The 144,179-nt window shown below is 35.3% G+C and overlaps 9 protein-coding genes, 2 long non-coding RNA genes and 1 other non-coding gene across 14 annotated transcripts; 1 reads left to right on the top strand and 11 right to left on the bottom strand.

The window, feature by feature from the left end:
* The first annotated feature begins 1,291 nt into the window (after positions 1-1,291).
* LOC123315784 lies at positions 1,292-2,345 on the top strand. Its single transcript, XR_006537997.1, has 2 exons — positions 1,292-1,707; positions 2,236-2,345. It is a non-coding gene; the product is annotated as an uncharacterized LOC123315784 (long non-coding RNA).
* Positions 2,346-40,756: 38,411 nt separating this feature from the next.
* On the bottom strand, positions 40,757-42,698 carry LOC123315360. The gene is made up of 2 exons (XM_044901023.1): positions 42,489-42,698; positions 40,757-41,054 (listed from the first exon to the last, which is right to left on the bottom strand). Exons 1-2 carry the CDS (start codon positions 42,681-42,683, stop codon positions 40,815-40,817), a joined length of 435 nt encoding a protein of 144 aa, XP_044756958.1. The 5' UTR covers positions 42,684-42,698; the 3' UTR covers positions 40,757-40,814.
* A 4,768-nt stretch (positions 42,699-47,466) lies between these two features.
* On the bottom strand, positions 47,467-48,582 carry LOC123315512. Its single transcript, XM_044901230.1, has 2 exons — positions 48,506-48,582; positions 47,467-47,794 (listed from the first exon to the last, which is right to left on the bottom strand). The coding sequence occupies exons 1-2, from the start codon at positions 48,569-48,571 to the stop codon at positions 47,540-47,542; spliced, it is 321 nt and encodes a 106-aa protein (XP_044757165.1). The 5' UTR covers positions 48,572-48,582; the 3' UTR covers positions 47,467-47,539.
* Positions 48,583-50,921: 2,339 nt separating this feature from the next.
* On the bottom strand, positions 50,922-53,751 carry LOC123315323. Of its 3 annotated transcripts, none has more exons than XM_044900975.1 (2): positions 52,385-53,751; positions 50,922-52,177 (listed from the first exon to the last, which is right to left on the bottom strand). In XM_044900975.1, exons 1-2 carry the CDS (start codon positions 53,748-53,750, stop codon positions 51,030-51,032), a joined length of 2,514 nt encoding a protein of 837 aa, XP_044756910.1. In that variant the 5' UTR covers position 53,751; the 3' UTR covers positions 50,922-51,029. The 3 variants fall into 3 exon arrangements, with proteins under 3 accessions (XP_044756910.1, XP_044756911.1, XP_044756912.1); XM_044900976.1 differs by having other exon boundaries at positions 52,119-52,260; positions 52,332-53,751; XM_044900977.1 differs by having other exon boundaries at positions 52,122-52,260.
* A 1,305-nt stretch (positions 53,752-55,056) lies between these two features.
* Positions 55,057-57,313, bottom strand: LOC123315979. The gene is made up of 2 exons (XM_044901889.1): positions 57,176-57,313; positions 55,057-55,323 (listed from the first exon to the last, which is right to left on the bottom strand). Exons 1-2 carry the CDS (start codon positions 57,257-57,259, stop codon positions 55,057-55,059), a joined length of 351 nt encoding a protein of 116 aa, XP_044757824.1. The 5' UTR covers positions 57,260-57,313.
* A 2,670-nt stretch (positions 57,314-59,983) lies between these two features.
* Positions 59,984-64,498, bottom strand: LOC123315211. Its single transcript, XM_044900817.1, has 6 exons — positions 64,367-64,498; positions 62,895-62,915; positions 61,754-61,792; positions 61,337-61,591; positions 60,578-60,607; positions 59,984-60,319 (listed from the first exon to the last, which is right to left on the bottom strand). The coding sequence occupies exons 1-6, from the start codon at positions 64,436-64,438 to the stop codon at positions 60,059-60,061; spliced, it is 678 nt and encodes a 225-aa protein (XP_044756752.1). The 5' UTR covers positions 64,439-64,498; the 3' UTR covers positions 59,984-60,058.
* An 8,355-nt stretch (positions 64,499-72,853) lies between these two features.
* On the bottom strand, positions 72,854-76,155 carry LOC123315194. Its single transcript, XR_006537927.1, has 3 exons — positions 75,976-76,155; positions 74,088-74,213; positions 72,854-72,938 (listed from the first exon to the last, which is right to left on the bottom strand). It is a non-coding gene; the product is annotated as an uncharacterized LOC123315194 (long non-coding RNA).
* Positions 76,156-76,265: 110 nt separating this feature from the next.
* Positions 76,266-82,801, bottom strand: LOC123315192. The gene is made up of 3 exons (XM_044900787.1): positions 82,645-82,801; positions 82,333-82,532; positions 76,266-76,452 (listed from the first exon to the last, which is right to left on the bottom strand). Exons 1-3 carry the CDS (start codon positions 82,717-82,719, stop codon positions 76,392-76,394), a joined length of 336 nt encoding a protein of 111 aa, XP_044756722.1. The 5' UTR covers positions 82,720-82,801; the 3' UTR covers positions 76,266-76,391.
* Positions 78,150-78,258, bottom strand: LOC123316173. The gene has a single exon (XR_006538031.1). It is a non-coding gene; the product is annotated as a U6 spliceosomal RNA (small nuclear RNA).
* Positions 82,802-84,648: 1,847 nt separating the features above from the next.
* Positions 84,649-89,082, bottom strand: LOC123315686. The gene is made up of 3 exons (XM_044901510.1): positions 88,878-89,082; positions 87,603-87,823; positions 84,649-84,846 (listed from the first exon to the last, which is right to left on the bottom strand). The coding sequence occupies exons 1-3, from the start codon at positions 88,956-88,958 to the stop codon at positions 84,741-84,743; spliced, it is 408 nt and encodes a 135-aa protein (XP_044757445.1). The 5' UTR covers positions 88,959-89,082; the 3' UTR covers positions 84,649-84,740.
* Positions 89,083-92,806: 3,724 nt separating this feature from the next.
* LOC123315431 lies at positions 92,807-104,579 on the bottom strand. Its single transcript, XM_044901119.1, has 3 exons — positions 104,402-104,579; positions 94,313-94,515; positions 92,807-93,060 (listed from the first exon to the last, which is right to left on the bottom strand). Exons 1-3 carry the CDS (start codon positions 104,501-104,503, stop codon positions 92,925-92,927), a joined length of 441 nt encoding a protein of 146 aa, XP_044757054.1. The 5' UTR covers positions 104,504-104,579; the 3' UTR covers positions 92,807-92,924.
* Positions 104,580-109,158: 4,579 nt separating this feature from the next.
* LOC123315641 lies at positions 109,159-113,515 on the bottom strand. The gene is made up of 3 exons (XM_044901416.1): positions 113,378-113,515; positions 111,621-111,832; positions 109,159-109,407 (listed from the first exon to the last, which is right to left on the bottom strand). Exons 1-3 carry the CDS (start codon positions 113,477-113,479, stop codon positions 109,290-109,292), a joined length of 432 nt encoding a protein of 143 aa, XP_044757351.1. The 5' UTR covers positions 113,480-113,515; the 3' UTR covers positions 109,159-109,289.
* Positions 113,516-144,179: the final 30,664 nt, after the last annotated feature.

Consider the following 144,179-nt stretch of genomic DNA (forward strand, 5'->3'; position numbering starts at 1 on the left):
AGATTCGAATTTCGGAAATTCAGGATGGTATTTAGAATTTTCTTTAAACGACAGCAATATTTTAATTAAAAAACTGAATGAAATATGAGGATTCATGGATTCATCATCAAGTAATTTTCTGTTTATGACATACTCTACCTATTCAATTGGTGTTAAGTTTCATTTTGATTTTTCAAAATGACTTTGATAGTCATAATAAAACTATAGTCATAATAAAACTGGCAACATCAATTTCGAACTGGCATCAACCAGTAGCACATTGGCAATAATCAATCTCAATCCAATAACTCTGTTTTAAAGATATGTCTTGCTTTGAGTAAAAACGTTACAAAATAATAACTTTGCAACAGAAGGTAATTGGACCATACTTTATGGGAAGTTATTTGATGCAAATTGCCTGTAGAATCACTCTGTGATATTTGGCTGGAAATAGCTTGCATTTCGTGTACAGGAATTAATTATTGGAAAATAAAAATTTGTACTTGATTATGTCAGTGGATGACAATAAAAATATGAAATGAATAGTCACAAAGCCACTCCTTCACACTAAATTGAAAAAGAAAATGTATAAGAGTGTAAAAGCTTTATTTTGATGAAAAAATTAATCTCTAGAATTTTTTCTCATATTTGATACAAAAATGTAGATACATCTTCTCCTAAAAGTAAATCACTGATATAAAGACTACTGACGCCAAATTTTTTCGATTGCTTCCTGGTGTTACTTACAGCGTGTTCAACAAAACTTTAATTGCCTGATCAAGGATTTGAAAGTCACTCAATTTTCACTGAAACCTTTTCATTTCTGAATACATTGAAGTTGAAGCAATTGAGAATCATTGATTGAACGTATGTAGACCATAGTTTGATGCGAAAATAATATTCTGAACGCTTATTCCCTAATCAAGCTTTTTGAAACACGGGTGTCAATATTTGAGGTGATTATTATTACTTTTTATTTCATTCAGTCCTGAGCACGAAGTAAATAATACCAATAAGATAATTCAATTCTCGATTTGATTATTCATTTGATTGATTCTGAACAATAGTGATTTCAATAAAAAAGAAAAGATTCATCTGCGAATAACCAACTCTATGTTGGATTGCAAGCTGTTTCAGACAGAATTGCGGAGCTTAAAGCAGAATAATTTCATTCCGCATCTTACGCTTCTGAAATTTATGTCAGATGCCAAAATTACAATGTGCAACTCTGTAATGTTATTGTTAACGCTCTGACGAGCTTTCTCAAATTCATCTTTGCTCAGATCTTATTCTGTTGATGCATATCATCGGATCAATAGCAACTATTGCGTAGGAATCAATGTTGATTATTTAATTTTTACGTGATTGTAGAATGAGTAGTAAAAAAACAGCATAGAGATTAACAATTGTGATTCGATTGAAAAATATCCTTCCTTCTGAATCGGGTGGTTGAATTTGTAAACAAGATAAAATTTGTCATTCATAACAAGGAAGTTGTTTTCCTTTGAATTTTTCAATACAATCCTATTCTTTCGCAGATTAGATTCGTGTTTTCTTTGACTGGAAGATAAATACGGCAATATTTTCGACTTGAAAGTGGAACTGTTAAAAAATCACAGTTTGAAAGACCAAAACCTAACCAAAATGAATATCAAGTTTTGGACCTATATGCTTATACTCCTGATTGCTATGCATGCTTTTGCAGCAAATGCAAGATCAACTCCTAGGGTGAGTGGCAAAACTGATATATCATATCAAATTCTTTCAATCCTGTCTAACCTTAACACCTATTTAGTTCTAATTTTAAATTCCAGTAGCTAAAAATTGATTGAACAATATTGAAATGAATTTTCAGCTAGATATTTATCCTAAAAAAGATTTTCATTATCATTCCATATCGAAATTTTTATTTGAGCAATAATTAAATACCGTGCCTATCTGATTTGAACAAAAAGATTGATAACACATGTGACATGAACATAATTTAGTTGAAAAAAAAAATTGTTGGAAATGTCTTTCCCGAAATCATCATCTGGAATTTTCATGTTCACTTGTATGTGTTTTACACTCTATAGCGGTCCGATTCTCAAATATCTATTGGCCATTCTCGCATGCGGCATCATAAAATTGTTGAACGAAAGTGAAAATGGGTAATTCCACAAAGTCGCATGCGACACTAATCCAATAGGCTTTTGAGAATCCTGGCCCAGTACTCATATACTCAGATCCAATTCATTTACTGATTTTTTCTTCCAGAGACGTAAGCCTGGAAGGCAGGTGTATCCCCTAGGATCCTAGACTTTGATATATCAGCGCTAAAAATATGCCCTGAATATGTAAGCACTAACGAATAAAATTCAAAATTTTGACCATACATTTTTCATTTCCTGTCTGAAGATATCTTACATGGGTATTTTATTCTAATCACTTAAGGGGAAGTAATACCTCATGAATTTCCATTCAAAAATGGCATTCACTAGTTCCTAATTTACGCTATCAATTTCTTACGTGAAACCTTGATTTTTTTTAATTGAAGTTAAAGGACGTCTTAATGTCACCCCGTCTCTTTTTTTTCCAATTAAGTAGTTTTTTCATGAGAAAGAAGAATTGAACTTTAGTGTCAATAAAACTTCTTTTTTCGACGGTTTTTCGACATATTTCGATTAAAATAACGACGGGGTGCCATCGGCGATTCAATTCTTTGTATATTGCAAAGATTTTCATAGCGATATATGCCAAAATTATGCTGAAATTCGAAATAACTGAAAATTATTCAATATTCCTAATATTACCTCTCACGTGGTAATTTCTACTTTTCAACTGACTCAGTACGTAATTCAGGCTATTGACACATTTTCGTTTTTGGGGTAGCATCCGTAAAGCAACCAATGTCTTGATCTCCAATCGTATGTACTACTTCCCCTTAATATAGTGAAGTCGAATATAGTTGAGATTTATATTGAGTAGGTATTATGAATCATCAAATCCCGGGACTAACTAATGGAAAATCTATGAAAAAATTCTACGTTATTCATCAAAATAGTCACCTTTCATAGCACTACAATTTTTTTACGTTTTTCTAAACACTCGATGCTTTTCTTAAAGAACAATTTGTTTCTTGCCCCACAATAAGATGGGGATAGATCTGTTGAATAAGGAGCGGTAGAAGCCATTTAATCTTTTACGTTCATCATTGTTTTCATCGACTTGTGAATCGGCACTTTGGCTCAGTTGAACAACGTAACGGTTCTTTCTTTGTTGTTTGCTCGAGTTCAACCAAAACGATCAAAATTGCAAAATTTTTTCTAAGGTCCTTGGCATCTCAAAGGATCCTGTTTTGGGATGAACTATCAGAAACGTCGAAGGTTCATAAAGAGCAGAGTGGGACCTATACGGTCTGGGAGATAGAGAGATCTCCAAAAACGTTTTTGTAACAGAATACTTCCTTTTCATATACCCTGCAAGTATCAGGTGTTTTTTTTAATCCGATAGAAGTTGAAATTGTAAAAAATCACACGAAAAATTAAATTTCAATGAAAAATTTTCATTTGAAACATCATACATGACATTATTAATATTATTATTTGAGAATCATTTCTGTCATATCGCCATCCGTGGCTATTGTTGACGAAGCCCATTCTGGACGTCCAATGTTGGGCCATTGTTTTAGCACTGCTGGCCCTATTTCACGAATAACGCTAACAATGTGCATTTTTCTGGATGTAATTTAGTCTTTATAGTCTCTTGTGGATTATATCTTTCCACGTGATGGAAATTTCTGCCACCGATGACGAATCGATCAATTTGGATTTTCTTTCATAGTTCCATTCTATAGAAATAATGAGTGGATCACGCCTTCAATAGAAAGGCAGATGAATAATAAACGAAATTAATTCAGAAGCCTAACATCCGCCGATAATTAAATCAACAAAATCCATAACCTCCGCCGATAATTATATCAACAAAGCATATTATATGCATACTGCTATCTTCACTCTGAGAGTGCCTTCCCGTTTCTCTGTCAGATGTCGCTACGGTGTATTTATACATCATATCTGCTACTGATATTGAATAAAAGGAGCCGACAATTCACTAGTAGTAGGAGAAGAAGGAGTTGTGTTGCTCTGACGAGGTCAAATGAGACCGAAACCGGGTCAGTATCTACCCTTTGTTGACGAAATGTAATTTCTGGTGATACTTTGAGTAATGGTAGTTTGTTAGTTCGATTAAGGTCGTAATATTTGTTGATTTAATTATTATCGGCGGATGTTATGTGTCTGAATTAATTTCGTTCCATACTATCTTTTATACACAACGATATTCTTCCTTTCAGTACGTGCATTCCTTTGACGTATAGGTCTTGTTGCATTATTTAGGGCTATTTTCAATTAAGCTAACTATCCATCGTTTCTGTTACTGACCTGATTTGTTTTCTATGATCTATCTGTAGACTACATTCACTGTTATAAAAGCACTCGGGTGGCCATGGAAATTTGACACATTCCACGTTATGACGATTGTCAAAACATTTTAGGATTTTAAATCTATGTTGTCAGTTCTACGTAAAAGTCTCGGTAATTACGTGTTTCACGCAATGTGAATTTACGTTAGAAAGTAAATGAATGAATGAATGAAAATCTGTGATGAACATAATTATCGTTGAAAGAATAACAGTATTTGATATTCAGGGTTCAATATTATTCCAAATATAATGGTAATTGGCGACGTTTCGGGCAGTACCCTTTTTCTAGCCTGTAAAAAACAATATACACAATGTAAAAACAACAAGAACAAACACACAAATTATAAGTATTATAAAATTCTAAAAACTTTGCTGGATAGAGATCTAATTCTTTTATCACCTTCGAAATAATTTATTTTGAGTCATTTCCCAACTTATTTGTTGATGATTCTGGAGTTGTCACTTCAATAATGATTTCTTCTTCTTGTTTGTTTTCGTTGGTCGGCTTATTTGAGACTGTTCAAAATAGTGGAGTAGATGTTGTGAAGGTATCTAATGTCTGATCTGTCATTAATGGATTTTTCATTTTGTTTTATGTGAATCATTTCGAGAATGCACACACACAATTCACAATTATTGCAATTGATCTTATATACCACATGAGATGTTTCTGTTAATGGTTTGGTGATTTTAATTTGCTATATAGTTGTTTAATTTGAATGTGTGGTTTGTGCGCAATTTTTACGTTGCTGTAGGGTTTCAAGATGTTTTCTATTTTTTCAGATAGAGAGGGTACGTATGGTATTGGTATGAATGTGATTGGTTCTTCTTTTTTATCTGTTGAATTTTAGGTGTTGTATAATTTGTGTGTGCGATGTTTTATTTGTGGTAGAGGATAGTTGTTTTTTATTAAAAGTGAAGTAATGTCCTGTATGATGGTGGGTCTGTATATAGGTGAAGTTAGTTTTAGCGCTCTGTCAATGTACACGATCATAATCGCTTTCTTCTGTTTATAAACAGAACGTAAAAATTGCGCACAAACCACACATTCAAATTAAACAACTATATAGCAAATTAAAATCACCAACACCATTAACAGAAACATCTCATGTGGTATATAAGATCAATTGCAATAATTGTGAGGGTGTATACATAGGACAGACGGAACAAAAACTGAAAGACAGACTGAAAGGACACAAGTACTCCAAAACACAAACAGCACTTTACAAGCACAAAACCGAGAATGGACATACATTCAATTATGACGAGACTATAGTGTTGGACCGAGAAACAAATAAAAAATCTAGAGAAATTCTCGAAATGATTCACATAAAACGAAATGAAAAATCCATTAATGACAGATCAGACATTAGATACCTTCACAACATCTACTCCACTATTTTGAACAGTCTCAAATAAGCCGACCAACGAAAACAAACAAGAAGAAGAAATCATTATTGACGTGACAACTCCAGAATCATTTAAAATCATAACCCCAATAGAGAAATTTTTCTTTCAGTAAAACTAATCGTAGATGATATTTTGCCCCCCCTGAGAAAAATTTCTGCGGGCGCAGATCTGATTGAAAAGATTCGTAATCTAGTTATTTGCATGAAAAGGTCAAAATATCAGTTTTTAAATATAATCATTTTTGCTCTGGAAGTAAATTAAATTATTGTCACATAATATGCAGTTGCTTGAAAAGAATTAATGATGGTTATAAGTTCCAAAGATGAAATGTACCTGGTGTAGTGGTAGGAAATGGTTTCATCTGCATATTATTCCAAATTCATAATTGATTAATGTGTGAATATTGAAGTGTTCATAATTTAAATTTGCCGTTGCAGATCTTTTCTAAAAATAAGATACTCAAGTGTCACCACCTTTTTGAGTAGCCGTCTCAATTAAAGGAAATTCTTTGTCGTCCTTTTCATCCACGATCTATCTCATTGTGGAAGCATTCAGCTAACATTCAGCTCTTAGAAAAAAGAAGATGAAACATAATATGAATTTACTTACCTATATTGAATATATGTTCGATACCGTCTGATATATTTTAGTTTTAAGAATATAAGTGTTACTCTTCGAATGAGCAGCCCTCAATTCTGAATAGCACTGATGCCAATGATAGATAGTATCTGTCTTCCCTCGTCTTCAATAACTTTCGGCATTTTTGTTATATCAATTTATTAGTTGTGGCAACGTCCTGTTGACATTAGTGACATTTCACGAGTTCTCCGTTCTAGTTACAAAAACTTAAGAAAATTATTTCGTGGCCAACCGAGTGCTTCCATAAAAGTGAATGGAGTATAGGTGAAAGAATGGCATTACCTATCGTCAGTACCTGAAATGATGGTTAGTATAGCTACACTCCATTCACTTTTATAAAAGCAGTCGTTCAGCCATGAAATTATGTTTTGAAACTAGAACGGTGTTACGTTGGTAGCCTTGAAATGCCGATAATGTCAAAACGACCGTGGCACAACAATTTATCCACTCCTATTTTTTATGCTGTGAAAGTGTTTGCCAAAAAGCAAAGGAAGTGCTATTTTGAATTGAAATCCGCTCATTTCAATATTTCTAATCTCCAAAAAAATGGTATATGAGAGCATTTTTTCATTTTCTCGATATGATTTGTGAAATCAGCTCGATATTATGGAGGCGTAAAATGAGGAATGAGGACCTCTACCTACCACTATCCGAATCCGAAGTTTGCACTAGCAGAAGTTTTAACAGGTGCTGATACCATGCAAGGGAAACGAGGAAGGCCAAGTTTACAATCCCAACAAGAATTGAAAAAAAAAAGAATCAGTTTTCCCAAATTTTAGCCCAAGAAATAAGAACCGACAATCAAGGTCATTTGCTCAATTTTGCTCATTTGTCAATAACGAACGACAAAGGTGTAAATACCCTGATTGTAAGGGAAAATATCAGATATCCTGTTGTAAATGCATGGTTTCTCTGTCCTTCAATAAGGATTGCAATTGTTTCTCAAACTTCCACAAGGAATAAGATGTTTTTTGTACCCTTGAATGAATCTCCATAAATTTCTGCTATTCTGTTAATGTAATTTATGCCAAAGTTGGCACATGTCAGAAATGTCACTCTATTCCATAAATAGATGTCCCAATTTTTTTTTAAGTATTTTTTAATGTTATTTGGAACTACTGAATATAATTTTTTTCACTGATTTAAAAAAAACATGCAGTAAAGGTTTGAATCCTTCCTTTTATATTTCGTTCGATACCAAATATTTCAGTTTACCTTCACGGACCTGAATATGCTATTGTGATAGCGATTATAGCGAAACACGTGGCGTGGTTTGAAATCTCATTTTTGTGAAAATCATAAACTGTTTTAAGTTCAAATATGGATTTCCATCAAGTATCGGACATATCAATCCAAAAAATGCTAATAGTTATTCATGAATAAAATCATATATTATTGACATTAATCGGCTATCCCAAATGTTCCTTCCTCGTTTTATACACTACTTATTTCTCGTCTCAACCGAAAAGGTCACCACCAACATCATCGTCCCAAAATCTTGAATACCATGCAAATCGTATTATAGCAAGCGAAGCAAAAAGTTTACAAATTACCGTCTCTTGTTTTGCAACCCTTCCTCCCGAGAGCAGACGGGCTATGACATCTTTGAATACCGCCTGATATTTCCCCGCAATTTATTCGGAAATTTCACAGCATTTGAATATACATTGAATTGTAATTAAAATATTTTAATGAGAAAATATCAGAAGTGCTGCTGTTCAAATCTTGTGACGAACGACTAAACAACTTTTATAACTAGGTGCGTGTTATTGTATAATTATTCAAATTTCACTTTAACCCGTTTGCAGATGTTGCATAGTGGTTCATGATGTAGGGGGATATTTGAGTTGAATATGCATTTGAAATCTCCGAAAATACTCGATGACGAATGTAATTTCATCTGAAGAATTAACTGTTGCACACAGTACACCATTTACGTTTTTTTATGTGAAAAATATTTACCTCACTTGTGGATGTATGGTGCACATGTAGGAGTAGGCTCCTTTTGTGTTTTATGAAGGTGTATGATCTCTTTACACTTGGGGTAAGTGGTGGTGTTTTACCTTTCCTTTAGAATCCCTGCAATCGAAAAAGTTATAGCCTGACGACATGTTGTAGTGAGGTTTACCTTGGGAGTTAATTCGTTTATGTGACTTATCGATAAATTTTACGATCCGAATCAAACTATTCAAAAGGTTTTATTCAGGATGTAACAGGAATACCATTTCATTGAAAAAGAGTAGATGATGATAACGTTTTCGGTCTTATTTGACTTAATCAGGGTAACACAATTCCCACTCTGATGGTAAACGACACAGAATTGAAGGACCCTAATTGAATGCTAGTAGGTGGTTGGAAGGCTATGTAGGTAATTATCTAGTGCCATAAATAAGGAACGAGATCCAAATAAATTTTTCCTCCGAACCTCCAGAAGTCCATCATGAAGGCAGAGGCATATGACCAATTTTTAATATTTTTTACAGTTTTTTTCAGAACTACACCTTTGAAGTCCCAGGTCCCCCAGGAATTATCAGGTGAGATCTTAGAAGAGAAAAGAGGAAACACTTTTATCACTAAACACATATTAATGACTATGAATGGGCCCCATTACATAGCTCATTTCAATGTGTAACGCTCAATAAAACAGTACGAAATACCTATCAGATAAAATTGAAATTTTTTTAATATTGTAACCAGTCCGGCCCTTGCGGTCGGACCTTTCGAGAACCAGAGCGGTCGCGAAAGATTCCAGAATAACCGCGAATCTACCTGAATGTTTCCGGCGCCTATATAAGCCCAGCGGAGGAGCAGGTAGGCAAGTACAAGTACAAGTACAGTTACAGTTCAAGCGACTAGTGGAAATAAATGAGAGTGGAAATAAATAGTAGTGTAATAGTTAGTTTGTGAGTTATATGTGTATTAAGTGTAAATAAATAATTTCAATAAGTTGGACGTTTTAATTAAGCGAAGAAAACGTTACATTGGTGTCAAGTGTGCGGTTCAACATCGCTCGAATTAAATAAATATTTTCGGTTATTTGTTTATGCCAGTGACCACAAGATTACAGAACGCAATGGAGACTCAAGCTGTAATGGACCTTTTGAGTAAGATGAACGAAAGAATGGAAGAAAATTCTCGAAAATTAAATGAGAAAATGGACGAGAATTCTTGTAAGTTGAAAGAACAAATGGTCCAAAATGAAGAAAATTCTCGAAAATTAAATGAGAAAATGGACCAGATTAAGGAAAATTGTAATGATGTGGTGAGTCAACTTACAGATAAATTGGATAAGAAACTGGAATCCATAAATGAAAAATTTTATAAAGTGGACGAGAAGTTCGATATAGTGAACGGAAAATTTGACGAAGTTTATGAAAGAGTTGATGAAAAGTTTGACAAGGTTAACGACAAGTTTGAAGAAATGGCAGGAATAATTGAACATCATTCCAAGTTGATAGATTCCTTGAAAAGAATGTCAAACAGAACAGATATTCTGGCTTCAACACCCTACAGCACAGCGAAAGCGGAAAATGACGGCGAAGGTAGTAGAATGAAGATCAAGCCTCCAACGTTTGATGGAAAAATACCCTGGTCGACATATCAAAAACAGTTTGAAGCTGCTGCCCTGGTAAACAATTGGAACGACAACGAAAAAGCCACGGCATTAATTATAGCTCTACGAGGAGAGGCACTCAACATCCTCCAGACGATCCCGGAGAGTCAACAAGCCTGTTACGAAGTTCTTACATCGAAACTTCAGATGAGATATGGTGATGCTCATCTACAACAAGTATACCATGCACAAATAAAGAACCTAGTGCAGAAAACAGGGGAAAATCTCCAAGAGTTTGAAGCTGATGTGGCGAGATTAGTCAGGTTAGCTTATCCATCTGCCCCAGATAGCTTCCTGGAACAGCTATCAATCCAGACATTCGTGGATGGGATAAAGGATAGTGAAATACAACAAGCCCTGAGACTAGCACGCCCTAGAACCATTGATGATGCCTTAGCCCAGGCTTTAGAAATTGAGGCAGCAAAGCAAGCGTCACATAGAGGACACCTTCGTGTAAGACAAGTCCAAGAAACAGACCGATCTGTTGAGGAGATTGTCAGAGAAAAAGTCCGCAGAATATTGCTTGCTAGGAAAAAGGATGCTGTGTGCTGGAACTGCAACAAAAGGAGGCATTTCAAGCAAAATCTTCCAGAATTTGAAAGGTCTACAGCTGGGAAAATAAAAGGAGTCGCTGTGGTGGACAATGGTTCGACCAAAACCATTGAGTGTCCCCAGAATTCCAGCCATTGTTCGCGCCTGGAAGAAAAGATCGATTTAAGGCGAACCACCGTAATCGAAGACGACTGGCTACCTGAAGAAATTCGAAGAGCACAAGAGGAAGATAACGACTTGAAAGTAATCCTGAGTTGGAAAAAGAGCGGTAGACGACCTACTTGGGAAGAAGTATCCAGACTGAGCCAGAATGTAAAGTCGTATTGGGCACAATGGGAAACATTGAAGATTGATGGAGGTCTTCTGAAACGTTGTTGGGAAAATGAAGATGGAACTGAGCAGAGACTTCAGTTGATTGTGCCAAAGAGCCGTGTGACAGACATTCTGACCAGACTACATAATGGAACTTCAGGTGGACATTTCGGGATAACCAAGACGTTGGAAAAAGTCAGGCAGCGATTTTATTGGCTAAATTGTAAGAGGGACGTTAAAGATTGGTGTAGAAGATGCAAGGTTTGCGCTGCTGCTAACGGACCTTATGGTAGAGGAAAAGCACCAATGAAGCAATATAACGTCGGATCTCCCATGGAACGAGTAGCTATCGACATCGCTGGCCCCTTTCCCGAAACAGACCATGGAAGCAAGTACATTTTGGTAGCGATGGACTATTTCACGAAATGGGTGGAAGCCTACGGTATTCCTAATCAAGAGGCAAGTACGGTAGCTGATAAATTGGTCAGAGAATTCTTCTGCAGATTTGGAATACCTCTGGAGCTGCATTGTGATCAAGGCCGAAATTTTGAGTCGAAGTTATTCCAAGAAGTATGCAGCAAATTGGGGATTCATAAAACAAGGACTACACCTCTTCATCCACAATCAGACGGCATGGTCGAACGAATGAATCGGACCATGGGAAAACATCTGGCCAAAGTAGTTTCTGATCACCAGCGGGATTGGGATGAATATTTACATCTATTCACCATGGCATATAGATCTTCGGTTCAAGAATCTACCAAGGAAACTCCAGCCAGTATAATGTTCGGCCGAGAAATAAGGCTGCCTTGCGACTTAGAGTTTGGATGTAAGCCTGGAGAAGACGTAGCTGGGGAGGACTACGTTAGTAAATTAAGGAACAAGCTGGATTACATTCATGACAAGGTACGCAATCAAATGCAGCAAGCAAGTGACCGAATGAAAATGCGCTACGACATCAAGGCTATTGAAGGTGGATTCACCACTGGAGATCTGGTATGGCTACATAATCCACAAAGGAGGAAAGGTTTTTCACCAAAGCTGCAGAGACAGTGGGAGGGACCGTATGAAATAATCAAGAGGATAAATGATGTAGTTTACCGGATAAGGAAGCTCCCCAGAGGAAAACCAAAGGTTGTCCATTTCAACCGATTAGCCCCGTACGCGCAGGACAAAGAAGAGGTACGTCTTGTGGAAGCCCCGATGCAAGGTAGCAGCGATTACCAGAAGTTTATGGATCGTTATGGTGAGACACGCGTTGCACGGTTCGGCGCTACACAGGAAGTACATCAAGATCTCTTTACCGTGTCTGAGGAATACTCTCTCGCTCATTGCGTAGCGGAGGACCTTCGTATGAGCAAAGGAATAGCCAGAGTATTCAGAAATAAATTTGGACGTCAGGAACAACTATTGCGACAGCAGCCAAGAATCGGAAAAGTTTTGAAATTGAAGGCTGAAGGTCGGTTCATTTATTACCTAGTCACCAAGCGACATTCCTATCAGAAGCCAACCTATCAGAATCTATGGACGGCACTGCATAGCTTGAAAGAAGACCTTCAACGCTTTGGAGTTAGGAAATTAGCTGTTCCCAAGCTCGGTTGTGGATTGGACCAGCTGAATTGGCGAGTTGTGCGAAGCATGCTGGAGGTGGTATTTCAGGGGACTGGTATACGGATCCTGGTGTGCAGTTTCAACCCAAAGCAGGCCAGGGAGTCTGGAAAAACTGTGGAGTGCTACTTCCATCAGAATGGCTACTGTAGGAATGGTGATGGGTGCAAGTTTCGCCACGGTCCTCGGAGAAATTCACTAAATCTGTTCTAGGACAGAACAGTCTTAAGGAGGGGACAGTGTAACCAGTCCGGCCCTTGCGGTCGGACCTTTCGAGAACCAGAGCGGTCGCGAAAGATTCCAGAATAACCGCGAATCTACCTGAATGTTTCCGGCGCCTATATAAGCCCAGCGGAGGAGCAGGTAGGCAAGTACAAGTACAAGTACAGTTACAGTTCAAGCGACTAGTGGAAATAAATGAGAGTGGAAATAAATAGTAGTGTAATAGTTAGTTTGTGAGTTATATGTGTATTAAGTGTAAATAAATAATTTCAATAAGTTGGACGTTTTAATTAAGCGAAGAAAACGTTACAATATATACCTACCTCATATGAAGGGTACCGGGAAAAAACCATCAATGCCAATATTTGTCCGAAAATGAGTTAGACACACAATTCAATTCAGAATGAAGAGTAGTATCTTATGGTGTATTGAAACAGGCATGAAACTAGTTCAGTCATACGTTAAATCACTTCCGAATAGATTCACCCTACTTGGAAAGAACTAACGGTGTCGATCAATATACGAAAGAAAAATCTCTAAGTCATTTCATGTGATGCACTCATTTTATGTATTATAATATCAATGATGATCATTCCGAGAACAAAAATATTTTTTCTACAAGCGTGCGCGTTCAACCTTTTTCCCGCACGCATTCCAAGTTGCAAAGAGTCACTTTCCTAAAGAGTGCGGGAAAAACGCCTGCTATTTCTTTCCCGCACGCATTTGCGTGCGGGAATGGATTAGCAGGGGTTTTTCCCGCACGCAAATATTATAGAGTAAATTAAATTCTATCATCTTTCTATGGACAGAACGTCAACGATGAGAAACCCTTAGTAACGACATGCAGAATAACGTCTGTCATTATATATGAATTAATCAAATGAGATATGATCTGTTTCGTGAAATTGATATATTTATATATTCTAAGCGCTTGTAGAAAAAATATTGTTCCTAACTCTTGCGGAAAGTGTCTTGCCCGCACTCAACTGCTTACCCGAACTCTGCTTCGCATCGTTCGGGCAACGGCAGTTTCGTGCGGGCAAGTATCACTTTCCGCACTTGATAGGAAAATAACTATAATTTGTCATTTTTCAAATAATATAAACGGATTTGGAAGTTGGAAACGCGTTTTTCTCACCTGGAAGGAAAATTGACATCGACGGTTGTTTCCCTGTACCCTCATAGATTAACTCTCTCTGTTCATTTGATCTATGATATGCGCAGCACTGCATATGATTATTTTCATTACAAAATATCTCTTGACGCTACTCAATCTCTGCTAATGTTTTTCAGACAAAGACAAATTTCACGAAGAAAATTGATTTTTATAAAATTGTGTTATTTCCATAGAAACACGCAAGTCTCACAATGTTTCTACATTCTCAGCAAAAAAAATTGAAATTTTTGCTTCCCCTTTTTCACACAGTGTACAACAAGGAAAGTTTGAAAAAAAAACCTGCGCCAGTTGCGTAAATACTGAGAGTTGTGCCAGTGGGGAAAAATCCAACATGGGTGAAGAAATGTCGAAGTTATAGCTAGAACGTTAAAGAAGGGGTGAATTCATAAAATGGCGATATTTACATAGTAAATCATTGTATCTCAAAAGTATGCCAAAGACTTCCCGAGGTGTTGAGGTAGCAATCCACTCAGCATAAAAAGTTCTGTAAAGCCCTCTATTATTCCCAAATTCTTCGTCAAAAAACGAACATTTCATTCATATCCAGCGCAACAAGAAATTTGAAAAAAGAACATACGTAATGTGCCAGTGGCATACATGAGACGAATAATGCTTTTCATCTCGGGGTGAAAATGCAATATCATCAAAGTAATATATATTCATTTGAAATAGAGTGTTACCAAATTTTACAATCCAAAAACAATGAAGCGGGAGAATAATCTAAAAATAAAAAGAAAGAAAAAAAAAGGGAGGGGTATTGAATTCAGTTTAGTTTAGAATTGAAGTTATACTAACTAGATAAACTTGAGCAATTTTTCAATCTGATGAGATATTTATTTGGTTGCGCTAGCATCTATAGTTAATTTGAAAACCGAAAATCACTTATATCTCCTAAACGGCTCATTTGAGAACTCATCTTTATATGAAACTTTTTATTTATTTTGAGGCCTATTTATAACCAGCTCCTAAAATATTGGAACTTTGTTTTTTTAACACCCGGTATAAGTAGGATATTTTCCTGTCATCGCCAATCTGTGGATAGGACAATGCAGGTTCTCTGATATATGTGAATTTTCACATTTATACCGAACGTAGGAAGGAAGTTACACACAATTTCCAGCTCTTTCCTAGTATGTAGGGGAGAGTGGGGTAATTGGGAACGGCGGGTAATTGGGAACAGCTAGATAAAAAATACTTCCTCATGTGCGACCCTGTCTTCAACATTTTCAACGGATGCATCTAGCGATTCTCAGGGCGTATGTCAAAAGTTGCGACGATAAGTTGCATATTTCTTGTAACGGCGAGTCGAAGAATTGTTTTCGCATTTCAACTTTAATTTTTCCGTGTGTTATAACAGATGTAACTATCTTATTTTGAAGTTTAGATGTGCCATATTTCGTTGATTCCATACTGGTACTATGTGTTTTCTAAACCTACGTGATTTGAAGTTGAAAGAAAATGGATAAGTGAATGCCAGCCATTTTTAAATTTTTTGATAACTTGGGGTAATTAGAAACGATATCAGGTGGGTAATTGGGAACGCCCCTTATATACCTTGCGTTTCCAATCACTTTTGTGCTGCTCTGGTTGATAGTTCAAAAAATATTTTAACGTTGAAATGTGTTGTTTCTAGATACCAAGAAATTATAAAAAGAAGACCGAAACGAAATATTAAAGTGAATATCCCCGCTGTGTGTTCGAAGATTTAAGAAACGAAAAGCTTACATTAAGCTGAGCTGCAACTGAGAGAAACAACAGTAGATACTTGATACTTTTGTGTTATGTGCCATTTCTAATTATCCCATTTCATTTTTATTTGCCATGGGACTGTTCACAATTACCCCATAGGGTGTCGGGTAAATAGAAACGATAGTATTTTTTGTTTTCGTTGATATTTTTCAGGAAACGTTGATTTTTTATAGTTTTTTGTTTCCGATTAGTACATAAATGAGCAGAGTTCATTTTTTAATGGAAGTTTTATATTTTTATTGATTTTTTGTATAATTTTTCAGCGCTTGAAATTAAGTGTTCCCAATTCCCCCACTTTCCCCTACCTTGGAAATACCCAGCTCTTTTCCTTTGGAAGTTAGAGACCTAAACGTCTGAAGGCCGGACAGACAGACAATGATTTTGCATTTTGCACACAGAATAGTCATCAATGAGTACAAACCAATCCAATTGTTAGAGAATAACGTTATCCTTCCTGGTAGCAAGGGTGAATACCTATACAATATAATCCCCACTTTATTCACCCTGTATAGGATAGCACATTCGGTTTGAACAATTGAGTATCAAATGAGGAACTGAATATTTGAATGGTGATATAATTTCGAAAATCAAAAAACGCTGTGAAGAGAATTGGGAATGGTTGAAAATGACTATCCAATATGACGGTATACTTTTATTGAAATGACGGAAAAAGTGTGACAGGCTTTTATGTAAAATATTAATTCAAGGTTTGATTTCGTTTTCGCTGGCCACCCTGTATATTCAATCAACAAAACAAAGATATTGAAAACATTTTTTGACTCACAGTACGAAGCCAACACGAAAATATGTTTGGACTATGTGACAAAACATCCCTTCCTCTAAATTGCGAATAAAAAAGGAAGCTTTTTCGATAAGGTTTTCAGTAGCTGTGGCACATCTGTGCGTGTGCACAAGGACATAAAATAAATCCAAGAGTGCTTCGCTTAAAACAGTTCAATTCGTGTGTTATGCAAATGCGGCATGGAGAACCCCAAGCTAGGGGAATTGAACTTCCAAATGAACGTTATTTAGTCCTTGGAACGTGTCACACGTCACCCGATTCATTGCATGTCAGATTCACGTGAAATTGTTAGTTTCCTATTGGGAAATCGCGAAATTATATGTTCACCATCCATACTTCGAACTAATTTCCTCCAAACCTACTAACAAGAACATGTCAATCAATGGAAATTTGTTCGCGAACAGATGGTGCTACTTGATCTTACGTGTTGTTGTATCCCACAGATTCGATGAATACATAATGTGCCCGGATGAATGTTATGTCAAGAAAATTACGATTGTTGCTTGTAGTCATATAACAGAACTTAAGGCATATGCTACAATTGGATAAAAAGTGAATATACGTCTGATGTCCTCGTAAATTTAGTATTGCACGAATCTGCAAATATTCTGTTTCCAAACAAACTACTTTTATATCTATAGGTATCATAAGTAGTATGCTGTTGAGGATATATAGACCTTCATAATAGTGCTTCCTAAGTTCGCTTTAAAAGTTCTAATTCAGTGAAATTAAAAATAAGTGTACAGTTTTAAAGTCATTCTCTTTGAACAGATTTTTTGAAATCAAGTTAATCTTTCATTCAAGCTGTTTCGGTACAGTGCTTTGTGTTTGTTTTTAGAATAGGAACTCATTCAACACTTTACAATAGCCACCAATAAGAAACATGTTTTTATCGTGCTTTCACAATTCTACAATTCATATAGATAAGAAGTCAATAAAAAACGATTCCTTATCATACTGGCACAAAATCATAAGCAAAAAGCTTATTCCCACTGAGCAATAATAGATACCATTAGTTCATCGTTGGGTGTGAAACTTTTCAAAAACGCGCTCGCTCATCTAACCACCAATAAGAATCGTATCCTTATCTTACTTTTACAACATATAATCAATAAGGAGTAGGAAAATTACACCGTAAACCAGCAAATGTGTAACTATCCAACAACACCTGACTTAAGCCGCAAATTTGTCCTAATCGTGTTTCCACAATATTCAATCAATAGAATGTAAGAAACGTTACACCTACGTTGAATTTCATGTTTATGTTACGGCTAAAGATAGGTGTGAACATAAACTTAAGATTAGCCGGCTAAACTTAGGTTTAGCTTCGGGTATTTGTTAATGTTAGTTTCTTCTATCTTTAGCCGGCTAAACTTGGGTGTAACCACATCCCATCGGCTAAAAATGTAGAAGGCTTGAGGGGCGCAAATTTTCGGCAATTAAAAGAATATAAAGAAATAGTGATGCGAGTACAATCAAACTATTAATGCAATGCATTTTTTGTATGAATTTCACATATTTTAATAGCAGAAAAGCATTCTGTTGAGCAGTGGGATAAATGAGAATGAACATTATATTTGTTTCAACTTTGTCTCAACGAATTCTTTTTGACGAATCTAAAAATCTAAACGCTTGATGACAAAATTCATGACATGCTATTTTGAGTGTGAGGGAAAACTGTAGTGTTTTCTTCTTGTTATTATTCATAATTTGAAGGGAAATTGAATGAGCAGACTTCTTCACCAAAATACCAAAGGTTGAATTCTAGAAAAATATAAGTAGAAGTGCCCAATCTTGTTTGTAGTTAACCGGACTATTTGGCACAAAGATTATAGAGTTAACTCTATATCCTCCAGGATGATTCATCAAGGGTGGCAACAGGCCATATTTTGGAACCCGTATGTTCAATGACTCGGGAAGAAATTTTTAACAAAATCAGCTAGAGAAAGTGTTTTCAACTATGTTCATGTTCATAGATTTTTTTTGTTCTTTTTTGCGCAAGAATTGGTTGGAAAGAAATTGCAACATTAGTTCCTATTTCGTAATTTTTCCATAAACCCAATTATTGAATGGTAGGGAAAATATACTTTTGTTTACGGAAAAAGTTTTCTATGTCTAATATCTCATTTTATTGTGGGGTCATATTATGGTTTTTCACAAATGAGGCTCGGTTTGAAGAGCATTAATCTCCTAAACAGATGAAAATAAATCGTTAAACGTAGAATTGAGAACCCATGGGCGTTATGTAATACAACCCCAATACATTCGATGCTCTTTTGCATATTTCAATTCTAAAAATTTAAACAAAAAAGTGGCCGTGTGCTTTCGTCCTCTCCCATCCGACCATTCATGATACATCATCTGTCCGCGTGTCCATCGAATACATTTTTAGCCTTTCCGTTTTGGGTAATGTGCACATTAGCCGGCTAAAGATGAAATGCCCTGACGCGGATGAATATTTTATCGAACTTTAGCCGATCCTCGAATATAAACCTAAGTTTAGCCGGCTAATCTTAAGTTTATGCTCACACCTATCTTTAGCCGTAACATTTACACACAATTAAGGCTATTATTGCATTCCTAGTAGATGAAATAAGATCATACGAAATACCCAAATTGTTTTTCTGAAGTATACTTGAAAATAAATATAGAAAAAATATAGAATATAGAAAATATAGAAATAGAAACACTTCTTCATTCCAGTTCAAGAAACTTCTTTCAGCCAGCTCATTGTACCTAGCACTGCCGCAGTACTGGATTTGAGTCTTTGCTTGGTATGCTTGTTTCTATTGTCTGAATAGGATTGGAAACTATAATTTCTTGTTATTAATGCCCATAGATGGCATAACCAGAAAATATCATTAAATTTAAATTGAAAAGCGTCAGTGGCTTGGTGGTTTAAGCTTCGGCTCAGTATATCGCAACCTCAAGGTACTGAATTCGATCCCGGGCTATAGAGAAGAAATTTTCTAGTCGATACGGATACGGGCCACCATTCACAGTTGGGTTTAAATTAAGAGTGCTGTGCCTAAGGTGCCGTAAGGACACAGTAACAAAGCCTACACAGGACACAACTGGTCCTCCGAACACTTACAATCTCACAGAACTTTTGAGGGGTAGGTACTTCGCTACCTACGGAGAATCAAGATAATATGATGATGATGATGCATCACGGGCATCACTGGCATTCTGGAAGCTAGAGGACAGAGTGTTTCAAAGTCACGACCTCAATCTGAAGACCAAGACAGCTGTTTACAAAGCAGTGGTCCTCCCAACGCTTCTTTTCGGAAGCGAAAGCTGGACGCCCTACAGGGGACATATTAAACAGCTTGAACAAACGCAACAACGTCATCTAAAATAAATAATTTACATAAGATGGTTCCACAAAGTTTCGAATGCAGAAGTCTTGCAACGCGCGAGTTGTACAACAATTGAGACTCAAGTAACGATAGCCCGACTCAAATGGAGCGGCCACATCCTGATGATGCAAGACACAAGACTCCCCAAAATAGCTCTGTATGGCGAATTCACAGAGGGAACCCGGAAACCAGGAGGCCTGAATATGCGCTTTAAGGATATATTTACTACATCAATCCCTGAAATCAGTTAATGCCATTCATAACTAGGAACAACTAGCTTTAGACAGATTACAGTCTTTGTTCTTTGGTCTACACAATGGAGACTCGAGAAGAATACAGCGCGGCCAGATCTGGTTGGTGACTATATCCATGCCCGCAGTGTGGAAGGATCTGAAGGTCACGGTTGGGTCTCTTCAGTCACAGATGGGCACACAGACGCAAGAAGCCCTAAGAAATTATAAGTTTGATCGTACTGATAGTTTTGTTTTTGAGTCTTTTTGTAGATCAATGGTTGTATTCTGCTTTTCATCTGTAAGTTACAAATCTGTAGCGTACGGTCGATCTGTCAGCGTAATGCAATTCTGAAATGTTTTTGTGATTATCTTCTTTACAGTGTTACTTATCGTAAACAGTTACGGATTCCTGTAACCTACAGATCACTAAAAACGTTAAGAATTGCAATTTTTCTGTAGGCTTATGTAAAGTTACAGATTGTCTTACAGATGAAAGCAGAATACCACCATTATTCCCGGTAACGGGATATAGCAATGAATGATGAATGAATGGTTAATAACCTTAGCTGACAAGACTAAAAAACAACAAGCTAGCTAGTCTAGAATTCGTATCTCAACAGTGTATCTTCGGAATGAATTTGCATCGTTATTTCTCCGTGGAATTTTGGTTGTAGATATTGATGATAGTTGCTACGTGTAATAAACCTAGAATCAACGTGAAGCGGTTACGATGCGTTGCCATGAAACTAGGATGAAACGTATTTCCTAACGATATTTTGCCGTTTATTCAACCATAAATAATAGTTATAGTGTTATTCGAAAAATGCAACGTTTGCTCCACGTTATAATTTCAAAATTATTCCATTTCTGATATTGTTTTTCAGAGAAATTTTTTATAAAATAGCGTTTTTCCATGCGAACACAACATTCAATGGGAAAATGACGAAAATATCTCAAGGTAATGACCTAACAACGTTTGTTCCACGTTATAATTTCAAAATTATTCGATGAGAAATATAAAATTCAATACCTCTCTCGTTTTTTTTCCTTTCTTACTTTGTCAACCATCACGTTAGGAATGTAGAGTATGCACTTCAATATTATAATTTCAGCTGTGATAACTGTGTACATCATTGATAAATTACCTATACAGGGTGATACATCGGTGGCGACCTAAATTAATAAAATATTATTAATATCTTCGAAACTACAAAAGATATGAGTTCGCGGTTTTAACAGGTTAATAAGTATTTGTCATTCTGTCTGTGTAGGCTAGAGGGATAGCACTGCATTTGAAATTTTCCACCAAAAGTTTCCAATTAAAATAGTCGATATGTTGTTTTTATCTGCTTCTGAAACCTACGTTGGATGCGCTTTGAATATGTCCTAAATACACTATTCTGGGATTGCCTTTGCGGAAGTTACAGTATTTTATTTCATAAATAAAAGTTTATTGATTCCACCAAATACATATGAAAAATATGGAAAAATGACCTGAAAAATGGTAAAACCAATCTTAATTCGTATACAAGACAATTATATTTTGCCTTATTCAGTGGACAATGATCGCGAAAATATTTCCAATTAATTTTTTTTATTCCGATTTTTCTGGGACATAACGGTTTCCGAGATACGGCCTGGCGCTACCTTTACTGCGGAGAACTACTCAAGATATTTTCATGAAATTCATTTTAAATCCATGTTTGAATAACTATATCCATTAAAACCAAGGATAACTAACACATATCATACAATTACTCAAATGAAATTTCAGTTCTTGTGAAATGAGAAAGGATAAATGGAAAACGCATGTTATATACATCTCATAACCAGTCATAACATCGTATACTCTGCCAGGGATGAAAGCTCCAAAATGCACAGAAGACAGTTTGAACATTAGTAATAATTCCATTAGCTTCATTCATCTGCCAGGTTTATTTCAATCTGAATTAGTTTTACGAATTTCAGAAGCGTTGATAATGTTCCTTGAGCAAGAGGGAAAACAATGAGATTCAACAATCGAGCTTGATGTGAATGAGCTTTCATTTTATGATTAAGTCGGAAAGGAATTGAAAGGAGGGGCGGATTCATCAGATTTGAATCCTTGGGAAGAGCAAAAAGACATACTCTATAGAATTGTTCGATAATGTAGACAAACATTTTTCTTCCATCTCTATCAATTCATCAGTACCATATATGCAGGGCTGGGTATAAGTCTGGTATAAAATTGATATTTCTTCAACCAATAACTCAAAATGAAAACGATGAAACCTGTCAATTGATTTTTGTAAATGATTTTCTTTAACCCCTTAGCCGCATCCTCATTCAACCGTTTTTCAAATGGATACATATACCATGTGTGGACTCGTTGGAAAGCTCACGCAAATGGAATCCCACCATAGTCTTTTTTTTTTAAATTTGGGATTATCAGGAGAAAAACAGAAGATCCTCGGAAAGTGAAAAGTGCAAAGTAGAAGTTGTAAAGACAGAAAATAAAATACATAAATCAAAATGAATGAAACTATTCAGTGGTATGAAAAAATCATAGAAACATTCATATGGGAGCTCTGTTTATTTCGGCGGCGACAAATTTGTTGATTCATTTCATTGAACAGAACTAGAACTGACAATTTACTAGGGATAAAATATATTCTCAAAATAACTTTTAACTCATTTTAGCACCGAAAGGTATCGTTTATTACTAACATTACATATGGTCATGAATGGTCAGAAAATTTTTCTACATTCAGAAAAGGCATTTAAAAATGCCTGTAGGATTGGTGATATTCACATTCTTTAGTCAATGTGAGTTAAAATTCACAGCTTCTACATCTTTTAGTCGATGTATGTCGAATCAAATTTCAGAGCACTCAGTGTGTAATAGAAGGCTAACCATTTCCATACAAGTCTTCAGCGATCCCAGACTTCAAATTTTCAATTGTGGTTTTACCATAGAACAAGGCGCCCATATGAAACACAAATACTAAAATACAGGACAAGCTGAGCCACTCTTATATAAAACTGTTATAATTCACATTTTATATGAATTGGCCATGCCTGAGCAATCATTTTCCGTAAATCTGTATCAACTCTCTGTATTATTATTATTCCCCCAGAAGTTGAATATCAATTCTTCAGAGAATTCGAATTTGAATATGTATAGAAAATAATGTAGGAAGTGTAAAACAAGTTATCCTCTAAAATTCTTTAGGGTTTTCACTCCCAGTCTCTGATACAAAATCAATTTAAAAATTTAAATAATCGATTTGCTACTGCGTAAATTATTGCACTAATTTGTCAGACGCCAATCAGATTAAATTTCAATCGATATTTAAAACAAGTAAGTTTTATGAACCATCAAAAATGGAACACCGCAAAAAACGACGTTCTATACTTAAATGCGAGAAGAAAAACCGATGAAACACTTATCACTACAACGGATACACATCAAAATCAGTCATAGTTCAATATTGAAATCTTGCATTTTTCTAATTTTTTTTCGAATATATTCATTCAATCCCCTTTATTTGTGAAACGCCTATCCGAAAGAAGGGGAAGGTGCAGAAGCCAGTGAATCATCCGAATGAAGGTCACACCCTAATATAATAAGAATCAGTGGGGTTCGCAACATAGGAATGCGAACGAATATTAAAAATTACCAGATATTTTGATAGATTCGTGAAAACAGATAGAAAAGTAGTGGAGCAAAGGCAGATAGATTTATTGGTTGAATGAACACCAAGATTTTCGCTGCCCCAAGCTTCGTACGCTTATGACAAAATCAGCTATTGCTAATGTTTTGTCAAAAAATTTCCTCTCCCACTTGTTGCGATCTCGATGTCTCATACTTTTTCTTTTATTTGTTGAATCAGTAACAATGGCTGACCAAACAATTTCAAACTCTTCCAGACTTCCTTCAGCTTCTGGAATTGTCATAAAAAATTGTAAAAACTCATTCATCAATCAAACATTTAGAAATTTGTAAAGTACTCGATTGTACAAATAATCTTGTGTGTAATTCGAGATCAAATTCATTGTTTCTTTCAATCGATAATATATCATTTTGCGCTCTTAATACACAAATAACTATTTTCCTGATTGCTGACATTCTTTCTTGGGAATTCTCATTTTAAGTTTGGAAACAACCAACAAACATAATGTTTTTTCTAAATTCCTTCTCTGTGTTTTTGCGGAGGTTTCCAGGTAACATAGTATAGTTTTCAGGGTCCTCAACTGGTTAATGTAAGTTAAATTTTTACTTTCTTTTTTTTTTTCGATATTCGGTATAATCATTCTTAAAAATAAAAAATGGAAACTTGATTACACAATTTTCACTAGGATGAGATTCTGGTACATCAATTCAATAACAAAAAAGAAAAGGGCTAAATGGTCCCTCTGAAGAACTTTTATTTTTACATGAAAACTGAACTCCTGAATTTCAATTTTGAAACTAAGCAATAGAAATAAATCATGGTTACAACAAGCAACGGTGTTGGTACGGATAACAACATATCTTCCCTGGATATTCGGGATTGAGCAATACATTACAATTAATCAATGAAGACACAATCAGTATTAATTCGCCTAATGCGTCGTTGACACAAGAGGAGTAATAAAATAAAGCCGTCTATCCACAACGAGGTTTTCCGTCTAGCTAGAGGCTGCCCCGGTGAGACATGAGCGGCAAGATAATCAAGTAGAACGGCCTTAATGTGTGGTTTCGCAATGGTATCAGCTCTGCGAAGTGAGCAAACTGGCCCTCGAGAAGCGCTATTAGACAGCAGTTATGCAGATTGGGCATATCAGTATTCAGATCGGTGCCGAGGCACTTGCCTGATTAACACGCGTGGTGGTGATGATGTGGCGTAAACAAGGTAGGGTGGGGGCGTTTTCAACACATCCTGTGACAGAATTTCCTATTGCAGGCTCACTAAGAAGAAAACATACAGTGTGTTTTCAATAGTGAATCTGTTTTGTAACTCACCAGAACAAACCGTCCCACCATTACACCAAATATCAATCATTCAACATCGAACAGATCATCGATGAAAATACGACTCTAGACTGTGCGTTTCTTATTGAAAAGCATGAAGACTACAAATCAAATAAAAATAGAATGGAAATTAATTCAGATACATAACACCTGTTGATATAAAATCAACCAACGTTACGATCTAAATCGAGCTAACAAGCCGCCATCGCCCAGAGTATTCCAAGAAAACCCACCTCGTCGAGAAAAAAAGTATATGCTGTCTCTCTGCCTCATTTGACGTCGTCAGATCCACACAACTCGTACCTCGACGAAAATGAGATGAATTCATGTCCCATTTGTTGATGTCGGAAGAGGATAGGTAGGATATAGGATATATATATGTAACTCACTTAGCGACATCAGACAGGAAACGAGGCCAACTCAATTCACTTTCCCAACTATCAGAGTGAAGATGGCAGCATATATCTATTTGCCTCAACTTTCATATTGCAAGTACTGCATATTTCACAATAATCAAGCAGAGGGAGAAATCACACGGCGCTGCCTATCTGTCGTACATCTGTCAAGAACTTCTTTAAAAGATGGCTAGACAGGCAATTTTCCTCTGAATGGAGCATGGCAAGTGGTCTCAGGTAGTCGAGGCTTCATTGAGAGATCGTCTTCAGGTAAAAAACTCTTGGCTCTTGAGGGGAAACAGTTGAGACTAGTTCCTGGAGCAATGACTGGCCATTTGTTTAATAAACACTTAAATAGAAAGGGACTGACTGTGCCACTGGTGCAGGAGCACTGATGAAACGGTTGAACATATTCTGTTCATCTGCAGCAAACTTGAAGAGGTGAGGATGACGCACCTAGGAAACACAACACCCATGATTCCTATGGTGAGAGGGACTTTTCTGTCGACTTGTGTTTCGTTTTAGTCAGCGTGTCTCATGATTTGAGAGTCTCCAACTACAAGCTGATGAACAATTGATCACAAGGCCTCAGTTCAGACCAATAGAGAACCGCACGTAGAAGAAGAGAAGTAGGAATACTGAAAAAAATTTTGGGTTTTGTGGCAGTAACCATTTGCCTATGAAATCGAAATTATAAATACTTCAGTGTCTAATCTTCTGGCAGGTGTTCGTAATAAACGAAATTAATGTAAGGAAGGTTTTAGCGGCATGCCGACAGGAATTGAATTCTGAAAAAAGTACCACCCAGAGCAGGATTCGAACCTACGACCCCCCCCGATTACCGGCCAGGTACTCTCCCAACCGAGCCCGTGTAGCTCAGTAATCGGGGGGGTCGTAGGTTCGAATCCTGCTCTGGGTGGTATTTTTTTCAGAATTCAATTCCTGTCTGCATGCCGCTAAAACCTTCCTTACATTTATATTTCCAGACACTGAAACTATCATTACAAACGAAATTAACTCAGATACATGAACATCCACTGAAATAAATCAACAGATATAAATCGAGAAGTTGTACCGAGCTGCAAAGAACGCAATTTCTTCCAGACAGGACAGTTGATCACCAATTACGACTTAAGAAATAAATGCTAAGACCAAATTAGAGAAAAATGGAAAAATATTTGGCAACCCCTACGTTCCGAACTCAACCAGATTGATTTCACAATGGGTTGGTTAAACCCATAACATACCCTAAAAAGAAGAGATATTTTCAGACAAAAATAATACTTTCTATTGTTTGCAATACGATGAAAGAAGCCTTCTATATTATATTATGAAGAGAACAACATGCCTCAATGGGCACGGGAACCCCCCCCCCCAAGACCAAAAACTCATCTCTCATTTGAACTAGATGATTTTTTGAACTTTTCCCGAAAATTTACGCTAGTGGATTCGAAAAGTCTACCAAAACTAGAAACTGGGAGCCGTTTCTGAAGACGACATTTTTGTTTAATATTTTCGTGTTATTATTTCTGTTATTGACAGGCAACCGTTTTTTTAATATATTTTGAGAATGAGAAAACCAGAAAGATGTTTAGGTTGGGAGCTTATTAATCGTTCTAAATTATTCACAAGAATTGTTTAAAGTAATAAAGAATGATCACGCCTAAACGGGGAGGCAATGAATACAATAATAAGGATAAATTCAGATGCATACTACCCGCTGATATGAATATCAACAAGTGTTACGATCTGAATTGAACTAGCCAATTTGCCATCGTCAAGGCCCCAAATGGAGTACGCTCCACCGAAGAAAAGCAGATGCTGACCAAGGTTTCGCCCTCATTTGGCCTCATCAGAGCAACATAGCATTTTTCTACGGTGGAGAACGTTTGGAATTGATGGAACTTTATTCAATATTGTCGTGTTCTACTGGGTACTATACATTTACCCAGAGCGCCACCCAATATGAAACGGTGTCCGATTCAATCCCCTCCAGATAGAAACCAAGACGAAGACAATAGCATATGTCCCATATTTTCCCTAATTCTCTGCTCTGCTGAGGCCAAATGAGGCCGAAACCATGGACAGCATCTGCTTTTCTTCGGTGGAGCGTACTCCATTTGGGGCCTTGACGATGGCAAATTGGCTAGTTCAATTCAGATCGTAACACTTGTTGATATTCATAACAGCGGGTAGTATGCATCTGAATTTATCCTCATTATTGTATTCATTGCCTCCCCGTTTAGGCGTGATCATTCTTTATTATTTACCGCTGGCATCATTTCTGCCATGATCTGAACGCGTTTTCAGACTTCTCAATTCATCATGCGTCTGACGTTCGCAAAGCGAATTAGGGAAAATGTATATATGGGACATATGCTATTGTCTTCGTCTTGGTTTCTATTTGGAGGGGATTGAATCGGACACCGTTTCATATTGGGTGGCGCTCTGGGTAAATGTATAGTACCCAGTAGAACACGACAATATTGAATAAAGTTCCATCAATTCCAAACGTTCTCCACCGTAGAAAAATGCTATGTTGCTCTGATGAGGCCAAATCCACGATTCTTCTGGAATTGTAACATTTAAGGAACACATAGATAAATTATCTTCCAAATTTTATGAAAAATCATGTTATGTGAGCGATTCCGTCAGTCGGTTAACAATAACTCGATCCACAAATAAGAATCGAAATGAAAAGCATGTTCTCCCTTACGAACATCTGCCAATCTTCTTCAAAAAATACGAGCAATATCCGAGTTCTTACAAAACACAATTCTAAAGAAATTGTAAAACCAAGAGCAGGGTTTTTTACTTTTATTTCCCTGCAAAATTAATCACAATCACAGTATTCTATCACAATGTAAAATATGTTAATACTTTGAATTATTATAAGGTTTTGTACCATTGTTCCAAAAAGATGTAACATGTATATGTAGGAACTATCATTGGTGTTTTTATACCACAAAACAAAAAAAAACAATTTCATTGTAAATACTGTATATAATAATGTTTAATAAAGTCTATCTCTCTCTCTCTCTCTCTGATGAGGCCAAATGAGGCCGAAACCATGGTCAGCATCTGCTTTTCTTCGGTGGAGCGTACTCCATTTGGGGCCTTGACGATGGCAAATTGGCTAGTTCAATTCAGATCGTAACACTTGTTGATATTCATATCAGCGGGTAGAATGTATCGGAATTTATCCTCATTATTGTTTAAAGTTTTCATTCTTAGTTTGATGTCCGTCCAAAATTGCCCGGCATCAAAATGGGGTGAAATTACGTCATGAATAATATCACTTCTACCACGAATAAAATCACAAGCACATTCAATACCGTTTCTCAATTCTTATGAGCTGTTTATTATATCCCTTTCACGATATACTCAGTTTTTCAAAGGATGCCAATTATGTTAATCAGTGTGTGTGTGCAACTAGGCATATAGTGGTTTTAATTTCCATTCAAATTTGAAAAACACTCTGTAAATCAGAAAAAATCCCGAAAATAAATTACGTGAAACACGCACATATGCGAATAAACGGTACATCCGGAAGAGAGATCTCAACTCAACTTTTAGTGGAATGATTTATTTTCAGCTCTACCTGAAAATACCCTATGTGATTTTTTATTTGGGTCCATTGTATTGAAATTTTTCAAAAGCATATACTTAGTGGAAAATCAGAAGCAAAGTAGCCTATCCCAAGGCTATCTAGTAAAACTTCTTTGATTGAAAATATGTCAACAGTACTCCTATATTTCGGCAAACCTGTATTATTGCAGATGTTAATTGGTCATCCAACTTTCATTGTCTGTTACCCTTACAATTTATCACTTAAGCATCATTCTCAACTGACTGATCATTAAAATAATTCGTCGAAAGGAGGTTTGCACTTATCATAACCTCATCTGGAACCCTTCCTTCCTTCTAACAAGACAAGATAAACAGATGGTCCGCTTCAATCAACGCTTCCTTTTAATCAGTAGTAATTAATGGAATGACGCAGTCAGTCTATTCGGGGAGTTGTGATTCTGAAGTGTTTAAATAGCATCGAATAAAAGCAGTCACTCGTCAATTGGAGGCAAAGGGTTGGAAATCGATCATTAAGCTCAAAGTAATGGAGTAAATTCGAACGAATAATATATTTGAATGTACACTATTTAATTATATCTGATGAGAAAAAGACAAAAAGGTATCAGTGTTTATATATTAATACCCTGTCCTGTGGTGCAGTTACTAATTTATAATTCAAAATTTGTGGTAAAATTAATAACTTGGTCAAGTTCTGATCGTATTCATCACTTTTTCTTATGCTCACACGATACTTTTCATTTCTTTTTTTCGTATAGTATACTTCATACTTTTGTGGTTAAAAAAAATCTAACCTGTTTGTAATTTTCAATTAAATATCTGAATTTTTGTGTTATTTGCGCGTTATGTAACCATCTCTCTTTGAGATTTTTATTTGTCTGCCTGGCTGTTTTTTTGTTCACGGTAATCTAGGGATTGGCCAATCGATTTTCACGGCACTGTGACAGTTAGAAAGCCGACTCTCCAAAGCTTTAGGTTACAAAAAGTTGAGTACAGTAGATTGGAGAATATTAGGAACCAAGCAGCGTTGGCCGAGTTCAATTGCTGGATGGGTGATCGTTCTGATTATGAATTCGAATGACCTTACATTATATTATTATTATTATAGAAAATAACCTACAGTAGAAATTCAGTCTCTTCAGTTTAGAACAATAAAATCGTTCTTAAAATGTTAATTTATGAAAAATGTTTCCTTATATAACAGTGACTTAATAAGAAAGGGACATCTTGATTAGAAATAAGCTGTATGTAATATAGTTTTCATTGAATTAATAAATTCTGGATGGAAAAGCCAAATAATGGATTGATGCTTATATAACCTGCTGAAAAAAAATTTTTCACGAGTTTTTTGACGATTTGAGTGAGAAATATCACCCCTGCTTCATAGTAATAGTAATAGTAATAGTAGTAATAGTAATAGTAATAGTAGTAATAGTAATCTTTATTCATGCTTTACAATGATTTATCGTTTGCACTCGTCAATATAAGAATCTGCTGTATGCATACAGCAATGTAATAATAAATATGACAAATATAAAATCTATAAATAAGTACAATAATCACTAAAAATGCAATAAATAAATAAATACAATAAACGACAAGTTCAACAGACACAATCATGACAAACCAGGTAAAAACAAAAGCCCTCAGAGGTATTGAGTAAAATCACAGATTAAAAACTCATCAATGTCAAAAAATGCACACTTAATCAGTATATTTTTAATAGCATCTTTGAAGCGATTTAAGGACATATTCTTAAACTGAATTGGAATTTTATTATATAATTTAATTGACATATAAAAAGGTCCTTTTTGAGATGAAGTTAATCTACAAAAGTTTTGCTTTAAAAGATTTCCACCTCTAGTACTGTATTCATGGCTGCTACCAACTCGAATATAGTTATTTTTGTTTTTATGAGCATATATTAAAGACTCAAAAATGAAGAGACTAGGAAAAGTCAAGATCTTGAGGGCAATAAATGCGGATCTACATTCTTCTCTATACTTCAAACCAGCAACGAGTCTAACAGCCCTCCGTTGAAGAGCGAAAATGCGGCTTCGAGAGGAGCAGTTACCCCATGCCAGAATTCCATACCGTAGTAGAGATTCATCCAAAGAAAAATAAGTTGTCCTTAACACTTCACCTGACAATTTATTAGACATTGATTTGAGCAGAAATATATTCCTGGACAATTTTCCAGCCAGCTGATCAGCGTGAACGTCCCACCGGAGGCAAGTATCAACCGTCACACCCAAAAATCTTGTCGATCCTATGAGATCCACATCGTCGGTCTTCTTCAGAGAAAAAATCAACTTAACAGTCTTCTCCTCATTTGCAACCAGCTCATTCGAAGTAAACCATTCAAACGCTCTAGACTTTGCGGTGGTACTATCCTCCAGAACCGAAGCCAAATCAGACGAGCACGTCGAAACCGTTGTGTCATCCGCAAAAAGAATGGTGGAGAACATGATCAAGAAGTTTGGAAGGTCGTTTATAAAAATTAAAAACAACACAGGTCCCATAACTGACCCCTGCGGAATACCTATTGAGATCCTTTGTTCATCGGACCAATCACCATTGAAAAACACTGACTGAGTTCTACCTGAGAGGTAAGAAGCTATGAGAGCACAACTAGCCTCGGAGCACCCATACGCAGCAAGTTTTCCGAGCAGAATAGAGCTGGAAACACAATCGAAGGCCTTTGCCAAGTCTAAGAACAACGAACACGACCATTCACCCTCCTCGAAACATTTCAGTGTATAATCAACAAAAGCCAGAATTGCATCCAGTGTTCCTTTTCCTCTTCTGAATCCAAATTGCGCTCCACTAAACAAATTGTTGGATTCAAAATAGTGCACTAATTGAGAGCAGAGTATTTTCTCAAAAACTTTTGAAAGGACTGGCACAAGGGATATTGGTCTATAGTTTTGTGGTAGATTAATATTACCTTTCTTAAATAAAGGAATAACTTTCGAAATTTTTCATAGATTCGAGCTTACCTATATTGAAATAAAATATACCTTTTGCTTTAGGAAAGTTTTCGATTCATTCAAAATATATAAAAGATGTATGGAAATTGTGATTCCTGACAATATAAATTTCCAATTTACTGAGTTCCTACCCTGGATTTGCTATGATCTCGTTCTGCGTATCAGTTGAAATCTGAGTGCAGATGCTGGGTAAATCACATCAATGTGTTCGGTAAACATTTCATTGCTATAATGCCATTAAGAAATGAACTGCTCTAGCTTTTGATGGAACGAGATAGGAAGAGGGGTGTTTCATTTGAAAGTCAAATAAATGTTGCCTTAGTCAGAAGTATATAGGATCTAAAGCGAATGCTCCGCATCGTTCATGCAGATATGTGTGGTTATGGTAATGTAACATTTTTGAGGGTTTAAATGCGTTCAAATATTTGTTCAAGACAACATATACCATATACATAGTACATATGTATGTATAGAACAAGCGTTGGTGAATACTATTTATCTATTCTCATTTCAGAGGTAGATATTCGTTCAAAACACTCAACGTTCCGAGAGGGGAAATATCTTCTGTAGAAGACGGGGGAGTGAGTATTGAATTGATGAGGCTGATTCTTCCTGAAAATATTTAATTGAACTAGAAATATACATGTAGTGAACCAGCTTAATAATAGTCCGTAAGATTTCATTTAATTTCGTGATAGAAACTATAACCCCACTTTTTTCAATCGTCCGTAGATGGCTTTCATTGAACTTTGCCACTATTTATAATATACAGGGTGAGCCTTAGACTCGTCCAAATATTTCAACAGTAGTTTCTAGAGGTTTAAAGAAACAATTCGTTTCTATATATACCGATTTTTGCGATTCGGCCTATGTGTAGTACTCCATTTCCAACAGAGCATTCGAAGTTTGGAACAGATTGCCGACCGAGATCGTTTGAGCGCCTAGTGTGAACAGTTTCAAGAACAGATTTGACTTGTGAGCCTCTCAGAACGCTGTGGGTGAAGGTGTGTTCATCTTTTTTTTTTGTGTTGCTATTGCATTCGTTTGCAGCTCGATTATGTTTCTTTCAATTTTTGTTTTTCTGTGATATCATTTCTTATTTGAAAACCTTTAAGTTTATAGGCAAAGCCTCAACTCTGTACCAATTATGATACATAATAATAATAATGTACCCATTTTAAATTTCCATAATGAGCAATTCCACCATTGGAAAAACGAAGTAACCTTCAGAATAACTAGCTAAATTTGTGACACTACACATCTGTGGACCTTTCAAAAAGAGTTGCATTCGGTGAAAGTACACAATTTTTCGAATTTCGCAGATATTTTTTATTTTTGAAAATCAAATTACACGAAAACGGCGCATTATATGAAAATATGAAGAAATTATTTCATTTCACAAAACGTTCAAATATTCATTAGATAGCGTCCAACTTAGTTTCAAGCGTTGGGTTCTTTGAATTTTTGGTAATTTTGTGGTACGCAATGGTCAAAATGAGAAAACTGGAAGACGAGGTTCGAAAAAGATTCATCAAATGAATGAAATTCATTTTCAAGTCCTGCCTTTTACATCGGCATGACTACACGTAATATGAAAAAACGTTTCGACGAACACAGTAAAAATCACCCCAAGTCAGCATTAGGATGCCATATAAACGAATGTAAACATAACATAGAATTTGATAACTTGAAAATATTACATAAAGGTCATAATTTTCATAAACTAACAATGCTAGAACAATTGGAGATTTTAAAGAACAGAGATAATCGACATTTACTAAACGAACTATCAGATTTCAACCTTAGAGAGGGCAGCCTAATAAAGATAATTAATTTCCCTAACATACCCCCTAACATTAGAAACGTGACAGATGACAACTTAAATTAACTTACACTTTCGTATCGAATAATTTCACCACATACCGACCAGAAGAAATTCAACAACAACATTCTTCCACATTGCTTGTTGTCGAGAGTCTAATGATTTTTATGAAAGAGACTACCTCATTGACGGTAAGATTGCACATTCTTACTACAATGCCTACATGAATTTAAGTGATGAAATTTTGAGAAAACACATATATACTTTCCAGCTGGCCTGATGATGGTTTGACAACCGAAATCGATCGCCAAAGAGTAAAACTTTAAAAGAAGTGTGTTTTTTGTTTTTGTTTTATTATCCCTGTTGATACTCTTAACGCACTATGGAAGCTTTCATCACCAAAATTTCTAATCAAACTCTCTACATAATAACATATTGTAACCAGTCCGGCCCTTGCGGTCGGACCTTTCGAGAACCAGGGCGGTCGCTTCCTTCTGGAAGAATCGCGAAAGGTTCGCGAAGGTACCTGAATGTTTCCGGCGCCTATATAAGCCCAGCGGAGGAGCAGGTAGGCAAGTACAAGTACAGTTACAGTGCAAGCGACTAGTGGAAATAAACAAGAGTGGAAATAAATAGTAGTGAAATAGTTAGTTTGTGAGTTATAAGTTTATTAAGTGTAAATAAATAATTTTAATAAGTTGGACGTTTCAATCAAGCGAAGAAAACGTTACAATATTAACAATAAGGAAAATTTTCCAATTTTTTTATCTCAATGTTTGACGTACTGTCCTTTCCGCCCTGTATATCTCAGGTGTATTCTTGATATGTCACTTGAGAGAGTAACTATCAAATAATAACAATAACAATAACAATAACAATAAATTTATTCTCAGAATCCAGAATACAAAGAAATGAGAAACCGTCAAACAAAGAGAAAACTAGAATTACATTTCAAAATTCCTAAAATCATATTTCAAAAACTCTAATACTGAATAAGGTTCAATATTGACGATCAAGTTGGTGAGTTTTTTCTTGAATCTTCTGAAATCCATTTTATCTAATATGGCTTTGGGGACACTATTATACAATCTGATACATACATATTTGGTGTTTCTTTCTGTTAGAGTCAGATTATGTTGTGGAAAGTGATAAGGAACTGTTCGCCTGGTATTATTATTATTTTTGGAATCTTCAAAGTAATGGGGATTTTTTCTGGTATAAAGAATACTCTCCATAATGAAGAGTCCGTAGAAAGTAAGAATTCCATTCCTTCTGAAATGGCCCCTACACGTTTCTCTATATTTTAATCCTATCATGGCTCTTGAAGCCGATTTCTGAAGTACAAATAATTTACTGGCATCAGAACTGCCACCCCAAATCACGATTCCATACCGAAGCAAAGAATCGAAACTTGCAAAGTATATGGACCTCAAAAGATTCACATCCACCCGTCGAGATAATACTCTTATCATGTAAAGAGCACTATTTAGTTTTTTACCAAGTTGTAGAACATGTTCACACCAATTCAATTGGTCGTCCACATGAACTCCCAAGAACTTTGTGGACTGTGCTATCTTAACTGATGTATTGTTGAAGTCTATTTTTTCCGGAAAATTCAATTTGGATCTATTAGTTTTAAACATGACGCACTCTGTTTTTTCAATATTTAAATTTAGGTCATTCCCAATACACCAATTTTTAATCAATTCGAAGACAACCTGCGTTCGCTCGATACCTGACTGGAGATCCCTATCTTTCACAAGAGCATTTGCGTCGACCACGAACAGCAAAATAGTGACAACATTAAGGACAAAAGATGATATAGCCGAAGGTAAATCATTTATAAATACTATAAAGAGAAGGGGCCCAAGAATACTACCCTGAGGTACACCCACATTCAGAATTTTGTCATTAGACGTGTGAACTCCAGCGCCAATGGTAACGGACACCCTTTGAGTTCTATTGCTCAAGTAACTACGTATCAACTTAAGCTGGCTGTCTCGAATACCATAGAGTTCCAATTTATTCAACAGTTTTATGTGATTTACGGAATCGAAGGCCTTAGACAGGTCGAGATAAAGTCCGATAGGCACCTCACTCTGTTCAAGTGCTTGAATAATTGTAGATGTTAATTCATAGAGAGCTGTGGTGGTGCTTCTACCGCTCAAGAAGCCATGTTGATTTGGCGAAAATATCCTGAACTTATGAAAAAAATTTAATAAGCGGTTGACCAATACTTTTTCGAAAACTTTACTAAATGTTGTCAGCAAACTGATAGGACGGTAATTATGAACATCATTAACATCTCCTTTTTTATGAAGAGGTTTTATAACAGCCAGCTTAAGTGCCGATGGAAATAAACCTTCTGTAAAAGCTCTGTTGATAATGTTAGATAGAGGTTTAGCGATTATATGGATCGATTTCTTGATGACTGTGATAGGAATTTCATCATAACCACAGGAGTTTTTACTTTTCATTTTGGCTACAATATCCATCAATTCCGCCTCGGTGACAGGAAAGTATTTTAATAAAAAGATTTGTTATTTCGACTGTTACCAAATGTAATGTCCGATATATTTGAATTATTGGAATGCTCTGAACGTAAGCCTGCGAAATACTGACTGAATTCATTGACAAGTATTTGTGGGTCTCCAACATGACCAAAGACATCTTTGGACGTATTTTTACCGGTTAGTCTACTCAGTATGATCCAAGATGTTCTGCACTTATTTTTACTTGTTGAAATTAATTTTCTGAAGTAGTCTTGATTCATTCTCTTCAATTCCCTATCATAACGATGTTTCACTTCTCTGTATTGACCTTTAAAATTTGAATTATTTTCTGACATTACAAATAAAGTATTCAATAATTCACGGAGTTTTTGAACCGGGGGTGTAATTGGAATATTAAATTTGTTGTAGTTTTTAACAGAAATAAATGGAAATGAGCCATCAAATATTCGTGTATATGTCTCATGGAATCTATTCCACAGAAGGTCCACACAAGTGACAGAATCAGTTGAAAAAATGTTCCAGTCCACTTGAGACAAGGACATCAGAAACACGTCAGTAGTAGACTCATTCATTAGGCGAATTTCTTTCTTGTTAATAACATCATCGAAAGATACAAAACTGAACAATTGCACTCTGTGATCAGAAATATGTTGTTCGAAAACACTTGCCGAAGTATCATTTTCGATATTGGTTATAATATTATCGATACATGTCGAAGATGTTGGTGTTACCATAGTAGGTTCGGTAATCATACATTTTGCATTGAAACCTTCAACAAGTGATATGAACCTCTCTGCTAACAAATTTTTTGAAAGAATATCGATGTTGAAGTCTCCAGTTATCACAAAAGAACATCGTTCCCTTGTTAATTTCATAAAAATGTTATGCATCTTCTCAAAGAACGTATCTAAATCCAGTTTGTTAAAACAGCTGGGGCGATATATGCAAATGATAATTGTTTTTTTACTATCGATAAGACATTCAACTGCTGAACACTCGATTACAAATGGAACCGAAGACTTAAGATCGGATCGTTCTTTACAAGTGATCCCATTCCTACAATATATGGCGCAGCCGCCGTGTTTACCTGTTTCTCGCGTGAAAAAGGAAATTAAATTATAGTTCACAAATTTGTAGTTCAGAAGTTCATATTCACTTTTCCAATGTTCTGTGATCGTGACAAATGACACATCAAGTTCATTTATAAACAGTTCTAACTGATTGAAACAATTTCCTATCGACCAGAGACAACCTGTCTCTGTTATCGACTGAACATTTTGATGAACGATGCTATAACGCCTCTTCATTCGTTGATTTTGCTCTTCATCAGACGAAATAAAAAAGGATTAAGTCTTACTCCTTCAGGCCAAATTTCAGGGTTCCTCAGGGCTTCAAAAAGATGATCAGGTACCATTATCTTGAATGAGGAATATTCCTCTGGTCTATTCGATTTCATTCTGGAACATTTTACATCCTTAATTCCATTTTTCTCGAGGTGACCAACAATGACACTCTCCTCCATATTCGGGTGCAAATTACATACATGTAAATATTTAAATTTAGGTGCTGATTTTATTGCTATGTTGTCATTTTTGCAAGTACCCAAAATGGGATTGCTACGATGACGTCTTTTTCGTTTTTCAACTACAGTAAAACCTTCGTTATCAGTTATTTTTGCTATCTTGTTGGCTGACTGAACATTGGAATGCAAAATTTGAGCTTCTGCACATTTCGAAGTCGATGTATTTTGTGCTATAGCTTCTTCCGGCTTCTTCCTTATTCACATCTTGTCTCTCCACATTGGACTTGGACTCAATGGAACCGGACACGCTATGTGACAATAATTTGTTACCTGAAATAATTTTAGTAGTTGCCGTTGTAGAATTGTCAACAACTACATCGGAAATTTTCTGTTTTCCTGCCAGGTCAGCATAAGACATCTCAGTATCGCTACCAATTTCATTTAATAATTTGATATTTTCATCTTTCAGTGATATGACCTCCATTTTGAGGTTAAGTATTTCTGATCTCATTGAATCCAATATCGGCGAAATAGTTTCTTCAAGTATTTTCGTGATTAGACATCCCAATCCATCCATAGTTTTCTCACCGTTGCCGACAGACTTCATAACGTGAGTAATGGCTTCGTCAGACCAACATATACCACACAGCCATTTTTGGGAACCAGTAGATTTTTTCAGTTGTTCGAAAAGTTCTCCAGTAATATTCACACATCCCATGTGATATATATGTGCTTTATTATTTGAGCACGATATTGAGTCGTCATTTCGACTTATTGATTTTGCACACTTCAAACACGTAACCGCCATCTTTTTCACCGAAAACAAATTCTTATAGAACTATGCACAACTTGATTTTTCCAGATAACATGAGTGTCGAATATTGTATGAGAATACCTGATATGTTTAAAATCTTGAAAAAAGCTAGTACCGCTAAGTAATATGGAAATAGTTATTTAATCAACTAGGTTATTAATGAAAGCGATTAATGATTGAGATATTTTAATGTTCGAGATCATTAATCGCTCAATTAATAAACGAGTTGATTACAAGATTTTTCCGTCCACACATTTTGAATTGAATGTGAATTCTTGTGTGCAAAAATTTTCTATCGATACCTACACTCCATTCACATTTATTTTAGCAGTCGGTTGGCCATGAAATAATTTTCTCAAATTTTTGTAACAAGAACACAGTAAGGTTGGCACTCATGAAATGTCGTTAATGTCATAACGCCGTTGCCACAACTAATATCAATTTTTATTACGGAAATGCCGAAAGTGATTGAAAAAAAAGAAACAGGATTTCAGGAAGTGCTATTTAGAATTCAGGTCCGCTCATTCAAATAGGTATACCCTGATATTCTAAAATCCACAGTACGTCAGTAGGTAGCGAACATATTCAATGTAAGAGAATTTATATATAATCTTCCATCTGAATCTAAACGACGAGTTTTATGTTTGAGTGAATTAATGCGAAAAGTTTACTACAGGATTTTCGATGAATGTCATCGTAGAATAAGTTCCCGAAAATTGATTTTTCTATTTTTCATTTGACTTGTCCTATACATTGTAAATGTCTTGAGGTACCAATAAATACCTAATTATTTCATCTTGACTTGAAACTTCCTTTAATTCCTATTACTTATATTGATGCAAGATGATTTTTGTTGAAGAATTTAACATTCTTGTAATTATCTGTTAATTACTTCGAGATATACCCATTGCCAACAACTGCATCATATGCATTTCATCTTCGGGTTAATACTTTTGAAATCTACAACTGATGTAACGTATTCAAACTTAAGCCAAAGAAGATTACGAACATAAACTCTCCTTAAGCTAGTGCATATTATGATATTATACTGATCTCATGTATTTTCCATGCTGATAACTGGATTTGTTATGCCTTCAATCAGTTTGTATAAACTTCTATTATATGTTCGTCACATATTTTCCGAAGATGTTCGACATTCTGATAAAATACGTAATAACAGAAACTTTTACGTAGAACGGGCAACATAGCGTTGATTTAAAACCCAAAAATGTTTTGACAAGCGTCATAACCCCACATTTTCGTACTATACAGAGTGAAATGTGTCAAATTTCCATGGCCAACCGACTGCTAAAATAAAAGTCAATGGAGTATAGTCAATTTTGACACCTTATATATTTTTATGTTCATATCGGAATGTTGATATTTATGCAGCCGATCGAACAATTCGAGAAGTCCATAGAGGGCATATTCGAATTGTGACATTTTGAATAAATCACATTGATATCGTTCCCTATAATATCTGTTAAGGAATAAAGAATGTGTGGAGCTGGTGGAAGCTGGAGTTGTAGTACATATAGATATCTTGATTACTCTTTAAACATCATAATTTTCCTGCAACCTCCACAATTCATTTCTTCTCAATTCACCCGCTAGGTACTACGAAAATCAATGCGACATACAAATAAAATAATTATTTTGGAAGCTGCTGAATAATTCTATGTTCGATTACCCATGACAATAATGCATTAATAGGAAATTAAACAATAAAAGGGTTCATTAACAGATAATTTAGTGAACCTTAAACGGTGCTATTATTAAGAGGTCGGCGGAAAAAAATTTTAATTTTCATCTCTCTCCTGATTGAAAATTTAGGCGACAGCATGTTTGTTGTAGAAGCCTTTGTAGTTGTCATCTTTGAATTTGGCTACAGGCGAATTTTGGTGATACGTCTCATATGAGCTATTTGCAGTTCAATCTTGATAACAATCTGTTACGTCGATCTTCAATTCGAAATACCTAAAACAGTTTTAAAAAAACAAAATATTTTGATCTTTTTATTTTTAATTTCATCAACATCAAGTCCACATTTTCTCAAAATTTCAACGATCCAATTCGCTCAACATCGATGGTGAAATTGCAGCCGAAAGGTCAGCTGGTGCATCGTTTGTCGCTGCACAAAATCCAAACTGCCCCACGTGACAAACAGCAGCTAGAAGTGGTATCACTGTTTTTATAACTTCACAGATTTTATCTAAAGCAATCGAAATTTTAGTGGCATGAGAACCCATCATGTTTCCAACTCTGCTTGCTGCTTTTCCGAAGTTGATGAGCTGACGTTTCTGAAATCAAGAAATTCAGATTTTGATGTCATAAAGGAGACTTTCTCATTAAGTTATGTTATTTCTGCTACGAAAAGTTGTGCTTGTCACTTGAAAAAACTCAATTTACCTCCACTACTCGTAGAGGGTGCATAAGTACTCCTCAATTCTATGAAAAGTTGCGTAATTTAAAACGAAAACCGACCAATTTGAGCCTCATTATTTTTATACAATAGGTTGAAAAACCGGAATTGTTTTCCAAAAACTGAATTTCTTCCTTGGAAAAAGGTTTATTTCTGAGAACATTCGTTTGATCGAGGTGTACATAATTCAAACAGCCATACAAAAATATACATTTTCGTCAATTAGCACAAGAAAAAATTGTGGAATGTCTTAACAAGTCTAATAACTGGTGCACGAATTAAAAGTCTTCCTCTTTTATCAATAACAGATTCGAATGTCGATGCATTAAGGGTGCGTTCCACTAGGCTCTCACAACTATCACGACCACGACCTCCCGAATAACCGTTCCACTAATGCCCGTGCTTCAAAACCGTATAGGCTAGTGGAACGGTACGTGAGCGACGGAGAATTCGTTTACAAAAATGACAAATAGCGAAATCTATACAATTATACTAATAAACAAACTTGGGATATCTGTGTCTAATTTTCGAATACCTGACTTTTTTGGGTTATTTAGAACTAAACCTAATCAAAACTCTTTTAATTTTTTGTCTGTCTGTCTGAAAATCCTACAAGGAAGGCTTTGAACTACATTTTACTTTTCAAGTCCTCTCAATATCACCACCATCTTGGAAAAAGTGAATGAAGTCAAGGAGATATATCCTATATCTCCTTGAATGAAGTAAAGAAAATTCGTCCTGCGAAGCTTGAGGGAATATGAACATATAAATTGTTTATGATTCTCCTCATAAAGTGATGAAGAACCTATATTTTCAACCAAACCTTCTTGGACAGACAGAAAAGGACATTTCCATGTGTAAATTCCGAAGATATCTGATGTCTATCATTATATCATCTGATATGATGTAATGTTATATCGAGCCAATTGAATTAAAATTAGAAGGTTAAAATAAGTATGATCTCCTTATTTGTAAGATTTCTGCTGACAGCTTGTTGTTGAGTTAGAATGTTTTGAACTTCTTATGTCACAGTGTACCTTGGTTATATTTTTATTGTATGTAATTATGATAGAGAATCCCTGTAATGTGCTGGGGTTTCTGATAAATATAAATGAAAAAAATTACTAATATAATTTCGATTTCCTACAGCGTTGTCAATTATTCTCGAAGTAAGTATATGATGTATTTTTTGAATAGATAATTATTATTGATATTTTCCTACCATTTCATCTCACATTTTTTTGTGGTTTACCTTTGTTAACAAATATTCGAAATTTTAATTTCAAGTTATACATAGTTATATTCTGATTACCATCCATCCAGGCTGGAGTTCTTCCTTGAGATCACTTTTTTCATTTGTTGAAGGCCACTGGGTAACTATCACATCGCTTTTTATTCCTCCTGTATTGACGAATGGTTGTGCAGGAACAGGAAAAGAACTAACCCCACCAAGGAGGAACATAAGTAGCACTAGCACTGAACACGCGATTATATTTTCCTTCACCATGATGGTAATCTATCAAGAGGTCTTCTCAAACTGATCGATTTGTGGAATTTATGATCGAATGCAAAATGTGGGTTGTTGATTACAAGGAAGTTTCCGGTGAATCTGTGATAGGAAATTATCGGACATTTCTTGCTGTATTAATTTGTACTTGTACTGGATGAACTGAATACATTTCATCTTGAATCTAAAAAGCCGTGAACATACTATAATTTTAACGTCGCTGCTTTTCTCATTTTCATACTGTTTTCATTTTCATTATGTTGAAAATGAAAGTTGAAATATTTCGATCATTTTCGAAATAATGAATTTTTTTCACCGATCAGCATAAAATTTTTGCCGATGGCTGCACAAAAGGATGTAATAGTAATAGTAGGTTCTATAATTAAATCACGATAATTTTCCGCTGCCATGGTTGCATTACTGTGGATAATAATATGCTCAGTGCGCCCACTAAACAAATGCTTTCCCAAATACAAGCAGAGCCACCAACGACAATGGTTGTTGGCATCATGAAATAATGTCCATTACACCGTAGACCCCGATCTCGTCACACAAACATTCGCCCATTAGACTCATACAGATGAAATCTGGACTCATTCGTGAACAGGCATCGGCATCAATGCGTGTTCCAGTTTTATCTCATGTTCGAGAGCCCTCAAATTAAAGCTATTTCGAATTGTTTGAGTAGAAACTATCCTGCCGTAGCTTTCCAGAAGGAGCTATTAATTCAGGATGCTGCTAAGAAGGGATTTCTTGGTGTATTAGTCGATCTTGTACGCCGGTTGAATCTCTTGCTCTTCCATCCTCACGTGCACATGCTGCACTTCCACTGGTACGATAGCAATTCCACGGTATACCAACTATACTTTGCGAAACCCGGAAACAGTAGTCAACTTGTTGAGTTAAACCTTCGTTTAGACAACACACTTGTTGTTCAAGTTGGATGGCTTCTAACGCCTGTTGAACTCGTGACAATTAATAAACATTTGATAATCCACAACGCCAGATGAGTTGCAATATCTCATTATCGCACACGCGGACTACACAAAAAAGTCGTATGTACATGAAATAAGTTTCTCGTAATTTTTTTCAAATGAAATGAAGCCGTCAAGGCAAGCCAAACATTGAAGAAACGTGAAACAAGAAACATAATCCCACTTTATAAGTGCATGTTTTGAGAAACAAATCGTATTGAAACCTGCCATCAAGTATAGTAGATTGCAGGTGTCTATAGTAACGTAAGAACACGAAACATGAGACAAGCTATAGAACAGAATCTATTTCATGTTTCATGTTTCGAGTTCTCGCGTTACTATAGAAACCTGTATATCTAGTATACTTGATCGCAGGTTTTAATACGATTTGTTTCTCAAAACACTTATAAAATGGGAATATGTTTCTTGTTTCACGTTTCTTCAATGTGTGGCTTGCCTAAGTGTCATGAGGACCATATTTGCATATTTTGTGTGTGAGTAACACACAAACATAAGCCTCTCCACTGTGTTTTTGTACAGCTATGCTGAAAATTTGATTCAAGTGCAAAGAAAGTTTTCCCTCAAATATCTACTATTCAACTATTCATGGGGCGCAGAGGTTTTTCCCCTGAACTCTTGTATCAAATGTCGCTTAGTACAGAGTTACACTAAACCGTGCCATAGTGGACTCGATAGACGGCTGTGTTTCGGCTAGTGTTTTGTCTCCTACACTTGCTGAATTACATACATCGTCAAATGTCTTGGCCCCTCCTATCAACTTTCAACTTGTTGAATGTAACATGACAATTTTTTGTGTGTCGAATCTTCACTATCTTATCACTTAAATGAAAACAATAAATCAGCAAAAAATATTTCTTGTTTGGCAGAATACTAAAATATTCGAAGTTAATCAATTTTCAGCGAATAACGCGAGTTGTAATATTGAGAATATTCTGTGGAAAATGCCGGGACATCCAATTTCTCAGTTTGACCGGGCAAGAATAGTAGCCCTACATCAAGAAAATTTGTCAAACCACCAGATTGCACAACGTTTGAATATTCCACGGACTTCAGTAAGGCGCATAGTGGCTCTTTTCCTGGAAACCGACAGTGTTACCCGGAGACCGGTGCCTGGTCGATCCAGAGTAACATCTGCAAGGGAATTATTATTATATCGCAAATTTCACTCGAAGGAATCGAACGGTATCTGTTACAGCCCTTCGAAGTCATTTTTTGAGGACCTATGGACGGGTAGTCTCATCCAGTAACATAAGGAGACGGTTGCATTCCTCAAATTTAAGAGCAAGAAGACCTTTAAGAGTACCTCGGCTATCACCTGGACATAGAGCTACCCGTCGACAATGGGCAGAACACCACCAGGATTGGCTTTCACCGCAATGGCGCAACGTACTTTTTTCAGACGAGTCACGATTCGGTCTACAAAGTGATAGTCGGCGAGAAAGGATTTGGAGAGGTCCAGACAGACGAGAGCGACTCAATTTCGCCCGGGAAGTTATTATTATTATTATTATTATTATTAACAGGGATAAGAGTTTAGGCAATGCCTATAAACTCACAAAAAAAAAGAAACAAAATAATCCAGAATAAATCAAAACCAGAACATGAAAAAAAAAAAAAACTACAAATTAAGGTTCCTATCACTTAAATGCCAACTGTCAAAATTGTTTTTAAATGAGTTCACTGACACTGACTCGACCACAACAGGAGGTAACGCGTTCCACACATCAAATATCCGGTTTGACAAAAAGTTTAGCCTCTGCACTGTCTTGAAGTTTTCTTTGCGGAGCTTGAAAGCATGGCCCCGCAAACGGCCATCCGTGTTCAACGTGAAGAGGTTGCGCAGAGTAACACCAAAAAGATCGTTTACCGCTCGATAAGTAGTGATGAGGTCACCACGAGTCCTCCGCTCCATAAAAGTTGGTAGGTTCATTATAGAGAGTCTTTCACTATATGACGGGCGCGAGATTCCGTATGGGAGACGCGTTGCACGACGCTGGAGACCCTCGAGCAGTGATGAATCGCGGCACAACGTCGGACTCCAAACAGGCCCGGCGAACTCCATAATAGGTCGCACATAAGTTCGGTATATAGCCGCGCACGTTAAGGGATCACACCTGCCAAATGCTTTTTGGATCAGAAATAAGGATTTTTTGGCTTTGCTGACAGCATGGAGGATGTGGTCCGACCAACTCAGGTTATCCGTCACAATTACACCCAAATCACAATGGCTGTTGGAAAGAGGAATAACAACTCCATTGAGATGGTACATCCGACGCGGATTGCGGGCACCCATATGGAGAACGACGCATTTCCCACCGTTGAGTGGTAGCTGCCAGTCTTCGCACCACCGTGAGATGGAGTCGAGGTCGTCTTGTATAGTAGAGGAGCTACTGGAGGGGCCAAATATTTTGGTGTCATCGGCGAACTGAGAACAGTGAGAGGTGACATGGCGTGGCAAATCAGAAACATAAAGCAGAAAAAGAACTGGGCCCAAGACGGAGCCCTGGGGCACTCCACTCATGACAACTCTGGGTGAAGAGACAGATTCGCCAACACGAACCTGGAAGGTGCGGTCAGAAAGAAAAGCCTCGATCCAAGAGAGGAGGCGGCCACGAACTCCGATATGATCGAGCTTGCTCAGGAGACGTCTATGAGGCACGCGATCGAAGGCTCGAGCAAAATCAAGATAAATGACATCAACCGGGTCACCCTTGTCAAGGGACATTGACCAGAAATTGACGCATTCAAGAAGGTTTGTGATGACCGAGCGCCCCGGGAGGAAGCCATGTTGACAGTTGGGTATAGTGCCGTGTTCAAGGGAAAATTGCAGAACTTCATCCAATGTTGTGCCCATTCAAGGCGGATCGTTAATGTGCTGGAGTTCGGTCGCCGTACCCCTCTTATTTTCGTTGAACGAACAATAACTGGTGACATCTACGCAGAAAACATCATCGAAACAATCATTGTTCCTCTTCGCAACGAATTTGGGGATAATTTCATTTTTCAAGATGATAACGCCCCACCACACCGCACACGAAGGGTTCAAAACATTCTTCAAGAGAACAATATCCAGAGAATGAACTGGCCAGCAAACTCACCGGACATGAATACAATTGAGCACGTATGGGATTACTTAGGGAGAGCAATATCCAATCGTCAAAACCCACCTTCAACTTTTCAGGAATTGAGTTTAGCCCTTCAGGAAGAATGGAAGGATATGCCTGAAAATTTCATTAATGACTTGATTAGTGGGATGCCTAGACGTATTGGGCAGATGATTGAAAGAAGAGGTGGTAATCCGGACTATTGAATTTGGATTCCGTTGTGGAATAACTATAATTAATCAAAAATAAATAATCGATCAATTTAAATTTTTTCTCATTTTTCCTATTTTGTCTCATCCTGCATAAAGCAAAGAGTAACAAACGAAGATATTCTATCAAATATAAAGCAGTTGAAATAGAGGAAAATATTCATCTCATTTCCAGAACATATTTTGTTTATTTCTCGAGAAACCAAGGGGGGCCAAGACTTTTGACGATGTGTGTATTTGATGTCTAAAAATGTTATGCTTATATTCAGAGGAATATTATGAAACCATTATAGTATGAAAGCAAATGGAAAGGTGACTTCAAATATACCGAAAGATTGACTCTTCTTCGAAGTTTCAAAAAAACAATAGGAGGACAAAAGGATGTAGAATTGTTTACTAAAGAACCTACGGAGGCATGGACAAGATCATACTGGATGACACTGTAATGAAACAAAAACATTTTTCTACTTCAATATTTAATATCGATACAATATAAACGAAATGCGCTCCATAACAAGAATATAGTTTCGATTAATCAGAGTAACCTTTTATTTTCCGAAGTTACCGAAAATATTCTTAAAACCATCTTCGATGTTCGATACTGCATGTGCAGCAACTTGTCCAGTCTCATGGAGGGCTGATCCAGCAGCATGCCCTGCTCCTCCTAAAATACCAGTAAGAAGGGCTGCTTTTAATTCTATATCGTCTTTGGCCAATTGACCAGCAGTATTGGCGATATCACCGGCAACATCACTTGTTTTGGTGATGATGCTTGGAATTATACCCTCTGAAACTGGTGTTTCCTAAAAAAGGTTTTATAGAATGAGAATAATAAATACCATTAACGTTTTACTTTTTTTGTTTTGTTATAATGCAACAGTCAGTAAAATCAGTAAGAAAATGGAACAACGATGGTCGAAAACAAGAAGACAAGTTTTCGTGGTTAGAAGTAAGCTAGTTTGCAAGTAAATTGAAGCTATTGATGATGTCTGAAGAATTTGATTCAGATTGTAGCCACCGAAGAATCTGATAAGGATTTTGGTATTGCACTAGTCTCAAATTTTTGTCAATTCGATATCTTATCTTTAAGTTTCAACTTGTTATGAATGTATATTCTTGTATTAGATATTTATATAAGATATTTGATGAAAGATTTTTCTGAATATATTTTTCAATTTTTCTGAAATAAAGGTCAAATTTTTTTTTGATCATCTTATATTCATTTTATCATCTAAGGACACTCAAATTCTGAAGAACCTTGGTAAATAGAGAAGCTACTCCCCAGACATTTATCATACTTTTCGTTCTCAATCTCAATTTATCAAATTCTTCTTCTGATTTCCTGATATTCTACACAAAAAAAAATTGCAATTCATACATGAGAACCATCAGGATAGTCTATATAACATTGAGTATCTACATTTAATTTCGGTTATACCTTAACCGTGAAAGACACATTAGGTATCGATAATATTACAAATATGAAGATCAAATGAATTAAAAGAAATACTTACGGTTCTTTCACTGTCTGATTGAACTGTTTCAATTTCCTGAAAAAAGTATAATAATTTATATTTCATAGAAGATAAGAGTCTTAATTATGTTTTGCGCTAGATTTCAAATGCTCATTATAAGGAATAATAAATGTATGTCAGTATAATGTTATGTGATATTCATTCGGTCTCATCCTTGGAACATGAATACATGGAATGGCCATTGCAGTGCTACGAATGTATTTCTTGTGGTACACACATTCGATGCTTCTCTGTCTAGCGCGACACTAAGGCAGTGGCGTTACATGGATAAAGCTCCCTTTTTTGTATTGAAAATTAATCGACAACGATGTCAGAGTCAACTATCTAAATTGTGTTTGGTGACACTGAGCAACTATCTCACTCCAGTCTTTGGGCAACAACAAATGTTTATTTTCCATTGCATGTATCTATGTTCCAAGGTCTCATCATCCCTTTGCGACGAATGTGTAACTCACAAATTATCATGTTATGAATTATGAAAGGCATCGAAAATGGCAAACTATTCTAATGTGTCGTATGTGGTCTATGTGGATAACCCCAACGTAACTCTTCGAATAAATCAGATTACATGCAATCAGGAAAGTTAGACCTCCTGAATAATTGAAATGACTAGCCCATTCCGAAGCAGACAAATATTTCACATTACCTTCATACATAGTAATAGGTACCTGAAGAAAGTGTTACACCAAAGACCCAAAAAATAATTTCTTCAACTTGATTTCTTTGAATAATAGGAGAAGAGCATTGAAAATGACCATAACTCCGAATTTCGCCCATCAAAAATTCAATTGGATGCTAGCTTTCGAACTAGAGACATTTTACTAAACAAGAAAAGACAAGCCAGCTCTCATCAACCGGTTACTCGACAAAATAACAGTCAGATAAAATGCTGTTTTTGCCAATCATTCAATTAGCTGCAGAATATACCAAGTGATGAAAAAGTAAGGCAAAAAATTAATATCTTTCAAATGGCAAGCAACTTTTATTCTTGGAGGATGATCTGATCATTCATGTAATTTTTTAACAAGCCTGCTTTCTTGTGAGATAAAATAGTTAAACTCATTTAATTCGAATTTTAACTCCTCTTATGAATGACAAAAAAACTCATTTCATAGTGTAGTAATTGATAAATGATGAAATTGCGTATCAATAACATGTTCATTCTTTTTCATAATTGTGATTTTCATTTCAAATAATTCGTCAAATACTTCCCTACGAAAGGAGAATGTTCCAATATCTACACTCCTGGACGAAAAAAATCGGACAGAAAAAATTTTCACCAAATTAATTTTAAAATAACATTTCAAGATGGGCATCGATTCATTCTGATCATTATGTTGTCTATTTGGAGCCTATTTCATCTTGTTTATCACCTGATGTTGAGTCTGCATTTCAATTGAATTTGATGATATACAGGGTACAACTGAAAGTTACTATTTCTTCTAAATTTCTGAACACCTGTGGAGGTAATTAGTGACGCAATGATGGATCTCCCGAAGTATTTTCGAAGTCTGATCTTCTCTTAACATTTTTCTGTTTAATTCACGTCAATAGCTCGTTCCTGAAAGTCATTACGATTTTTCAAAGATAAATATGCAATTTATAACACAGATTTTAAAAACACTACCTACTTTTTGATCAAGGAACACGGTTATACTGTTGCGTAGCAACGTTATGATTTGTGTTTATGTAATTCATCTTATTACTTACAGGTTACCGGAATTTAGCATTGTATTTAGCAAGTGATTTTTTTTATTATGTGGTCAGAAAACATTGCGCAAGTTGACCATGTGGCGAGAATTGAAAAGATTTTCTTGAAGAATGGGAAAACGTTCCACAACAGGCAATTGCTGTATTGGAAGCTTACCCCGCCGTATGGAAGCATTGTTAAGAATACGTGGGAGCAATACTCAATATGAGAATATGAAAATGTGTTTATTTTTCATAATTTCATTCTATATTCTTAATGTGTTATTGTTAATGTTATGAATTGCATAGATTCTTTTGAAAAATCGTATTTCATTACAGGAAAGAGATATTGACGTGTATTACACAAGAAAATGTTAAGAGAAGATCAGGCTTCAAGAACTCATTTAAACACCCATCATTGCGTCACTAATTACCCCCACAAGGTGTTCAGGTGTCATCAAATACAAATGAAATTCCTGCAGACTTGACATCAGATGATAAACTAGATGATATAGGCTACAAACAGACAACAAAATGATCAAAATCGATGTATACCTTAAAAAGTTATTTCAAAATGAATTCAGTATGTTCACGGTTAATGATGATTTTCATCCTTGCAGATCATTTTCGCCCCGTTTCACGGTACCGAATATGTGTATTTTGTGCGTTACTTTTTACTTACTCTGTATAGTGTATATACTAATACTAATACTAATACTAATACTAATACTTTATTTGCATCTCTACAGTTATCACATAGGTACACACTGGGTAGGCTACACAATAAAATAGAAATGAGGTCAGCTACAGCAAATTAACAAGGTCTCAAGCTGTCACATGCAGCAAAATATTCATGCATTGTGTAAGGTTCAGTACTTAATATGAAACTATACAATTTTTTCCTGAAGTCAGATTGCCTTTCAATATTTCTTATGTTTTCAGGTAAATGGTTGAATAATTTCAAACACATATATTTAGCATTATTCTGTGCTAGACTCAAGGAAACCCTTGGATACAAGTATGGGTCTCTTCGTCTCGTATTGTTCATATTGAGATGCTCAATGAAAAATTCTGGATGCGTTTTTATAAAGAGAATACACTTATATACGTACAGACCAGTTATTGTCAAAAGATTATTTTTCTTAAATACCGTTCTACAAGACTCACGAAACTTCATCTTATACATGATTCTGATGGCTAGCTTCTGGATTTTAAAGATACTATTTACATGGTTACTGTTTCCCCATATTACAATTCCATATGCAATTAGTGATTGAAAGTTTGAATAGTATAATATCCTCAGTGTATCTCTATCTACATGATATCTGAGTACATTCAAAGTGTATGTGATCTTATACAGTTTCTTGCTGAGGTTTAGAATATGGTTATGCCATTTTAAATTTAAATCAAGATGAATCCCTAAAAAGTTTACCGTGCTGGATAGTTGCACTTCATTTCCCCCAATGTTGATTCTACTTGGAAGATCAAGAAGCAGCCTTTCAGTATGAAAAGTTATGCACTCTGTTTTAGTAACATTCAGAAGAAGTTGATTGCCAGCACACCAGCCTTCCACACAGTTTAAGATTTTCCCAGCCTGTGTGAACGTTTCTTGTAGGTCTCTGTCCAAGGTGACAATGTTAGTATCGTCGGCGTAGATGGTAACTTCTAATTCCACATCGGTCAGATCTTCATGAGCATTAAGGTCATCTGGTAAATCATTTATATATACAAGAAAGAACAACGGACCTAAAATGCTACCCTGCACTACTCCCATCTCAACTGTCATCTCCTCTGATTCATAGTCACATTCCTGGTGCGGGATAATTACCTTCTGTCTTCGGCCTCGCAGATAGCTTTCTATGAGTTTCAACTGCTTATCTCTGATCCCATATAGTTCCAGTTTCTTTAAAAGTTGCTGATGGTCAACACAATCAAATGCCTTCGTTAAGTCCAAGAATAGGCCTAAAGGAACATAACCACTATCAATACATTCAATTAGTTTGCTTGTGAGCTGAAAGATCGCAGTCTCAGTATTTCTGTTTTTCCTGAAACCATGTTGCTCTTTATTGAAAATTCCAAATTTATGAAAAAATGAAATCAGTCTGTTTGACAGTACCTTCTCAAAGATTTTAGAAAATGTTGTCAGCATGCTGATTGGTCTATAGTTACCCATATCTGTTGTTGGTCCCCTCTTGTAACACGGTCTGACAATTGCTAATTTGAGATCGTTTGGAAAAATTCCCTCAGTGTAGGCATGATTCATGATGTACATCAGTGGTTCAGCAATAAGGTGTACTGAAATTTTAACAATATTGACAGGAATATTGTCATTTCCGCAGGATGATGAATTCTTCATAGATTGGACAGTTTTGATGATTTCGTCTTTGGTAATGTCAAACATGTAGAAACTTTTATCCACCTTGTTGACCCGAGGTGGAGTCAAACCTGCAGGGAGGTTCCTACGGATTTCAGAAGCTGCAACAGTAAAGTATTGAACGAAATTGTTTACCACAGTTTGATAGTCTTGCGATGGCAAAATTAATTCTTGTTTAGCATTTTTACCAGTGAGAGTGTGAAGAATACTCCAAGTCGTCCTCGATTTATTCGAAGATGCTGCAATTTTACCCCCATAGTAGGCCCTCTTCAAATCCACAAGCATTTCATCGTAAATCCGCTTTGTTTTCTTATATTCTGTAAGGAAATTAGCATTCTTTCTGGATATCAAGAACAAGACATCCAAATGTTTCTTCAGATTTTGTATTTCTGGATTATTTTTGATTCTTGATAGGAGTGTTCGTTGTTGTGATCCTACTTCTATCTGTTTCACTGGGAAGTGGTTTTCAAAAATCCTCTTGTAAGTATTGAAGAAGTATTCCCACATTTCATCTATTTCGCTATTCCCAAAATTCTTTAGTAGGGACCAGTCTGTGTGTTCCAGTTCATTCAAGAAACTTGCCATATTCTGTTCGTTATATTGACGTACCTTCAGTTGTTTCCGAATAGTTGCTGGTTTGGAGATTGGCTGGAATAAGAAAGCCTGTGCTGTGTGGTCTGATAGGTGAGGCTGAATTACTTTAGCAGTTCCATTTTCAATATTGGTGAATATGTTGTCCAGACAAGTTTTACTAGTTTGGGTTATTCTCGTAGGTTCGTTAATTGATATTATCAGACCATACGATTCTAGAATTTGCATGAAAGTTTCTGTATTCTTATGCTCAGGGGTGAGCAGGTCAATGTTGAAGTCACCAGTAATGACAAATTTTTTATTTTTCTCTACTGATAATATATCCAGAATATGCATAAACTTATCAAAAAATGCGTTGATGTCTGAGCCAATCTTATTTGGGTGATATATGCACACTATGATTAATTTCACTGAGGCTAACTCACAATATTCCAAAGCACAGCATTCCATCACATTTAGGTCTCCCAAACTGTTGATATCCTCTCTGATTCTGCAGTATTTAACCAGATTGTTTTTAACATATATTGCACTTCCACCATGCTTCTTACGTTCTCTACAAAAACTCGTCATTAGATGATAGTCTGAGAGTTTGTAAGATTCCAGTTGTTCTGAATCTTGCCAGTGTTCAGTAACTGCGAGAAAGTCCACTGCACTCTCCGAAGCAAAGAGCTCCAATCCGCTAAATGATGTTGAAATGGATTGGATATTCACGTGTGTAATGTTGAGTCTAGTTTTTTCATGAATTTTGTGTGTTGCGTTTGTCCCTTTTCCGAAAATACTGTTTGTCAAAGTTGAAATCTCTGACTACAACGCCCTGTGGCCAAAAGGATTCATCAAACATCTTATTGTAAGCGTCTTGTGTTACACCAATACTAAACGAAGAGTTTTGACCTATCGTTTTTTGCTTTTTCACTATAAATTGTTCACTATCTTCCAGACATTCCAAGTATTTGGCGATGTCCTCTTCCGAAACGTCTTTACCTGCAATCTTCCCCACGTATATCCAACGTCTACGTATGGCTCCTTGAATTGATGTGCTTTGATCGTTTGTTTTTGTTCCGTAAATTTTCTGTACCGTTTTCCTTTCTTTCGCCCTTTTCCCATGAACTGTCTTCCATTCCTCTTCCCTTGATTCATTCGCTTGTGAATTAGTAGTAATTCTTCCATTATTTGACTCCAGTTGAGGTAACGTATTGTTGACATTAACGTTCTCACTCGCATCAGTCATCGACATTTGCGTACGAGTCGTTTGCGCATCCTGCGCCGATCTTGAGTTGGAGAGCACAGAACTGTATGAGAGCGAAATTTGCCTGTCAGCGTTTGAATTTTTTATCATTGTTTTGGTATCCTCATTCCTGGTTTTTAGACTGGTTTTTATGTTCATCTCGATATTACTGATTTTTTCATGTAACAACTTATTATTCTCGATTAGGATTAAATTCTTACTATTTGCTTCCTCTAGGAGAGCTCTTAAATAATTAACTTCCATTTTTAGGAATTTATTTTCGCTTTTGATTTGGAAATCTTCGTCATCTGCTCGATCCGGAACCATTTCATGTCGGCACTCAGTATTTTTCCTGTTTGCAGCCTTCGTCAAGCACGAGGGATGAAAAACTCCGACACACTTGATGCACTTAACTGATTTACCTACTTTAGCGTTGCAATAATTACAGAGTGTATCCGGGATTTCACCAGTATCACTCGAATTACCAGAGCGCATCGGTAGCACGTCTTCACCCGACGACATCATGTTCATCATATATATTGTAAGCTCAGGTTTCTGTATTATCATAATTATCACCATTTGAATTTCATTGCGCGATATGAATCTTTTCATCAATTTCATTATTAGTATGAATATGAATGTATGTATGATCTAATGATTTCTCTTATTATTATATTGATATGTACTTACAACGGGTTTTAGGCCTGATCTTCCTTGCTTAGATATTTGGGATATTTGTGTTAACTTTGCGTGGTGTTGCTGATTCTTTGCCAGTTCTTGTTTCAACAATGATTGATGTTGCTCCAGATATTGTAGCTGCAACTGGGAGAGTTGCTGTAAAAGCGGTGCACATTCTGGTGATGTCAAGAGACCTGTTGGAACTGAATAAACACCTTGGGAAAGTTGGTTCGGAATTGGCTGAAAAATACAATTAAAATTTAAAAATTTGATATAAACCAGAAACAGGAATTTCATGTCTAATCCGAAATAAAATGTTTCTACCCGCAATCAAATGGAACATCAAAGAGTTTCACAGTTCGACACTTTTTCTTTTAATATGAGTATCGCGACTTGATTTTCACTCCTCCTTTCATCTTATGGAAATCTTACGGATTTGAATCAAATACAAAAAGTATTTCTCCCATCAGAACGTCAATATTCTTTTCAGGTTTAGATACCTCACAATTCCTTGGTTTTGTCAATGTCAAGCTTTGCGAAATATATTTTATCAAAGTTCGATACATACTTTCTCTTAGTCTCTACATACAACACATTTACTTAATACCTACTTTCGAAAGTAGATCGTGAATCTCAATAAATTCAATGAAAAAAATTTAAGAATAAAGGTAGGAGAAAGAAATTAGGTGTTGATTTGAAATTTCCTCCGTTTTTATATGACGAAACAAATATTGTTCTGAAATATTGTATTATTTGAGTTTATTGAGGAAACTTGAATTTCATCAATCTTCTCACGAGTAATTGTTCTATGTATTTTGGCACGTAATCAGCAATTGAAAGAGCGAGTAGGGAGTTTTCAGTGTCGCTAATTTCATTGAAACGAAGGACTAAAGAAATTAAGAGAATAGCTCGTGGTGCAGTGAAATATCTAGGAGTGAGAAAAACTGTTTCCACTAATGAACAAGAAACCGAGCTCGTGAACAATATGAAGAACATGGAGCTTAGAATGTATGGATCAATAAGAAGAGAAATTTCGTACTTTATTTTGTTATTTCAGAAAATTTTGAATATTTTAGATCTCAAATTAGCTTTTTTCGGTGGTGCATTGAAGCCACCACTCAGAATACATGTTCGTTTCAAATTTTTCTAATATTACACCTTATATGTTGATTTTTAGATGTTTATTCACTTGATAATTTATAATGTTTTATGCCCAATAGAATTATTTCACAATCTCTACAGATATTTGTTTTACCTACTTCATTCTTGAAAATATGGGAGCTAATTGAGAGAATGGGGTCAAAATAATCCCTGGGATCATCTTAACCATACCACAGGGATCATCTTAAACACCAGGGTGTATAAGATGATATTTTTGTAAAGTTTTGGAAAATATTTAAAAAACCCTTTGTAACCGACTATTTCGAGTATGAAAATAGAAAGATGGATAATTCTAAGAGGAGTAGACGTTTTCATTTTTGTTCTACCCGAAGAAACTAAGGAATTACGTAGAAACCATCATTAAAAAAAAATTGAAAATAGATGTTCAATAAAATATATTGAATTTCATGTATTCTCGACCTCCAAATATAATTTTATTTTGAATGGAATTTTCTAATTTGGGCCTGAAAGGGTTTAGATGAAACCATTGACTCCATGAAAATTTCTAAGAGAAACTATCAACTTCTTTCCTTCATTTCTCCGTCTAACGTTTAAGTGTTTGTAGAGAAACAGAACAAGGTTAAGTTTGAAATTATGAAGAGCTCTTTTAGAATCAATAAATACCGAAAACTGATTTTTACCAACGAACCGTGCGCAGAAAAGACGAAGAAAGTGTAAAATATTTTGAGATTAAAAAAATCGTGAAATATGGGTCCACATTTCAAGCTTTTTTTTAGAAAATCTTCGTTTTTAATGTTTGTTTTTGTAACCGTTCAAAAAGGCATTAGTATGTAGTCTTCATTATTTTCTATAATAATGATTTGTTCTCAATCACATTCACCTAATGTATATATGAGCCAATGTGAGGTACAAAATATAAAATTAATTCACTTTCTAATTTAAAATAAAAATGATATGAAGCGACACTTACATCAGTTATTTGTCTGTTGCCATATGCTCCAATGTGGGAGGAATATATAAAGCATACTGCCAAAATAGCAAATAAAGTCTTCATATTAACGTTCTCAATTTTGGCGATAACTATAATGAAATAGTTTCTTCGCTATAATTTTTTTCCATAATATCTATATATAGTCCTTCGTTTTCCCTAAAGGTGTTTATCTGAAAACCGAAATATTCCACTAGTTATGCAGTGTGATATTTTTTTTTCCTGTGAGCTGTGATAACTGGATAACGGTGGTCATGATGATAATCGATTGTCATTAGAAATTAATTCATGAAATTGAAGATAACAAGTGAAGTTCTGTTATAATCGTTGCGAGGTAACATGATGCAATTGACTTCTAATAACAATCCGAGGATGTTACCCAACTGAGTAGAATAAATAGCATAGCCTTAGTGAGAGAGGTCTATTATGATTTTGGTGTGAAGATTAGTTTTCGTTAATTCTTAAAAATAATTATTTTTCTGGCACTTAAACATCTTCAGGTTTAATGTGTTTGATAATATGTTCAAAAATATTTACTCCAAAAAAATGGAGATAGAGTGGATAGTAATAAATTGAGTTCGAATAAAACATTGGGTTCTCAATTCCCATGTGTTCATTCGACAAACACCAATTGCTTTCTGGTGTTGTATGATAAATAAGTTGAAACTATTGCTCTACATTTCCATTTCAGCACAGTTGTTAGAAGAACTGTTTTATTCGAAAGCGAGATCATACCCTGAACGGACAAATTGTTTTCTTGTTCGATCGGTGATGCAGAGGCCCCAGTGTTCTGGTACAGGTTTCTTGAAAGATTTTACACTTTGTCTAGAACCATAGGACGATTTTTGCGAATTCTCATTTAAACGAAAGCATTACCGATGGGATTCAGTGTGCTATGGAACTTATGGAAGCTTACATGCCCAACACCACCGGAGTGTCCAGACCTAACCAAATGCTATGACGTTAGAGTTTCTTCTAAGTCTTTGTACACATGACGGCGTTAGACGCCGCGTTAAGCTGTGAAGGTCTTTGTCTCCGACATCTAGTTTCTAGTCGTCAGCATACCCAAATTTATTGGCTTTCGTTTCGGGCATGTCGGCTATATAGAGGCCGAGAAGAAGAGGCGAGAGCACTGACCATTGGAGGAAACCATTGTTGAGTTTCATTTTCTTGCTGGTCCAGTCCACCATTAAGATTTTGAAACTTCTGTTAAAAAGCATTGAATATTGAGCAATCAGACAGTTTACTACTTGAAATGACTCTTTAAAACTTGAGAATCATTCTCTCTCTTTAAATTGTATCATGTGCTGCAGTAAAGTTCATAAATGCTGCGAATGCTAATGTTTACTTCCTCATTTGAAAGTCTTCCTCGATGTAGGATGAGCAAAAGGACAACTACTCGGCTTTTCACAGTATTTTCCTGGTTTCAAGTTAGCAATGATTTTTGTACGCATCAGTTCATAGGCTATGTGTCCAGATTTGAAGATATCACTGAAGAATTATGCCATCCTGTGATTGGCTTAGTTACCACAATGGTGAAGAAAATTATGGGTGCACGCCATCGAAGCCTGGAGCTTCCCTAGATTTGATTTCTTTGATAGCAATGGCAATTTCATCGGGACTGCAAGCGACAGATATTTCAGACTATTCTTTGGAAGTCTGTTTCATAGCTTTAAGTTCTCGCAGGATCTTTATTTTTGGGCGCACTTGAGGTGTTTACGATGTGGGCTGCAACAGTGCAACAATTACCAAGCTTGTCTACTCGACCTCTTGAAGTCTGACCCGTCCAATATTTTCAGTCCATTTCAGCCTTCTATGTGCATCTGAACTATGGAGAGGCTCATATGCGATCTCTCGTTCTCTACTCGTTAGGTAGTCTGATATAATTTCTCGATATCTTCTGATCATCCAGGTTTGTAATTGTAACTCACGGATAGCCTCATGTTTTCTTGGTTGAACTCATAATAGCATCTACAAATTTTTCATAGTTTTTATTCAGCGGTGGAATCCAACCAAGCATTTCATTTAATTTTTGAGAGAATTTAGGTCAATCAGCTTTTTTGAAGTTCCTTCTAAGGCTTGGAAGGGAGAAGATAATTGGGATCGAAACACCAACTTCAACGAGAATTCATTTATGCTGCAGGAGCGTGCTATAGGTTGTTCATCTCGATCAGTTGATAAAACAAAGATGTGGCTTGTATTCTCTATTCTATGATTTGAAAGTGCCCTAATCTCAAGCGTCGAAGACAAAAAAAGTTTTCTTCAGACGAGTATAGGAGAGCTTCACCGTTTTCATCGATACTCATATGCACCTGAGGCATAAGGGACTTTTTTATTCCTTTGATGAGGAGAATTCACCGGCCACTATAGAGGCTGAGTCTTTGACTCGTACAAATATTAGCACTTCAGGTCGAAAGAAACATTTTTTTTACCATTTTTTTCGAATCGGCTCGGCTTAAAATATACAGGCTGTTGACGCTACTCAATGTTTGTCATTGTAAAATGAAATTATTCTTCGTATTTTCTCGTATAATGTTCAAGAATTAAAAATGACCTGTGAAATTTGAAAAAGTGGGTACTTTGGCTGAATAAAACTCTTCCTAAAAGATCCACAGATATGTAGTATCACAGATTCAGCTTGTTATTCTGAAGATAAGTATTTTGTTTTTCCCGGGGTGGCAAAGAGAATATAATATAACTTCAAACGCAGGAGTATTTTCTAGTTAGATTTTCTATTCTCACTCCTCGCATTTCGTGTTCCGGATGTTGGTGGGGAAAATCCATAATAAGTTCAAGGAAAAAAAATTCTATTCAACGAAACTATGTATTAATCAAAAAGTAATATATCACATTATCACAAAATTATTATTTTCCCCAGCCTCCAAAGATGTTTTTGAGTCCATTCTCTACGTCAGAAACGGCTCTGGCAGCTGCGTTTCCGGTATTATGGAGAGCCTCAGCGGCACCCTTTCCAACCTCAGAGAATGTCTTCGAAGCCAAAGCAGCTGGAACATCGACAATTCCGGATGCAATTCTTCCTGCGGTGTCAGCGGTATCGGCGGCTAAATCTCCAGCCTTGGAGAATATGTTAGTGAAAAAGTCTCCCTGGTCTTCTGCTGGGGATCCCTGAAAAAGCGGTTTTTTTATCACTTCTGCGCACAGAGTTTGTCCTCAATCCTCATTAACTTTCTTGAGTTTCAAACGTTAGGTTATGGTGGGTTCATGCAACTTTCTGAGGTATTAGTTCTTAGATACTTCTTAGAAATGGTTAGATTTCATTGGTCAATTTTACAGAGTCGCATGCTACACTAATCCAACGGACATTTAGTAATCTTGGCAGTGGTCTTTTAAATGACACCATTGGAATTTTTTCTTCGCACTCACCTTTGTTTGTTGGGTATTCGAGCCTGGGATCTGAAACATATTATAATGAATTGAAATTTTCCGCCGATTTTTTACAATGAGGAAATACATATATCTTATGGAATGAAAATTATGCTGCTTTCGTACTTGAGATATCTTTCACAAGCCGATGAAGGTTTTGAGGAACGTAAATGACTTCTGAAAAGGCCGATTATGAACCAAAAATAAAATGAAAAATAATTTTTCTATCACTTCACAATATAAGAAGGGCAAGATGAAATAATAACAGAGAAGGAGACAAAAATGCACATAGCAGCACTGGCTTATGTTGCAAGGCATAAATAAAACCAGGGAGATTTTTATTGGAGGAACCTGACTACCTGAAGTTTGTTGCGAGATTTATATGACCTCCATGAGAAACAATTTTGGGTTATAGCTAAATGGCTACTATCTTATTTCCCTTCGCGGGTAGAATCTTCTGAGGAATAGTAAAAAGTTACTACAGCTGATAAATTCATTAAAAGATTGCTGCAATGGATAAAACACAAATACTTTATGTCATCAAGGAAGTTTCATTGAAAACTGCACGGATTACATATAGTGTAGGTACTCAGGTGCACATATATTTTGGAAAAAACCTTTTCCTTGGTAAAACGAAAAACCAAGGTATGAATTCACACAATTTTAAAGAAGCAGATCAACGAAGATGGGCTAGGAGGGTTGCAGGCCTCTTTAAAGTGCCATATATCAAAATTGAAATCGTAATTGAATAATTCTTACAATATCTCCGAAGATGTTTCTGAAACCATTTTCAACATCAGCAGCTGCTCGAGCAGCAGCGTTTCCGGTTTCGTGTAGAGCTTCAGCAGCACCTTTGCCTGCTTCAGACAAAACGTTTGAAGCTAAGGAAGCTGGTACATCTACTATTCCTGAAGCTATTCTTCCAGCGGTGTCTGCTGTATCGCCAGCAACATCCCCGGTTTTGGAAAAAAGTTTGCTTAGAATGTCTTGTTCTTCTGCTTCATCTTCAGCTACCTGTGAAAATGTGCTTGCTATAATACATTTCTAAGTTTTTTTGTATGAGAATTGAAGGTAAAAGTAGATAAGCGAGTCCAATGAATGTTGAATCAAATAGTTGGAGGTTGCAGTAAGTATTTGAATAACTATTGGTTTAAAAATTCCAATGAATGTACTTACTGGTTGTACTGGTTGGGGATCCACTAAGGGCTGTTGTAACTGGAAGATTATAAAAGAAATGATTCTTGAATTCAACTCAAATTGATGGTAATCATGTAAAAAATCAACATAATTGTTATTAACAATTTAGTCCCCCTCAATGGGATATGTTTGTGTGTACAGGTTATCCCAAATGAAAATACATCACATTCGATATCAGTTGATACAATTACTGTATCCTCAAGAAACTAAATGGTTTGGAAAGAGATGTTTTGATGAGGGTTTCACTTCTCATTTTCCCATTTTTCAATAGTGAGTGCGTAACGAGAGACATAAGTCAATAAATTCTTCAAGATCTTCTGAACGACACATTCTTGACCATGATCAAATTGAAAAGATCTTAGAAATAACGTGCTACTGGTTCTACATTACCTTCTCGAAAATTTCTAGGGCTGAATTTGGTAGCTGGGGGGTTATAATCGCAGAAGTGAAATCCCCATGAAACAAGCGTTTTGAAAAAATCACTTAAGGGGAAGTAGTACATACGATTCGAGATCAAGACGATCGACATTGGTTGCTTTACGGATGCTTCCCCAAAAACGAAGATGTGTCACATCTTTGAGCAATAGCCTGAATTACGTACTGAGTCAGTTGAAAAGTAGAAATTACCACTTGAATGGTAATATTAGGAATATCGAATAATTTTCAAGTATTCCTGAATTTCAGCGTTATTTTGGCATATATCGCTATGAAAATCTTTGCAATGTATAAACAATTGAATCGTCGTTATTTTTATCCAAATATGTCGAAAAACCGTCGAAAAATGATTGGGAAAACAAGTTTTATTGACACTCGAGTTCCAGTTTTTTTTCCTCATAAAAAATCAACTAAATTTGAAAAAAAGAGACGGGGTGACATCAAGACGTCCTTTAACTTAAATTAAAAAAAAATCGAGGCTTCACGTAAGAAATTGAAAGCGTAAATTAGCAACTAGTGAATGCTGTTTTCGAATGGAGATTCTTGAGGTATTACCTCCCCTTAAGTGAATCGTTATTTTGAAACATACCGGGATCTAGTGGGAACACATCATTCTTAAGTGTTGAATGTAAGGTATATATCTTTTTTATTCAGAAATAATCAATTTATCAGAAAGAACACTTACTCCGTTAACGTTGGGATTGATCTGAAAAAAAATTGAAATTATTAATTTTTATTTTGATACTTATGTACATAAACATTGAATAAATAAATAAAGTGAGGTGTGGGGTGAGGTTGGCTATATCCCTGGTGGTGAATTCCACCGTGTATACGCGGCAAATTTTTTTTCTTCAACGCCCTTTATTTTGAATACGAGTAGGGCTTTTTTTTTCAACTAATCAAACCCCAATTATTTTTAGTTTTCTACCTCTTATCATCTTTTTTCTAGAACACCCTGTATATGCGAGTAGTGATGTTTATTCTAAATATTCGCCCAACTTTGTTGAGGAAAGCATTGAGTGTCGGCATAGTAAGCGAGAATCGTAAGTCATACAATTCTGTGGATTTTATAATGAAAAAATTACCTACGGGTTGCACTCGTGATCTGGTTAGAGATAATTTAGCCTAACTTGTGATACATGAGCTTTTTGTTGATGACCAACAGAGCGACAGTTTGCTCAAACCGTTGCGTTGATTCTTTTGAAGATTTGAGAGAATTTTATGGGAAATAATGTCATTTCTTCAGAATAGAACCTAGAAACTGTAGGCTTAAGCCCGTTTGCAACAGCCGAGAATTCTCAAGAGAATTTACTCGAAAATTCATGCGCCGTGAATTATTTACCGTTGCATACGTACTTTCGGTAGAATTCTCTGTTCACTTGCATACAAAATAATCTCTGCCGTTTTCTTGCGAGAATTTTGTAGAGAATTGACCAGAGAATTCTCGGCTGTTGCAAACAGGCTTTAGATAGGATTCTCATACTCAATCCCTAAAGCCAGAATTCAATACCTATTTCAAGAAGCCAGATTATACTTTGATTTTCATGGTAAATGCCAATTGAATACCTAGTGAAGTGAATTTAAAGAGACTATAGTCCATTCAAGAATGATTGACATCCCAGTAGGTCTTGAAAGTCCAGACGCAGCTTAATATCTGATCACAAAATATCTTCAATAATTTCTGTACTTTCCCTCACAGAACAGGAATATACAAATATAACCTAAACAAGTATTTGGAAAAAAGAAATATTCGAATTTAGAGCATATTATTCAGCATTCAAAATTGAAAGACTTATGTTTCCAATTTGTACGGTTAAATTAAGAACATAAATAGCAATACAAAATTCAAATTATCTTCGGTCAGTGCATACAGGATAGGACTATGGATCACTGTTTATTCACAATACCAACCTGAATTTCCCAAAACAAAATCTCAACTTATGAGCTATTACCAACTTAAATTCGATTTTCCATAGCCACCCAAGATGTCAATCATTCTTGAATGGACTATATAAAAAAATCCGAATATTATGAAATGTATGAAAAATAGTATGAAAACATCGAGTACACCATTTGCAGAGAGTAGTTGGTCGATGAAGATTTGAATGACTTATTGAAAATGATATTTCCCATAAATAAATATGAATTTATACTTACATATTTGATCACTATTTGTCTTGAGTAAGCAGATGCTACCAAGCACGCAAAAACAAGAGCTAAGAACTTCATGGTGAGATATATTTGAGCACTTCTCTGAACACTGAATTGTTACCTGTGAAACTCGAATTTTATAATAGAAAGCCTGTCTAATTTTCCTCTTCGATTTATCGAAAAATCCAATTTTGGGTATTGATAAAGGCGCTGAATATGTCCGTATATTTCCTTTCCGCAGGTGCGATAAGAATTAGCAGATCAGAATGTCACTTTTGTTTTCCTGGATTTATTGGGTCATGAACGAAATTTTCAGGGGATTTTACGATTATTGGAGGAAATGACTTGATGCGTTATCTTTTATGCCGGTAAAGGTTACATTTTGTCTTGTGAAATGAATGAAATGTTCAACACATTCTCGCGAATTGATAGCATATAATCCGGCACGAGGTTTTGAAAATAATTTGTCTGAAAATGGGGACGAATTTTGTGAGTTCGGAAAACAATGGTAATTGACCTCACATGAAACTGAAAAATTCATTTTTACATTAGATTTTTTCCAATGATTGCGTTCGAACATACAAAACTTCATGAGACCCTACAATATTTAGTCTTGATCAATACGGAAAAAAACTTTACTGGACTGATGTCCAGTAAAGATGACCAGGAGATTTCCTCTTCATCCGCAGATATGTAATGATTGGAAACTAATATAAAAACATAAATAATGAGTTATAAATCTTTGGTAAAAAACGGTTGAAATGCCGTTAGTATGAAACAGTTATACATAATCCAAAAATAAAAGGTATAATAAAGTGATAAAATAATAAATTGAAAAAGGTAGAATGTTATGAAAAAATTGACTAATCGAAGAATATTGTGGTGAATTATCCACCACTTATTCTGGGACACCCTATATTGTGGGTCATTTATACATGGTGATTCATTGGAAATGTGCTACAACCAGGGTGTAGGGAGGTGCTTCTAAATAACCTATATTTTATGGGTCTACCATTCTTTGTAACCAAGACACAGGCTGATTTACAAATTTCCTCCATTCATTTAATTTTAATTGATCATAACTACCCTATATATATATATATTTAGTATATTTCTCATTGAACAAAATAAATAATGATCACTTGATAATATCCCATCATAATGTTTCTATAATGCCTAAGGAATTCACAAAATTTCTAGGAATATACATAGATGAAGGTTTGCGCTGGAACCAACATATTGACTATGTGTGTAAAAAATTGAATAGGTCTTATTTTGCAATATCTAAAATAAAAAGATTGTTTCCTTTGAAATCTCTCATAGATGTTTACTACAGTATATGCTATCCTCATATGTGTGGGGTAGTTCATCTGAACTAAATAGAGTTTTTGTTTGCCAGAAGAGAATAATCAGGCTAATGTTCAATTTACATCCACAATGTTCTTGTAAACCTTTTTTCATTGCGAATGGTATCATGACACTAGCTTGTATCTATATATATAGGTGTTTACTTTATGTAAAGGAAAATGAGAGTGATATTGCAAGACTGTCTAGCAACCATCACTACTCCACAAGAAATTATCATACTTTAATGATACCAAATCATAGAACATCTAGATTTGAACGTTCACCATCCTATCAAAGTGTAAGATTTTTCAATCATTTGCCAACTACTATGAAAGTACAGAATTTAAAGAATTTCAAGAAAAACATAAAAGATCTACTGCTAAGCAGAAGTTATTATTCTGTATCAGAATACTTGAATGATAGTACATTAAATTCATGTGGAGGAGTGACATCCGATATGAACTAGTTTCCTTTTTCTTCATGATCAATTATGTATACTGACTTGTCCTATACTCTTTGAAGTCTGAATAGATCAATAAACTTTATTATTATTATTATTATTATTATTATTATTATTATTATTATACATTTATGTGATATTTGATTCGTTTATTCCGAGGTTTATTCTTTGTCAGGAGTGATATCGATAAACATAAGTAAAAATATGCTAAAGGTTGGTAAAGGGTCTTGGGAGCTGTGTAGGCTGCTGGTGTCTACGCAGTAACAAAAACCTGAGTAATGCCCACTGATTTCCGATAACTATTCGGAGATTCGAGAGATCGAATTCAGCTCTGCCAACAAATCCTACTCTCACGTCCCCGAAGAGATAATTGTATCTCGCGTAGCTACTGGGCACATGGCATGCAATGGATGCATGTTATGTGGCAAACGAGAGAGGGTGAAGAGCGAGTTTCTGGCGCTCTATAAAACTGGAGCATACCGGCTAAGGGAGAAAACCCCAACAGAAAATCCTGGTCCTACAAGTCTGGAGGTTGAATCGACGGGCTAGCAACTTGTCATTTGTAAAAGAACACAAACCGCTAAAAATTTTGATCTTTCGCCTCGGAACATGGATGGATTTAAACGGAAACGACATATGCTAAGGAAAAGGACTATGAAATTGGCAACCTGGAACATACAAGGCTTGAGAACAAAACAGGGGGAAGTCTTTCAGGAACTGGAAAAGATGAAAGTTGATATTTGCGTTCTCACGGAAACCAAAAGGAAAGGAGTTGGTAGTGAAACTATCGGGGAATATATACACTTTTACAGTGGTGTACCGAAGGATGCTAGAGCTAAGAGGGGAGTCTCGATTGCTGTACACAAAAGAAATAGAGAGCATATTAAAAGCTGGGAAGAAATAGATGAGCAGATAATGACCATGGAATTCAATAAAAACGGTCATCAAATTGTAATAGTGGGGGTGTATGCACCCAGCGATGATGCGGGCACACTAGTGAAGGATGATTTCTATGGGAAACTTACAAATGTACTTACCAACATAAAGGATACTAAAGAAGTGATCATATTGGGAGATTTAAACGGACGAACCGGGAAGGAGGACAATAGTAATGTAGTAGGAAAGTACGGAGAATCTGCAACCAACAACAACGGAATGCGCCTTAGATATTTATGCGAGTCCATGAACCTGAAGATCATGAACGGATATTTTGCCCATAAAGATATACATAAATTCACTTGGATACAAGCAGCCAGAAATTTGCGTTCCATAATTGACTATGTCATCCAAAAACAGCATTCGAAACTGAAGACAACTGACGTGAGGGTACACCGTGAAGCAGAGTGTGGATCAGACCACCATTTACTTGTAGCCAAGATTATAGTGAACTACAGAAAGGCAAACACCACAGTAGATAAGAATCAGCAAAGGGGCAATGATACAAGTGAATATAAATTAAACATAGAAAGCCTCAAACAAGAGTCAACTCAATTCCTGTACAAATTAAGGCTTGCTAATAAATTACAAAACATGGAAAATGCCAATCTACCCGCAGAACATCTGTATGGACAGATCAAGGACTGCATACACGAAGCAGCAAGGGAAGCTCTGGGATATAAGGAGAGACACAAGGAGGGAAACCCGGAATGGTACTCGGAAACAATAGACGATCTAGTAAAACAGAAAAAGAGAGCTTATAACACATGGTTGAGTACAGGAAGAGTAGAGGATAGAAGGACATACGTTCACTGGAATAGAGAAGTAAAAAGGGAAAAAACAAAAAGAATAAATGAACTGTGGGAGCAGAAATGCGAGGAAGTTGACAGACATATTGGCGGGACAGGAGTAGCTGAAGCTTGGAGAACTATAGGAAGCCTAAGAAAGGAAGGAAAATATAAGAGTAAAATACCACTGATAGGTTTAAACGAATGGGTAGATCACTATAAGGCGTTACTTACAGAAAACAGAAAAGAATTCAAAATAGTAAACATGGACATAGAAACGCCCCGAAACCGAGAAATAAAGGAAGTAACGGTAGCAGAAATAAAGAAAGCTCTAATGAAGTCAAAGAATGGAAAGGCTGCTGGGCCCGGAAATATTCACATTGAGTTGATCAAGTATGGGCCGAATATACTACTTGAAAATCTGGCAAATCTGTTCAATAAGTGCTTACTGGACGGTGATAACATTCCAGAAGAATGGAATATAGCACACATAAGCTCTATTCATAAAAAAGGCGACAAAAGGGTATGTCAAAATTATAGGGGCATAAGTGTGACTAACTCAGTGGGGAGATTGTACGGCCGAATAATAAAACAGAGGATCGAACAAGACATAGAAGATATAGAAGAGCAGTCAGGGTTTCGTGCTGGAAGATCATGTGTTGACAACATATTTGTATTACAACAAATACTAGAAAAACGAATGTCTCGTAGTCTGTCTACCCACCTCGTATTTGTTGATCTAGAAAAAGCATACGACACGGTACCTTTAAAAAAACTTTTCGAAGTATTGACAAGGGTTGGCCTGAGGAAAACGTATGTACGCGCCATATGGAATATGTACAAGGACAGTAAGAGCCTGGTAAAAATGGGGAACACCCAATCAGAAAAATTCCACACAACAAAGGGGCTTAAGCAGGGATGCAGCTTATCACCTACATTGTTCAAAATATACATCCAAGAAGCTATTTATAACTGGAGAAGGAAAACAGCGGAAATGGGAATACAAATGAATGATGAATGTCTATCAACCCTCCTATTCGCCGATGACCAAGTTATCGTAACTAATGACGAGAACGATGCTGACTACATGTTCAGAAAGTTGAAAGAAGAATTTGAAGCATGGGGTCTGACCATAAACATGAACAAATCTGAATATTTAAAAGTAGGAGACCAACAAGAAGAAGACCCAGATCTGCAAATCCATAATCTGAAAAAATGTAGCCAGGTCAAATACTTAGGAAGCATCATTTCGAAAGATGGAACATCAAAAAAGGATATAGAAAACAGGACACAGTTAGGAAAGAAGGCAATCCGATTGCTAAACTCGTTACTCTGGTCAACCAGAATAAAACTTCAAACAAAGATGACTATCTACACATCGATTGTAGAGCCAATTTCGACCTACGGATGTGAATGCTGGCAACTCTCAGAGAGGGAGAGAAGGATGATAGACACGGTGGAAATGGATTTCTTGAGGAGATCATGCAATATATCCAGAATGCAACATATTAGAAATGAAGACATAAGAAGGAAAACTGGGCGGATAATAACAACAGCCGAAAGAGTAGAAACGAGGCAGCTATCATGGTACGGGCATGTAATGAGAATGGAGGAGACGAGATGGCCCAAGAAAGCTTTAAGGTACATACCAGAGAACAGGAGAAGAAGAGGAAGACCGATAACGCAATGGATAGAAGGGATTAGGAGAAATATGAGAGATCGAGCCATCGAGGAGGAAGATTGGAAGGATAGGGAGGTGTGGAGATCAAAATGCGGGATGCGGCATAGGCTGTAGGAACCCCGCCAATATATATATATATAAAAATATCTCATTCCAGGCCCGGCCCTAAAAAATTCAATGAGTAGGTTACAAGCCGAAACAACATACAGGGTGTGTTGTTTCAATATTTTGAAATTTCAAGTTCACAAGTTTGGAAAGAGCAAAAAAAAAGTGAGATTTATAATGTATTTGATGTTTCTGCTTACAATTTTTCCACTTGTTATAGCTTGTCAAATGGTTCGAAAATTAGGTGGCACAAAATTTGAAAAAATAAATTATTTTCCCCCAAATGGTAGTTTTACAGCTTAAACCATCAACAGATGCCGACCTTACTGAAAAACGAGAGGACCAGACCGTATTTTGGAAAAATTTTATGATCAATGACTTTCAAACACCTTGTATGCGTAAATTGATCATCACTTTGCGCCCTTGAAAAAATGGAAAAATAGGAGAGTTGCTCATTTTGAAGGAAAAACTATGTTGCAACAAAAGTACATTTTAAATTTAATGTATTATTATTCTTACCGAGAATATATCAAAAGAGTAACGCATTGATCATACTCCAGCTGAAAAATAATTAGAAGCAGATAAGGAAAATTCTTGTTTTTTGATTTTCTCTTTTGTTCAATCTTTGTAACGCCGAATTTGAATCTTAGAGAAAAAACGCTCGGACGGGTCAAACAATGAATTCGATATCACACAAATAATACACTCATCCAGGTAATTGAATTACCTTTTCAACAAAGCTACTCGACCTATTATCTCTATTCAAAAATAATTGCTCTGAGTGGTAGCGGCTAGAGAGGTAGCGATATCGAATTAATTTTTTGACCCGTCCGAGAGGTTTTTTTCCATCTCAAAGATCCAAATTTGGCGTGTGAAAGTTATTGATGCAATACTGAGTCACTCTGTATAATAATAAAGCGATGAAAAAAAATAAACTCATGCAGGAAATTGAATTGCCTTTCCAACAAGGTGCTACTCGACCCCTTTTCCCTATTCAAAAATGAGAGTTGTTAGGGGTTGAGGCTAGAGGGGTAGTGATATCAAACTCATTTTAACACCCTTCTTTGACCCCCTTTCAATTTTACCTGTCCGAGCGTTTTTTCGTTATTCCATTCCAAAGCTTAAAATTCGGGGTGGAAAGTTATGGATGGCCACCCTGTATAAATATAAATTTTTTTTTCATTTATGAAACTCACTTGTCGTACATATTATTCAAAAATTCATATTACCTTTCACCTTGAATATCTCAAGATGCAGTCACGAGATTCTATGATACCTTTGAGACAACTTAAGCCTATTTTTCGACTCAAATGACCGGTTAGGAGGGGTTTTTGTGGAACCAAGTGTGTAGCTAGTTGAAAAGTTCTGTTTGGATTCATTCAGATACTTTGTACAAACCCGTATAACATGTTGCAATGAAGTTTGTAAATAATACCTGTTTTTCTTAAGTTCCCTACTCCCATTATTTTATGAGGATATTATTTTCGCATTTCTCAATTTGCGATAAGGCTATCGGCTCCCATGTAGGATGAAGTTTGATTTCACAAGATATCGTCGCCGGAACTCATTTCTTCATTTGTTTCTTCATACTTCTACTAGTTGTGGTCACACATTCAACATTTAGGAGGAAAATCTTTATCAAGAAGAAAATATAAAAGACCATGTGAAAAGTTAACGCGTTAATTAACGATGAACAGGTTCAATATGATTAATTTGAAGTATTTGGTTTTTTTCTTTTTGCTTGTGATCATCTGTTTGTACTGTGAAGTAAACGCTGAGGCAGATCCAAAGAATAAATGGAGGAATGTAAGTTTCAGTACAAAAAGTAAATATGCTTAAACAAATTCAAAATTCCTTCTTATTTTCGTTTATCACTCATTTTGCATCCATAAAATAATGAATCCATTCGTTTCAATATGGCCTCATATTCACAGTTCCAAGTCATCTGATGAAAATTCACTGTCACCCTTATATTTTCTTCAGTATATGTGTATATGACTATGATTCGAACACTATGTAACACGTTTTGCATGGATTGTGCAGGATAAAATTTTGAACGTTTTCTGGATTTATTCGTTTGTTCTCTGTATTGAATCATGGGTATTTCAGTTGAAATTCATATTTCATGAAATGTGTATGTATTTGTTCATATTGATAAGAAATATATCGAGAAAGCTGCTTTTTCATTTTATCTGAATAGAATGACATACAATTTTCAATGATAATTATAGGGGTTGCTTTTTGAAAATAAAAAGTTGAAGGTAGCTACCACAGAACTGTTAAGTGTGATCAAATTATTATACGCCAAAAGAAAGGCGTATTTTGATATCATTTAATAAAGTTTTTTAATTTTCAAATTATCTTGTCAAATAGGCAAGATATTCCCTGTATACGATAACTTGGGACATCCTGTATATTAATTATTAATCATGTTATCGAAGTGACGTCTCAGCTTTATTATATTTACTTAGTGAAGGTGAGTTTAAACACATCACAGAGTAGTACTCTTTGAAGTAATGATATGTTAACAGCTTTATTGGTAGACCCTCTCATTACAACCTTTAGTAGCTTAGAGAGTATTGAATATATTTGCTCTAAAAGAAGAAAAAAGTCATTTTTTTTCGGAACACAAGCAGCGTTCGAAGAATTCGTGGCCTAGACGGGTGACCTCCCTAGTTTAGAATTCAAGCGTGGAAAAGCTCCCCTATTTCAGCTTTTCAGTTTGCTCCAATAGAACATGTCATATAAATTCATACACCCAAATCATTTTTCTTTTTCATTGCATGATTTTTATTCTCTTAAATTATTCTGTTATAGGCTAAAAGGGCTGGACGTGTAGGACTCAGCATAGCCAACTGGATTCCAATTGTACATGGATGGGCAAACGGTTAGCAAATCTTGGGAAACCACGCGGCCATGGTTTTTACTTCGTCATATCATTAATTCCAATCTTGAATCCGCCCTACAAAGTATAGTTTTTTTATCGATTCATTTATTGCCAACAATAGAGTAAAACATGACATAACATATCTTCTCCACAATAAATTCTGCTGAAATCAATAGGTGTTTTCCTATCCTTATTATATAGTTGAGTTTTGCAGAAAAAAGTATTTTTTTATGGGTATTTGAAATTCAATGTAATGGTTCTGGGTCCTTCGGAATATATAATTGAGTTATAAAAATGTTTGTTCTTTATTTATTTTACTGAAAATTGACCTATTTTCACAGTACTAAACCTAATCAGTGTTTCCTGCTGCCATCCTGAAACAAAACAATTTTTAGTTCGATTCATGAGTTCAGTGAACAAAATAAAAAAATAATGATTTAACAGAAGTATGGTCATTCTTTCTCGTCCTTGATATGAAAAAGTGTTGAAATCAGTGGAGAGAGAGTGATGCATAAATTCTTGAAAGTCACTATCAACAATCGAGGAAGTTGGATTAATAAACGTATAGTGAGTAGGTATTGAAATTTCATTGTTTGAAGAGTAGATTTTCCAGCAAATAATCGAAAAACTGATATTGTGTGCCGCCCTGGCAAGATAAAGTCTATTTAATCTGAGGAAATATTTTGCAAGCAAGGACGAAGAATGGCTGTAATATCAAAAAATATTTCCAGTTGAAGAATTGTACCGTAGGATGCCTAAATAGAGTCAAATTCTTATCAACATAATAATAATCAATAATTTTTCTTAGTACCTACTTAGACAAATGGTAACTTATCTCACACATGTAGAACCTATAGAAATAAAAATTTTATGCTCCTCTCGTAAAGTATTATATCATACAGAAAATTTTCCGCTTTTTTTCATACAACTTCGAAAATCATTTTCATGAGCATTTTAAGAAATGAATTAATAAAAGATTGGATTCAGTACAGTAGATTTAAATACAAAATGTGCCAGTATGAAGATATGGCCTTCACGAAAAAGTGGAAGTAGGTGGTCTAATAGAAGTTATTATCTCAAAATAAATATAATCTTTTCTGGAATAACTATTGTTTCATGTGAGTAATAAATTGACTAGACAGTCTAGTGCGGGTGAGCTAGTTGGCTCCTAATTATTTGGCCTATATTGTTTTGACTGATTATCATTTTACTTGGGATTCAACAAACCATTATATAATTCTACCAGATTCATCTTAATGTTCATTCGGAAAGCGACTGAGCAAATAATTTTCCCTAACTCAACTTTTCATTAAATCTCTGATACTTGATGAAAATTCTCTGGGCTAATATATCGGGTGGTCCAATCATAACACCTCGATTTTCCGATTTTAAAATGAAAATGTGGTAAATCGCTCGGACCGGTCAATTTCTGATTCGAGAAGGAACAATTTCTCCGCTTTTTTCATCCCTGCTTCAAAATTTCCAGCCGATAAAGAAATGACATAATCTCCAGTGAAACCTACCTATTTTCCTACGTGTGCTTGTCCTATTTGCATCATTCCACTCAACCCCTTCCGAATACCGTCTACAACTCTTGATGCAATATTTCCAGCTGTGCTCAGAACATTGCCAGTGACATCTGGAGATTCCTGTTCGATAAAGATATGCCTTTAATAACTTCATATGAAGAATTTCACTGTTAGGAATGCCAGGAAAAAAGATTTGCATTTCATCCTAAGCGACAGGAAATACAATTTTCACAACTCAAGGTGCCCTCTTGTTTTCATTGTTTCACATCGTTACCAGAAAATTTACAGGGTGTTATTCAGTGCCAGACAGGTCCTGATGGTCTTAGTCCGGAAATGCTTCGTTTCCAAGTACATAAATAACAAATTTGACTGGACTCTTGTATCCTATCTTAAGGCGATCAATTTAAACAAGTTTTGTAATTTGAAAAGCTTTTTGATGTAGAACGAGTCATTTTTTGATTGCTCTACTTGATATTTTTTTTGAATATCAAACGGTTTTCAATTTTTTACTGAAAAGTGGTTCCTCCTATAGAAAAAATGCGGAAACTCTTCTCTGCTCTAAATTTAATAAGAACTGTAGGAATGAATTTATTTTGGGAAAAAGGTACTAGCATACCTACTATTTTTGCCTCAAAAGAATGAAAGTCAATACCAGTACGCACGCCACTGCGGTTGCTGAAGACGAGTAATTCAATTTTAAATAATTTCCTTAATGAGGTTTCCATTTATACCAAATTTCGTTCAAATATCTTAAGCTATTTCTAAAATATTGAGATATTTGTTATTCGTTTCGAATACATTCAACTTTCTATCTAGGAAATGAAGCATTTCTGGACAAAAAGGCTTGAAGGACGTTTCCGTCTCCAAACAACAATATCTTGAAATCGTTTGCGATGGTTATGAAACGCCCGTTATGGAGAGAGAATTCGAAACCACTCTTGGAATGATTATAGCTCTAGGAAATACACTTTATGAAGAAAAAAATAGGGAATTATTCAACATAGACTGTGCAAACGGTTGTTTAAAAGGAAAAAGAATTTCAAAATTTCAACTACAATCCTGTGTAGAAAAATCTTTCATGTTTGAAATTCAATCAATATCAATGTCAATATGATTATACTGAGTGGGGCTGGTAATTGTTGTACTCGAAGTGATCAGCGTTTACCTCTTTGGGGTTGGGAGATAATTGACTAAACTATTACAAGTAAAGGAACGCTTTTTATAGGACTTCTTGCTTACCTTCAATTCTTTATTAGCTAATAAGAATAAATAAAAGGCAAAATACAGCTGTATCTTGCCTGTGATCCGAACTGCTTCTAAGTTTTTATTTATTTCGAGAGAATTTATGATCAAAATTTTGCCAGAGACTTTTTTTCTCCAGAATTGAATAGAAAACCATAAGAGAATTTTATTTTTCGAAGATCCATCCCACGAAAACAATTTTGGAAGGAAAATCATAGGGAGTTGTTATTTTCAACCCCTAATAATAAAGTTATGAGACCTAAAAAAATTGTGTGAGTAACATCTATTTAGTGCTTTATATTATGTATAGTTTTATGACTCAGTGATTTTTAGAACCAGTGAAAAAAATTAAAAACTGCTAACTCGTCATCGCCTTCCAAATGCTGTATCTTGAAAGGGATTTCGATTTCGAAAAAAATTTATAGGAACTACCCCCACTTATTTTCTCTAAGTCTTTTGCATTTGTTTACAGAAACTCTGTATTTGTTTTTACCAACCCAAGCATAATGAACTCAGAAGATGCCACGATTAATACCCTTTCTGTTACTTCAAACTTGATCTGATGCATACCAGTCTTCCGACAGGTGAGTGCTTACTATAATCATTGAATACAAACCCAATACTCAAAGGAAAGACCTACCTTCGATTTCGAGCTCTCCGCAGCCACCAAAAATTGAAAGCAAATAAATAATGAAATTATAACGAGAAATTTGGGATACTCCATTCTTTTTCTCGAGTTGCACTCAAACTGATCTGACTGTATAAGTGAGTTGGAATGGATTGCCGAAAAATCAATTGTGCGAAGTAATCAATTGAAAGTGGCGAATAGAACAAATGAAAAATCTTATCGTTTTCCACTAATTACCATTATTCATATATCTGCGTAAGAAAATCCCATGTTAATAAAATCATTGTTGAATTTCCTCAATTCCGTATATTTATTGAAGAAAATGTTAACAGTTATGATTACAAAGAATAGAATTAATGATTATGGAAATTTTCATATGAGTTGAAGATACCTCACTGGCTTTAATCGACTAAGGGGCATCAGACACTTTAGGAAAAGTTTCCACATTCATCACCACAATCTGAATTTGGATCTGGCATCCTTCGAGCCCTGAAAAGTTAAATTTTTGATCAAAATATTGAAATGTAGGGGCTCAAACATTACAGAAGTCTGGATTGATATTATTGTAAAAGTGAGTTTGTAATTTTATTATTTGACGCTTCCATTGCTCACTATCATTTCCTCGCAATATATTTGCTATCAGAGAAGGGCACGTGAGTGATATAACAAGCCTGATCACGCCCGCTCACGACCCATCTCGCCTTGCTCACGCACGCTCACTCACGAAATTTAATCAAAAAGACTCACTTGATTCACGCGTCACTCACGTTGAAGAATTCAAGGCAGAGAATAAAGTGAAAGAAATCGATGACTACATATGTCCTTTGATTTTCAGGATAAATTTCACCAGAAATAGTACATTTTTGTCTTGCCTTTTCGGGTTGTACTTCAATATAGATTGAAACTTGATAAACTGAGAGAAATCTTAAGTTGTACCATCAAACATATCTAAACCAAATTCGCTCCTATATTCCTTTTAGTATGCGGATAAAATTTATACAGCTCATCATCAGGATTCAGATCTATTTATAAAGGTCCGCTTCGACGACTAGGTCATTGGCGGTTACAATGGAAAAGTAAGGTACATAAAATCAGTATATATGAGAAAGAAAAATGATTTACCCAAAGAAAAAAAAAAGAAAACTTATATCCTAAGGTTTAATGGTTTCAAATAATTCAATGTGTTGAGACATTCTGGTTTGGAAATATTTAGAGCTTCTTCCACTTTTTTGCTAACCATATATTGTATTCTCTGGGATTCGAAATGTTTACAGTCTGTAATTAGGTGCTGAACTGTCATTTGAGTGTCACATGTAGGCACATCGGAGGAGATTATTGATTCAATAGGTAATGGGGAATTCTCCTCGATTTGGGTTAACACAGCATATGCAAGTTCAAACTGAATAATTATAAGTTTCATTCATGAAATTTTCATATGCACCGCGAAAACTATCCAAAAATGTTCTTCGAATATGAGGTTTTAAAATTTAAATCGCTTCGTTTCTAGTTTACGATTTGGCAACAGCGCCTACTAGACCATAAAAAAAAACAATGGCGAAACAAAGGTGCGAACTCACTGGAAAGCCTCAACAGCAACCGGCCATAAAAATCCCATAAAATTATACGAGCTTCCTCGTTCGTCGCAGACTTCATAGACAGCCATCTTTGTCTATCTCATCAAGATAGTGTATTTGTTGTCCTTTATTATCAACGCATATTTCAGACGATGTTGCCAACTTGTGCAATAGAAACGAAACGCTTTAAATTTTAAATACCCATTTTTAGTTTTCATTTTTAAGTACTTAAAATAATTTTTTTGGGAAACGGTTGAAACGGTTATTTCAAAATGTGACGTTTCAAAGATATTTCATGAAAAAATACATCATTTTCGTCCGAAGGAGTGGAAATAAGCGTGGCCAATTCGAAGTCTTCTCAAGATTATGAGTTCCCTTCGTGGATTAGTGACAGGAGGAGTAATTATTGTCGTGTGGTCGATAACGGAAAGTTTTGATCTGCTCTGATCAGTTTGATTTTGTTTTTAAATTTGTTATTCAGGTCGTAATGTGTCATAATTTAAGTTGTGTCTCCTTCGAGGATGGCTTTCTTCGCAGATTCGTCTACTTTTTCATTTCTTTTGATAGCAGAATGGGAAGGAATCTATATCGAGGTAATGTAGGTCGATTCTGAAAAATGTGGAACACTTCACAATTTTGAGTGTCATCCTTGCGCAGGGGCCATGCTAATCTTCTCTGTCTCGTTCCAATTTTAGTATACATGTACCGCCGAAGCGAGTACAGGATTCAGATCTGTTCAATATGTTCTTTCGATTTAATCATCTCCTGACTCGCGTAGTCTCAACTGTAGTAACAACGCTACAACCAAACTGACCACTCACTCACGCCTACCCCACTCACGACTCACTTCTTAAAGTTAGGTTAATAATCAATCGAAATTTCATCAGTACCTATGAAAAAAAATGGAAAAATTTATACTACTTTGGAACTCCACGATGTTTTATGCACTCAGAAAAACATCGAGCCATTCTCCTAATAAAATGGTCGATTTCCTCTTGAGGTGTTTCATCCAAAGTAGCTTGTACCATTAGGTCGGAGTACCGCTAGAGTATGGATGATGGGGTAAACGGAGTAATATTCCCATAATCTCCCAGACGTGTTCTATTGGTGAAAGATCGGAGGATTTAGGGGCCAGGACAACAACACGACTCGATTGTCTTCAAAATGTGCCAACGTTATTTCGAATACATGCAGTCGTGCATTATCTTGTTGAAAAAGTGGGTAGGTTGCCATCAGAATATAAAGCAGAACAGCTTCTTCACCTTCTGGATGTAACGCTTCTGTGGAATATCAAAGGTGATTAGCTTCCATAAGCAATAACTCCCCCTTTACTATGATTCCGACTGTGTCCACATACGCCTTTCTACACAAAATTGAGGATCTATTGTTTCACCTCATGCTGCCTTCTCATCCTTGCATGCCCAAACAGAATCTGGATTCATCACTCATGATGATCTCGTGGACACAAAAGCCTAAGAGCCTGTTTACACTCTGGCGTTTGCGCAAACTGGTCATAGAGTTATGACACAAGCTCCAGAAAATAACTCACAATAAACCTGACCTCATATTGTTGAATCAGGATGAGGACTATCCAGCGACTTAGCGAGAGATACAGTGATCTCGAGGAACAAACCAGGGGACAGTGGAAGTTGAAATATATTAAGATCATCCCTATTGATACTGAAGAAACTACCAGAGAATTTGAGGAAACTTCAGTTGGACGAAATATTTATAGAGTCGTGCAGAAAGCGGTACTGCTGGGAACGGCGAGAACTGTACTCAAGTACGTGGGGAATGCAGAGGAACACCGTCTACTCCTACATGAAGTGCGGGAGGATCAGGATTCCAAGCGACAGCAAGGAGCCGAGAAACGACCCGAACCCGGCCACCACTACGAGCCCGAAAACCTGGAAAGGGCTCCAACATGGGTTAATACTTTTGACATATGAGATGCTGATGATAAGACTGGTTAAAATTTTAATTTGAGAGCCATTTGCAGAAAAATATGAAATTTTGTAAGATTTGAGATGGCCATTTTGATCAAAGAGGATTTGAATTCTTGTTTCTCGTACCGCTTTTTGTTTATCTAGCTCCTTCTATTTGTTGATTATTGATTTCTTGTCTCATTTCTTGGTGAAAACCCCAAAAAAATATCGTTCGAAAATCATTGCATGATGAAGAACTGTGGATCAAATAATGAAGTGGATTCTCCGGAATCAAGTTTCTTACTTTACTAAGGAAAATGGAAACCTACCTAAGTATTAAAACTTTTAACATGTGACTCGGTCATTCATTGATTTTCAATTTCAGTGCTCCGTTAAGACAATGACTTCAGCAAACACTATACTGACTACACCATGTGCAGTGAACATTTTACTGCAGGTCAATTGATAACCGTTCATCCACGTAGGTAAATTGTTGTATGCAGAAAGCATCCCTTGCATGAACGACCCATTAATTGGAAATTATGACCTTCAGAGGTCAATGATTCTCAATTGTTACTCCTTCAATTATATTCAGAAATGAAGAGGTTTTATTGATTTGGGAATCGAGTGTCAAATTGTTGTTTGGAAAGTCAAAGTTTTATGAAACCTACTGTGAGTGTTTTGTTCATTCATTAATCAATTCGTATATTGTTTCATAAAGAGAACATATCATAAGGAACAAAGATTATAGAGTAGAAAGATAGGAAACGAAGAGACTAAAGTGATGTGAGCGCCATCTGTATTTCAGATGTGTTTTCACGAGCCTAAGACTGGTGAAAATATTAATTCTAGGGCCATTCGCAGAAACAAAAGAAATATTGTCAGATTTCAGATGGAAATTTTCCAATTTTGATCAACGAGGTTTTGAATGTTTTGATTCTTGTACCGCCTTTTGTTTATCTAGCTCGTTCTAGTTGCTGATTATTGTTTCTTGGTGAAAACCTCAAAATCTCGTTCAAAAGTTATTGCGCGGTGAAGAACTGTCGATCAAATAAAATAGATTGAGTTTTATTACTAACGTCCAGTTTCATAATCGAATTTAACGTCACTTTAAGCTTAAAGCTTCCTTTACTGTCATTTTTACGGCCGGTTTCATAATCAAACCTAAAGTCACTTTAATTTTAAAGCTTCCTTTAACTCTACTAACGTCCAGTTTCATAATCAAATTTAAAGTCACTTTAAGCTTAAAGCTTCCTTTAATATCATTTTCAGTAGGGTTAAAAGAAGCTTTAAAATTAAAGCGACTTTAGGTTTGATTATGAAACCGGCCGTTAAAATGACAGTAAAGGAAGCTTTAAGCTTAAAGTGACGTTAAATTCGATTATGAAACTAGACGTTAGTAGGCTTAAAAGAAGCTTTAAAATTGAAGCGACTTTAGGTTTGATTATGAAACCGGCTGTAAGAAAATGGAAAGGTAAGTATTGAAACTTATCATGCGACTAGGTCATTCATTGGTTTTTATTTTCAGTGCTCCGAAGTGGACAAAATTTTTAATGCGTAAAGGCAATGACTTCAACAAATACTGCTGATTACGACGTGCAGTGAACATTTTATTGCAAGCCAATTGAGAACTGTTCATCCACGTAAATTGTTGTATGCAGGAAGCGTCCCTTGCATTTAGGGGAAATTGTGACCTTTATACGTCAATGCTTCTCAGCTGTTGTTTCGAAAGTTGTTCATGCATTAATCAATTTGTATATTGTGTCATAAAGAAACCATATCATCAAGAAATCATTAAGAAACCTTACTGAAGTACTAACATATGGGTCTTGTATAGGTACCTCTGTAAGGTTTTTTCAGTTGTTCTGAAAATTCTGGAACTAATATGTAAATAAATTCTTCAAAACAACCTATTGCACAGAACTTCGACGTATGGCAGATCACCATATACTTTTGTGACCCAGTCGGAGCTCTATTTGTTGTCCATAATTTTGAATTCCTGTAAATATTTTGAAAATTGCAAATAAAAATATAGCACTTCCAATAGCGTATTTCATTGATATATATATTGATTCCAAACAATCCAATGTTCAGATGAAAACTAACATCACAAAACAAAACTATATTTTAGTTTTTTCGTTAAGGATATTTGTTTTCTGGTCTCAACAAAGTCGATATTGAATTCACTACAAGGAACAGAATTCGAATTTTGCGCCCCTCAATTACAAAAAAGAAAACTGTTATTGAACATTATGTAGAAATACTGACAGTACGTTTTTAGCGCCATCTCATTGTCGAACGTGTTTTCACAGACCAAAATGTAGTCGGTTTTTAATACTATAGAGGGCGTTTCCTATCTTTCTACCCTACAGTGAATTTAACGAGACATTGGTGACAATTGTGGTCTCGTTTTTCATCGTTTTAGCAAGAATAAGGCGGATTTGGTCACGTGACGTGACGTGAGCCAATCCTCATTCCGAATTAGAGATCATAGCATTGAAATCTGTGCTTCTAAGCCGCCATATTCTTGCTAAATTTCCAATTGTCGCCACTGTGTTTGATAGAGTCACTGTATTATACCCCATAATCTTTGTTTTCAACTATTCGATATCGAAGCGTAGTGTTTATGTCCTCGGTATACATGAAATTCATATAATTATGTTTTTTGTCGACCTGAAAAAATGACATTTTACGTACTTATTTCCGGGAATTTATGGGAAATCGGTCGTAAAGTTGGATCGCCTGTCTACTAATTTTGATTGTCTATGAAAATATGAACAGTGAAGGAGGATGGTAGATTTAGGAAACCTGTGCAGTTTTGTTATGTTAAAGCTCACGATTTTCAATGTGTTATAATGAATTGATCTTACTTGTCGATTTCCGTTTTCTGGCGAATTTCTTTCAGTAACTCCGATTTTTTTGGAAACATTTTCAGTTTCGGCCATAAATTCACAACAGGGTATTGATCGAGAATTGATCGTGTTGTTGTAATAGGTTTGTGGGTTGTCCTGGAGTTTTCCAAGAATTGATTTATCATCATGTCCTCGCAGTCCTCTGGCATTTCCCTCTCCTATAAACGTGTGATGGTTCATTATTCTTTCAACAATACCAAAGTTCTAATTTCGCGGAATCCATGCTTGCAAAAGAGGAAAAAAGTAATAATATTCAATAAATTTACTCACTATTTCAATTCTTTTCGTGCTTGTACTTGAATAGAAAAGAAGAAGAAGCATGCAGGAAATTTTTACTGTAGTCATGTTTAAACCAACTGATGGATTCAATACTGTTCTCTTCTTAGGGTTGTGAATAACTAATCTAAGGTTCTTACGAGTTAAATCTATCGAAAAGAGCAATATCAATATTTGCAAATATTTTTTATTTGATAAGCAGAATCTCTGCAAAAGATGACTAAGGTTCTTCGATATGGTTCAAGTTCAGGTGTACACAATAGGAACACTTTTCTCAGGATAAATTTAGACTCCTGTCGATGTAAATATCAACAAATGCTACGATTCGAATCGAGCTAGTCACGAACCATCAGTTGAAGTACCCACGGATGGGTACTATCAGGTACTATCATTGTTTCGGTCTTATTGGAACTCATCAGAGCAACGCACCTCTGATCTATATATAGAGGAGACTTTATATAGGCGTAATATATTGCTAGCAAGAACTAGGAACTCATGCCAACTACTTCAGCGGTGGCATCATTCTTTCAAGCGGCAGTAACCAATGCCGGAAAAAATCCCTGAAAATCAGTTTATTAGACACTTTTCATTTGTTCGAATCAGTGCTGGCCTGAACAAGATTTTTTTCGGCAATCCCCTAAATTTTTACTCTTGAGTATCTATTTGTGGCGATCACGAAGCACTCTAAGCCTTTCGATAAAGTGCTCGATTTACTAAGATTTGCTTAACACAAAAAAACTTCAAGTGCTTTAGCAAACACTAAGCTCAGCTCTGGATTTCAATATAGATGATATACAGGATGGTCAAGATCGTACCCAAGAAATTTTAACCACGTATTCTACATCAATTACATCTATCGGTTAAAAGAATAGAACACATTCTCATGCATGAAGAAATCACCAAAATTTGATACGGTAGGTACATAATAATAATAAGACCATTTTTGCTATATCAAATTATGGCGATTTCATCATGCATGAGAATGTGTTTTATTTTTTTAACCGGAAACGGTGCCTCGTAGAGCAAAAAGTCAAGAGACCGAATTTGCTCCAAATCAAATAAGGATTTAAATAGTAAATTTTATTGTCGGAAAAACCAGTGGCGTATCATTCTTCATCTGAAAATATTCATTCTCGCTGCAGTACGGACGCCACTGGTAGAATAAAAAAGAAATGATATTATGCAAAAAGTGCTCCTTGACGCTCAAAACCTATTTCTCAAATTTCATAGAAATATTTCAAGCAGTGTGAGAGTTATTAATAAAAAACATTTTTTTTCTATAATTTCAACACCCCGTATCTCGGAGAGGAAACATTTCTCGACATATGTTTATGTGACAAACTAGGGCTTATTTTTGATGTAGAATACGTGGTTAAAATTTCTTGGTTACGATCTGGACCATCCTGTATAGGTGATTCTTGAATCGAAAAAATCTGTTAAATTCCAGTAGAGCTTCCCCAAGCTATAATTTAAGTTTATTCGGAAATTGGCAAAATAGAGAATTTCGAGCACACTCCAATGAACATGTCACCAGCAAAGTATTGAGGTATCTATGTCTATTCATCGTATTTTCTTTTGCAGAAAAGATCATACAGTCGGTTTTGGTTAGAATCATTTACAGACTATTTTTTTGACATCAGTCGGACACCGCTATTGCTGAAGAGTAATCTTATGCCTTATTATTCACAAGTAATTTTTGAATGCCATAATACATAATGCTCAACCAAACCGGATAGATTATGACAACCTAACCTAATCAACACAATGTTTTGGGTTGGATGCAACTGCGAAATCTTTATATTTTGTAGTCTGCTTATATCCTTTGTAATTGAAATAATATCAGTTTCCAAATTAACCTTTTTCTAATTGCTTGGACTAAGTTCCTTTTAAGCTGATATATTTTATAAATGAACCAACAAATTTTTTTTCTAACGTTAGATAATGTTCCAGGGAATAGGTTATCGCCTTGCATTCATTGATTGTTAAAAAAAGTCATAGTTTAATTTCATTCTATATTTAATAAATTAATCTATTAAGAAATACTGTATGGGCAGATCTTCTCTTGCTTCACATTAACACATTTCACGAATTCAGTCATATTGTTCATAGTCTTCATACATATCGTACCATGCTTTTCCAAATCCTCTTGGTGCGACAGCAGGCTCGCCAAACTCTGGAGAAGCTCCTCGTTCATACCTGTAAAAATGTATACAGATTGTCAATGTGATTGCAGTGTTATCATATACACATGAAAATATCTTTTTTTATAAGCGTGCATGATACACCTTTTTTTCGCACGCATATCAAGTTGCAAAGAGTCATTTTCCAAAAAGGGTAAACTTGCTTTTTCGTAGGATGGTGAATGATTGATTTACTTTCGTTATAGTAATTTTCATTTAGGGTTTCATGAGTTATAAGAATGAAAAAAGCATTCTATCGATAACTCTTCAAATACTTCATCCCTCGATTTAATTAACCTTAAAATGCCTGCCCTTAAAATGCCAAAAATTCGATTGTATTTATCAGGTCCCGATTTAGATACACCCTCAAAAGATGGCACCTGAGAAGCGCTTTCTGTTTTCTCAGAAACAACAAAAATGACACAAGTGAAATTTGAAGACATTCTACAGGAGGCAGAAGGCAATCCACAATAACTTTGGTGGTTGAAGCAATAATACGAGGAAAAGTTTCTTGGTACACAAATTACAGCGGTGGCTTTTCCCCTTGGGAGAAACCGACTTAAATTTGATTGCCTTCTCGTTACCATAGAATGTCTGCTCGATTTAATTTTTGTCAGCTTTGTAGTATCTGAGAAAAAATTTGAAACTGCTTTTCAAGTGCAGTCTTTAGGTATCTAGGAAGGGCTACCTAAGCAGGGGCTTCTTAGAAAAAGTATATGAAAGATCCACATAATTTTTTGGCGAGGATTGGATCAACCCATCAATTTTTTTCGCAACTATTCTTTCAAAGGAAATATGCTACTTCTCCCGGCTTTTCTAGTTCCTATATTAACGTCTTGAGCGTATGTACCTTATATGAACACATAGACGCATTAAGAAGGTGGGAAAATTAATTTCTTTCCTCAAAAATTGAATGAAAAATTGTGGAAATATCCATCAATATGAGCACTAATTGAGCACAGGAAATTTATTGAAAAGAGATTATTATTCATATTATCGCCTTTGCTCATCCTTTTCAATTCACAAATTCATCAGCCGCATGAATCTTTCGAGCTAAAGAGGTGTATTTGAGTTTTATTAGTTTCCATGTGAACTATAATTTTACACATCTCTTTATAGTAATAATTCCTTTTGTTGTGGAATAGTTTGGAATTCTATGAAAACAAACTATGATGAGCATTTAGAGAAACAAAATCCCATAAAACATAGTCTGACGGAAATATCAGTTAATATAATCCATTCTAGATTTGTGTGACTAGTTTAATAGCGTGGCGTGTGTTTCAGTTTGAAAATCCTGTTTTACACGTTGAATTTTGATTACCCTCCTCTATCTAGTATCACCTGTCCCACAGATTACAGAGTAGAAGGATAGTCCACTTCGTGACCTGAGCAAAAAAGGTTGAAAAATTTCATAAGGTGTTACATTTTGACTCAAAGGAAATGGTCCTGACAAGTAAAAATGGTCCAAAGTGAATCTGCATGAGACTAGCAGTGTGTAAAAGCTTTCATTCCAACAACGCCGCTAGATTACAGCATAATGGCTCTACAACCGATCATTTTTTAACCAACTCTGGAATAAAACAAGGCTGCATGTTAGAGCCATTACTCTTCAATATTTTCGCCATAGCTGTCTCGATAATTGCTGACATGAGTATGCCTGTAAGAGGTGTTGGAATAAGATTCAGATTTGATGGAGGCCTATTCAACATGAAGCGCCTCAGAGCAAAAACCCGTTCAAAGTTTATCACGGAACTTCAAAATATGCAGACGACTGCGCACTTATCGCTAGCAGACCAGAGGATCTACAGATAATGCTGGACATATATACGAAGCTTTAGGCCTTAAACTCAATATAGACAAAACCAAAATCCTAGTAAGTTCGCCAGAAAGCCTTCAAACACATATCAGCCTGGAGAATGAAACTCTGGAACAGGTCGAGCAGTTCAAATACTTGGGAATCTTCATAAATACTAGGGCTAACGTAGACACGGAAATACACAACCGTATCAATTCGGCATCACGGGCATTCTGGAAGCTGAAGGTCAGAGTGTTTCAAAATCACGACCTCAATCTGAAGACCAAGACAGCTGTTTACAAAGCAGTAGTCCTCCCAACGCTTCTTTACGAAAGCGAAAGCTGGACGCCCTACAGGCGACATATTAAGGAGCTTGAACAAACGCAACAACGTCATCTAAGACAGATAATGCACTCAGATGGTTCCACAAAGTTTCGAATGCAGAACTCTTGCAAAGCGCGAGTTACTGTACAGCAATTGAGACTCAAGTAACGAGGGCCCGACTCAGATGGAGCGGCCACATTCTGAGGATGCAAGACACAAGACTCCCCAAATAGCTCTGTTTGGCGAATTGACAGATGGAGCCCGGAAACTAGGAGGCCAGTATAAGCGGTTTAAGGATACACTACTTCAATCCCTAAAATCAGTTAATGCCAATCATAACTGGGAACAACAAGCGTTAGACAGGTCACAGTGGAGGTCTATGGTGCACAGTTATAATGGAGACTCGAGAAGAATATAGCGGCGGCCAGATCTGGTTGGTGACTATCCATGCCCGGAGTGTGGAAGGATCTGTAGGTCACGGTTGGCTCTCCTGAGTCACAGACGGGCAGAGAGTCGCAATTAGCCCTAAGAAATTATAAGTCTGTTCTTTTTTTATGTCTTTTTGTAGATTTATTATCCCGGTAACGGGATACAGCAATGAATGAATGAATGAATGAGACTTGGAGAAGCACGAAATGAAAACTGTTACTTACGCATCTGCAGTGAGTTTTTGTTTCAGTTCCTTCACTAGTTGGTCTAATTTCGCATATACATCTATCCTCGGGTTTCTATTGGTTTTACGAAATCCAGCTGGCCCTGTCTCTACAACCCCTCCTGGAATTGGTCTCCTAGTTGTTTTTATTCTTTTCGTCGTTGGCACTTCTCCTTCCGCCTTCATTCTTTTCAAATCACAACTGTCCATCCAATCCTTAATCTGCAAGAGTTGCGATAAGTTGTTGAATCTGTGAATCATCTCAGACGCCAAGGATTTTATGTGTTCAATGACCCAAACCTCCATACTCCCAAGTTCTTGGATTCAACAAAATAACCATCGAAACTAAATTGAACATAAAACTGACAAATGTTTTTTTTTTCTAATTTTGACATATAAAGTGACACTCATAGACGTTTACTTGTCGTAACTTAACTAGTTACGAAATGTAAAATATTTCGCAACTGGTGATGAAACGATACTTGCTTCCACAGCAACGAAGTAAAAAATAATTATTTCGGACACTAGACCATTTAAAAGGAATATGCGTGGGACTTTTTTTGTACTTTCAATTCGAATTCAAATAGTCTCATCTTATTCAAAATTGGAAAAAATATTATGTGAAACACGTTGGGAAACACTTTTATTCGTAACTCGCTCATTACGGAAAATAATGCTCTTTCCAATTGGTTGCACAACTAACTATTCCTGCCTTATTCAGTAGAATGAAGCTTTGTGAGCCCTATCATTTTTCCAAGTTCTGAGCATTATTATGATTTTCGCTGATATATTTTCTGAACAGTTTGTGGGAAAAACCAGCCAATATTTTACTATTTTAACGAAGTTCTCATATATATATTTATAATCCCTTAAAATCTAAATATCATATGAAGAATGAAATTTACAAAATGTGCAAACTTAATGAGTTTCACAGCTATCGAAATGTATAATGGTTAAATAACTTATTTGATAAGATTCAAACTGGAACCCTGGCGATCGATTTATTTTCTCTTCTTAATTTGCTTGATTGAATTTTGTTAGATTTTCGAAAATAGAACTACGAATCAATGTTTCCGTAGTTTGTAAGTTTTCCGAAATACAACTTCAAGAGAGCTTCTGACTAATGAATTACCACTCAAGCAATCACTAGACATTTCGAAAAAAGTGGGAAATCAGATGTTATTATTCTTGATTTTTCTGATTTTTGCCTAAACATATACAATGAAAATATGATACAATTCAATTATGGTATCAAATCAAAATCAGCAAAACTTACGACAAAATCTGGATGGGCTGAATCTGAACCGATTATCAAATCCAGTAAAAATACAAAACTCAAAACCCAACAACAGTGCATAATATCTGATCTCAATATTTTTGAACAGTCAACACCAAAGCAAAACACCCAGTGCAACTACAATGAAATTCTGAAGGCATTCGATGTTTCTTTGAATATTAAATAATTGCGTTATCGGTTTACTACAGAAGTGACGTATTTGTATTCTTTGTGAGAACGGGGAAATAGAGTCTATTTACTGAATCAATAGTTATTATAATGAATCTGTAGACTATGAATCAACGATTTGGAGGTTGAAAGGATTTATTCAGATTACAATTGGCTCGAGTCGACCAGCAGCCTGCAGCAACAGAACTAAACTAAGCAGCAAATAGAGAGGGACAAAATTGTCTATAAGTTTGGCTAGTCATAACTTCGACATTACTTTGTTTATGTTGGATTTTCACACCGAAATGCAAAATTACTATTCTTCCTCTGTATGACACTGACACAGAGGTTTTTTTCAATCTCATCTTGTTATACAGGCTGTAAACGTAATTTCCGTTTTTTGGCGAAGAATTTTGGAAATATTAGAGAGTCTGACAAGGGTTTTTTGATGCTGTGTCTGTTGTTAGGTCAACAACTCGGAATGTCTGTGAAAATTTTCGGATACATTGCGTTGCTATGCTCTATCAATGTATCACATCAACTGGTATGTTTTCATAGCAAGCCTTGTATTGGTCAAATCGTTCAGGAAACATACTGATTTGGTGAGGTGAGCAGAAGTAGAAATCCATGTTGATGGTTGGGAAAACTTTTTCGCCTTGAGCACAAGTCGATCTCCTGGCAACAAACAATCCTCTTTAAGACCTGATAAGGCATGACCGACAACGCACTTTTGGTTCTATAATATCACGACAAGGATGTTTTCAGAGAAAATAACGGAAGAGGTCAATTTTTATTTGTAGGCGAACATATTTTGAGCAGAATTGTAAGCCGAAATCTCCTCAACCCTAGGTGTAGGGGCTATCACCCCTAAATTCTTAATAGGTAATAGAGGGTCAGATTTACCTCAATTGAAAGATCACTTGTCCCTTTACATGAATACTGTTGTTTGCAAATTTTTATTGATTCCTTGAAGTACTTACAGGAGGTCACAATTTGAAAACTTGCCAGGCCAATTATGTCTCGACAAGGATGTTTTCAAAGAAAAAGCCGGAACAGGTCAATTTTAAAAGGGAGGGAGACATATTTTGAGTAAAATTGTAAGCTTTAATCTCCTCAAACCTAGGTGTAGGGGCTACCACCCCTAAATTCTTCATAGGGAATAGTGAGCTAAACCACAATTGGAAGAGAATATGTCCTTCCACTACTACTATTGTCGTGCAATTGAGGTAGAGCTCAGCCTCTATTCCCTATTAAGAATTTAGGTGTAGGGGTGACAACTCGTACACCTAAGATTTTGGCAAACAATTCTGCTAGAGAAACGAGTCCCCCTCCGAATAAAAATTGATCTGTTTCGGCATTTTCTTTGAAAACATCCTTGTCGAGACATAATTGGCCTGGCAAGTTTTCAAAATGTAGCACCTGTAAGGACTCAATAAAAATTTGCAAACCATAGTATTCAAGTTGGTCAAGTGATCTTTCAATTAAGGTATAGCTCACCCCCTATTCTCTTTTGAGAATTTAGGGGTGATAGCTCCTACACCTGGGGTTGAGGAGAATTCGGCTTACAATTCTACTCAAAATATGTCCGCCTACGAATAGAAATTGACCTCTTCCGCCATTTTCTCTGAAAACATCCTTGTCGTGACATAATTGAACTGGCAAATTTTCAAATTGTCACCCTGAATAGTCAGTTGAATATCCATCGAGGTTCGAGTCGAGCAGAGCTTGCGTTTGGACTTCTCGTGTGTGACTTTGTTCAAACTAATGGATCTATGTACCAATTTCCGATCAATTCTGCTATCCAGGGACGTAGCAAGTTTGGACCGGACCTTGGTGCAAGCCATATCACCGGTCCCTTCCCCTCAATTATTTTTGAGTTCTCAATGAGGGGGTGTAAGTTGAGTGAATTTAAATTTAGAAAATCAGTCTGGATAAAGGTCAAGAACTAGAGGACAAGAAAATTCATAATAATAACATTGAGAAAAATGGAAATGGAAATGGAATAAATATCAATATGAATAAGTATATAAATATTGGATTATAATAATAAAAGGCGGTAAAATGTTTGAAAGAACTGGTAACCATTGAATAGGTGAAGATCTAATAGTTCCAGTTATGGTTCTCATGGAAAGATTCAGTTGTGCATCAATTTTCTGCACATGGGCAATATTAATCCAAACGGGGCAACAATATTCAGCAGCCGAAAAAACCAAAGCTAGGGCTGCCGTTCGAAGAGTGGCTGCATCAGCACCCCATGAAGTACCATTATATCAGAATGGTACATAAAATAATTTAATTATTATTATATATTTATTTCATTATATTTCGAAAAAAACTTCTTTTGTTGCTTGTTGCAGAATCTTGGCGTGATCCTACTTCCTTCTTTCTTATCTATGTACCTAAACTTTCTATTCTCCTGAAAATACTGAATCTGCAAATCTGGAGAATGTTATTGACCAGGCTAAGTACACAATTGGGGGTTATTGTGCTATGTAGAGCAGCGCAGCATAGCACCACCTTCCATGCAGCTATTATTGCCATAGACAACATGCCTGTTGGCGTTTAAATTGTCGCATTTTCTTGTTTACAATATATTGAGTTTTTTCGTTTTTTGAGTTGAGTTTTTTACATAGTGTTTTTGAGGACAATAAAAGTTCATGAAGTCAATGAATTCCTTTCTGAATTACAATTGATATTTTCTGAAATAAAATTGACGGTTTCTGAAATACAATTGTCGGTTTCTGAAATAAATGTGACTAAACTGAATTTCAAATGACCATTTCTGAAATTGAATTGACTAATCTGAATTACGTATATGATGTTTTCTGAAATAAACTTGACTAATCTGAAATACAATTGATGTTTTCTGATTTTCATTTGATTATTTCTGAATTCAACTGGAAATGGTGTAATGAATGAATAATCATAAGTGTCTTATTTTCGTCTATACAAACGAACTCATTGAATCATTACCATATCAATCAAATTTTTAATGGTGTTTCTTCAGTACCATTCATTTAATTTTTTTCTACTTCCTTTTTGATTTTTCATCGGGGGATTTTAATGATTTCCAGGTTGAATTCAGAAATGGTCAGGTTATATTCAAAAAATATCACTTGTATTTCTGATGAGTCAAGATTATTGCAGAAAACATCAATGGAAATATAATTCGGTTCAGTCAATCTAATTTCAGAAATGGTTATGTGGAATTCGGTTCACCCTTATCTAAAATGGAGAAGACAATTCGAAGAATTTACGTTCCACTAATGCGTGCTTGTCATGAATCAGTGGAATTCCCAGAGATGCTGAAACATATATCTATACATAAACTGTTCACCGGTTTCAGGACTATTGTCCCTCATCAGTCCAGTGCAGTGTAATACATCTTAATCGAAAGATGATGCCTTTAAGCCAGAAAGGGGGATCGCCATGACAGTTATTTTTCAATCCTCAAATCAAAATTCTAGAAAAAGACAACTAGCAAGTAGCAGGTCCGATATTCAGTTTCTCTCTGTCGCATTTTTTGACTGTATTTCATGCACAGATACAAAGGGCACACACAGTCCATGTCTCTATGTCTATGCTTGATACAAAAATTAAAGAGTTACCTAACCTAACCTAATCTAACCTAACTATATAATTTTTGGTTTTGATCGTTTGTGGCTCCCCATTTTGTGCGTAATAACCGTGCATGGCCATCTTAATTATGAGTTAATGTACCAAATATTCTTTACCTAAGTAAAAATAAAAAAATACAAATGATTCTCAGCATTTTATTTGTTGCTTCTTCGCAATTGCCAAAGGAAGTGCTTACACGAGATAAATATATATGGATACGGAAATCATAAGTCACCCAGAAAAATCGTTGAACAAATTGATTCACTGTTCCATCTCGTTGGAAGGGTAATAATCATAATCATAATCATCATCATCATTATCACCATAGAAATCTGATATGAATCCTCTTGCATCTTTGGTCCAATCTTCTTTCTCCACATAACTACCTCTTTCAAACCTAAATAAGAGAGTAACTGCCATTAATATTTGAAAGGAAAAAATTAATCTACAACATTTTCAGTTGTAATTCAGAAACCATCAATGGAAATTCAGATTTGTCAAGTTCACTTCAGAAACATTCAATTGTTTTTCAAATAAGTCAATGTTATTTCACGATTGAAATTCAGTTTAGCCACAGTAGTTTCAGAAAATATCTACTGTAAGTCAGATTAGTCAATTTTTTTTTCAAAAACCATCGTTTGTAAATCAAATTAATCATAAATATGTACAGGGGTCGGCATAAGTCAGGCAACGCTCTCGAAATTTCGACATCCGCCATTTCATGCAGGATGGAGCTCCGCCGCACTACGCGTTATGTGTGCGGGAGTACACTTACAGTAACCCTTTTTCGAATACCTTTTGTATTATTTTTTAATAAATATATTTTGACGCTGCATTTATTTATCTTAATGCAAATTTGCCTGATGCAAATTGGTTGCCTGACTTATGCTGACCCCTGTATTTCAGAAACCGTCATTCATAATTAGGGAGGTACGAAGAAACACGAATATTATTCAGAGTTACATCATGGATCTCTTACATTTTACGCATTTCCATGATATCAGAGTACCACTACATAAATAATTCTTATTTTAGTTATTATCTACAGCTCATTCTAAATACAGTGTGATATTTGTGTACAAGATTTATTTGATGGCTCAGTACAGATTGATTATAAATGCCTCTCCCCTCCGTTTCTCTTGCCTCTCTCTAAAAAAAAAGTTTACAGAAAACCCTGATGGTGAAAAATGAACTTCTGAAAGAAATACTCTTTACATACGGCGTTAGCCTTCTATAAACCATAAAGCGGCGTAGCATGGCACTGCTACTGGTGCCATGAAGCTGCTTCTGCTATGGACCATATGCCTGACGGTGTTATAATTATTTTATTTTTTCCTCTATATGCCTACATATATTTGAGTGTTTTTTAAGATAATTAAAGTTTATTTATTTAATCGATTTCTTTCTGAATTACAATTGATATTTTATTCTGAAATGAATCTTACCGATTTTGGAAACACAATTGATGGTTTCTGAAAGAAAAGTGACTGAAATGCATTTCAAATGACCGTTTCCGAATTTAAATTGACTAATCTGAATTACAGCTGATGTTTTTTGAAATGAACTCGACTAATCTGAAATACAAGTGATTTTTTCTGGATATGAATTGATAATTCCTGATTTACAAATGCAATTGTTGTAGAACTTACGCGTCTATGAGGAGTTTCTGCTTTACTGCATCCGTTAATTCATCTTTAGAAGCCGAGGGTCTAAAAGGAACAGCTCCTGGACATTTGTAAGGGGGTCGGGACGGTCCAGATGGTGTCTTTGGAGTTCTTGGTCCTGCAGATTCTCCCCCAAAACCTCCTTTTTTCATTCTGTGAATGTCACACGCATCCAGCCAATTCTTTTCCTACAATTAAATATTAGTTGTCAAACGCACAATAATAAAATATATTGTATTGATGCAACATAGCCGATTTGTTGGTCATAAAATAAATCCATTCACGGTACAGGTAAGTAAGTAGTAAGTAAGGTTAAGATAGATAGATAGATAGATAGATGCTTTATTGTTTCAAATACATTTAGAAAAAATGTTTACACTCGTCACAAAATCATTAACAATGGTAAAAAAATATCACAATGTATAAAAAACATACTAAGCTAACTAGAGGGCCAAACTCCCGCGAAATCGAAACTTAAATACTCATCCATGTTATAAAAGGCACACTTCAATAACAGCGCCTTTACGGTATTTTTGAAAACCTTTGGATTGAAGGCCCTCAGGTGGGTGGAAGGGACAGAACTGTGATGTGAGAACTTTTGCTTTCATTTTCGCGCAGGAACTTTTATTTATACTTATTTATATTATTTCTAAAAAAATCTTTGTTTCATTAATGAAATCCAAAAATTTCATTAAAACCCGTATATGACAATTCTTTGTTATATCTTAATGGGTTTTGACTACGAATTCATAATGATATTTCACAATGAATGCACTTGTATGTATCTCATATATTCTTCATATATTACAAAAGTGAATAAAACAGCCATACCCGTCAGACGTCATTTCGCAGAAATATTGAGCAAAATCTGGAAAAATAGCAAATATTTCCGCTTTTTAGTCATGACCAAATGTTTGGATCTTTTGCAAGCACGGATTTATACTATTTGACTAGTTATTTGCATTCAAACATAGTAATAAAAAAAGTATTTTTTAATATGTTTTTTCGTATGATGCGCCGTTTTTGAGTACTTAATTTGATATTGAAAAAATATGTAAGAAATTCTAAAAATTGGATACTTTGGCTCAATGCAACTATGAAAAATCCACAGATGTGTAGTGTCATATCTTCGACTTTATCATAAATTTATCGATTTAGCTTGTTGTTTTGAAGGGAGTTTTGCTTTTCAAGGGATGGTCTATGCCATATGGCATAGACCAGTAGGAAAACATTAAATTGCTACATCTATTTATCCAGGCCGAATCGGAAAATCTGGTAAAAGTTGAACTGTTAAAAATATGTACCTATTAGTCAAAGACTCACCCTGTATAATTATGATGAAAATGAGATAACACCTCAACAGTGAGGCATGAAAGTAAAGAAGATAAATAATTATTAGTTTATCATTATTTCAGTCCATACAAACGAATTAATTTACTCATTATCGATTTATTATGTCAAGAACATTAAACATTTATTTAATTGGCCGACACTAGGTGAAAATCCCTAATAATAAAACTTTTTTTTTCAAAGGATAAAACTAGGATGGTCGAAAAATCTTATATACAGTATTTACAATAAAATTATTTTTTTTATGTTATAAAAACATCAGTGATAGTTCCTACATATACATGTTTACCTATCTTTTTGGGACAATAGTACCAAAACCTTATAATAATTAAGAGTATACTAGTTATTCAATCAACTAGGTTATTAATTGCTCAATTAATAAACAAGTTGATTACAAGATTTTTCCGTCGACCACATTTTGAATTGAATGTAAATTCTTGATTGCAGAAATTTTTTATCGATACCTAGTCAAATTTGACATCTTATAAATTTTCTATGTTCATATCGGAATGTTGATATTTATGCGGCCGATCGAACAATTCGGGAAGTCCATAGAGGGCCTATTCGAGTTGTGACATTTTGAGTAAATCACATTGATATCGTTCCCTATAATATCTGTTAAAGAATGTGTGGAGCTGGTGAACGCTGGAGTTGTAGTACATAGATATATTGATTACTCTCTAACCATCATAATTTTTCTGCAACCTCCACAATTCATCTCTTCTCAATTCACCCGCTAGGTACCTACTACGAAAATCAATGCGACATACAAATAAAATAATTATTTGGGAAGCTGTTGAATACTTCTATGTTCGATTACCCATGACAATAATGCATTAATAGGAAATTAACCAATAAAAGGGTTCATTAACAGCTAATTTAGTGAACGTTAAACAGTGCTATTATTAAAAAGTCGGCGGAAAACATATTTTATATTGTGATAGAATACTGTGATTTTGATTCATTTTGCAGAGAAATAAAAGTAAAACACCCTGCTCTTGATTTTACAATTTCTTTAGAATTGTGTTTTCATTATTTAAATATACACTTTCAACTAATGACACAACTCGGATACTGCTCATATTTTTTGAAAAAGATTGGCAAATGTTCGTAAAGGAGAAAAAGCTCTTCATTTCGATTCTTATTTGTGGATCGAGTTATTCGATTGTTATCCGACTGACGGGATCGCTCACATAACATGATTTTTCATAAAATTTGGAAGCTAATTTATCTATGTGTTGGTTTTAAGTGACACCAGGCAGGTGCAGCTAAGATGTCTAAAACTCTGGTGTATTCACTGATTCGATTTTGTTTTTAATTTCGTGGGGATATCGGATCAGTTTCGTTTTTCCCACTGTAGGTAGCGCTGTTTAGAATTTGACAGAGCATTGTCAATTGATATTTGAAAATAATTTGAATACTTTCCTACGACTTACGAATATGTTGTATTTATAAGCGATTATTGGTGTGTGAAAATGTATCAGTTTCGAGAAAGGGGTGTAGAACATTCATTTATTCAACATGTCGTTCAGTAAGTTCAGTTTTCTGTATGGACAATCAAGAACTACAGCTAATAATTCGGTGTTGTTGGAATTTGAGGCAGAAAAAATCAGATGAACGAACATTCAGGAAGGATATAGCTGAGTTTTATGGCAACTTCATCAATAATTCAAAGAAACTGTATTGGAAATACGTAATGTGAATTGTGAGCATGTATTGAGAATCAGAAATTGATAAATCTATTCGAGTTTGTTCTTCAAATATTCTTCCTGAATAGATATAGTGAAAATTACCTTTCTATCAACTGAATATATTGGATATTTGACCAATCAATTGTGTTTTATTAAAATCATATTGAATTACCCCCCTCACGAATTCAAGTTGCCAAACGGAAATTATCTTGAAGAACAGTAAATACTCCTTTGAACCCTTATTCTGTAGTGTTGAAATGTTGACAAATTTGTTTTCACAACGAAAATCACAAATATTCCTTAACAGCTGACAAAATGGGCCGGTTCATATTTTGCACTCGTTGATCGATATTCGATATCAATGCAAAACAAAATAAAACGAGAGAGTATCTTGGACTTCCTTTGATAGAACAAGGATAAAACGAAGCAAATGACATGGTGGCGCCGCCACGAAACTGATCCCATATCCCCGATTTTCTGAAATGTTGATGCTTGCAAAAAGTGACAAGTGCACACACCAGTGTTTTAGACATCTTAGGTGCAGCTTATGCTATAATTGGTCGAATTAATGAAGTATAAATGTTTTTTTTAATTTTTGGTTCCTACTTACTGTTTTTATATAAAAAAGAATGTAGATAATTTTTAGCCGCTTAGGCTTTTCCTAGTGAGTTTTCGATGTGTTTATGAACATTTAGTCGGGTATCAAGTTAAATTCCTAGATATTTCACGGATTCTTTTTGTGTAATTATCGGGCCGTTAATTTTGGGAGGATTGATTATGTTTTTATCGTTAAATTTTCTGCTGAACACGACCATTTCAGTTTTTTTCTCATTCACGCGAATCTTCCATTTGTCGTAATAATGCATCAATGAATTTAGCCAGTATTGTTGAAGCCTTGGGGCTTCTGTTGCGCTAAACGAGTGAGCGTAAATAGCAGTGTCGTCCGCGAAGAGGGCAGTTTTCGTATTTGGGAAATCGGGAAGGTAATGACTGTATAGGTTGAAGAGTTCGGGTCCAAGGACGGAGCCCTGAGGTAAGCCTGCTCTAATTGTTTTAGTTTCTGAAATTGCGTCGTTCAATTTCATCAACTAAAACTGGATAAGCTTTATGATGAAAGGTGGTAGTTTAAGCTGTATCATTTTGTATAATAGTCCTTGAACCCAAATTCCATTATATTCCAATAATACCATGACCGTATTTTGTTTTTATTGAACGCATTGATAGTATCCGTAATTATTTCTGTGAGTTTACTCAGTATCGACAACAAACTGATGGGCCTGTAGCTAGAGAATGTAGCATTCGACCTCGTCAGAGCAACAAACACATCTCCGTTTCCGATGGAATATCTCTTGGAATTGATGGAGTCCATCAATATATAGGGCTGTGTCGATCACGATCGATCGAATCGTTTGGATTCGATCGTAACCCGTGCGGGAGTGATCGAGTCACCGATCTCGAAAAGACCCAATCATTCGGTCATATTCGAGTTCGACCCGCCTGCGCCTTCTGGACACGAGCATTACTACAGAATTCGACTGACTGAAGTGACTATTTTCTCAATAGATTGTTTATTTGACAAAAGATGGCAACTTTCAGTTTCCCCCTATAGATGGATTGGTTGTTTTGGCATTGGTTGTAGGGTGTATCGCGTATCGCTGGTTGTCTATTCAAGAATAGGTATTGTAGCCTGATCGAGTCGAGATCGAAAGCTCGAATGAGAGGCGACGCGATGGAAAAGATCGAAATGATCGAATGATTGAATTGTATCTTGAAGAACCCATAAGGATCGATTGGGAATTATGGAGTTGGAAGCGATAGATTAATTGAACAAGTACATATAAAAGCTGGTAAATTTATCATTAAGCGGAATTGCAGAGAAACTTTTCGGAAGAAATGAAATTCTACTAATTTAATGATAACAAAAACCTCTTGATTTAGGACGACGCAATTTTTGGCCACATTCAGGCTGAAAATGCTGGACCATTTAATTACGATCTTCTATCACAAAAATACATCTTTAATTAGAAGAATTCATTTCCTGAGTCGTTCTTTAAACTCGAAACTCAATAAAATTTTAACAGGCTCGAAAGTCGTTGAATGAGTCAATGCGATATAACAAAATCGGGTTTTATGATCGAATGATCGAAATGATCAAATTAGGTGTATGATAATTGATAAACTATCAATTGTAAATACATTTCATATATAAAAAACCCGTTAAAATCGTTTCTGACCACAATCTAGAACCCACTCTTTTCATTTCTGAGCCCGATCACATTTGAACAGGCTTGATACTCGATAAATGAGTTAATTTAGCATATTCGGGTTCTGTGATCGAAGTGATCGAAATGATCGAATCTTTTGACCCGATCCCTGAGCCGGTGGGTCGCGATCGACCCGGGTTACGAAAATACCCTGATCGACACAGCCCTATGATGGACCCTAATTAAATACCTACTTCTAGTAGCTTCCGAGTATAATCGAATAGTACTCGAGCACCATCTAGTATGAAATGTGATCCGGTTCAATCCCCCTCAGATCGAAACCCAGACGAAGACAAGGCATGTCCCATATTTCTTCTAATTCAGTATATTAAGCTGGCGTGCTCATTGCAGGCAACATGCGAGTAAGAATTGAGTACGAGTATTTAATAAGGGTCCATCTATGCATTTTCCATCGGAGAAGGAGCTGTGTTGCTCTGACGAGGTCAAATGAGACCACCAACTTCTTCGGTGGAACGTTCTTCATTAACGGCCGTTTTCAATAATCCTATCTATCCATTGTTTCAGTTACTGAAGATAGAGAATGCGGGTGATTTCGTTTCTATGATCTATCTGTAGATGTATTTCAGAATGGTTACCAATGGTTACTAATCGTCAGTAATTGAAACGATGCGCAGAGGAGTAAAGTTATTATATAGCCGGCCAAAAATCAATTTCAAAAATGCATCAGAAATGGGAAAATTGCATCGAATGGTCCATTAGAATAGTGGGTGATTCGAATCAATGGCGTTAATCATTTCCCTGATCATCAGTTACCGAAAAAATTTGTTTGAACTTGTCGGTTGCATTACATTAGTTTTTTAACGAATCAAAAATAACTCCTTCAATGCATAGTTCAGTGCTTCCTGTGTTACCTTTCAAACTTTTATAAGACCATCTCATTATGGATTATAAGAGACCAGGTATGCATCTATGTAATAGCGTTATGTTATTCATTAAAATGGAGGATGCAGCAATAAGAAAAATTAATATATGGTTCTCTTTATTTTATGCTTCTTGTTATTGTGAATTTCAACATTCGATGAGACATTTGTTATACTTCCTGATGAGTCCCGATAACTATTTTAACATGATTGGTTGTTCAAATTATGAAGTAGATAAATTTTCAATCAATAGCCGCCAATAACCGCCACTTTGGAAAATATTGATTTTTTTTCTTCAGCTAATCTAAATGAGGAATCAAGGAATTTCAAAATGAGGTCGGGAAATCGATTCTATATATGGAGCAATTTTCATTAGTTAAACACAAAATGTCATTTTAGGACCATCTGGAGTGACCACGATTATGAAACGAAACCTCTTCAACCAGCCTAGCCAGAAGTTGACCAGTTTCGACAAGAATTTGGAATTTTTGGAAAATTATCTAGTAAATCGAGATAATTATTCCGAAGAGCAGCAGAAAAATATTAAACATTATGTAAAACATTTCAGTCTTTTCGAATAAATTTTGCTCGAAAATTTCAAAGAGAATCTTGTAACATAGATATCTTACTTTCAATCCGCTTCTATCTGGCATGAGGCCAATACCGACGAAAAAGAGCAAGCCATTTTTGGTAAGATCATCCAATCAAACAACTCCTCAGAGTCTTCTCTATTCGGACAGTTATAGAAGTTGTGAATAAACAGAAATAAGTCAATTTCACATCAGGTGATTGATTGAGTTTGCAATTCTCTTATTGTAAATCGTAAATAAATTATTATTAAGGTGAATTATCGTATCTATTATCTCACCCATTGTTTATTATTCGCAAGATTGATACCAGAGGTCCTAGATTTTTTAGGATATTTTTTCGTAATCAACAGTCTTGAACCCACAGAAAATGGTTTTTAAATATTTTTGGCCGACTAGACTTGTCATTTACCCCTCTGTGCGATGGATAGATAGGATTATTGAAAACGGCCGTTAGTTGTACCGACAATGGCAAATTGGCTAGTTCCATTCAGATAGTAATACTTGTTGATATTCATATTGGCAGTGGGTAATATCATTTACGTTATCACGTAAACAACAAAAAACATGACTTAGGATCGGGATAAACGTACCTAAACAAAAACATGTCGATGTTGGTCACAGAAAATTCCAGTAACAAACTACAGAAATAATTAATGCAAGCAAAGGATTTATAATATATTTCATAAATTTATCTGAAAGCAGCACTTTCAATTTCTATTAATGATATTATTCAAAAACTAATTTCGTTTTGAGAGACTAGCATGGCCAGGAGATCCACCTTGTAGGTAGATTCACCTTTAATGGCAGATTCGCCTTTCATCGTAGCTCGGGCCTACGGCCCTCGCGATACGCCTTTTGTTCGTATCTCGGGCCTACGGCCCTCGCAATTCGCCTTTTGTCCATAGCTCGATTCCCCTTTTATAAATATCTAGGCCAAAAACGTTTTTTCAAGAGTCCGATCGATTTAAGGCACCTCGTTCTGTGATCGCTGCCAAGGTAATTCCGTCAAAACTGACGTTAACCTTTATATCACACTCTGACATCGATTGTCAAAGAGTTCCCTATGAGGGAACTCTAACGATTTGTCAAAATCAGCTGACCGTTCGCTGTCGTGGGGCACACAAGCTTTTCCCTCCATTGATTCACATGCTGTTTTGGTCGAGTATTGTGTTTTGTGCATGTTTTTGAAAAAATGTTCTTCCCTACGTTAGGTTAGAGTGATTAGACTATAACATTCTAAGAAATGAATCTTTTCACTGATAATAAAAAGCTTTGTGTGCCCCACGGTAATGAAGGGTCAGCTGATTTTGACAAATCATTAGAGTACTCTATATATCTATTATTTTCTATATCGATAATCGGACTTCGAAAATTGAAGTCAGCCCGTGGCCGGAATCGACTTCAGCGCATGTGCAGAAATATTAAGAATAAAAATACCTGATTAGCTCTGTCTCTTTCTGATACATCGATTTATGAACTGACAGGAATGAAATGATTTTACTTCACAACCATTCGAATATTTTCGACCTTAACCTTACAATATATTGATAATAATTTGAATCAGGTTCAAACTCAGGTTTGCATTACGTAGTAATTTGTATTTCATCGTTGATTTCTAATAATTAGAAGTCAAAATTCATGAAACTTCATCATTTTGCTCGGATTCATAACAATAGTGAAATATTATGTGTTTTCCACAGAAATGCGGAGTGCGGAGATTAACAAAAGTTATGTTGAATCAACAAAATTGTAGGAATGTGAATACATTTTTCTAGGTTGTTCATTGTTGTATATTATCTGCATTGTATCTAGATAAGTCTGTTATTGTCTTGAAATTCAGTTAGGAGTTGAGCTAATAATTCTAGTTCAATTTATGATTTTTCGGCACTGAAATAGTGAAACATCTAAATCGACATCTTATATCTATAAAGCTCAACTGTAGTTACTAATATCTACCAGTTTCTCATCTTCTAAATATTCTTATTGCCAAATTGATTATTGTATTGATTCTATTGAAGCATGGCTCTTTTAATGAGCACTCTGTACTTTTATATATAATATAACTACATATTACATTAAATGTTGATCCAAAAATATTTTTTATTGAGTATGTATTGAGTAGATTTACAAGAGGGGAAATTCAGGAGGTGAGATAAGTATGATGTTTACACGTACACGCAATAATTGAAACTGGTATGAAACAGTAATATAAAACGCACTTGTTAGTATGTCACTCTTGAGTTTACTGAGTATGGACAATACCATTCCTTTTCGGCACTTAATTATTATTTCACAAATCATAATAATATTGGTTGAATAGTTTTTATGCACTTATTTGGTTTGATCTCTTTTCGTTGATTCATCTGAAAGTTGAAAAAAACGGATACATACTCGATGAATGTAATATTCATTAACTTTCTTCTCACATAAAATTCTTCTCAAAATTTGTACAACAATTTGAAATAAATCATCATTCGAATTCATTCAATCATTCAACGTCAAATATGAAAACAACCTAACCAATATTTTTATTGTCATTTTCGAACTTCTAAATCGCGCATGCGTACAAGTGGATTCCTCCCAACGATTTGGCTTCATTTTTTGTCGAAGTCTAGAACGCGTGTTATCAATATTGGTATAATAGATATATATGGTGCACTCACGTAATTTTCTCTGATAATCAATAGAAAATAATTTAATTTTGTGGAATGTCACTCGATTTTTAATAGACGTCAAAAATTTTCAAATTTCTTACGCTTTTTTCGGGCTCCGGGAAAAAGAACAGGCCTATTTTAATTTCGGGTCCTTCGAGCTTAGTTCTACACCCGTCCTGGCTCTCGAGCTACCGCGGATCTCTCAAGCTAATCAAATCAGTTTGGTACCTTTTCGCGAAAATCGTGAATTTCGCGATTTTCTCACGCAATTTTCGGACACTTCTAGACGGGGTAAAAATACGATCTAGGCATTTTCGGAAAGCTTGATTCTTCCTCTAGATATTTACACCCAGCATGTCCACGCGTCGCGCCTTCGGCGCTCGCCATTTCAAATTTCCCATACCCTCCCCCGACACTTCAACATGGCAAAAAATTTGATACGATTCAGTGATCATTTTTATCAACGTTATTATATTGAAAATATGTAAAAGTTTGGTGTTTATTTTCTTCCAAATAATACTATCTACAAATTTTGTGAACTCATGCTGGTAGTTGTGAAAGCATAGTAATTGTCTATCTCAATTCCTCCGCAATATGAAATATTCAGAATGACACTGATTCAAAATCGAATAATATATGCTCACCTCATTATCCTGTGAGTGCGATATAGGTAAATACCGTAAAAATAGAACGAGGTTAATGATGAGGATTATATCAATTTGCATGTTTCTACTGAACACTAACATTTAAACTTGCCTAAAATTTGGTATGAGCACTTTTATATAAAGTACAATTGTTTTTTCTATCTATCAAGGAAGTAACTATTCTACGTAATTCATTTAGCACTTGAATTTACCGACGTTTCGTCTGGAGTAGAACAGAACTGACTTAATTAATGACCATATACTGTAGTCGTCCTTCTTAAATCCTTTCATTCAGCTAAATGTTTTGAATCATTACTAAATATCTGAAAAGATCATTGAAGGACAATGAAATCGCTCTCGATATTTGATTGAGAAAAAATTTAGGAATGCACTGACGTAATCCAGGATTTTTTTCGTGCTTATTCAAATACATAACAAGAGTGGTCACCAACGATGTTATTGAACTCGCCCATTGTTTCTGGGTTGCTGGAGAAAAAAAGTAATTTCCCAAAATTTTCTGAAATGAAATCCGATCAAAAAAAATTAGTACTTGGATCTGAAATTACCTTTTAAAGGCTTGTGCGAAACTTGAGAGTCAGCTGGAAAATATTTTCTGCAGAATTTTTTTTTTAGTAATACTGCCCACATGAAATTTTGCACCAGCCTTTCTACTAGGTTCCAATTCAATTAAACTATCTCTTTCGATATTGATGATGCCTATATGTTCGACATCATCTGCTAGATTTTACCTATTTTGGTACTTAAGCAATTGTTCCTTGTACCTTGTACCGTATACCTGAAAAATTCTTAGTCTACTATAGAACCAAACAAAATGTCCATGTCAAAATATTTAAATACTCAACATATTCTCCTCTTAATTGGATACATATATTTCAGCGAACCTGCAACGTCTCGAGACCTTTAAAAAAATTTTTCTTCTTGCTCTGCAAACCAGACCTCCACATCTTTTATTACCTCCTCGTTGGAAGAAAATTTACGACCTTTCAAACTTTTTCCAGTTGAAGAGAGATATGATAGTCGAATGGAGCGAAATCTGGTGAATAAGGGGGGTGTTCTAGTAGTTGAAACTCTATATCACGAATTTTTTGCATGGCAACATGAGATTTGTGTGCAGGGGCGTTGTCCTATAAAAACAAAACACCTCTGGATAACTTTCCGCGTCTTTTATCTTAAATTTTTCGCGTAGAGTGGTCAGTAATGTCGAGTAGTAATCTCCGGTTATTGTTCTATCCTTATCCAAAAAATCAATCATGAATACTCCAAGGTAATCCCAAAATACTGAAGCAAGAACTTTTTCAGAAGATTTTTGGACACGAAACTTCTTAGGTCTTGGAGAACCAGAGTGTCGCCTTTCCATCGATTGCTGCTTTGTTTCTGGATCGTAGAAATGTACCCAAGTCTCATCCATAGTAACAATTCGGTTTAAGAGATCTACATCGTTTTCAAATAGAGCACAGATCGAACGCGATGCTTCTACCCTTGCACGCTTTTAGTCAACATTCAAATATATGGGGATCCATTTTGCAGGAATTTTTCTCATTTCCAAATTGACGTGAAATATATAATGAACGCGTTCGAATGAAATATTCAGAGCTTCAGATATCCGTTTTAGCCCAATTCGACGGTCTGATAAAATCATGTCATGAACTGCATCGATATTTTCGGGGAGTGATACAGAAACTGGCCTTTCCGATCGGTCATCATCATCAATGGAAAATTTACCTCTTTTGAAGCTTGCAGTCCAATTTTTCACGGTCGCATACGAAGGACATTGATCACCATGGGTATTAAGCATATCTTCGTAAATCTGCTTACCTCTTAACCCTTTTAAATACAGGTACTTGATGATAGCTCGATACTTCAATTTTTCGATTCTCACAATTGCGGTGGACATCTTTTTTCTTTTAATTTAAGTAAACTCTGGTTTACTTTTTCGACCTCAAACTTCACACTGACACTTCTAATGAGTTATTGTTCGTTGCTATGTTAACGCAATATATTTTTTATGCATGGAACTGGTCTAGGGAAACTAGATATCAATACATCCTCATATCTTTAGAAGGTTCCGCACCTTCTCCTTCGAAATTTAGACTGTTTACGAACGGCAACTGAATAATCGCCTTTATGCCGTATCCCTTAAATAATTATTCGTTCTATTTTTGCAATTTATAGTTATGTATTTATTATGTTATAATAGCTATTCATGTAACAAGAACATTTGTCCAAAAGTTGGGCAAGTCCATAAAGCCTAATTATGTACGAGTTGCATACAAAGCTTTATGTTCGACTGCAATGCAGAAATTTCATTTTCTGAAATGGCTTATCACTGAAAAACATTAAGTGTGCTTTTGATTTTCTTACCTTAGTAACCAGAGACTTGAGTAAACACAGTTGTTTACTTCCTTAATTTTGTGACAAACGTCATAATAATCCAAAAAATGGATAGTGCTGGAGAGGAAAGCGTAGAAAATTTAGCCGTAAACGACAAAGAATCTTTCTTACCCATTAAATCTAAAAGTGCTTATGAAAATATGTATGCGGCCTATGACAAGTGGTGTAAAACGAAGGAAATTGTAAAATTAACAGAAGACAGTATTCTGGCTTATTCAATAGTGAATTGAAAGCTCACAAAATTTCTTAGCTATGGACTACATAGATGAATCGGAAAGTACTAAAATAAGTGTTGCCACCAGAACATTGGGCCAGGAAGTAGTTGATGCTAGCATCAAGAGTATTCACTACCTCAATAATGCTCAGAATAGTTATTCATAATTTTGTTTTAAAGTCGAAGTTCAATTCTTCTTCCTTGAATAAAGTGTTATTTGCATCTAGTATATTTACTTGACAGAATGATAGTGACAGTTGAGTCCAATAAAGTGGTGTCCAATAAAGTAGTCAATTATGGACACTAGATGAATTCATAAATGAAGTATTTATGATGCAGTCAAACATGATAGCTATTTATGTAACATGTACATAAATTAGGCAAGTCCATAAAGCCTAATTATGTACGAGTTGCATACAAAGCTTTATGTTCGACTGCAATGCAGAAATTTTATTTTCTGACATGGCTTATTACTGAAAAACATTGTGTGCTTCTGATTTTCTTACCTTAGTAACCAGCGACCTTAGCAACCTTAGTAAACACAGTTGTTTACTTCCCTAATTTTATGAAAAACGTCATAACAATCCAAAAAGTGGATAGCGCTGGAGAAGAAAGCGTAGAAAATTTAGCCGTAAGCGCCAAAGAATCTCTCTTACCCACTAAATCTAAAAGTGCTTATGAAAATATGTTTGCGGCCTATAACAAGTGGTGTAAAACGAAGAAAATTGTAAAATCGACAGAAGACAGTATTCTCGCTTACTTCAATAGTGAATTGAAAGCTCAGAAAGGTTCTTCGCTATGGACTACATAGATGAATCGGAAAGTACTAAAATAAGTGTTGCCACCAGAATATTTAGCCAGGAAGTAGCTGATGCTTAGCATCAAGAGTATTGCAGATCGAAAACTGTGCTTCCACTTCGAGCTCGACATCCTCAAGCATGCATTTTTACAATAACAAAGAATGTGTTTTTAATATTCACTACCACACTAATTCTCAGAATAGTTATTCATAATTTTGTTTTTAGGCCGAAAGTTCAATTCTTCTTCCTTGAATAAAGTGTTGTTTGCATCTTTTATATTTACTTGACAGAATGATAGTGACAGTTGAGTCCAATAAAGTGGTGTCCTCGGTGGTGTCCAATAAAGTAGTCAATTATGGACACTAAACGAATTCATAAATAAAGTGTTTATGATTCAGTCGAACATAAATATGTTTTATTTTGTTAATGAAAAGGGGACGAAAAAATAATATCACTTTAAACACAAATATTATACAATATTTTTGTATAACTTCCCTAATTTGATAATAAAATACGCAAATTTGGAATGACTTTAAACTTCAAAAGACATTTTAATATTCAAATAATCACAAGATTGTTGTGAATGGCAAATAAAAAATACGTTGTCATTTAAATTGCGTTCTTGTGCAATTTTTGTCACTGGTTCTTGATTATTCAATATGTTTGTCGATAGTGGAATAATTAATAAAAGTGTTGATTTGGTAACAAGGCGCCCTTGTTAACAATGGTGTTGATGTTTGTAAAAATTTCAAGGTAATGGCACATTTGAAACGGGAAAGTGAAGGATATCAAAAAATAAAAAATTCTCACACATGAAAAAGTTGAAAAGTTTATTTAAGAGGCACCAGATGAGATATACTTGATGGTTAAGGTTGCAACTATTTTTCGATTCTTGGAGCGTGTCAGCGTGTAGAATAGAAGAAAATATCAATTGTAATTTAGAAACAGCCTCGAATAATATCCATACTCTTTGAATTACAAATGACAAATGACGATATCTGAAATACATAATATGGTTAATCTGATTCACTATTGATGCTTTCTGAAATTATTAGATATGAATATATATAAATTTCAAATGATCATTCAGTTCTTAAATTGAATGGACTAATCATCCCTAGTTGTCCTTGTACTAAATATTTGAGAATTAGGAAATGAACCCAAAAAGTTGTCATTTTAATTCCACTAGAATGGATTGCAACTTATGTAGGAAACAGCTCTGGATCGACATAGGCTCGATTGTTTTAGGGCCCTGTATTTTATGTAGAATTGGCTCTGCAGTGAATAGCATCTTGATTATGGGTGCGGGGTGACTAGTGTATTAAATATACTATAATTCAAAACATTTTATTTGTTGGTCTTCGCAATTTCCAAATGGAAATCTGGGATTTTTTAATCGTGCATTATATATACAAGTACGGAAATCATAAGCCGACCAGAAGAATCGTTGAAAAAATTGAATTCACTCGCCGGAAGAGTAATAATCATAATCATCATCATCATCACCATAGAAATCTGACATAAATCCTCTTGCATCTTTCGTCCAATCGCCTTTCTCCAGGGAACCACCTCTTTCCAACCTATATAAAGAGAGTAACTACCATTAATCGTTGAAAAGAAGTTAAAAGTTATTGAAGTATGAATGATTAAATAGATGTTCTATGTTCTATGGGTTTTTGGTAAATTCTTTTGATTCATTGAAAATTTCAATCTACAACATTAAGATGTCTAAAATATGAATGTGTATTCACTGATTCGATTTTGTTTTTAATTTCGTGGGGATATGGAATCAGTTTCGTTTTTCCCAATGTAGGTAGCGCTGTTTGGAATTTGACAGAGCATTGTCAATTGATTTTTGAAAATAATTTGAATACTTCCTACGACTCACGAATATGTTTTATTTATAAACGATTATTGGTGTGTGAAAATGTATTAGTTTCGAGAAAGGGATGTAGAACATTCATTTATTCAGCATGTCGTTCAGTTTTCTGTATGGAAAATCAAGAACTACAGCTAAGAATTCGGTGTTGTTGGAATTTGAAGCAGAACCAAGTGAGATGAACGAACATTCGGGACCGATATAGCTAAGTTTTATGGAAACTTCAGCAATGTTTCAAAGAAACTGTATTGGAAATACGTCATGTGAATTGTGAGCATGTTTTGAGAATCAGAAATATTACATAAATCTATTCGAGTCTGTTACTTAAAATATTCTTCCTGAGTAGATATAGTGAAAATTCCCTTTCCGTCAACCGAATATATTGGATATTTGACCAATTAATGTTTTATTAATATCATATATTTAATTATGCCGCTAACGAATTCAATTTGTCAAACAGAAATTATCTTGAAGAAGAACAGTAAATACTCCTTCGAACCCTTATTCGATAGTGTTGAAATATTGACAGATTTGTTTTTACAACGAAAATCAAACTGTAAATCACAAATAATCCTTAACAGCTGACAAAATGGACCAGTTCATATTTTGAACTCGTTGATCGACATTCGATATCAACGCAAAACAAAATAAAACGAGAGAGTATCATTGGACTTCCTTTGGTGGAACAAGGATAGAACGAAGCAAATGACATGGTGGCGCCGCCACGAAACTGATCCCATATCCCCGATTTTCTGAAATGTTGATGCTTGCAAAAAGTGACAAGTGCACACACCAGTGTTTTAGACATCTTATACAACATATTCAGTTGTTATCGATTGAAATTCAGATTTGTCAAGTTCATTTGAGGGACAGTCAATTGTATTCCAGATAAGTCAATGTAATTTTAGAAATGGTCATTTGAAATTCAGTTTAGCCAGATATATTTCAGAAAATATCAATTGTAAATTAGATTAATTGTATGTATTTCAGAAACCGTCATATGTAAATCAGAATGTTCGAAGATTCAAGAAAATCATTCAAAGTTGTATCAGAAAAATTACGCATTTTCATAATATTAGAGTACAACTACATGAAATGATCGATATAATAGACAGTTGTACTCAATCGAGCACATTCGAGTTAAAAGTGTGTTGGTTTTCTACAAGATTTATTTGATAGCTCAGAAAGTACATATTCATTATAAATGCCTCTTTGAGCGTTTTGTGCCAACCTCTAGAAAAAATACAAAATTTGTGTGATCCAAAATGAACTTCGGAAAAAACCTCTTTTCACTTACTTAGGGTGTTGCAGAAAGTCTGGTCGTGATCCCATTGTCTCATATCAAATAGATATCTTATTTTTACACTGAAATATAATTAAATTAATTGAGTTCAAATTGCAGGATCTTCCAGTAGGATTTATGCTCCAATTAAATTCAAAACACTAATTTTTGAAAGGAATAATTGAGGTTTGGAATTTTACTATCCTTAAACTGGCCGTTAGCCTTCTATAAACTATAAAGCAGCGCAGCATAGCAGCTTCTTCCATAAAGCTGGTATTGCTGGACATGGCTGTAGCAGGAGTTCTAATTACCGTATTTTTTCCTCTACAAGCCTACATACAGTTGAGTACTTTTCAAGAAAATAAAAGTTTAGGAATTTAATTTCTTTCTAAATTACAATTGATATTTTATTCTGAAATGAATCTCACCGATTTTTGAACCACAATTGAAGGTTTTTGAAAGAACAGCGACTGAAATGCATTTCAAATGACCATTTCCGAATTTAAATTGACTACTCTGAATTACAACTGATGATTCCTGAAATGAACTTTACTTATTCGAAATACAAGTAATGTTTTCTGAATGTAAGTTGATCGTTTCTGATTAGAAAATGGAAATGGTGTGAATCTTACACGTCCAGGACGAATTTCTGCTTTATTGCATTCAATAAATCATCTTTAGGTGCCAAGGGTCTGAAAGTAACAACACCTTCTGCACCGATAGGTATGACAGGTGGTCGGGAAGGACGAGATGGTGGCTTTGGAGTTGTTGGTTTTGCAGGTTCTACCTCAAAACCTCCTTTTTTCATTCTCTGAATGTCACATGCATCTAGCCAATTCTTTTCCTAGAATCAAATGTTTGTAGTCAAAATTACAATCATAAAATACATTGTATTGATGCAACATAACCAATTTGTTGGTCATGAGGATCAATGAAATTCACGGTAGAGTCATCGAACCATCGCCCAAGTCATCTCATGATCGTGTTGAGTTTTCGATCGAGTCAATATCCATCAATTCCTAGGGACTCCAAACCTATCAGCTTTAGTGCCATATACTTACTTCAGTTAGTTTCAAGCGCCAAAATCGTACTGAGGAACATCTGCTTCGATTTAAGCCCAGCGAATTTAATTCATATTTATATTATTTTAAAAAAAAATCTGAAAGTCTGTTTTGCATTAATAAAAACAAAAAATTTTGTTGGGAGTTCATTTGCATCTCCTCTTAAAACCCGCATAAACAGATCTTAGTTATATGCTAATGAATTTCACTAAAAATTCATAATGATATTATAGAGGATGATCCCAGAAGTCGTCATTTTGATTCCACTTGAATGAAATCCAACTTTAAAATAAAAGCTGTTCACAAGTTCCACGTTAATATTGACCATAATGAATTCAATGAATAATGAACAATATTCATTATCACAAATAATAAATAATGATAAATATCGACAAACTAACGGACGTCAGTTTATCTTGATCCTGTCACGGTTAAAATAAAAAGACATTTGCATGGTCCAGTACGAACTGGTAAACTTAGGAAACTGCTGGGGCTCGACACAGTCGATGCGAATGGCTCGGGCTCGTAGGAGGCTAGGGTTTTCAACATTCTTTGTTTCTCTGAAAAGGAGTTCGGAAATGTGTCATCCGTTTTCTTCTAGCTCTTATAGTTCTGGAGATCCTATCAGTAGACAACTAATTTTTCCCACCCTGTACATACTTGGCCCGATGCTTTCGGCTTCATCGTGAATGGCCACTTTACGATGCAGGAGGAAAATTGTTCTCAAGGACTGATATTATTCTGTCAAGTTTTTTTTCAGAAATCGATTAATAAAAAGTACCCAATGAATAAATAACTCAATGCACACATGGATGGTTCATTGAGGTGGAAAACCTTATCTATTTAACCTGATTATATTATAGCATGAGTATTTTGTTGATACCAATTGTGAATATAAATTGGCTTAGGCGTCAAAATTCGCAAATTCCGTCAGTGGAAAGCGAAGAAAATTTCAGGTACAAACTACAAAAATAATGGAGCCAAGCAAAGGAATATGTATTATTTGATAAATTATCTGAGAAGAGCGCTGTCAATTTCTGTTTATAATATGATTTAAAAATTAATTTCTTTTTGAGAGAAAATATATTTTGATGAAAAAACTTCGGCGACGAATAATTGTGTTTTTGAAACTATTCTTTCCATTTTCTCAGATTGGTGAGGATGAAAGGGAAAAAGATTTTTTCATTTTTTTCCGAATAATACTATCTATTTTGTAACCTCATGCTGGCAGTTGTAAAAGCACTGTGATTGTATATCTTCATTCATCCACAATATAAAATGTTTAGAATGATTGATCCCTGCTTCAAAATCGAATAATATATTCTCACCTCAAGATCCTGTGAGTGCGATATAGGTAAGTACCATATAAATGGAACGAGGTTTATGATGAGAATAAAATCAATTTGCATGTTTCTATCGAGCACTAACATTTAAACCTGCCTGATATTGGTTATGAGCGCTTTTATATAAAGTACAATTGTTTTTTTCTATCTATCAAGGAAGTAACCATTCTACGTAATTCATTAAGCACTTTACAGACGTTTTGTCTGGAGTACAGAACTGACCTTATCAATGGTCTTATACTGTAGTCGTCCTTCCCAAAACCTTTTATTAAGCCAACTATTTTGAGTCATTACTGAATATCTGAATATATCATGACAAAGAAGTCGTTCTTGATATTTTATTTTTGCTTGCTTATTCATAACAAGAGCGGTAAGCAATGCAGGTATGGAGAATAGTTTCTCCAGAAATGGTTTGTTCTTTTGAGAAATAAAACCCACACGAAATTTTGCACAAGAATATCTATTAATATTTGCGTAAATGTATCCATCAGTGTGTTCAAAATTCTCATGGAAAAGATAATTAAAACTCACTACACAGGGTGAGACTTTGACTCGTACAAATATTTTAACAGATTCTTGGGGTGAAAATAAACATTTTTGTTCTTTACAATTTTTTCCGAATCGGCTCATTTCGAAAGACACAGGCTGTTGAAAAACCATAAAAAATGATATTTTTCATCTAACTCACAAATGGTTTTATCCAATGAAATGAATTTCGGAATATAGTTTTTCACTTATTTGATGAATCTTTTTCAAACACAAGATATCACTCACGTCTTCCAATTTTCTGAGTCCGGACAAGTTTCTTATATTGATCGTAACCTATTGTTTTTATCGTCGATTTGGGTTGAGATAGGTACGTAACATAAAAATACCATTATGTGGCATAAAAATACCAAAAATTCGAAGAACCCAAGCCTTGAAACTAAGTTGGGCGCTATCTAATGAATATTTGAACAACAAAAGTATTCTTCATATTTTCTCGTATAATGCGCCGTTTTTGAGTAATAAAAAATACCTGTGATATTAGGTACTAAATTGAGTACTTTGGCTAAATGCAACTCTGTTTAAACGATTCACAGATGTCTAGTGACATAGAGCTTAGACCAGTATTATGGCCACCTGGTATTTCAAGCCATTTTGTGAAAATCGTATAACACAATTATGGATATTCATCTAGTATCTGTCACATCAATTCAATATTTATTTATTTATTAGAAATGGGAAATACAACAGACTATTTGAAGTCCACTACTGTATCCACATGTACATAAATTCAGGTAGGCACATCATATATATATAATGATAAAAGAATAACAACTCAATTGAACTCAATCAAAAAATGGATCATTAAGAAAGAGAGAAAAAAATAGCATGATACAAAAAAATATATAATTTAAGAAAACAAGAAACAATACATTCATCGAACTATTATAAAGAATAACGAATTTTCAAGGATTTGTGCAACTGTTTAGATGTATTGGAAAATAAATTAAAATGATCATTCACACCGTTACACAAATGAGTCATTTTGTGGCGAATTCTGTGCGCATCTGGTATTTCGAAACTTGAGATGGAAAATATATGGACATCTCAGTCTCCCATCGGGTACATTGATATCTATATGACGCAAAAGGTTACTATCATGAAGTTAAGTAGTTTGACGAAGCATAAGATATCATTAACCATCCTGCGACCTGCGATCCTCAAAACTGATCACGTTGAAAAATTTTAGCCTGATATTATAATTTTCAGTATTTCCAGGAATAAGCCGAAAAGTACATTTTCCGCCGACCTCTTAATGATAGCACTGTTTAACGTAGTCGAAATTAGCTGTTAATGAACCCTTTTATTGGTTAATTTCCTATTAATGCATTATTGTCATGGGTCATCGAACATAGAAGTATTCAGCAGCTTCCCAAATACTTATTTTATTTGAATGTCGCATTGATTTTCGTAGTATCTAGCGGGTGAATTGAGAAGAGATGAATTGTGGAGGTTGCAGAAAAATTATGATGGTTAGAGAGTAATCAATATATCTATGTACTACAACTCCAGCTTCCATCAGCTCCACAACTTCTTCAACAGATATTATAGGGAACGATATCAATGTGATTTACTCAAAATGTCACAACTCGAATATGCCCTCTATGGACTTTCCGAATTGTTCGATCGGCCGCATAAATATCAACATTCCGCTATGAACATAGAAAATTTATAAGGTGTCAAATTTGACTATACTCCATTCACTTTTATTTTAGCACTCGGTTGATCATGGAAATTTGACACATTTCACTCTGTATAGTACGAAAATATGGGGTTATGAACCTTGTCAAAACATTTTTGTGTTTTAAATCAACGCTACGTTGCCCGTTCTACGTAAAAGTTTCTGTTATTACGTATTTTATCACAATGTCGAATCTCTTCGGAAAATATGTGACGAACATAATTGAAGTTTATACAAACTGATTGAAGGCATGCCAAATCCAGTTATTTGCATGGAAAATACAATAGATCAGTGTAATATCATAATATGCACTAGCTTCAGGAGAGTTAATGTTCGTTTTCTTCTTTGGCTAAAGTTTGAATACGTTACATCAGTTGTAGATTTCAAAAATCTTAACCCAAAGATGAAATGCACATGATGCAGTGGTTGGGAATGGGTATCCCCCGAAGGAATTAACAGATAATTACAAGAATGTTAAATTCTTCAACAAAAAACATCATGCATCAATATAAGTAAAAGGAATCAAAGGAAGTTTCAAGTTAAGATGAACTTCACCTTTGAACAAAAATTTCACATGAATAAACAATTAACAGGACAACTGGCGCGTATTTGTGGCTGTTCATCTTAATACATTGATATAATAATAATAATTAGGTATTTATTGGTACCTTAAGACATTAACGATGTATAGGACGAGTCACATGAAAAATAGAAGAATCAATTTTCGGGAACTTATTCTACGATCACATTCATCGAAAATCCTGTAGTAAACTTTTCGCATTAATTCACTCAAACATAAAATTCTCAAATGCCACCACTTTTTTGGGTCTCCCAATAGAAGGAAATTCTTTGTCATCCTCTTCATTCACAATCTTTCTATTTGTGGAAATATTCAGCTGAAATATAAATCGTTCAGATTCAGATGAAACATTTTATAAATTCTCTTACATTGAATATGTCCGCTACGGTCTGAAGTATTGTGGATTTTAGAATATCAGGGTATAATATTTGAATGAGCGGACCAATTCTAAATAGCACTTCCTGAAACCCTGTCTCTTTTTTCAATCACTTTCGGCGTTTTTGTAATCAAAATTGATATCAGTTGTGGCAACGGCGTTATGACATTAACGACATTTCATGAGTGCCAACCTTACTCTGTTTTAGTAACAAAGACTTGAGAAAATTATTTCAAGGCCAACCGACTGCTAAAATAAATGTGAATATACATAGTATAGGTATCGATAGAAAATTTTTGCAATCAAGAATTCACATTCAATTTGAAATGTGCTCGACGTAAAAAACTTGTAACCAACTCGTTTATTAATAGAGCGATTAATGATCTCGAACATTAACGTGCTCGCTTCGCTCGCACCACCAAGACAGTACGGGAATTTCTTGTAAATGTAATAACCTGACATTTAGACCAGATGATTTTCAAGACAAAAACGTATCAGATTATTAAGCTCACGCTGGAGCTGAACACAGTCCTCAAGGCTCCTCACCCACATTCTGATATATTGTTTATATAAATCAAAAAAAGAAGACGCCCAAGATGGGAACCCTGAGAAACCCCAGAATCTGTTTCGAAAACTCCGGAGGAATAACCACTAACTGAAACAAAGTGTTGTCTCTTCGTCAGATAGGATTTGAACCATCGCAACATGACACCACACACACCGTGTTTGAAAACAAATACTTATATTTCCCCTTTTTGATACAGATTGAAAATTTGACTTGCTTGATAACTATTGAGATTTCATTTTTCAGGATATTCATCAAGTTGGAATTCTACTCGAAAAATTGATTCATACTAAAGTCAATAATATATCAACAAATCTGAAGCTGTATGAATGTGATAGGAAGCAAGTTCACTAACAAGTCAAGCATTCGACCAAAACCTCATTGAGTGAACTCATGGTAGGACCTTCATTCGTAAGGTTTGAGACAACTTTTCACATTATTGCAATAACACCCCTTCTTAACTATATCATCTACATAATTACCTCATAAATTCCAAGACTATAGCGTAATTTTTACACGCATTGATCGTAAATCAGCGAAGTCGAATCCCGTTCGTATCAAGGAGATAAGTTAATATTCCTATAGCTCAACATAGTTACCGCCTCTCCTGTATATCATGTTTAGTGGCTTGTTCCTGTTATCTCAGGGTAATACGCCTGCTACATCAATCTTTCCCGTGATATTGGTTCCGTTCAGATGCCCCTTCAACGATTTATGCATTAAGTCACCCCACTAACGTTATTGGAAGCAGTACCCATAACCAGAAATAAAGAAGAGAATGTTAATTTCATCATAATGCATTGAGGGAGGATCAAACCTTTCAATTCCTAGAGGAGTTCACCTCTTTAGGCCTACCAATTATTTCAATTAAAAATTTTCAGTCAGTATAGGTATAATGTGATTTTATCAGATTTGAAATAAGTGCATCACGGTTGTTATGAAGAAACTGCAGCTTATGTTATCAGGATTCCATTGACAACGAGGGACGATAAAGTAGTTAATACAGGGTGACTGACATGGGCGCCCGCAGAAATTTTTCTCAGGGGGGGCAAAATATCATCTACCGTTAGTTTTACTGAAAGAAAAATTTCTCTAACGGTTAATATCGACAAATTTCCAAAAAGATGGAATCAATTAAATGATCGTCAAGACCGAACGGCTGCATCGAGCTCCATAAAATCTTCAGATTTTTAACTTGAGGAGTTGCTCTTTCAGAATATGTATCACATATCCATTTACGGTTAGTTTTATTGAAAGAAAAGTTTCTCTAACGGTGACTATCGACAAATTTCCAAAAAGATGGAATCAATTAAATGATCGTCAAGACCGAACTGGTGCATCGAGCTCCATAAAATCTTCAATGTTATAAATATGGCCGACCTTAAATGCGAAAGATTTAATATCTAGTAATTTTGAATTCTTGGGCAAAATATTGAACAAAGAAAAAAGCATTTCATGTTCTTTTGAGAATCTAGTTTCAAGGGATGAAATCAGATGATCTAAATATTGGATGAATGTAGATTTTTTGAAGTAATCTTCAGCTGAAGATGCTTCATAATTAGATATGTACATTTGTCTACCGCGAATTCGTGGTTTTCCAATCTCTGATATCGATTGAAATTTATTCTGGGAGGATTTTGCATCTCTTCATAAACTTTTTAGGGTTTTCACTCCCAATCTCTGAAACAAAATCAATTAAAAATGAAATCAACGATTTGCTCCTGCGTAAATTCTTGCACTAATTTGTCAGGAGCAAATTAACTAGAAAAAATTGTTGCCTGACAATGAACTCAAAATAAATAACGTTGAAATTATAATTCTTTGTAACGTTTCGGAGTCTATATCAGACTCCTTCTATATTGAGACTCTGAGCAATAGATGATGCTTTGGAAAAAAATTCTGTGAAGCATGCATCATCGGAACTATATTTTCCACATATATCTATAATAAAATTTATGTGACGTTGAACATCTACAAAACTGATGAAAACATCTTGTAGTGTATTTGCTATTGGTTCCAATATATTTGAATATTTAAACAAACCACAAAAGTGAAAGAGTTTATTGCAGCTCATAACTGAGCAGCTCTTTTTGTTGTTGAAGAATTCATTGAAATTTATTTTTGAATATAGTTTCAAAGTTTTCAGCGAAAACTCGCAAAGATTTATATCTAGCTGACCAATGAGTTTCACAAAACAAAGGATAATATGGAAAGTGTTGTGCTGAAAAAAAATAAGGCGATCAGAATCATGGACATGGCCCCCCCTGCCCCCCCCCCCTGCGGGCGCCCGTGGTGACTGGTGACGTAAGGGATAAAGGGTCAGTGGAGATAGAGGTCCTCAAATTAAAGGAGGATTAGGAGTTTGAATGTCCCATAAGAGTATTGGTTTCAGTGATATAAGATGATTAATGAAAAAAATGTTGAAACTATGGACACAGATATCTTCGTTAATATGGCAAATTCTCAGAATTGCTATTGTTCATTGTCACAAAATTGAATTTCCCTTAAAAAAATCCAAATCTTGCGAATATCTGAGTTATGCAAAAATTTATTGATGAGAGTGCTGTTTATTTCAACTTCATGTTAATATCGTATGACGTATGTCTAGGATTTATTAACAACTACAGGGGTACTTTGACACGTACAAATATCTTAACAAAAGATTCTTGAGGTCAAAATATTCAGCCTTGATAAAAAGATAAAGCCGTTTTAAGTTCTCGTAATGAGCTATGCCACCCCTGGAGAAACAAAATTTTTTTCATAATAACAAGCTACATCTATGACACTACACATCTGTGGATCTTTAACAGAGTTTCATTCAGCCAAAGTACCCAATTTTCCGAATGTCACAGGTATTTTTTATTTTTGAATATCAAATAACTTGAGAAAATATAAGGAATACTTTTATTTTACAAAAGGATCAAATATTCATTAGATAGCGTCCAACTTAGTTGCAAGAGTTGGGTTCTTTGAATTTTTAGTATAGTAGCATTGGTTTTGATTTTTTTAAGGTTCGTAAGTTATTTATTTTTTTCAATTATCATAGTTTGTTTGAGGTATTTTCTACTGAAGAAACTAAATTTTTTAGAATGAAGACATCAAATCGTCTATTTTCGTTTGAAGTAAGAAATAAGAATTGATTTCTATCCTTATAACCGTTTGTGAGATAAAGTTAAAAATATAATTTTTTATAGTTTTTAGCAGACTGTATGTTTTAAACCGAATCGATTCGGAAAAAATGGTACAGGAAAAAAGTGTTTATTTTGACCTACTGTTAAAATATTTGTACGAGTTAGAGACTCACCCAGTTTATGTCTTAGTATTTTCATTGGGTAGATAAAAATTCAAAACTGAAAAGTCAATTCATCCTTTCAAGGGTTTCAACTCCGATAGAAGTGAAAATTGGACAAATATTGTTTTAACATACTATATCTTTCCAACTTCAAATTGAGAATTATCACATTCGAATTGAGATCAAACAATTTCAAAATGAGAATAAGCAACTTCAAAATGGTAAAAACAATCGACTTGGGAATAAACATATTCAAAATGGGACTAAACAATCTCATATTGGGAGATGACAAATAATGAAGGTATTGATCAGATCATTTTGAGTGTTTTGTATTGATTCTGAAAATTTTCAATTGAATTGTTCAAAACATAACTTTAAATTAAGTTTATATAGAACTCTGAACTCTGAGTTGTTAAATACGTTTTTTCCTTATGGATTCTTAGTTACTTCTGAACAATTCTCTTGAAATCTATATTAATAAAAAAGGATCTATGGTTTACTTCAAAATGCTTTATTGTTCAAACGATCGCACCAAATTGGACAATTCTTTTTTTGTTGTGGCATTCCTTTTTCTTACGACCAATCGAGCAATCATAGAGTACTTATAGGTTTTCGACACATTTTTGTTTATGGAATATCATCCACAGCACGTCTCCTTTACTCATATGCCACATTGTCACACAATCACGATGAGTTAGTTATTATTATCTACCCTAGAAATAATTTAAATGGCAAAACTAGGTTTGCCGGGTCAGCTAGTATGAAATAAAACTGAAAATGACTTTTCTCAATATGAAATTGTTTATTCCCATTTTGAATGCGTTTATTCCCAATTCGATTGTGTTCACCATTTTGAAGTTGCTTGTTCTCATTTTGAATTTGTTTAATCTCAATTCGAATGTGATTAGTCTCAATTTGAAGTTGGATAGGTATAGTTCTATTTTTGAATCAATCATCTCCTGAAATCCTTTGCAGTTGTTTTTAATACTCAGTATGATTATGATGGAAGTTAAGGTAAAATAATCAGAGTCGTAATGAAATACAGGTAATGAATAAATAATTACATGTCGCCTACAAGATTTATTGTACCGCATAATTGTCGCTTTTCCTGAATGTTCTCTGCAACCTTATGAAATTTTCTGTTCTCTTTAACTTACGAACAGTCTGAGCATTAATTCCCAATACCTGATAATATTCCAAATAGTCGAAATCACGGTTTCGACTGATCGAACACAAACAGGTCCCCTCGTTGGAAAACAATCCAATAAAACAAAAATAAATTGCGTTTGGCGGCACCGCTCGGCATATTTCTAACCCTTTCGGTCGGTCCATCTGGGGTGGACGTTCAGGCTCGAGGCCTGGACAAAGGAAAGAGACGTGTGATTGTTTTGTCAATTTGTAGTAGCCTGAGCGTCAAATTAGATTCATCGATTATTTGATTAATACGTGTGCGATTCTGGCGTAGCTACAAATTTTGCCGAACCTCGACGTGAATGTCTTTATCGATTGTGCGGACGTTTTGAAATTTACATTCTGAATTGGATTGTTTCCGACGGAATCGTCATGGTCGAGACTGGGTCTGATCGATGTCCCCTAGCGAGGAAATTAGTGAATTTTCGGTCGAAGACTCAGCTCTATTGGAAACATTTTACAGGTAGATAGACATCACATTTTGAGGCATAATAGAAAACGATTTGAAACTATCTTCAGTCCCTGGAACAAATTTAACATGAAGGCTCTGTAGATTTCCTCGAACACTTGGAAAACTAGAGAATCATCACTTGAAAAAAAGCACCTGATCGATAAATAATGAATATTAGTTATGTATGTTTATAATGTGCGTTCAAAAAAATTTCCTCAAGTAGGCTGTGAAAATTAGAACAACGATATCCTGTGTCTAAACGTAATTTTCAGATTCTGCTATACCAATTTCTAGGATGACTGTCAAGAGTGTTAAGCAGAGTCAGGAGTGCTGGCAATTTAGCATTCTGGATTGTTGTCGTTGTATTAAAATTATCAGCAAATTATAAAATAGTAGCTGTTGAGACCAGAAACGGCTAGAATTTGTAAAAAGGATGGGTTTTGTGTTGTATCAGGACAATTCTTGGCCACACATGTCTAGCCAGAAGCCCCATGAGCTTGGTTGGGAAGTTTTGAGGGATCCCCATATAGTCTTGACCCTTACTAGACCTGGCAACTAGTATTTATGATATTTTTATCTCAAAAATTTCTTTGTGATGAAAAATTCGCGTGTCATAAAAAAATTGTGAGAATCGATTACTTGAGTTTTTCGTCGATTTAGTGTTCAAGACTTTATTAGAGATTTCTACTGCCAACTTTTCTTCAAATATGTAAGGCCCAATACAATAACTGATTTTTACTGCTATAATTGGAAGCATAGAACATCTCTTTTTGAATTCAATTAACACAAATATTCCATGTTTGTAAAGCCATACTAAGCATATTTCCTGCGAAATAGTTAGAATTTTTCGTGTTTCAAAGCGAATTCACTCACGTATTACATTTGCTAAGCGGGTTTACTTCATTTGAATCTATATTCAAAATGTGATTCCAAAAGAATTCATATCTTGATTATGCATACTATCAATCACATTTTTACGAATATTCAGTGGGAACTGAGAGCTTAAAACGAAAAAGAGTTGAGGAGAATTTCAAAAAATTCAAAATCAAGACAATAAATAATATCACCAAAGGAATAAAAACAGGACCGCATTTCGAAAATATTACATAAAAGATGAATTCGTCCGGTTCCTATTCTCTTATGACAAGTGCGCCATGCAAGGTGAAAATTGAATTCCGTAGAATAAATTATGTAGATTTTCATGGTAATAACGACATTTCTGTAAAAGATGTAAAAATATATATTTTGGAGCTTGGAAGAAAAATCATAATATTCTGAGTACTGCAGTGAAAATATTGATATTTCATGAGCCGGTTGAAAGGGCTTTCTGAAGTGAACAAACCTATAAAATTTGATCTTAATCAGACCTTGCATTCCAGAGTTATGACCATCGCAAATTTAGGCTAATAATCATAAATCACCATGTATCTCCGAAACTAATAGCCTTAGGATACAAAACAAGCAAGTTTTCTGAAAGGCCTAGTGACCTACATTTACCATGAGGCTACGGCCAACCACTCTTGAAACACCCTCTATAGGATGATTAGCCATTGGTGGGGTTTTCCTCAGCCCTTTTTTTATAAATTAGTTTCATGAATTGGTCAAACTCATTGAATTGAAATTTACACCTTTTTCACGTATTTTGAGGGGTTGTTTTTCTCTATGAAGTGTCATCTTTTGAAATTCAAATAAAACATTCTATTCATTGAATAAAGAAAGGATCAGTTCAATTAGTTATTCAATTGCGATTTTTATCAAAATAAATTCATCAAGTGTTTATCATTGACTTCAAAAACCTAAAGAATTCAAAATTCGATTTCAACGAGATTGACAGTCCCTACAAAAAAATTGAGGAAAATTCTTGTATCAATGACCAAATCATTCTCTGCAACAAAAGGTAGTTCCATTTCTGGCACAAAATGATAAGGTGGCCTTTCAAAAACTTATATATGAAAAGTTCTGTATTTTTACAAAACAGTGAAAACGGAACATGATAATTTAGAGAGTTCAAACATACTCACTCATCTTTTTATTATCACAGCATTTTATGCCAGGGTTGGCCCCCCTAACATCAGGCCGGCCTAGGCCCGGGCAAACTTGACCTTAAGACAAATCCACGAATGTCTTAGGTAATGAAACGTCATAAACTTCATTTCGTTAACGAATAAATACACATTCACAAAATGAAGTGTGTGGGTACAATTGTATAGAAGTGCTCATTGAAGTTTTCATAATATTAAAATTTGAAACGTTCCCACCTTTTTATTTACATATACTGATTTGTGACAGGTTCGTAGGTGTATGACATAATCAACTCTTTGAAAAAGGGCAAGAAGTTTCGACATTATATTGAAGTCCTCATCAGGACAATTTATCAAATCAAATAGAATTCAAATATGCTATCTCAAGAGAAAACTTTCACGTAAAAACACACAACGACCAAAGAATTGATTCGACTTTCATAGACTGAAAGAATTGAATGAATTTTTCGGATCTTATTTTCCTATAGTAATTTTTGGGTGAGAGACACCAACATATTTTAATGGAATCTGAAGTTATACTTGCTATCGTCCGATTCTTATGTAATTTATCGAAAAAACATGTTTTAGTATTATTTTCCTCGAATTATTGACTTCATTCATTGTACTCAGTCTTTTTAATTTACATTTTGAATTGGATTCTATCCGACGCAATCATTTTCTACGGTTGTGTATTGTGTATATGAATATGTTAATTCGGGTTATTTGCGCTCACATTACACGGCGAATGTAGATGTGAGAGGAAAAGGGGAATTCGAATATCTTCACACTTGACAATACAATTACGAAATTCGATCATAAAATTCAAGCGGGGGACAGTTTAATCCAGAGGGAATCAAATTATTCGCCTCCCGACAAATAGCGTTGTTATGATGAAAATGAAACCTTGATTCCTCATGAGTTTTTTTCACGATGTATATTATTCTCTAAACTATGCAGTAGATTTGAGTTCTCATCTTATTGCGGGACAATAAATATAAATACTTATAGCCAACTTTCATTTGAGCAACAAATTTTGACTAGGATGCTAAACCTTATTCTCAGTACGTTTTCTGTGAAGTTTTCTTAGCCATATCAAAATGAGGAAATGAAACTTGAAATGAAAACTAAACACTTTTCTGTTCGGAAATATATTATGCATATGGAGAACAGAAGATGCAAATACAGAGAAATTACATGCATGCAAACTCACATATATACTGAGAAACAATTCAAAAAATCTGAAATAACAAATTACATAGTTTTTATTCAGATTTTAATGAACTACATCAACAATTATTCTCATTCGGAATCAGAGAAGTCCAAAATGCCACATTCACATTTTCTTGTCCATACGGAGAATGGAAGAAGCTTAGCAGAGCAGAGTGCCTGTGATAAGAGGAAATAACTTCAATAATAGAATTTTCCACATGAATTTCCTTCAATTGCAATCTCAAACAATGAGTTAATTTTGTGATAGTAATGGAAACATTGATATATCCCTCTAAAACAAATTCAAATTTATGAAATGGCAACTATCGAATGAGGTTAAATACTTACATATTTATGATATTACTTATCGAAGATTATAGAATACAAAGACAGGAAACGCCCTCAAATCTCTAGTACTAAAAACCGACTACATTTCGACCAGTGTAAACACATTTGACAATGAGATGGCGCTGAAAACGTACTGTTCATACAGAAAAACTGTTTGATATCAGTTTTCTGTTTTATAATTAAAGAGCGCTAAATTCAAATTGTATTCCTTGTATTCAATTTCAAAAAACGACTTTGTTGAGACAAACAGCTGAGCGGAAAACAAACAGCCTGAACGACAAAACAAAAGTATGGTTTCGTTCTGCGACTAAGATGTTACTTTTCATTTGAACATTGTTTGGAATCAAGTGATATATCGATGAAATACGCTGTTGGATGTGCTATATTTTCATCGTTCCATATGTTTCTGCAAATGTCCCTCGAATTAATATTTTAACCAGTCTTAGGGACTTAGCAACACATCTGAAACACAGATGGTGCTCACATCGCTTTAGTCGATTCGTTTCACATCTTTCCACTCTGAAATCTTTGTTACATATCATAAAATATGTTAAAAAAAATTCGTCGTCAAGTAGGCTATAGAATTTTGAACGTCGATATTTCGTATCTATAAAAGTAATTCTTAGCTTGTGCTTAATTTTTTTCCAGGTGAACTGTCAAGTTAGCCTTTTGGATTGTTGTTGAATTTAAATTATCAGCGAATGATAAAAATGGTTTTCACAGACATATAAAAAACATTTACTATTGAACCAAAATTGGGGAGAAAATAGAAGGAGAGTGGAAATATTCTAAAATGTTCCAGCGACTCCATAGAAGTATCCCAATGTTGCTGTAGATTATTTTCAATCTTTATAGAGTACTCTTTTGACTATTTTGCGATGTGTTTACAAAACAGGTTTGTTCAAGCAAAAAATGAAGTTGTCAACCAAAGAAGAAAACCCCAGAGTTATTCAGCAATAATGAAAATATTATGACAGAAGCTCCACGACTTTGAAAAAAAGACATCAAACTTCAATAAGATCGACAAGTTATCAGAAAATTGGTAAGCTTGATTATTCATACCCTTGTAGAATCCAAAAAAAGTCAGTCGAAGGCAAATTGTGGGACCTATTTTCATTGATGGAACTTCAACGGTAGAACGTTATGAAGGAGAAATCATTAGGCCTTGTTACAGCTAAATTGAATTTTGATAAATTGTCCAATAGTTATTTTCATGTGATTCAGTCCTCAAGTTCAATTATGGATTTTCTGTGCTGACCGAAACAATTTAATATTTATAGAGAACTAATAAATATTTTGAGATTCTTATTGTACTTTCTTCATATTACTGAAATAGGTAGAACCTTCTCACAAAAAAACACGATCCATTCAAGATTCATGTCTCTTACTTATGAAAATAGTGGACTTTGGTTGAAATTTTAACGAAGAATTTTTCTAACCACCTTAGATTGTTTTTCAAGTAAAAAAAATGCTTTTCGCTTATTGGGTGAAATTTACAGGTAACTTTTTCTAATCAGTGTCTTTCCATTTTCTATACAAAGTTACGATATATAGGGTAATGTTTACATTTTGGGAAGATGAAATAATTCAAGGAAAGACATACGTTCAGCCACCGAACATCAAACTCCAAAATTTCATAGCCTACTTGACGACGAATGTCTTTGAAGGCAGATTATTTAAGATTGCAAATATCAGGTTGGTCAAAGTTATCGATATCAACCACTGGTTTTGAACGTATTCTTTCATATAGTCTGAGTGAATTTTTCGTCACCATTAATCTTAGAAGAAATATTGAAAACAATCCATTAACATCGAAAAACCCGACAGTTTTTGTGTTAACAAGATGTTCATACAGTAGAAAACGATCATCTGTGGTACAAATTTCCACCTACTCGACTTAAAGATAAGTTAGGGAAAATGGGGAAAACGCGATTACTGTCAAGTCGTGCGCTTGTCGTGAGCTTGTGGTACGTACACAGGTTTTCTTAGGGATCGGAACGAAATTTTTCAATATGAAACTTGGTACTTTGTTCTGAAAAAAACTGATTGTGAGAAACCAAAGAAATAATGAGTATAACAGACGAGAATCAATCAAAAACAGCCAAACCTATAGTTCATGGAGTTTACCAAACTTTTTGACCAAAACAAAGCGATTGCGATTGTTTTGTGCGAATTCCAAGGTGGTTACTGTTGGCATGACCGATCCGCCGTTTATGACACCGTTTCATACTTTCCAAAAACGGACGTAGAAACTCCAAAGGGTCTTATCGATGTCTAGATATTCTTCCAGCGTGAAAATCAAGATATGCTAGGTCCCTCACAAGATTTCCGGTTGATAACGATATATCGCCATCATAATCTCAAGTATTGTGCTCCACTTCGAAACATTCCCAATTAGATCTAAGGTCTTCCACCTCAATTCTCCAGATTGATAATTAGACTGTTCTCCCCCAACCTGCGGTAGGTACAGTTTGCCGGATCAAGAGGACACTCGAGCGGAGATTAGCGTATCCTTAGCGACATCTTAAGTTATTAATACAACGTAATTATGAAATTAAACAGGAAGCGGAGCTTCGTCAAGTCTCACAAAGGGCCTCAATACCGATGGGACCGGAAGTACCCCCGGGGTCACGGGGGGCATTCATTAAAAGGCACCGCTCAGTAATCTTCGTCCCCTCGAAGGCGTAAACACCTTCATCATCTTGCGGTCAGTCGAAGAAAGGTCCTGAGACGTTGCGAAATTTGCGTTGCCTCAATATCGGCCCGGACAAACAATCCTTTATTGTTATTAGTTCCTAATGGAAATTTGCCTCACCCTTTGAAGTCAAAGGAGAAGCTGGAAGGTCAATTGGGAACGAAACCGCATCTCGACTACTGGATTTGGCAGCCAATTTGTGATCTGAATTAAAGTTACCATTGGCAACTAGCATATGTCTGCAAAAACCACACGTGACGCCAGTCTGAACTTCAGTTAAGTAGGAGGCTGATCTGGGTATTGTCTCGAGGTTGAAATACTCCACCTCATATAATAAAATGTGTTGATCGAAGGATAAAATACGTCCTAAAAGAAATATGTTTTTTTCAATGAATATGATGAGTTTTATGAAGAAGTAAGATATAGGCCAACCTCAAGCGAATGTGGAATTCTTGCATTTGAATATTTTTAATTGAAATACAACATATCTCAACTAAAACTAACCCTACAATTAAATGATTGTTCCGAATTTTTAGTGATACAGACATAACTTCTTATTTCGCATCTTTGCTGCTCATATGATATTGTCTTTTATGGTTAATAAAGGAAAGACTAATGCCATTTATGTTATTCTCCAATATAAGGATAAATAGTTGAATAACATCAATAAAAATTTTAAAAGAATTTTATTGATCACTAGAAAATAATCCTCAAAAAGTGTTATAAATATATGGAGAATCATTATCCAATTGATGGAAATATTCCTCCAGTATTGCATGAAAGTTTAGATCTGTTGAGTTGACTTAATTCTGAATTCTCTCTGTTTGATGTGAAAATTTTCTCAATTATGATAAAAATATTTTTGCCTCATGCATGTTTGAACCTTAACCTCGCAAATTGTTTTCTTGGCGAGTCATAATATTTCATACTCAATGCCCTGAACACTACGTGATCATTCTCATCATCAACCATGATCTTATTCACCTATGCAAGTATTGCCAATAACTAGTCTTTTAATATAAGTATTCAGAAAAGGAATCGTTAATTGAATTGACGTTTTGTGTAACCCAACCTTTAGGTATACTTCATTCAACTTTATTTTAGCAGTCGGTTGGCCATGGAAATTTGACACATTTCACTCTGTATAGTACGAAAATGTGGGGTTATGAAGCTTGTCAAAACATTTTTGGGTTTTAAATCAACGCTATGTTGCCCGTTCTACGTGAAAGTTTCTGTTATTACGTATTTTATCACAATGTCGAATCTCTTCGGAAAATATCTGACGAACATAATTGAAGTTTATACAAACTGATTGAAGGCATACCAAATCCAGTTATTTGCATGGAAAATACAAGAGATCAGTATAATATCATAATATGCACTAGCTTGAGGAGAGTTAATGTTCGTTATCTTCTTTGGCTTACATCATTTGTAGATTTCAAAAATATTAACCCGAAGATGAAATACATATGATGCAGTGGTTGGCAATGGGTATGTCCCGAAGGAATTAACAGATAATTACAAGAATGTTAAATTTTTCAATAAAAATCATCTTGCATCAATATAAGTAAAAGGAGTTGAAGGAAGTTTCAAGTTAAGATGCAACTTCACCGTTGAACAGAAATTTCACATGAATAAACAGTAACAGGGCAACTTGCGCGTATTTGTAGCTATTCATCTTAATACATTGATGTAATTATAATAATTAGGTATTTATTAGTACCTTAAGACATTTACATTGTATAGGACAAGTCAAATGAAAAACAGAAAAATCCATTTTAGGGAACTCATTCTCCGATGATATTTATCGAAAATCCTGTAGTTAACTTTTCGCATTAATTCACTCAAACATAAAATTCCCAAATGCCACCACTTTTTTGGGTCTCCCAATAGAAGGAAATTCTTTGTCATACTCTTCATTCACAATCTTTCTGATTGTGGAAATATTCAGCTGAAATATAAGTCGTTTAGATTCAGATGAAACATTATATAAATTCTCTTACCTTGAATATGTTCGCTACCGTCTGACGTATTGTGGATTTTAGAATATCAGGGTATAACTATTTGAATGAGCGGACCTGAATTCTAAAAAGCACTTCCTGAAACCCTGTCTCTTTTTACAATCACTTTCGACATTTTCGAATTTTCGTAATAAAAATAGATATTAGTTGTGGCAACGGCGTTATGACATTAACGACATTTCATGAGTGCGAACCTAACTTCGTTCTAGTTACAAAAACTTGAGAAAATTATTTCATGGCCAACCGACTGCTAAAATAAATTTGAATGAAGTATAGGTACATGAATGACAGATATGGAATTTCTTGTTGTGTAATTACAAATACAAACAGAAAAATACTTAATCTTTCCTGAGAATAATAATGAAATTATGAAAATGTGGAAGTGTTTGGAGAAGCACTTTTTCGCAGGTTTTATTTTTGCTCATCTGAAAAAAACTATAATCACAAGTGCAGTGGTTAAATATCATGGTGAAAATCATGTAATTTAGTTTCTTCAATTTGGTAAATGGAAATTAAATTAGACGATTTTTATGATCATTGGTTGTGAGAGCTGGAAAATATATTGTCAATTAGAAGCTATATGCTGATTTCGATGTTATAACTTATATACCTACATATGTTCTTGTAAGTTTACAGAATGGCGTATGCGCCAGTCTCAAAATATAATTTACTGAATAGTTCTTTTCTGAAATTTCTTACCAATAATTTCAAGATCAGATATTATGAAGATGGACTATAAGATTTTGAAACTTAAGTATGATGAACTAGGAATATATCAGTACATCAAATGACTGTCTACATCAGTAGGCAAATGCTACTTATTCAAAAAGTTATGACTTTCAATGAATGGAATATGTATATGAGGCTGTAGATATCAGATTTGATCTTGGAACACCACCGAGAAATACTGTAAAACCACCAAGATACAATTTTTAAAAATGTGATGTGAAAAAGGTCAACAAGGAACTGAGAAGCTTTATAGAACAGGTAGATACTATAGATGAAGATTGCATAAACAAGTTCAACAACCTATTTTCTGAAGAGATATTACGAAATTCACCTACATATTACAAAACTTATTGCACCCAAGAACTCCCACCATATATAATTGAACTTATAAAGAAAAAAAGAAGAATGTACAGGGAATACTTAGCACAAGGAGATGACCAAATTAAGAAGAATATTAACCACTACAACAAAAACATACAGCGAATGATTCAAGACTACAAAGCTCACACATGGGTTGCAGCATGTGAACGAATTAATAGACAAAAGGGCAAGAATTTTTGGAACGAGATTAGGAAGTTGAGCAAATATAAAAACAATGAGAACAGACCAAAAACAGACCTTGTAGAAAATGGTATCAGATACCAAACTACTGAAGAGAAACTAGCGGCTTTTGCCAAATACTATCAGAAACAATATACCAAGGAAAACGACCCCAACTTTTCACTAGAACACTACAACAACATAGAAAAATGGATGGAAATTTTCAAAAATCAGAAAGTGGTAAAACAAGAGCAAACTATAGATCCCGACACATACTTCAGAATCTTGAAAAAGGGCAAAAACATCTCCTGGTCATGACCATATCACAAAAGACATACTGAGAAAACTAGACCAAGAAGTACACGATTTCATCATCAAAATATACGAGTACTGCCTTTCAAATCACTACTTTCCAATGGAATGGAAGACAGGGACTATCATCACAATACCTAAGAAACAATCTGATCAAACCAAATTATCAAACTACAGACCAATCACTCTACTTTCGAACTTGGGCAAAAACTTAGAAAAAATAATTTTAGATAGATTGAAAACAACAATGGGCAATAAAATTCCTGACTATCAGTTCGGCTTTAAAGACCATCACTCAACCATACACCCTTTGATAGTCCTAAGTAACAATCTACAAGCAACGAGACAAAAAGGAGGGAAAAGTGCAGCACTCTTTTTGGACATCAACAAAGCATTCGACAGCGTATGGCATTCAGGTCTGATTTACAAACTCTATACCTTCGATGCCCCTGACTACCTCACACGTATAATAATGAATATGCTTGAGAATAGATCTCTGAGAGTGAAGATCGACGACCAACTATCATGCGAGTTCACACCAGAAAGAGGACTACCACAAGGTTCTCCATTATCCCCTACTCTCTACAACTTATACTGTGCTGATATTTTCAACAGCGATCCCAAATATATTAACCGAAGATGCTATATGTTACAATTTGCAGATGATACAGTGTTGGTAAGTCATGCCAACAATATAAAAGATGCCATGGAACAACTACAAGCTTTAACAGACAAGACATCCTTATGGTTTAATAAATGGAGACTCCGTCCCAATCCATCAAAAAGCCATTTCCTGATCTGCAATCATAGATTAAGAGGTACCTCTCCGAATATAACACTATACAATCAAACAATCCAACCCAAAAATAGTGTCAAATATCTTGGAATCAATCTCGACAGTAAACTCAATTTCAACCTTCACACAGGATTAATCAAAAAAGCCACGGTTTCCAGAGCAACCCAATTCAGAGGACTTACGTATAAACAAAAGGGCATAAACCATAATACAGCTAGCAAAATATATAAAATGATCTGTAGACCTCTTGTTGAATATGGACACATACTATTCCTCAACAGCAGAAATCCAGTACAAAAAAAGTTACAAGTGACGGAAACAACAGCACTGAGAAAACTCACAAAGCTGAGGCACCCATCAAACCCTCTCTATAATCCGTCCAACAACCTCTTATATGAGACTACCAAAATTACTCCAATAGATCAAAGACTACAACTACTAGCTAAGAAATTCTGCAGGAATAAGAAAAACTTCAGCATTTTAAAACAGTTCTGCATTCAACGCGAAGAAAATCACAACAGATTCAGATACCCTGCTATGACTCTATGGGAGACACTGCAACAGATCAACAACGAAGACACCACAAATTAGCAACAAAAACTTTCTCAATTATATCCAAGTATAATTGACTCACAGGCTGAAGGACCTCGGTCGATGGCCATTTGTAACAATGTTTACAATAAACCACTTATTATTATTATTATTATTAAAAACTTCCAAAAAGAATAAACTTATTTTTCTTATTCCGTTTGATGAACGGAGTAGTATTACAATGAATAAATGAGTTACTGCAATTTTGTTGGCGATAAATATTGAATATTTTTTCCTGATTTTCATTTCATTTTCGAAAATAACAACTAATTCAGCTTGCAACCAACTATATAAGCTCTGTACTCATCTTAAATATGAAATCTTCTATGATATTTGTTTATTTCATTTCGAACATGAGTTACCAGATTCAAACATAATGAATCTTTCATTTCATATCATAAAAAATATTTTCTCGTTCAAATGTTTTTTTGCCATGTTAACGATGATGATATACTTAAATGACAACAAAATACTTTTCAAACAACAAGCTAAATCAATGACATGACATAACCTTTTAGTTGGGGAGCCCAAGAGGAAAGTTCGGGAGTTACTCGAGCGTGTCAGATTTATATAAGGGGAGATACTTTGGACCATGTAAAGTACTCACACCAAAAATTAGACCTGTATATGGGGGGAATTGTCTAGGACAGCCTGTCAGAATAGTAAAGAAAAAACGATCACTGAACATACTGGAGCTTGACAGATTAAGACAATTTGAGTGTTACGAAAATGTGTGGGAGGGCTCCAAATTGCAAAAAAACGTCACTTGTACATTCTCGAGCGCGGTGGCTTTTTTTCTTAATTTGAAGCTAATGATTCCAGAAAAACGAAAAAAATGTAATCTGCCAGTTTCAGCAAGCCGAAACAATAAAATTGGCCATAAAGGTCACAAAAATCAGTTTTTTTGAAGTATCTCCTCTCCTGGGCTTCAAATTGTTTTCGCATTTATTATAAAAGTTGTAGACTTGGAACATTTTCAACAAATTCTGTCCGAATCAATTTTTCATACCTTTGAAAGTTTTTGAGATATATGGCGATGAATGTACATTAGACTGTGTTTATACCTTTACCTTGGCCTTTCCCATTCCTCGCTCTTATGATCCTCTAGTTCGAAAATGGATGAGGCTTTGAAAAATTGCTTCAGATAAAAGATGTATAGAATTTTATTATCTACAACTTTCATGATGAATACAGAAAAGGTTGAAGGTACAGAAAGGGAGATATTTAAAAAAATGCCTTGTTATCATCTTTAAACTGTCAGATTAAAAAAATTTCCCCCTGATATGTGTCAGATTAATGGGTCAACACGTCTGCAACACCGAGATTAACCATCTGTATGAAAATCACTCGATTTACAAGTAACGATCGTTTTTGCATTTTCAAAGGACTGCTGAATTGTCAATTTCTTGGAAAATAGCTTTCTTTGGGTCCAATGAACATACCCTCTAAAAATCTGACACGCAAACTGTCATAACATGAATTCATTATCAGAGACTCGTAGGGCATATACAGTATCTTAATCTGACCCGTTCGAGTATGCTTTCCCCACCACTGAAAGTGCATACATCATAAAACTTTTTTTTCTTCCTACCATCTTCAAAATCTACTAGGTCTCCACGACGCTCGAGTAAATCCCGATTTAGCATCGTCGGCTCCCCAACTATCTGTAAAGTATTGTATATGTGTTCTGCCAATGCATCCAATTTTTAGAATTTCAGAAACATTTTTTATTTTCGAATATCAAATTACTCGAAAACGGCGCATTACACGTATTTGTTGATGTCAAATATTCATCTTAGTGTAGATTCGAAGTGTAGTAAATCTCGAAAAATCTGGAAAGCTGTCTAGGCATGCCGCTCGAGTGCTTAACTTTTCCACCAACCAATCTCAAGGTAATAAATTCCCTTTCACGATGAACTGATGGCAACGAAACTTATTTCGCCGTAATTCAGAAAATGTCCGACCATGTCTTAATAACCCCCGCTTCAAGCCTCCTGCGAATCATATTTGGCATCCGTATTTCCGCCTGAGTTCCCGCCAAAGCCGTCGTAGATCTTCAGATGTGGATGGCAATTTAATTACAACCTATATGTTATAATTACAGGAATTTATAAAGATTTAGTCGACCGTATACCGTTATTAAATCGTTCTCGGCCGCTATCTTCTTCCCTTTCACGTTATGCGTTTGATCTTTATTGCACTGATTACAGCTCCCTATCAAAAATTGTATTCGGGTGTTTTCGGACGGCAATAATTGATATCGTCAAGAAAGTGAGATGGCTTTATGTTATTTTCATGAGTGGAGTTTTTTTTCCAGTTTATTATTTTGGTACAGAAATATAGAAATATGTAATACGGAGTATCTTGGGTTGTCTGAGATGATCGATTAGTTTATATAGAGGCTAAATAATATTTGTGAAGTCTCTCTTGTTGTTTGTCTGTTCGAGAAAATCTTAGTCATTTACTTGACGCCTATAACAGAAAGTTTACTCCAGTTTCAAACTGCTGGAAATCATGGATGGACACACATCACCTGACAGTAGCTGGTATAACTAACTATAGATGAGCTGTGTCACTGGTTATAGTACTTATGTTTTAGGGCGTTTCACAAAAAATTCTTTCCCTGAACCACGTTCAAAAGATTCGCTTAAATACCACAATAGGCCTCTGAAAATATGAGCTCTTAATGTTAATGTTTAGGTTGTCCGCATCACACTTTTTGATTTCCCATAAGAAAAACACAGAAAAAAAAATTTTTCTTCTGATTTTTATAACTAATGAAGGATAAATTGCCAATACCCTTTCTATATTTTGTAGAGAATTTAACGATCTACAAACAAGACCTGATGTCATTTTTCGATAAATGAACTCAGTCGAAAGTTATTCAAGGTCTAAGTTTAATTTACCCCTAATTTAGCTATTTTTTCGACTAAAGGGTATAGCCGGGTTTATATGGAAAATCAGCCCCCGCGCCTTTTTCGATTTAAACACAGGGGATCGATTTGACATTGAACAAAAATAATTCACCCCGATTTTCAGCTGTTTATCTCCAACGGTTTCCGAATTTTTCGAAAAAAACTGTTTTTTCAATGAAATTTTTTTTTCGACTGAAATTCAAAATTGGTTGATGGTGGTTTTTTTTATCGTTTTCATTAGTAAAAGTAATAATGAAGACATTTCATTATGACTCTCAGTTGAAAATCTTATTTTTGAGAGCAGATATAAAATAATAATATATTTTTTTTATGTTACTTAAAAGTGTCCACCACGAAACTTTGTCAGAAAATGTCTTTCATAGTTATCTAACCTCAAGAAATTTTTCATTTTTTTTGAAGTGGTGGAACATAATAGAAAAAAATAAAAACTATTTTTTATTTCAAAATACTATGTTTCATGCATAGAAACACTTATGATGCGAACAAAATATGTAGAAAACTATTCTTCAGCTGAGAATACATAATTCATTCAATAATAAAAATTTAATATAATACCAAATCCATTTATTTTATTGATACAATAATCATGAATCCATCATTCGAAAATTGGAGGACATCAAAATATTGGTGATAAAAATGTTTCTATGCAAAAAATATAGGTTCACATTCGAAATATTGAAGACTACTATAAATATCGGTTAGTCTTCGCCACTGTCTTCATTAACAACAGCATCAACTTTTTCATTTACAAAGAGACGAAACAATATTTCAGCAGGTTTTACTCTTTCTGCCAAATATAGAACGTAATGAAGAAAATATATTATAGCTGAAATATGAGAACAGCACCCTACAGTGCGTCTACCATTAGCACAATCACAACAATATCGACTTATTCCAGAAATCTCATTCTTTTCTGGCTCATTATCAACAAAACAATGTTATTCTTTTGACTCAATATGCCGAGACCTCACTTGTAGTTTGATAATATTTGGTGTTGTGTTTACGTATTGCAGTGTTATTTATTGTTCCGTCTTCATTTATTAACTCAGCTAAGTAAGAAACAGCTAGAGACATTTGATATGATCCCGTGAAAAAAATTTTCAATTCTTGTTCCGTCAATTCAGGAAAATTTGTCAAATCATCTGAAGAGATCGTACTGAACGGAACTGTTTGTCTCGCCCAACGATTTATTTTTACCTCCAACGCCAACGTATTATCATAATATTTTTTCGATTTCATTGCGGCCACAACTCTTTCAGAAAGATCAACATCAGAATCCAGTCTTGCTCCAAATTCGTTATGTAAAAATCAAGAAACTCGAAAAAAAAAGGTGCTTTAGGAAGCAACTTATTAAGTTTATGATGGATTCATGATTATTGTATCAATAAAATGAATGAATTTGGTATTATATTAAATTTTTATTATTAAATGAATTATGTATTCTCAGTTGAAGAATAGTTTTCTACATATTTTGTTCGCATCATAAGTGTTTCTATGCATGAAACATAGTATTTTGAAAAAAAAAATAGTTTTTATTTTTTTCCATTATGTTCCACCACTTCAAAAAAAATGAAAAATTTCTTGAGGTTAGATAACTACGAAAGACATTTTCTGACAAAGTTTCGTGGTGGACACTTTTAAGTAACAAAAAAAATATATATTATTATTTTATATATGCTCTCAAAAATAAGATTTCCAACTGAGAGTCATAATGAAATGTCTTCCTTATCACTCTTACTACTGAAAACGATTAAAAAAATCACCATCAACCAATTTTGAATTATAGTCAAAAAAAAATTTAATTGAAAAAACAGTTTTTTTTGAAAAATTCGGAAACCGTTGGAGATAAACAGCTGAAAATCGGGGTGAACTATTTTTGTGTAATGTCAAATCTATCCCCTGTGTTTAAATCGAAAAAGGCGCGGGGGCAGATTTTCCATATAAACCCGGCTATACCCTTTCAAAAATATTATGTTTTTAAAAAAAATGAGATCAAAACATTTAACAAAATATAAATTGGACCTCTGAAGACTGTTAACCATTATTTTCTATATTTCTGTCTAATTTATATTTTGTGAAATGTTTTGATCTCATTTTTCCTGCAAACATAATAAATATAATATTTTGAAAAATTATTCAGAAAAAAGGCTAAATTAGGGGTAAATTAAATTTAGAACTTGAATAATTTTCGACTCAGTTCATTTATCGAAAAATTACATCAGAACTTGTTTGTAGTGTAATAAACGCACCCCGGTATCTCGATCAGTAGAAGAGCGGCTTTCCACTGATCATGGGGTGATTATTTTTAGATGTTAAATACACAAAAATTGAAGGCCCTCGAAAGGGGAAAAATATTGAGGATCCGGCCCGTCGCACGAAGGACAGGTCTTGAAGTTGAATATTATTATTTCTGGGGAGATGTTTAAATGAAACTCATGAAAAACTTTAACAATTAAATCTATTGGAAAATAAAATTAAAAAATTGGAACTTCTCTACAAATATGTACTCGGTCCAAGACGACCAACAAAAATCTTCAATTTCTTAAACACATGCAAATAAGCGCAAACCAATAAAACATACTTTCATAACCAAATTCTTGGGTTAAAATTCAACCTCTCATCTTAGCGCTCAATAATAAATCAATACTTTATCAATGAACTTTTAGAGGAGCTTTCAAGACTTTGGACGAATAAAAATTGGAACTTTCTACCTTTTTCTGCGACTGCTGTTTGGCTGACGCTGCCGATGAAAACTTTTCGACACCAGACTTTACCCGCACTTATCGGCGAATTCTTTACACTCAACCGAACTTCCCGCACTTTTCCGTCGCAAACGTTTTTCGCTTTAAGTTTCCCTATCTAAAAATTTCAACACAAGTTTATATCTGGTCTTACTACGAATCAAGAAAATTAACGGTCACTCCTCGAATGTTACTTTACTGCCTTCCGATAAACTGACTTTAACTTCAAATTATTTCCAAATTTCTTCAACTACCTAATTCCCGATATTCCGTTTCTACTTGAACAAAAATCAACAAAAACAAAGGACTGGACTTTTCTTTATACTCAACTTTTCCAAATATTTATGAGCCGACCGAGTCTCCGATTCTATTCCGTGATCTACCTATACTTTTCTCTTATTTCGTGAAAACCTATTTATTCTAAGTCCCTTTTCTCTATCTTTAATTACTGACTCTACAATGACTTATAATTTCTCTGCTTTTCCGTACCGACTCGAAGGGGTATATTTTTCGATATTTTACAGATCACGTTCCCGGACCGACTTAAAGGGGTATTATTTTTGATCACGCTCCCCGGACCGACTTAAAGGGGTATTATTTTTGATCACGCTCCCCGGACCGACTGACTAACTTTTTCCGATGTAATTTTTCCCCGGTCTTTCTCTCCCACGCTATGGGTGGTACCAAAACGTCCCAAAATCGAAATCATTGGACGATCATTCTTGCTGAGTTGAAAAATCAGCGTTCCCAAGCTGGGTGGTTACAAGAAAATTTCGGCTACTTCGAATTCTGAGAACTGTTTTCCTCTCAGGGTCTCCAGACTAATAAATCTTTCTTAATCTACATGACTGACCGTTTTCACCCGTTCTGAAGTCCTTATCACCGGATATTGGAATCAATTACATAGGCCGGCGATCGCCGGTTGCTCTCCGAAAACGTACATTGTCTCAATATCTGCAGAATTTCTGACTGAGCGACACTAACTCTTTCAACTCTTATCGAGCTGGTTATTATTTAAATTCCCGCGACTTAATACCGTCTGATCTCAAGTGCCTCAAAGTATCGTATGTCCAACTAAAAACGCCTCTGCAGCACGGCTGCAACAATGTATGAATGTTCCAGCGATACCTCGTTTCAATTATCCTAAATTAATTCGAGTTTCTTATTCCGATTTATTACAATACTCCCCCCTTTTAAAAAGTTTTGGCATTGGATGCCACAACTTTTCCTAAATCATCATATATTCGTCCAAACTCCATCATATCCTGCTCTTTCCTAAAACTAACATTCACCAAAAATTAAGTTTCACAAACAAATTTTCCTCACAAGCTACAGTTCCTTCTTTATCACTTAACCTACAAATGCTATGACAACTCTACTTATGTGATAGTCCTTTAAATCACACATCATCTTTAAGCGCTATAAACATAAAATAACAAGAAAAACAAACATGAACAAACTAAACCTAAATGGTACATTATTCGGACAACGGTCATCAAAACAGTTTCTACCCACATCTTTTCATCAATCACTTCACTATCTCCAACATGGAGTTCTTTAGGTTCACTTTTCGGAATTCTTTCTCACTATCGCGAACATTCTCACACAACCATATATATCCTCGGAATCATATGGAATAACTCTTCAGGTGAAAAACCAAAAGTTACCTCAGGTGGAAAAGCTTCTTTACACGGAATGCCACTGTTTAGCCCGTGCTAATGTCCATATCGTATGATCATCTGGGTTACGAAAACACAAACTCAGTTCGACCTTGTTGACGCGGCACATTATTCGGCGCATCGTTTACCGGCTATGTCTCCAGTCCAGTGTGGTATAACTATTGGTAAAAATTGGGTGTAACCCTGGATATTGCTCGATTTGCTTTTGATAGCGTACTTTCGACGTTGGATTTGCTCGCACTTTCTCGCCGTTATTCGTCTCCCTTAAGTTGAAAACATTCTTTACTGAGTGATGCATTTGATTAATCGCAGTTTGGTGAGCTTATCCTATTCCTTCTTGATGGTCAAAATATGTGGTGGACAGTCTATGTCCCGCCGTCTCTAATCTAATTCTCTTCTGGTTGCCTTACACTCGCATCTCTCGAAGAACCTTTTTAAGCTGAAACATCGTCGTTCTACTGATGACGATTACGTCTACCTCTGGTTGATGAATTTCGAGCCTTATATGCGGACCGACATTGTTCCATTAACCGCACTTGATCAGTTCAGAATACCCTAGTACGCACACGTTCACATTTGAGTTGAATGTCTCTCATTTCTTCTTTCTAATTCTTTGACGCACAACTTAACATTTCCGCAATATTCGGTTTTCCGCACCATGGTATACTATCGCCGTCGCCACCTGGTAACTAAGGTTAATCACCGTTCAGAGGCTATTCCACTGAAGATGACCTGATGATTTGCCTTCCTTCTGGTTGAAAGCCTGGATTGTCTTTCAAAGATACCTTCTTTTGGATATTGATTGACCAAAACCAATTTATCGACTGAATATAAGAAAAACGAAAAAACACATGCAAAAATCATACAAAAACAATTCATCTCCCATGAGCATGCAATTTAATCATGGAGAAAACAATAATCATAAAAATACCTATCATAACTATATCAACAAAACTCGACCTTATCGTATAAGCATGCAGAACGTTGTGCTCACGTTAAAGGGTGACCACAACGCTTCTTCATAATCCTTCTCCGTCAAGGATTATTTCTATCATTTCATCTGTTTCCGATATTCTTTATTGATGATATTTAAAATCATCCATCAGCAAATCACAATTAACCCATTCTTTCGATAATCTAACTTCCAACAACAAGCTCCTAACGAAATGACATTGCTCCTACGAAAATCTATCACTCAATAATGACTCTAGCTCCAGCCTAACTCAAAATACTTCAACTCTACAGTGTCTCTTTCAAAACTTCTCATATTGAATACAGCTAACAACCTTTAACTTCAACGATTTCAATCTAAACGAAAATGAACCAATTGCTATATAATGATCAAGGGTTTCTCGGGAGATCAATTCGTTAAGATACTCAACCCTGGCGCCCATCTGACCCAAAAAAATTAAAGAAACCCATCTTTATACCGTTCATTTCCCTTACTATAAGTCATTATTACCGGACCTCCTTGTTATTCTACTTAAAATCTGTGGAATGGGAAAGGTCGATTATTCCTTTTTCAGGACTATCAGCCAAAATGTCCTGCCACTATCCAGAAAAAAAAAGAAGAAGAAGACCCTTTTCAGGTTGTGACTCTCCGGGTCAGTGAGAGCCCCTGGAATCTGCGAAAGGGCAGGAGTCGATTCACTTCTCCTGACAGGTCAATCCTACAGATTTTCTCTGCCGCTACCCTGATCTCCTATCTGATTAGGTTGGGCTCCATCTATCTGGGGGACGCCTAATCCTGGTAGACCTCCTTACCACCCTTTCTGCTTCCTCTTGATCGTTCTCCATTACCTCCTCCTCATCATTGCTCTCTAATCCCGTGTCTGAATTCCGTGTATGTCTCCCATACCCCTGTGGAACCATTATCGGATGAAACCTCCGAGGTTTCCCTATTTCCGAATCTGTCTCACTAAAATCCTCAAATCTTTCCTCTCTTCCTGACAAATGTTTGTCAGGGCGCTTTTTCCGAACCTTTGCGACATAAGGCTTCAGCCTGTTTACTCGAACAATTCTGCTCTCCCATCCCCCACATTTTCGTATCCTACAGGTTACCGAATCAAACACTTCCTTGATCCTGTATGGCCCTAACCATTTCTTTCCCAATTTTTCAGATACCTCCTTGAAATATACCAAGTCTCTTACCCTAAATTCCATCATCTGATCTTCCTCTGTATTGACGTCCCATGATACTCGTTTACTTGATTTCGACCCCCTGGGTCTATTTTCCTCTTGATACTCCACTTCGTTCGTATCCACTACTATTTCAGTAAACTTCTCTTTGCACCTTTTTCCTTGTTCCCTGTTATCATCCTCATCCCCTCGTTTCTTCCTAGTATAACCGGTACTAATTTTTAAATTCTTCCGAATTTCCTTCCCAGTTCCTTCCATGCAACTCCTTTGTTCATGGCAAACATCAGTTTCCCAGTTACGCCCCTGATCTACGTCGATCATCTGCTCTACGTTATCGATTATTCCCATATTCGATTCTGCCAACTGGCATTCCTCTGTCGCGACCGTCCTTGGCACGCGACCACTAATCCTTGACCCCCTGGGCCCCTTTTCACGTAAGTACTCAGCATTACTCCCTATCATTTCCGTATTTCTCGCTAAGTTTCCACGTTCAAAATCCTTAGTATTCTTATTTGAGGCTGCCTTTTCCCATGCCTCCACCGGTTTCTCCTTTATTTTTTCATTCCGAACACCTGAATTCTCCTGAATTCCTTCCGCAACTTCTGCTCTAACCATCGAAGACCTTTCTTCTCGCAGTTCCCAAGCTGCTTCCCTTTCACCGCTATTCTTCTCGCTTCCTTGTCCATTCTCATCTTCCCTTATCGGGATTTCCACCAGTGACTCTAGGTTCGCCGACCTATCACCATCCTTGTGACCTACCCCTGCTGGGTCCGGATTTCCTATTCTGATAGTATTAATACCCCTATGTATGTTATCCTCTTGCTTCCTGGGTTGGAACTCCCTCGAAAATGGAGAAAATCGGTTGGAAATAGCTTCCGTATTTCGATTCCCTTCTCTAGTTGAATGTTGAACCTTTTCCTCCCCCCTTCGTTGAATCATTTCTAAATTAACGTCACCCCCTCTTACTAAGTTTGTGGGTTTCTGCAGTCTGTTTTCCCAAAAATTCTCTCGTCCCTGACGATTTTGTCTTGGGCAATCCCTAGCCCAATGACCGTTTTGACCGCAAGTATAACAATCTCCCTGAGTCATTTGCCCTGACCTACTATAATTCCTACACTCTCTAGCGAAATGGCCCGATCTACCACATGAATAACACCCTTTTCTGGTGTTTTGTTCTGCATTCCCCTGACTCCTCCAGCTATTTTTACACTCTTTCGCCGAGTGACCCTGCTGCTCGCATAACTGACACACTTTTTGTGTGTAAACTGCTGATATTCTCATGTTTGATGACCTTCCTTGTATCATCCTGGTTGCAGTTTCTTGTAAAATGAGTAGTCTCTCCGCTTTT

Source organism: Coccinella septempunctata, chromosome 6 (genome assembly GCF_907165205.1).
Source record: "Coccinella septempunctata chromosome 6, icCocSept1.1, whole genome shotgun sequence".
NCBI classification, from domain to species: Eukaryota; Metazoa; Arthropoda; class Insecta; order Coleoptera; family Coccinellidae; genus Coccinella; species Coccinella septempunctata.

Coding starts and splice junctions, on each gene's coding strand:
- LOC123315360 (XM_044901023.1), bottom strand. CDS start 42,683: ATGGTGAAGGAAAATATAATCGCGTGTTCAGTGCTAGTGCTACTTATG. Junction 41,055..42,488: donor AACTCCAGCCTGGATGGATG/GTAATCAGAATA, acceptor TCTTGATTTCAG/AAACGTCAGCTCATCAACTT.
- LOC123315512 (XM_044901230.1), bottom strand. CDS start 48,571: ATGAAATATAAATTATTATACTTTTTTCAGGAAATTGAAACAGTTCAA. Junction 47,795..48,505: donor AATCAGACAGTGAAAGAACC/GTAAGTATTTCT, acceptor AACCTTTTTTAG/GAAACACCAGTTTCAGAGGG.
- LOC123315323 (XM_044900975.1), bottom strand. CDS start 53,750: ATGACGAGTTTTTGTAGAGAACGTAAGAAGCATGGTGGAAGTGCAATA. Junction 52,178..52,384: donor GGGACCAACAACAGATATGG/GTAACTATAGAC, acceptor ATGTTCCTTTAG/GCCTATTCTTGGACTTAACG.
- LOC123315979 (XM_044901889.1), bottom strand. CDS start 57,259: ATGAAGACTTTATTTGCTATTTTGGCAGTATGCTTTATATATTCCTCC. Junction 55,324..57,175: donor GCAACAGACAAATAACTGAT/GTAAGTGTCGCT, acceptor TGTATTTTTCAG/CCAATTCCGAACCAACTTTC.
- LOC123315211 (XM_044900817.1), bottom strand. CDS start 64,438: ATGAAGTTCTTAGCTCTTGTTTTTGCGTGCTTGGTAGCATCTGCTTAC. Junction 61,793..62,894: donor TCAATCCCAACGTTAACGGA/GTAAGTGTTCTT, acceptor ATAATCTTCCAG/TTACAACAGCCCTTAGTGGA. Junction 60,320..60,577: donor CGAATACCCAACAAACAAAG/GTGAGTGCGAAG, acceptor CCGCTTTTTCAG/GGATCCCCAGCAGAAGACCA.
- LOC123315192 (XM_044900787.1), bottom strand. CDS start 82,719: ATGACTACAGTAAAAATTTCCTGCATGCTTCTTCTTCTTTTCTATTCA. Junction 82,533..82,644: donor GCACGAAAAGAATTGAAATA/GTGAGTAAATTT, acceptor ACACGTTTATAG/GAGAGGGAAATGCCAGAGGA. Junction 76,453..82,332: donor CAGAAAACGGAAATCGACAA/GTAAGATCAATT, acceptor TTAACTTTTCAG/GGCTCGAAGGATGCCAGATC.
- LOC123315686 (XM_044901510.1), bottom strand. CDS start 88,958: ATGCACTGTTGTTGGGTTTTGAGTTTTGTATTTTTACTGGATTTGATA. Junction 87,824..88,877: donor CAGCCCATCCAGATTTTGTC/GTAAGTTTTGCT, acceptor CAACTCTTGCAG/ATTAAGGATTGGATGGACAG. Junction 84,847..87,602: donor CAAAAACTCACTGCAGATGC/GTAAGTAACAGT, acceptor ACATTTTTACAG/GTATGAACGAGGAGCTTCTC.
- LOC123315431 (XM_044901119.1), bottom strand. CDS start 104,503: ATGTTAGTGTTCAGTAGAAACATGCAAATTGATATAATCCTCATCATT. Junction 94,516..104,401: donor CGCACTCACAGGATAATGAG/GTGAGCATATAT, acceptor ATTTAATTGTAG/GAAAAGAATTGGCTGGATGC. Junction 93,061..94,312: donor CAGAAACTCCTCATAGACGC/GTAAGTTCTACA, acceptor TCTCTTATTTAG/GTTTGAAAGAGGTAGTTATG.
- LOC123315641 (XM_044901416.1), bottom strand. CDS start 113,479: ATGTTAGTGCTCGATAGAAACATGCAAATTGATTTTATTCTCATCATA. Junction 111,833..113,377: donor CGCACTCACAGGATCTTGAG/GTGAGAATATAT, acceptor ATTTGATTCTAG/GAAAAGAATTGGCTAGATGC. Junction 109,408..111,620: donor CAGAAATTCGTCCTGGACGT/GTAAGATTCACA, acceptor CTCTTTATATAG/GTTGGAAAGAGGTGGTTCCC.